The 114,829-nt window shown below is 38.2% G+C and overlaps 3 protein-coding genes across 8 annotated transcripts; all 3 read right to left on the reverse strand.

Annotated features, from left to right (window-relative positions):
* Positions 1-324: 324 nt before the first annotated feature.
* smarcd3b (SWI/SNF related, matrix associated, actin dependent regulator of chromatin, subfamily d, member 3b) lies at positions 325-39,425 on the reverse strand. 3 transcript variants are annotated; one of them, XM_059533772.1, is made up of 15 exons: positions 22,904-23,356; positions 15,481-15,674; positions 11,723-11,812; positions 10,444-10,486; positions 9,640-9,762; positions 8,448-8,570; positions 6,874-6,969; positions 6,486-6,587; positions 5,930-6,091; positions 5,651-5,748; positions 4,938-5,073; positions 4,609-4,731; positions 3,389-3,490; positions 2,402-3,287; positions 325-2,356 (listed from the first exon to the last, which is right to left on the reverse strand). In XM_059533772.1, exons 1-14 carry the CDS (start codon positions 22,979-22,981, stop codon positions 3,234-3,236), a joined length of 1,524 nt encoding a protein of 507 aa, XP_059389755.1. In that variant the 5' UTR covers positions 22,982-23,356; the 3' UTR covers positions 325-2,356; positions 2,402-3,233. The 3 variants fall into 3 exon arrangements, with proteins under 3 accessions (XP_059389755.1, XP_059389748.1, XP_059389739.1); XM_059533765.1 differs by lacking the exons at positions 11,723-11,812; positions 22,904-23,356 and adding an exon at positions 39,155-39,425; XM_059533756.1 differs by lacking the exon at positions 11,723-11,812 and having other exon boundaries at positions 22,904-23,339.
* A 1,038-nt stretch (positions 39,426-40,463) lies between these two features.
* nfx1 (nuclear transcription factor, X-box binding 1) lies at positions 40,464-52,560 on the reverse strand. 4 transcript variants are annotated; one of them, XM_059533799.1, is made up of 25 exons: positions 52,389-52,560; positions 50,779-51,915; positions 49,858-50,628; positions 48,785-48,946; positions 48,380-48,457; positions 48,131-48,236; positions 47,763-47,834; positions 47,541-47,680; positions 47,344-47,443; positions 46,866-47,083; positions 45,282-45,379; positions 45,164-45,194; positions 45,006-45,088; positions 44,811-44,919; positions 44,611-44,730; positions 44,046-44,125; positions 43,679-43,909; positions 43,136-43,209; positions 42,840-42,938; positions 42,459-42,500; positions 42,261-42,356; positions 41,623-41,689; positions 41,374-41,519; positions 41,090-41,194; positions 40,464-40,593 (listed from the first exon to the last, which is right to left on the reverse strand). In XM_059533799.1, exons 1-25 carry the CDS (start codon positions 52,408-52,410, stop codon positions 40,518-40,520), a joined length of 4,263 nt encoding a protein of 1,420 aa, XP_059389782.1. In that variant the 5' UTR covers positions 52,411-52,560; the 3' UTR covers positions 40,464-40,517. The 4 variants fall into 4 exon arrangements, 3 of the variants coding, with proteins under 3 accessions (XP_059389782.1, XP_059389772.1, XP_059389764.1); XM_059533789.1 differs by having other exon boundaries at positions 50,704-51,915; XR_009426471.1 differs by having other exon boundaries at positions 41,312-41,519; positions 49,858-51,915.
* A 1,506-nt stretch (positions 52,561-54,066) lies between these two features.
* On the reverse strand, positions 54,067-112,057 carry plxdc2b (plexin domain containing 2b). Its single transcript, XM_059533808.1, has 14 exons — positions 111,640-112,057; positions 80,946-81,148; positions 73,261-73,407; positions 72,607-72,676; positions 70,975-71,097; positions 70,512-70,630; positions 69,501-69,600; positions 66,882-66,977; positions 66,553-66,634; positions 62,619-62,679; positions 61,949-62,102; positions 59,952-59,990; positions 56,352-56,512; positions 54,067-55,594 (listed from the first exon to the last, which is right to left on the reverse strand). Exons 1-14 carry the CDS (start codon positions 111,740-111,742, stop codon positions 55,475-55,477), a joined length of 1,578 nt encoding a protein of 525 aa, XP_059389791.1. The 5' UTR covers positions 111,743-112,057; the 3' UTR covers positions 54,067-55,474.
* Between the last annotated feature and the right edge of the window lie 2,772 nt (positions 112,058-114,829).

The following is a 114,829-nucleotide window of genomic DNA, read 5'->3' on the forward strand; positions in this document are numbered from 1 at the left end:
ACAGAGGAACCCTGTGGATTTTGCCGAGGTAGGAGTGGAGGGTGTGGCCAAACACCACTCTCCTCATTGGTATAATTACCCCCCCACCCCTTGGATTTTACACAAACACAGTGCTTCTCAACCATTTTGATTCAAAGGCTCCTTTGTCCAAGAAAATATTCAAAACCCTCCTGTCTAAGGAGACATGTACCTCTGGTACTTTTTTGTTGTTGTTGCCGTTTTTAAAGATTGTTAAAATAATAATGGAAGTAATTTGATATAACTTAATGAGGTCCCCTAGTGGGCCCTGACTTGTCTAGAAACAAACTCTCAACACACTTTCAGTATGGTGTTCCATTCACAAACTTTGGCAAGTGCTCGTTTATTTACATCCTCACTATGCTACACATGTAAGTCTGTAGTTTTGATCTCTCTAGCTGAACAGTGGACAAGATGAGAAAGCAAACATATACAGACTGTGTAAGAGAGAAAAAATACACAGACTAGTTCAGATGTCTGCTGCTGGCAGTACTTCTATGAACAAACAAAGGAAAAAGACAGACACTATGACCAAAACCTGGTTATAATGAAGATCTGAGAGCCCAGGAGAACTCTAGTACTGAATACTTCAATACTTGTGTGGCATTTAATCAAAGCGATACCAATAAGCGTGATTTTTAGCACCCAAATGGTTGGATATTTTCCTTTACAGAAGCACTGGAGGGCAGCACGATCCACACTACGACTGCAAGCAACAGAGATGGTAACACTGAACCCTTTACCACATGATGGTCAGGTAAAGCACAGTTGGCGGCTTTTTAATGAATTAGAGAAGAGCTTACTTTACACATAAGAACAGAAAACCTTGTTCAGTTACTAATGCAGCAACACAGGTAGATGTTATACTTCCAAGTTTATAATGTTCAAAATGGCTGACTATACATGTAGTACCCACAAGAATCGATGGGAGGTGCTGTGGTTGCCCAGCAGGCTCTGTAAAAAATCATTGGTGTGCTTCTCTTATTCATATTAAATTGCAAAGTCTTTTTGAAAGACAAAACAAAAAAATAATATATGACCTAAAATGCTTTACATGTTGGTACTGTATGTAGAGGCTGTGACCCAGACACACAGAGGGTCACTAACTAAAGAAACTCGGTGCTCTTCTGATCAAGTCCCAAGCAGTCAGGAGGTTTCTCATGTCTTTGTATGAAAGTATAAAAATTTGTCCATGCAGCATGCATAGGTCTGAAAAAATACTCTTGAGTGACAACAGGAAGGTCACTGGAACTTCTTTTTTCCTCACGAGAAGATGCGTGAGGATCACAGGCAAACTGCAGGAACACAATAATTGACCAGGACAAACCGTCCTTCAGCCGACAGCAAAGAAGCAGCAGAGGGTTCTCCATCAAAACCCCAAGCCAATGAGAAGTCATCTGACATTTATTCCCGAGTTCATATTTCATTTATCTACTTTTTTGTTTAGGTGACATATAATTAGCATGGAAACCGTTCGGAGCGCTCCATTATGATCCATGATTTAGTGCAAAGACTCTGAGTCAAAGTAATTTTTAAAAGCATTGTTTTCACAGCTATGGACAAATGGGAAATTAAAATGTGTATTCTCTAAAAATGCATCCTTCATCTTTTAAAAAGTCCTTCATCTAGTCAAAGTCTTTTAAGTGTAAATTACACCTTTGGTAAAACATCGAACAACACTAATGCTATAAAAATCCCTGGACATTAGTGAAAAAACACAAATGCCCACAGTATGTTATTTTACACAAAACTATTGAAATGGATAAAAATAAATGCAGGATTCTAAGGAACTTCTCCAACAAGATGGTAATGCCAGGTGCACAAAAAAGGTTTTGGTAAAGCATAAAGAAATGTCTGTGAAAAGACATTTTACAGAATATTCACTTTTATCTAGCTGACTGATGATCTTTCTAGTCTGACATTTCTCAGATCCAAAAAACAAACAACAAATGGTGCTAATATACACTTAGGGTGTGCTATAGTACTACTAAAAAAATCATGATCCTAACCTTTAAGTTCATACTGAAATCTCAGTTGGCTAGATAGTGATTCATCTTTTCTGATTGTTAAAATGTTGGTGACTGGGACACTGAGCCCAGATTGTAGTGTACACTGGAAGCTTATCTTAAAGGTGTACCATTAACGTACAGTGCTCATAAACGGCAGCTGAGATTGTACTCTTATTTAAAATGGAAGCTTGGACCCAGACACAGTATTTGATACGTCAAATATGTCACTGTATGACATAACAAGTGGATTATACTTCTGAATAACTTGTGTCAGCATGCTAATATGGCCCTTTTTTTGTATATGTGAAAACTTCTCAAAAAAAAGTGAACTAATGACTATAGGTACTGTCCTACAAAGGCAAAATGCTTTACACAGAATTCAATCCAAAAAAAAAAAAGGACCTTGAGTGTGGGTGTAGTTACTGTTTCGTCTTTACATCTCAGAATAGCTTGTAAATACTTGATTAAAACAACCTTCTTCAATCTTTAATCAATGTTTATGTACATTATTTACTTAAAAAACCCAGCTAAATGTGACATAAGTGACATAACCCTGTAAGTTAATACTGAATGATTCTCCCTTTAAAGCTGCCTCCCTCAAAGTACTTCATAAATACACTTCTGAATAAAAGTGTTAATAATGGAGATCCACTAAATCCAAACACTGACAGACGTAACAAAATGACCTTTTTGAACAACACCCAAGAACAAAATTGGCATAAGTGTGGACTAAATTAGAGACATCATCAATACTGGAGTCCAAACACACATTAACCACAAGGAAAATGTGTGTGAATGCCAGGGATTGATGAATGACAGGAAGAAAGGCTGAATCACAACTGAATCAACGTTGGATCCACAGTCTAGGAGACTGAGCTGGCTCTGAAGTCATCAAGTTCAAAATGCTGGTGGATGTGATTGGTATTAAAAACCAGAAATCCAAATAGAGCATTGTGAGATGATTTCATCCAGGAATGGAAGACACAGCACTGTGATTGGCTGAAATGCACATAACTATACAATGGGGCTGATTGAGTAACAGGATGTGATTGGTCCAGTATGGTGGATTGTGGGTCACAGTAACAACAATCATGACTGGACACGCACACAAACCCTAGACAATGCGGAAAATAATGCAGGGACCTCCATGAGGAGGCTGCGTTGTCACAAATGAGCCATGTTTCCTGAATGTGGTCGGTGTGAGTACTAGGTGTTCCTCAAGGCCAAGGCCTGCTCCAGCTCCTGCCTCCTCTGCTGAATCTTTCGAAAGTGGAAAGACAAAGAGCCGGTCAGTTTTTGTCCAGTGCAGTGAGGACATTGAGGAGGTTCACACTAGTCATCGTATATTTTGATGTTCTTACCTTGCAGTAGAAGTAACGGCTAACAGCCTCCTGAGACCAAGGCTGATGATAAAACTCTGCTCTCCTCTCTTCCTCTGGGTTCCCAACAACATCTGTCATCAGCTACAAACAATCAAATGTGTTAACAGTTAGGACAAACATGATGCAGGACCTTTAATATCTGCAGAGAAAGAAATCACATCGATTAAGGTTTTATGGGAAGTCTCTTATCCTCTTTATCAAAAACAAAGTAAAATACAGAGTAGTAATATTATTACAATATACAATTAAAATAACTATTTTAGTTGTTTTCTATTTTATTACATTTTAAAATGCTATTTATTCCCGTGATGCAAAGCTGAATTTTCAGTCTCTTATGCTCACCCAGCCATCTATTTGATAAAAAATAAAAACCTAGTAACTTAGTAAAACATATCCTTACCATTTAAATACATTTTTATTCATAAATGAATAATTTTATTCATTCATTTTAATTTTATTCCTGTGACAGCAAAGCTGAAGTCCTTCAGAAATCATGGTACTCAAGAAATATCTCTTATTATTATCAATGTTGAAAACAGTTGTGCTGCCTAATACTTTTGTGAAAAAAATAGTGTTTTCAGGATTCTGTAATGTTGAAATTGTTAAAAATGTTTTGTAATATGTAACAGTCAATTTCTTTCGATAAATAAAATCTTGAGCCCATAATTAATGACCTTTACTCATGATTCTGAATGGCAGTGTATGAGAGCGGTTGAAGTTTCAGATTTTACCAGTGGAAACCACTGAACATGAAGCAAATACCTTGTTGAAGCTTCTATAAATTTGATTCAAAGTGTGTAATAACTGTAACATTAACTGCAGCAACAGAACAGAAAAGCAAACTTCATTTCCAAACAGGTTTACCAAACAATTCTACTGCCCCTTCTGACCTGTTCCAAACAGGTAGTCCCGCCCTAAACTCACGCCATTGGTTGAGCCAGAAGTTGACATATCGGACCACTCAAACAATCCGAGCAATGTTTTGAAACCGAGCAATGTTGTGTTTACACTTTTTGGGACTTCAGCCTACAGCTGGCTTGTGTATATATATATATATATATATATATATATATATCTGTCTCAGCACATTAAACTGAAATATGAGAAAGTACTGTAACAGAAAACACACTTCATTTTCAAAAATATACATTCTATAAATGTCAAGAGTCATGTGTAGAAGAATGAAAGTAGTTGCAGACCTTCAGATCTCTGCTCTGGGATTTGAGCCAGTCCTGGATGTAGCCTTTGGGATCTCTGGAGAAGCTGAGCATGAAATCTCTCTGGATCTTCAGCTGATTGATGGACTCAATAGTCTCATGGATCTACAAGCATTTAGAACCAAACTGAAAAATCACGGGTATATTCACAGACATGATGGCACTGCAGAAGTTGTTCAATCCTGATTATTATCCTGCTGTCAGCTTCACTGTAATAACATGATATAACACCTATAATTGAGAACAAAGTGTGTAGAAGTTCAATCATCTGCTCCGCTGTGCCCACACTGATGTGGGAGACGTGCTCTAACCTTGTTGTCCAGAGAGGCAATCTCTTGCTGATTGGCTGTGGAGAGCAAGAAGCTGCTCATTTGTGCTTTAAGGGGATCCTCCACCTCTACATCAATGTCATAGCACGCCGTCTTTTTCTGATCATTAGCATCGACGCTGTACAAAAATAACCTCAATGAGAATTCATATTATATAGAGAAGTCAAAGCACAAGGCACAATCAACTACTAAACCACAATACTCCTGTTTTGAATTCTATACGTATCGACACAGAGATGCGATGAGGTTGAATTCAAATAATAGAAAAAATACTGTTCAAGAGTTTGAGGTCTTGTGCTCTCAAAGGCTGAATTGATTTGATCCAAAATATAGTAAGAGAAAATATATTGTGAAATATTATTCCTATTTATAATTAAATATGATTTTTTTTCTATATATATATATATATATATATATATATATATATATATATAGTTTCATTTAATCATGTTATGATAAAGCTGAATTTTCAGCAGCCATTACTAAGTGCTCATTTTCTCAGGATTCTTTGATGAGTAGAATATTTAAAACAATTGTTTTAGAAATAGATTTGTAATAGAAATATTTTGGAAGATGTGTCCTTATGTGTCCATGCTGAATAAAAATTACATTTGAGCAGAAGTGTATAAGATGAAGAACACTACGGTATCTGCAATAAATATGACACATTTGAGCACACGATCAGACATCCAAACCTAATGATGTGATTGATGACAATAGGGTCGGGGGGAAGTAAAAGGTTGGTGAGGCGCTGGGGAATTTCAGAGAACTTCAGACGTGGACAGTCGAAGATCTGTGAGAGGAGAAACACAAAAATACAGTAAACTGGCTTAAGATAATAATTCGGCCATGTGTTTCTATGAACTATGAGCAGAAGTGTTATTTTAAATATCAAATACATTCGAGGGGTTGCTGATTCATTCATTAATTACAGATTGTGATGAATGGTAATCAGTGTTTTTAATCAAGTGTACCTGTTGGAAGTACTTGTCACAGTTGATGTACTCCTTGTCATGCGAGTCCTGCATCTTGTTGGTTTTGACATACTGCCAGAGGGCCTGGATGATACTCGAGCGAGTCTGTGTGTGTATTCCCAGCAGACGAGCCAGACGCGGATCCAGTTTAAACTGAGGCGGCTGCACACAGAACACAGAGCTCTCAGAGAAACAATGCGTTTGAGTCACATTTCAGTGTACTCCATCTTCATTCAGAGTACTGACACATGCCTACATTTAATTAACATTAATACGTTTCATTGACTTCTGATCTAACAAAGTAGGCACAGCAGAAGAATATTTATGCAGACCTGAGTTCAGTTCTAATATACAGATATATGTGATAGTCACCCATTACTTCAATGAAACTCAAGGTCTGACAGAAATGAATAATCGAAAAGAACATCACACAAGACCAAGAAAAAATGCTTTAAAATTTGACAAGATGAAATAATACGATCACATTTTGCACCATGTTGTAGTTCTTCAGTTAACATACAAGTAAACATCACTGGATGCATTTTGTTGTCTTTACCTGGTAATCCAGCATTAACAGCAGGGTGCAGCGCACGTTCACATCTCCAGGCCTCTTCACCTGGAAACCGTCCGTCTCCTGAGTGGTTGGGGTACGATGCCACTGCAGGCAAAAAAAAGTAAAGAAATCAGCATGCTTGCACACACTTAAAAAGAAAAAAAGAAAAGAAACAGTTACTGTCGTAATGGAATAGAAAAATGACAACATCACTACACATCTGTACTAGACAAAATGCTAATTAGCAGAAAATACAGTGTCTGCAGGATATAAATGCAGTTAAAATATAAGATATTTATTGTGGTTCTGGTTCTTGGTTTTAAGAATTTCTGGTATTAAAAAAGTAGTTTCACTTTTATTAAGAGTGAAAAGCAGGAAATCAAACACCAACCTCAACCAAATGGTTGTCAGGGCCATAAAGGTCTTTGTCAAGCTCAATCACCAGACTCTTGAAGAATGAGGAGAACTTCCTCTTCATCTTTCCCGGCTGTGCAAGAAAGCATGAATACTGTTTTCAGAGTGTGCCACTGAGCAAACTATCCAGTTTCAAGGATGAACACATTGCTGGAAAACAAGAACTTTACACCACATCATAAACTTTCCTGGTAGACTTTCCATGGAAGAGAACAGGCGGAATGTTCATTTCAAATGTGGCACACTGGTGGATGATTTGCTGAGCAGGACAACATTCCATTCAGCCCAGAGACGGCATGAGCCCTTCAAGCTATCATCAATAAGTACTAGTTTCATTTCTTTGGGCATGGAAAAGCATGCCTCAAGTGTATTAGCTAAACGGGTCTTGGTTAGAGACTGACCCAAGAGGCTGGATTTATGCTGGACTGCGTAAACTCTTAAGAATTTCGTCCCCATGATGCTTCAGCTGCAATCACATGAATCAAACCAGTACAGAAGAAGGTATTCCAGATCACAAACTCAAAAAACAAAGAAAAAAAAACTCGTTTGCAAGTTTAGCCATGCTCCAGTGCCTTTGTGGCTCGAGATGAAGGGAACATGCTTGAGCAAACATGCAATGAGCCTCAGCTTTATCATATTGATGCAAACCACTAAACAGATTTAAGATCGATGTCAAATAAAAAAAAGTATACGATACCGAATTACAGATAGCAGGCAAGTAAACTTAACCTTCATTTTAAAGGGGAAACATTTTATGGTAACTTCTGGTTATCCGTTACTAATGTAATTCCTGTAGGTGGAGTCTGCTGCATATAAACAGCACTTCATGAATAGTTATGTCACGTCCCTTCCTGGTATATCATGCAAAAGGAACAGGGTGGGAAGGTAAATGATTCTTTCAAAATGGGAAGGTTTGAATGATTCTTTCGACTGAGAAAGTAAATGATTCTTTCAAACAAGTGTAACATGTATAATATTCATGTCTTATGCTTATGCACTTCAGGAGTGTGATCGCTGCCTATTTTGAACATTTATTCACTTGCCTGCTAGACTGCCATTAGGTGCATTCTTTTTAGGCTGAATTTTCCTTTTGAAAATAAAAGCATGCCACAAAGGCATTCGACAGAGTTACAAATGTAATTAAGCGAGAATATTCCTTTAAGATACGCATTGCTGGTTAAAAGTGTGCATGGCATACAACTATCAAAAGAGTAGAGTAAGGAAAAACAGTCCAAGTCAATGGACCCACAGAACTTTCTGGAGGCTGGGAAGTGATCTCACTGGTAAGTGAGACACATGTCTGTGGTCAAGACGTGGAGCCTGGGAGAGTAAATTTAACCTCACTAATTCAAAATGCACATAGCTGCCATTCACGAGGTATGATGTCAGAAACAAAAGCACATGATCAAACACTGCAGACAGTTATTTGTGATACAAAAGTCATACTTTCTTTTTCCCAATAAAAAGACGCACCAGCACATCTGGGTTTCAAAGTAAAGGAATTAAAATATCTGTGTTGTACAATTATTGACTTAGGTACAACTGACTCACATCCTCCAGCAGTTTGCCCTCCACACGCAGCTCCCAGGATGCAATGCTTCCTTCAGAGTCCTCTGCATCAGGCTTGGCAGGGTTAAACGTGTTGGAGATGTAGAGACGCAGTTTTCGCTTTTGCTTCAAATAGAAAAAAATTAGTTATTCTGAATATTTCTCTTTAAATCAATCCTTAAGATGATATTAGTCCTGGATGCTCACAAAAACACAGAGGCATTATGTTGGAAAAAATGCTTTTAAGCAGTTAAGTGGTAAAATATGAGAAGCTAAACACTCAGAATAATGGCACCAGCCTCATTTTATGCTCAAGTAGTTTGATGTCTTATCCTGTTGATTTATGCAAGCAAATGGTCCAATGTGAGATGACTAGACTGCAGGTGAAAATGCTTGTTCCAAGGTTCTTTATGCCTGCTTGAAATTGTCTGAGATATTAAAGGGTTAGTTCACCCAAAAATCAAAATTATGTCATTAATGGCTCACCCTCATGTCATTCCAAACCTGTGAGACCTCCATTTATCTTCGGAACACAGTTTAAGATATTTTAGATTTAGTCCGAGAGCTCTCAGTCCCTCCATTGAAGCTGTGTGTACGGTATACTGTCCATGTCCAGAAAGGTAAGAAAAACATAATCAAAGTAATCAATGGGACATCAGAGGGTCAGTTAGAATATTTTTTGGTTCAAAAAGATACGGTTACATCGAATGATTTGTTCTCGAACCGGATATCGCAAACTGCTTTGTTTTGAACTCTCTCACAACAGACATGGAAGAGAAGACAATGATTAATAAAGTCGTAGTTTTTGTTATTTTTGGACCAAAATGTATTTTCGATGCTTCAAAAAATTCTAACTGACCCTCTGATGTCACATGGACTACTTTGATGATGTTTTTATTACCTTTCTGTTCATGGACAGTATACCGTACACACAGCTTCAATGGAGGGACTGAGAGCTCTCGGACTAAATCTAAAATATCTTAAACTGTGTTCCGAAGATAAATGGAGTTCTTACGAGTTTGGAACGTCATGAGGGTGAGTTATTAATGACATAATTTAGATTTTTGGGTGAACTATCCCTTTAACAAGAGCACAAGTGCAAATGCATGTTTACTTTTAAAATTGGTTTAATAAAACAGTCTGTTCAGGAAAATTAAATTTAAAAGAATATATGGATTATGAGGATGAGAAATACCTTCATGGGTCTCTTAAGTGCCTCTTGGATGTCCACCCGTTTGCGCATTATGGTCTGGTCTAATTTGCGTTCGAATGCCAACAGATCCATATACGCCTGTGACTCCGGAACCAGCTCACGAATCTGAAGAAGGAATTTTGCAGATGGGAGCACTGGTAAGGAAATCCAAACTATCCTAGTTATTTCCCTTGTTCTGTGTACGATAGTCTGAGTGTTTCGTCAATGACTAATGTGTCTGGCGTCTCCACTGGAGTTGTATCTATCTAAGGCCTGATAACACACACATAATGCTGCTTATCTTATCTAACACAACCAACTCATAGTGACACAGTGACTATAAAAATAAAAAAAACTACTAACAGAACCATTCATAGAAAATGTTTAAACCCTATTAAATTATACAAAAATGTATTGACACCATCAGCTATCACCATTTTAGATTATATATTGGAATATTTCAAAAATATAATACACAATTGTAAGCTGATATTAACTAGAACAGATATTATGTAGAAAAAATCTAGATACTTTACAATATACAATATATTTAAAAAAATGACCTGCTGTCAGTGCAGACTGTATCTGCATTGACTGGTTGAGGTGACAATTACTTTTGGGCAAAAACCCTCCAAAACATTTCTGTCTACCGTATCGCTTGCTTGGTAGAGGATTGCACCCCTCTAAAAGGCCGAAATAGAGAACAGACGCACACACCCGTGCATCTTCATCCGTGCACATTTTGCACACACAAAAAGCCCAGCTATACCAATGAAAGCAATGAAAAGGCTCAGATCTCTTACTCACCCTTTGTGGAAGGATCTTATCAGCCATCTTCCTCCTCTTGGCACTGCAGAAAGAGGGAGAAAGGGGAAATGGAGAAATGGAAAAAACCAAGATGTTACTATGGAGACTGACAGTGGAGCACTCGGGACATCTGCTAAAATTCTGGGGCTGGTCCAGGATGCGGGAAAGACGGTGTGGGAGTGTGTGTGCGCGCACGCGACGCCAGCCCAGATGGTGCTGGCAACCATTGGCACAGAGCATGGTACTGGAATCAACTAGAATCATTACTGCTCAAACTTCACAAGTTGAAGCTTGGAAAGCAGCAGAGATTCATAGGACCTGCTCATGATGTGCAGACAGGTGTGTCAGTATGGCAATGTATATCTGTGCTCATTATGAATGCTCTTCTATTTATCTGAGCACAGCACATAACATTGGTTTGGTGTTCTTTTCCTAGTGCTTTTTTTTTTTTTACCCGTTTCACATAGGATATGCACAAAACTGCTAGTCGAGGGAGCTGCATGTGGCATTACTTGTAAAAGCAAATAATCATTGGTGCTATAAACTAGACTGAAAAGAATGCTGGACATTTGTTTGGCATGTTTTCATACACCCCTTATAGAAAAGAGATTTGTACACTCAAAAGCAAGATCCATACAGGTGACCATGACCAAAACAAACACTGTGAGAAGATCAGAAAAACAATGACCATATACTACTTGTGTTATTCCACAATGAACATCTGGGTAGAGCTGGTTAGTTTATGTGTGGTCTCAAGTCAGTATTCGTCTTAAAACAATATAATAAAGAAATCAAATAAAAAATATCTGCACACTTTACCAGCTTAATATATTTATGCAACCAACTAAAATGCACAAATCAGTCAGACTGACTTATTAATACATGTTAATTATTTGTGAAAACACTGAAGTGTCAAACAAGCTCTCACTTACTGCCATCATGCCATGCAACAGGACATGCAAGCGCATCCATGCTAAACCCAGGAAAATATTAATAAAGTCACTTAAGCCTTAATATATTAACATAATTATAATACCTTTGATTTTATAATGTCTTTGACTCAAATGTCATGACTAACATCAGCTGATCTGTAACTTCATAAATAAAATCATTGCTCTATAAAGGAATAATCTTTGTTAATAACTATCAAACATCAATCAGAGGTGAAGGGGGAAATCCTTATTAGGGATATGTCTTTGGAGGCAAGATGTGCCAGGGTAAAGGGGTCAAGGCTTGAGGCAAGGGTGTGAGTCCATCATGCAGCAGAATAAACTCCTACTTTGATCCGAGTGTGGGATCTGATTGAGCCTCTCTCGTGTCCATCGGTCTCCCTGGCATCTCATTTGGTCCCGGGAATCCAACAGGCTTCCTGATGGCATTCGAAGGGTCCTTCATTAGAGGGTACTGAGTGTGTGTGTATGTGTTGCAAGAGCACGTGTTGTATGCAAGTTAAGAATTGTTGAAAATATGTTGGGGACACATTACAAAAAGCTGAATACACAAAACAGACAACATGGGAGTTGTACAAGAAACAGCAGAAGCAGAGGGAAAAGGATCTGATATGCCATCTGGGGTTATTACACACACACACAACCAGTGCATTGATTAGTCTGATGTGAGACAGGAGGGGTCTAGACATTGCAAGATAATGTTACACTAATGTGTCAGACAAGGTCGACGGACAAAATGAGCAAGTATGTGAATCAATGAAGCTGATTCAGAGAGGATACAACAGAGAGAAAGAGATCCAGAAAAAATATACAACATCTCTTAGTGCGTGGCCCCTTTATGTCACAACAGCACAGTCAGATGATTGGCCGGCACACTGAAGACTCCACAGATCAGATTAACTGCTACTAAACAACAGCTACTGCACAAGCTGAGACACACGTCACAGAGAGTGACCCCAATTAAAACATTTGGGAATTTTCAGAGATTTACAAGAGAGGAACTTGGGTCATATCGGATCAAAACCATAAAAAAACAGCCAACAAATGGCACCAGGAACAAACAATGCAAATTGAATAAGAAGAAATAAACATCTTAAGAAGAAGGATGCAAAAAAAGTGATGTAAATAACTCGATGCCCTAAACATATTAAAGTAGCAAGTAATTCGTTTTTCTTCACACTAAAAGTGAACCTGCTCTGTGACATGATACAATCACAGACAAACCAAAAGATATGTTGATGTCTAATGTACATCTACATTATGTGGTGCAGAACTGTGTACCAATAAGAGTTCACTGTGGGCGGGGCTGCCCAGCACTCCACCATTAAAATCTGCAAGGTAAATCATGACAGTTGGGAATAAATACTGTTTCCGGTTTGTAGCCTCTACTCCATTTTAAGGCTAGAATTTATGAGCACTATTCATTAATAGCACACCTTTAAACTAAGCTTTTAAAAACTTAAAATTAATTATTGTCTGGTTAATGAGATTTCAGTATGGAGACAAAGGTTAGGGTCATGATTTTTCAGTAGTACTTCAGCACAGAGTAGGTGTATATTAGCAATGTTTGTTTTGGGATCTGAAGGAGCATTTAGACCCAGAAACTGTGTTTTTGCTTTCCATTAAGATGCATGCAATCAAATCTTATGTCAAACAGGATCAGGTCATTCTGTTGAAACAGTTCTTGTCAGAGAAAGAACCACATGTTCCCAGCCAGCCATTAAAGCAACATATTCATCAATCAAATCTCATTCAGCTCTGACTGTAGTGAACACTTCAGTTCCAGTGCTTCTTTATTATAGATTATAGAAAGCAGTGTTCGGTGTAACTAAGTAATTGGTTACTATACTTTAAATACTTTTCCCTTGAAAAAGTAAAGTAAGGGATTACTCTTATTTTTTTCTGTCATTTGATTACAGTTCCTTTTATGTAATTGAACTTAATAATGTGTATAGTCTGTAGAACTCTTTTACACACAATACAAAACAATAGTGGATTTAACATCAAAAACAAAAAAATAAAGCTTTTTATGTACCCTCCTCACTTTGAAAACTTAATAGGTTATTAGTTATTTAATATAGTTAATAAGAATGTTGGTAATAATTTAGTGTCGCTATTAACTTATTAGGATGAATATTACTGGCATATTGGCTGATTATTACTACTTAAATAGAACATATTAATGTCTTATTCTGCAAGACCTTATTCTAAATCCTTAATCCTACCCAATTCTTTAACTTAACAACTACTTTACTAAGTATTAATAAGCAGTAATTAGGAGTATATTGAGGCAAAAGTCATAGTTAATTAGTTAATAGTGAGTATTGGACCCTAATCTAAAGTGTGACCAGAATAATTTATAGTTATCTTTTATTTATTTGAAATAATTAAAAGAACCATAAGTGTATATCCTTGTGTCATTAAAGGGGTCATATGATGCGATTTCAATTTTTATTTTCTCTTTGGAGTGTTACAAGCTCTTGGTGCATAAAGAAGATCTGTAAAGTTGCAAAGACTAAAGTCTCAAATCCAAAGAGATATTTGTCTACAAAGTTAAGAGTCAACCACACCCTCCTACAACAGCTCATTCTAAAACGCCCCCACATCTCTACGTCACGATGTGGGAAGATTTGCATAACACCGTCCAAATGTTCACACAAAGAAAGAAGGCGTTACTGTGATTCTCGCTGTTGCTGTTGCCGCCATGTTGTGGAGTGAGTTTTGAGCAGTGTAGAGTAGAGCTTGTTGTTTGTCTTTTCTCCGATCATAAATTCAGACATGGTTTTATGTTTACACAGCGCAATGCAACGCAACTCGTAAAAAGACAGTGCAAGTCAGCAGCACAAATCCTTGAATGAATGTTCAGAAGTGAGGTAAACTTCAACAGATTTCCTCTGCTCAGGGAGTATGGAGCAATGAACACTGTGTAGGGACCATGTCAATGGGAACACAGTTCATACATGGAGCTCTCTTCTAACGAGCTGATTAACTGAATCAGGTGTGTTAACAAAGAGAGACGTGCAAAATATGCAGAGCTGGGGGGCGCGAGGACTGGAATTGAGAACCGCTGGTATTGTCATCATAATCCATAATTATGTCCCCACTAGATGCAACAAATCGCTCATTTAAAATGGGTTTTAATGTTTTTGACTCTGCGCTCCGGGACATACAGCATCACAGTATGTTAAGGGGCGTAACATTTCCGTCAAACGCTTGAGGTATTCGGCCAATCACAATGCACTGGATAGCTGGCCAATCAGAGCCCACCTCGCTTTTCAGACCAATGAGCTTTGTAAAAATCAACGCCTTTCAGAAAGGCAGGGCATAGAGGAGAAACAATACATTATGTGGAAAAATAATGTGTTTTCTAAACTTAAACTGCATAAACACATTACATTACACCAAATACACAAAATGTTCTTTTTAGCAACATCATATGACCCCTTTAACTTGTCGAGGTTCAATTCATTCATACAATTTTTAGTAGTAGCTTATAAGTGGTGATCAGTTTATGTGCAAATGACAGGAATTTGAGATTGATATAGGATTTAGAAAGTAATTAGTAATAAGCAGTTAAATACTTTTTGGAGGGACTAATTTGTTCAATAATCTAATTACATTGTTGAAGATGTAATTAGTAACTAGAAACTAGAAATTAATTACTTTTTTAGAGTAACTTACCCGACACTGATAGAAATACAGTAAACATGTCCTCTGCAGCCCCCAGTGGTTCATACAAGAGTGGTGTCTAGTATGAAAGAGCTTTTTTCCATGCTATCCTTGACCCAGGTTAATGGAGTAGTTTACTATACATTTTTATCACTCTTTGTGACTTACTTTCTTCTATGGAACATCAAAAGACAATATTCTGAGAAATGCCTCTGTTTTTTTGTCCATACAGTGAAAATCAATGGTCATCAAAACTGTTTGGTTACCAACAGCCTTCAAAATATCTTCTTTTGTGTTCCACAGAAGAAAATCAGTCATACAGTTCTGGAACAACATTAGTAAATGTCATTTATTACATTTTCTCTATACATTTTTTATGTGGGCTCCTTATCATTAGTATGTGTCACTCTATACTCACTTCCTGTTTCGATTCTGTACGGCCTGCTGCTGTTGAATCTGCTGCTGTGAAGCAGCGGGCCGTTTACGACTGGCTTCCATGGCCTGATTGGTGAGTCCGGGCCGGACAGCGGGGCTTCCTCCATATGGTGGTCCTGGAGGCCCCATTGGGGCCCCCTGATGAGGCATTCGTGCTCCTGATGGCATACCGGGCCGCTGAAAAAAGATGATAACAAGATGGACATAAGAAACTGACCTGGAGAACATTTACATGATTAATATGTACTCTGAAACAAGAGATTACAGATATACAGTGAATCTGTATAATTATGCTTTTTAATAGTTTTAATAGTTTAATAGTTATAAATAGTTTACTTCCAAATAATTTTAAATAGAAATAAAAACATTTGAAAGAATCTGTGCACATTTGTGTTTAGGTTAAGGTGAAGATGTAAATATCTGCCACTGTTAGACCTACAGTAACTTACTAGAACAGCAGCAGCTGTTGCTTTCCTTAGGAGCAGCAGCAACTGCACACACAACTCAAGAGCAATCTATTCAACACTTGTGACACCACACACAAAAGGTCACACATACAACAGTTCAGGACAGTGAACAAATGACTCTGAAAGAGAAAACTCAAGCCACACTCATGGACATAAATTTCCTGAGAACAGATGGTGAGGGTTTAACTGTGTTTGATACAAACTAACTCCATGCTATTTAACTTTTAGATGCAATTTAATTGCCTTAGGTTGCTACTCTCATGACATCAGAATAAGCAATTGTTTTAAAAAGTAACATTAAAACAACTTGATTTTTATTGAAATTAGAGGAACTGTTTACTATTGAATTGAAGAGGTCAATATATAATGCAGACAAATTACAATTTTTTTGTTGTTGTTGTCAATATGTTGGTAGAGTAACAGAATTTAACATCAAGTACAGAGATACACCACATATTAAAGAGATACCAAAGATGTAGCTGCTTTGAAACATGACATGAACATGACAAGAAAACACTTCTCTCCAGAAAATACTTATTTTCTTGGCTACTAATACAACTGGGAAGACATCAAATAATGGTTATTATTACGGGGCAAAAATCAGGGGAGCTATTATTACTGATATTTTTTTTCTTGGTATTAAAGTCGCAGCCTAAGCTATCTGCTGAAGTAATTGATAATATATTATGGTGACATAATATAGCCTCCAATATATAGCTGCCAGGACAAGACAAATGAAGATGTTATTGAGAATGACAGACCTGATGGGTGCACAGGGAGTGAAGGAGTGAGACAATACAACTGATTGATGAATGATTAAAAAAACAAAAGCAGAGGGTTAGGATCATGGTGCTGCCAGTGAAACTGGACATGCAAATTTGAGAGCATGTCAAAGGTATGGCTTGTAGTGAAAGAGACAAAAATAGACAAATGTACTGCAAGAAGTGTAAACTCCACATCTTTTCTAAAGTCATAATGAGAGGACAATAAGTTCAATGAGAATAACTGAAGTGATATCAAACAACAAGACATGTTGAGGGAACATATGAAAGAGAAAAGTCAGAGAGATCTACAGTCGTGGCCAAAAGTTTTGACAATTACATAAATATTGGAAATTGGAAAAGTTGCTGCTTAAGTTTTTATAATAGCAATTTGCATATACTCCAGAATGTTATGAAGAGTGATCAGATGAATTGCATAGTCCTTCTTTGCCATGAAAATTAACTTAATCCCAAAAAAACCTTTCCACTGCATTTCATTGCTGTCATTAAAGGACCTGCTGAGATCATTTCAGTAATCGTCTTGTTAACTCAGGTGAGAATGTTGACGAGCACAAGGCTGGAGATCATTATGTCAGGCTGATTGGGTTAGAATAGCAGACTTGACATGTTAAAAGGAGGGTGATGCTTGAAATCATTGTTCTTCCATTGTTAACCATGGTGACCTGCAAAGAAACGCGTGCAGTCATCATTGCGTTGCATAAAAATGGCTTCACAGGCAAGGATATAGTGGCTACTAAGACTGCACCTAAATCAACAATTTATAGGATCATCAAGAACTTCAAGGAAAGAGGTTCAATTCTTGTAAAGAAGGCTTCAGGGTGTCCAAGAAAGTCCAGCAAGCGCCAGGATCGTCTCCTAAAGAGGATTCAGCTGCGGGATCGGAGTGCCACCAGTGCAGAGCTTGCTCAGTAATGGCAGCAGGCAGGTGTGAGCGCATCTGCACGCACAGTGAGGCCAAGACTTTTGGAAGATGGCCTGGTGTCAAGAAGGGCAGCAAAGAAGCCACTTCTCTCCAAAAAAAACATCAGGGACAGATTGATCTTCTGCAGAAAGTATAGTGAATGGACTGCTGAGGACTGGGGCAAAGTCATATTCTCTGATGAAGCCCCTTTCCGATTGTTTGGGGCATCTGGAAAAAGGCTTGTCCGGAGAAGAAAAGGTGAGCGCTACCATCAGTCCTGTGTCATGCCAACAGTAAAGCATCCTGACACCATTCATGTGTGGAGTTGCTTCACATCCAAAGGAGTGGGCTCACTCACAATTCTGCCCAAAAACACAGCCATGAATAAAGAATGGTACCAAAACACCCTCCAACAGCAACTTCTTCCAACAATCCAACAACAGTTTGGTGAAGAACAATGCATTTTCCAGCACGATGGAGCACCGTGCCATAAGGCAAAAGTGATAACTAAGTGACTCGGGGACCAGAATGTTGAAATTTTGGGTCCATGGCCTGGAAACTCCCCAGATCTTAATCCCATTGAGAACTTGTGGTCAATCCTCAAGAGGTGGGTGGACAAACAAAAACCCACTAATTCTGACAAACTCCAAGAAGTGATTATGAAAGAATGGGTTGCTATCAGTCAGGATTTGGTCCAGAAGTTGATTGAGAGCATGCCCAGTCGAATTGCAGAGGTCCTGAAAAAGAAGGGCCAACACTGCAAATACTGACTCTTTGCATAAATGTCATGTAATTGTCGATAAAAGCCTTTGAAATGTATGAAGTGCTTGTAATTATATTTCAGTACATCACAGAAACAACTGAAACAAAGATCTAAAAGCAGTTTAGCAGCAAACGTTTTGAAAACTAATATTTATGTAATTCTCAAAACTTTTGGCCACCACTGTATAGTGACAAACTGTACGTGAGAACGCAGGACAGAACTGGATCAAATCAGGTGTAAAAATGCACTGAAGCATGACCGGAATCATAGCCTTATTCCATGCATTACGACTTCATTTCTCATTTAAAACAGTTCTGGACCTGTTTTCAGTTGCACCTCTGCAAGAGATGTGTCTTCAGTGTATATGTGAAAATGCTTATGAATCATTCATACCACAATAATCAAATCAAATTCACTGACATTAATTATAATCATCAAAAGGGGGTTGTTCTCTTTTCAGTTGACTGTGAGAAACATTTTCTTCAAATTCGGATTCATAGTCTTAAAAGTAAAATTTTTACCAATCATAAACCGAATTTACTGAAAATCCCAAATATGTTTATGAATATCTCCAGTTATTCTGTAAAGCTTGTCTGGGGATGGAGCTTAGAGAATGGTTATTACACCAGCATAACTGTATATGCCTAAAAGATTGTTTCTTAGTTCTGGCACACAACAAAATAACACATTTCTCCAGTCCATTGTGCTACTTTTTCTATGTAACTGTGCACTAGACAGATGTGTTTTTTTAGTTGCACTCAAGACTTTTGTGGCATCTCTCACATGACACAGCTTTCTAAAAAAATGCGTTCAACTTTTAAAAAACACGTCTTGAGACTCCACTGACCACATCTTGTGTTTTGCAAAGAAAAAATGCATTCTGTGTGTACAAAGTCGCCAAAGATCTGAAGCAGTAAAGCTCTATTTCTAACAGTGTAAACTATCCATTTGACATAGTTATGCTAAACAAGATTACCTTGCGGCTGCCGTGTGAGAAACCTCACCTATGCACTTCGGTTAAACAGGAAGGGCTCACACTGAACTGCTGCAGATGTGGTATGTGAAACAAATGTGAGAGAGTAACAACTAACTGCTGATTTTGGGTGGCTTTGTGTTTAATTTATACAGAGGAAGTGATTGTGATGTACCCACTAATGATGTAGCTCACATGGGCTTGAGCTGTGTTATGTCTGCAGGTCAGGAGATTGATGAACTCTAGACTGTTGTGAAATAAGAGCAGGCTGTGCAGAGAGCATTGAGTTGCAGGTTAATGAAAGACAATGACTTACAATGAGATATTTAGTATTCGATAAGCCACACTCTTGCAGGTGTAACATTTCTGTTATTCCCTGAATGCTGCAGATAAACACTGATGTGCTGCCAGATGCTTTTAACTGTCTTTGTCTGCTGTGAAGCTGTCTTACGTTCACATTAACACAGGAAAAACTGACCAGTGTTTGATAGCTAGAGAGGAATAAAAGAGCCTTTCATCAGATTCCTCTTGTTTTCAGAGTAGCAGGTTCGCGCATGAACAAAAAACAAAACATTTCAAAGTACCACTTAAAATAGTTGAAACAATTACTGTCCTTTGCTGTCTCTCACTGTGTGGCTGCTTTGTTCACAAACCACTTTGAATATAAATTTGGATGCAGGTACGAAGGAAACATTTTATTGGGAATATTTTCCAGCCGTCACACCATGTGGATTTGCACTTCAGAGAAAGCAGTGTTTGTGCTGTCAGTCAGCTTTGACTGATGAGCACTTCTGCTCGGTTCCTGCTGATAAACAACAACTTTTTGCTTAAGAAGACGCTCGTCCCTCTGGAGTTTCTACGCTTGCTGTTAATATGACAACTGATTGGACAGATGACATTATTTGACTCCTGTGCTTTCCACGAGTTACTGAAAATATTTACATACAAACGAATAATCAGACTGAAATTTTTCAAGTAAACACCTTAGTCCATCCAGTTGTGCTGGTTTTAAATGAAATTTTGTTTTGATTGAAAGGGGTAGTGCAGATATCCGTTAATAGTACGGTTTCAGCTGCGTAAACCCTTAAATCTAACTACTTAAGTGGGTTTATTTACATCTCGCCTATGTCTTAGAAACTTAACTTTGTCTTAGAAACTGTTCAGTAGAAACAAATATGTGAGTATGATTGCAAAGTTTAGGATTAATATGCACATAACTTTCAGAATCTAAAATCAGATTCATTCAGAATGACATAAATGTGTGCATATTAATACACAGGACATGGAAGGTACTCAGGATGGTTTTTAAAATCATATTGCAATGCAGCTTTCACAATATCATTTGTTCTTTGAAGCAACAAACAAAACAGGGTAAAAGTCGTAGTGATTGGACCTATTTTTGTTTTGTTATTTTCCAGAGTGTATTACAGTACAACTGATATGTAATGTGTAAAAAATACTGTTACTCCTCTTCTCACTGTATTTTACCATGGTAGTTAGTTAGCTTTGTTTAAAGTGAACTGGAATGAGAGTTTCCGCTGCTGGAGTGAAAGGACCTTTAGGTCATCTTTATTTATCCACACAGTCAGACAGTCTGTCATTAACCCAGCCTGTGTGTTTTATTTTGTGCCTGATAGAGAAGGAGCAAATAAAACAGATTACCAGTAACGTGTATTAGCGAAACACCGAATCGCTTAACGTCAGGAACCGGTAAAAAAACAAAAAAAACAAACAAAAAAGGACAGAAACAGATTATAAAACTAATAACAAGTCAACAACAAACTTTGATACTCATTTCACTCTCACGCTCTTTAAACTGTTACTTAATTGCAAACCTTGATGTGTACATACTGTTCCTTGCCTTGGGAACAAGGCTGAACCACTGCATTCTTGCAGTTCAAACATACAATGTCATGTATCAAAGAATATATACAGTGTAACTTTCATATGTCAGGCTTCAGACTGAGTGCAGCAGAGAAACAGTAAGAGGAACAATAGCGAAGGTCAGGCTGGGGTGATTCAGAGAATACATGAGTCCAGAAAGAAACACAGAAGACGCAGAGGAGAACAACACAGGCATAGGAGAGGACATAAAAGGAGATGAAGCCAAAATAAGGAGCGGGAAACATTTGCCCAGGAACAATCAGTGCTTCGTCAAGGTTAATTAGTCTGCAGAGGCAACACCATCATTTTCTTCATTCATCATCCAAACTCAGCATTTATGTGTTGTTAAAGCAGCTTAATGCAGCTAATTGAACGGTTTAGAGTTTTAATATATTTTTTTAAGATGTATTCATGTGATGGTAAAGCTGAATTTTCAGCAGCCGTTATTCCAGTCTTTAGTGTCGTATGATCCTTCAGAAATCATTCTGACACACTGTGGATAACATTATAATGTTTTTGTGGTGATACATTTATAGTATTCCTTGCAGAACAGAAAATAAGAAAGAACAGCATTTATTTTACAAAATCTTTTACACATTTCTTTACTATCCTTTTTTTGTTAACTGAATGCATCCTTTAGAAATTAAAGTCTTCATTTATTTAAAAAAATCTTCATGAGCCTAAACTTTTAAATGAAAACGTATCTCACAGTAGCTTAATAGTCTCTATATCTAAATAATATAGCCTACTAAAAAACATGAATACTCAAAAGCAAAAGAACCAGACTGCAACTAATGAAGCTCTTCAGAAATATCATAGTCTGCATACATGTAATAATAGCAATAATAATGTTGCAATCCTCAAGCATAAAATCACAGCACACAAGAAAGATACAAAAAGCAATAATAGATTAAAAAAAGCAACAAACAATGAAAATGCAGTTTTGTGCTTATGCTCACTCTACTACAAACTGATTTCTACTTCAGCCTGATCTGCTCTGGCTAGACAAAGCCCTGCTAGTCATAAATAAAAGATTACACCGCTACTGTACCGTATGTACACAAAGGTTTAGACAATAAGTGGATCTTTACAGCCTCTTCTGCATCAAACCTTGGAGGGTCACATGGCAAACAGCAGTCCCTGTGCTATTAGTAGTAATAATTATTACTACTCGCTACTAGTGCATCCTTTGGCTCAAGACTAGCTTGAAATTGTAATGAATGACATGACAACAGACACGCTAATCTACACAGATGTTATCCGAGGCTCTTGATGTGTTCTCGGAGTTGTAATAACAGTGTGTTGAGTCACAGAGCGGCTTGTGTTTTGAATGAAAGCGCCCGTCACCTTCGGCACGCTGCCAAACGCATGCAGCTTCCAGTGACAAAAGTGGCTACCTTTGGCCTTTCTTTCACGTTCACCGATCGGTCTAGCTATTTTTTTTTCTTACATGCAAATCTCCCTCATTCGCCTCTCCTCCGCTTCAAAAAGAAGAGCGGCGAGGAGCCGGGATCCGGAGGACTGGAAATAACCTTCACATGGACACCGTTCACCGCTATCAGTCAAACACACGGGCTGTGTCTGTAGCGGAGCTCAAACACACACACACACACACACGAGCCAAGAGGGTACGTACCACTCCATGGACGAGGAACTCAAATAGTTTGCTCTTGGTGGCTTTGCGAGCTCCTCCAGCGGTCTCCTCCGAAGCCATTTCCCTCTGGTCTCCCTCCACTCTGGTTCTCCCTCTCTTTTGTCTTTCCCTCTCCCTCGCCTCTCTTCCTTTTCACCCTTCGCTCACCTCCTCAACCCCCCTCCGAGGCTCCCTGCTCCACTTCCCTTACTTTCTGCTCTCTCTCTCTCCGCCTCGGAGTGTGCTGCTCTGCTCTGTCGAGTCTCTCGCTCTCTGTGTGTCTCTCACGCTTGTATTTGGTTGAGCTGTCTTTCAGGAGGCAGGCTGGGAGAGAACGTGGGGGGGGGGGGTTGAGAGTTGGGGGTCTTTCAGGGGGGTTCCTGCTGGCCCACCGTGACCGCCCCCCCTCCCCCTTTACAAACACACTGACCGAACAGCACGCGCTCACAGGCTGCTGCAGCTGTTGCATTCCATTGGTAGATAAGGGAAGGCTCGCTGACTGGTCGCTCGCAGCCCTAGTCTCGCCGCTAACCAAACCCCTCCTTCTCTGCCTTCACTACTGCTTTCCCTCCTGTCCTTTCCTTTGCTGCAGTCAAACCCAGCAATGCTTGCAATACGCTGCTCATTCTCAAAAAATGGAAGGAGGTTTCTTAAAGCAGCAGCAGTGAGGAAAAGCTGCCTGGGTTTAGATTGAGGTGGAAATAAAACGGGCTCAGAGAGCACTGAAGGGCGATTTTTTTTTTTGCTATACCTGTCATCTTGAGCTTCTTCATTTGCTGTATGTCACAATTAAATATTAATACCTTTAATAATTTCCTGATCTTCCATTTCTGTCTGATAAATTTAGCTGTATTAATGGATTATGCTGTTAAAAATACACTGAACAAAATTATAAACAACACTTTTGTTTTTGACCCCATTTTTCGTGAGCTGAAGTCAAAGATCTGAGACTTTTTCTTTGTACACAAAAGGCCTGTTTCTCTCAAATATTGTTTACAAATCTGTCTAAATCTGTGTTAGTGAGCACTTCTTTGCCGAGATAATCCATCCACCTCACAGGTGTGGCATATCAAGATGCTGATTAGACAGCATGATTATTGCACAGGTGTGCCTTAAGCCGGCCACAATAAAAGGCCACACTAAAATGTGCAGTTTTACTGTATTGGGGGGTCCCGGGGGGTCCGAAAACCAGTCAGTATCTGGTGTGACCACCCTTTGCCTCAAGCAGTGCAACACATTTCCTTTGCATAGAGTTGATGATGTTGTTGATTGTGGCCTGTGGAATGTTGGTCCACTCCTCTTCAATGGCTGTGAGAAGCTGATGGATATTGGCAAGAACTGGAACACGCTGTCGTATACGCCGATCCAGAGCATCCCAAACATGCTCAATGGGTGACATGTCCGGTGAGTATGCTGGCCATGCAAGAACTGGGATGTTTTCAGCTTCCAGGAATTGTGTACAGATCCTTGCAACATGAGGTGATGATTGTGGATGAATGGCACAACAATGGGCCTCAGGATCTCGTCACTGTATCCCTGTGCGTTCAAAATGGCATCAATAAAATGCACCAGTGTTTGTTGTCCACACCATAACCCCAGTGCACCGTGGGCAATCGACAATCCACAACGTTGACATCAGCAAACCACTCACCCACACGATGCCATATACGCTGTCTGCCAACTGCCCTGTACAGTGAAAACCAGGATTCATCCGTGAATAGAACACCTCTCCAAAGTGCCAGACATAATCGAATGCAAGCGTTTTCCCACTCAAGTCAGTTACAATTACGAACTGCAGTCAGGTTGTGACCCCGATGAGGATGACGAGCATGCAGATGGGCTTTCCTGAGATGGTTTCTGACAGTTTGTGCAGAGATTATTTGGTTATGCAAACCGATTGTTGCAGCAGCTGTCCGGGTGGCTGGTCTCAGACGATCTTGGAGGTGAAGATCCTGGATGTGGAGGACCTGGGCTGGTGTGGTTACATGTGGTCTGTGGTTGTGAGACCGGTTGGATGTACTGCCAAATTCTCTGAAACGCCTTTGGAGACGGCTTTTGGTAAAGAAATGAACATTCATTCCTGCAGTTAGCAAGCCAATTGCACGCTCCCTCAAAACTTGCAACATCTGGGTCAGGGTGCTGCATGATAAAACTGCACATTTTAGTGTGGCCTTTTATTGTGGCCAGCCTAAGGCTCACCTGTGCAATAATCATGCTGTCTAATCAGCATCTTGATATGCCACACCTGTGAGGTGGATGGATTATCTTGGCAAATAAGTGCTCACTAACACAGATTTAGACAGATTTGTGAACAATATTTGAGAGAAATGGGCATTTTGTGTACATAGAAAAAGTCTTAGATCTTTGAGTTCAGCTCATGAAAAATGGGGGCAAAAAATGATGTATTGATAATTTTTTTCAGTGTATGTGCCGGTAAAAATACTAACCATCAGTGATAATAAACAGTTAAAATAACTCCAGGATCTTCCCATTGTGCAAAAAAAAAAAAAAAAAAAAAAAAAAAAACACTATCCAATACACTATACTTTTATTTATCAAGATTATTTTGTACATACATACATATTTTGTTTATCTTGTCTAATGTGTACATATGAAGAGTTCATAAGCAAAAGCCATTTGAAATGTTCTTCTAAAATGAGAATTTTTCACAGGCTCCTATGTTTATGCTGAGTGTTTTTTTTTCTCACATAAAATGGCAATAATAAAAAAAAATAAAGTTATTTGCCATTAAAGAGAAATTACTGAACCCACACATAGAAGCCTGAGAAAAATTCTCATTTTTGAAAAAAATTTAATATGGCACTTAGAGGCTTTTACATCTGAACTCTTCATATGTTGATTAACTAGTTGTATGGGGTATATGTCAAATATCACCTGTCCAAAGCAGAAAACAGGACTCATGGCATCTGCTTGTTGGAGAAAACATGAACAGCAGTATGAACTGAGGGTGAAATTAATGGACTTTTATGGTAATCTATTTTCAACTTATTTAAAGCGCCGAAGTCAGAATAGGAAGTCTTTTGAGCATAACCCAGATTTATTATCTGAGTTTTACGGATTTCTTTTTTTTTGGTGTGTGTGTGCTGGAAGCTTCACCAAGACAAATTCCTTTGTGTGTGTGTGTAAACATACTTGGCAATAAATCAGATTCTGAGTTTGATTCTGATTCAGTGGTCATCTCATTCCCTTACTCGTTATGAGTCAGTTCCTCAAACGTCCACGTGGCTGATTTTCCCCATATCTTCTAACCTATGAACTAACAGCATCAATTAAAGTAAATATTATCAAAATATTCTCTACCATCCAGCTATACTTCTTTATAAAACTGTCTGAGCTATTTCTATGCACAGAGAGCACATAAGTGGTACCTGTTACTTTCTCAGTGCTAATAATATTAAACCAGTTACTCTGTCACTGTGTGAGTAGAGCATGGGAATAATCAATCCAGCTATTACAAATATTAACCATATTTTCCCAGTTTACATTACTATAAGTATTGTTTCTATGAGGTATTTTAACTGGGGTCATTGACATGGAATTACATGTAGTTTTTTAGTTATTATTCAGCACTTTAAGCAGTCTATTTTCCCTACAAATTATTAAAATGTTTCAGCCAAAACTTCACTTTCAAACACTGATTGACGTCACTAATTTTGTAAAAAACTTTTACATGTCATGTTTCCCACATCTATTTTAACACATTGAAAAATTATTTCAAAGATAATTCTCCTAAAAATGAAAAATCTGTCATCATTTACACACCTTTACATTGTTCCAAACCTGTAGGAGTTTTTTATTCTGTGGAACATAACAGAGTGCAGTCAAAGTGCTAAAATGTCACCCCACTTTAAGGTTCGGCTTATTTAAAATTGAGGGTAATAATTTAAAACTGAGCACTGAAAAACCCTAATTTGTTGACCACTAACATAATTGGTGGTTGGTTTTTTGGTTCCTAATTTTTCTTTTTCCAAAACAAACAAAGTAAATTAATCAATATTTTTTTTATTAAAATTGTTAAATAAATGTGAAATTGTCACTAATTGCAGGTCTTTGTGTAGGAGGCATAGCACAAAACACCATCCCAGCCACAAGTCGTCTCCCATCCTCCTTGATTTCACACTTACTAAACTCTAAACTAGCAGTGACAAATTTCATTGTGTGGTAATGTGTAAATGACAGCTGAAAACCTTTGCACCCGAAGCATTCAAATTAGGAACATCTGTCAAGACATGGATTAAAAAATGTTTTTTTTAATAACACTCAACAGTTAATCATGCAAAAACCAGAAATAAAAAATAATAAAAAAAACTGAAGGGTTGTGTTGAAATATTTAAGTGTCTAATTGTTAAATAACGCATTAGGAACTTGACTGACAAACTAAATAAAATTTTCTCTGATATTTTGTTACACAGAAGTTCAGTTATTAGCAGTGTGTTTTGACATTTGAAAACAACATTAAAATGTGCTGTTTAATCAAGAATTCAGTGTTGCAGAAACTTTAAGTTTACACAGATGTAGAGAAACTGCCCTAACAAGGACATAACTGGCAAACCACCGGCTACAACCTGTGAATCACAAAAACCACATTGTCTGGCTGAAGACTCCAAAGTTATTAAATCAATATCAATATTCATGCTATGATTCTGATGGAGAGCTGGAATATGAAGACTAAACACCTTTCTAAGATCCATACCAAATGCCTAAAGTAGGAAAAATACCCAAAGGTTTGGTTACAAATGTTATTGTGTGTTGAATAATCATAAAGGTCATCTAAAGCCCATTAATCAAAACTATGCATTAACAAGTAGGAAGTTTATAAAAGATGCCAGAGACATCTGTCAAACTGCGATACTGTCATACAAAGACACATGTTTGATCATGCACAATATATATTAAGATGATTTTATATCTATATATTTGAGTTTGAATGGTTTTACACGTTATTATGTATTTATTATATGACAGGAATCAGGAAGTAGACCAGTATAAAGCAAGCAGCATGAAAAAAAAACAAACAAGGTCTTTGACCAAAACACTGGACACTGTGGATTTATCGTTCCAGAATCTCACTTTTATTGGATTAGCACTGCTTTGGATTGTATACACTTTTACATTGGGAAGTAGCAAGACGCTGGATCGCTCAAGGACTGTTTTAATGGTATGGAAATGAAAGACTGTGCTTTTAACAGCCTAGGATCTCTAGATTTACTATGTTTCTATGTGAATTGTGTACAGTAAATACACTATTTATTCATTCTAGTTTTGGCATCGTCTCATTTTTTAAAAACACTTATTTTACCTCCTGGTTTAATCGGACCCCATTTTAAACCCATGTAATTCGACCGATAAGGCCGAGCACTACAAAACATATCTCTGTGTAACACAAGCCTTTATGGGAGAGTGCCACAAAGGAAACAGTTACTCAAAATGAAAGCATGTCTGGACTCTAGAGTCAGCCAAAAATCATAATAATGACCTATTATGGTGTGGGAAGTGATTTTGTGGTGACTTTGAAGAGAAAAGTGGTGATGTGTGACACAAACATAACACTGACTTAAAAAAAAGAAACCATCAGCAGTCACATACGATTACAATGCACAGAAAATTACTTTGAGAGGTCCTGTTTTTGTCTGCTTAAAGTCTAGGGAATATATATATATATATATATATATATATATATATATATATTTTTTTTTTTTTTTTTTTTTTTTTTTTTTGGTGTGGCATAGTGACCCCTTTTTACTTTTGATCACCCCATTTCAGGATGTAGTTCTACAAAAGGATCTCATCAAAGAGCTGAACAGATGTGGTGGTCTTAGTACCCCTTTGAGCCCCCACCAAGTCTCCCTTTTGCCATTACAGCTCTGCCAAATGCTCAGGTCCCATTGACTGGGAGGTGAAGGGGGCGGGGGAGCCGTGTGGGGTAAGGAGAGAGATTGTGTGTGTTTGTCTATTGTTGGAGACTGCGGGACAGTTTGACCTCAAGCTGCAGTTTTAGGTTTCTCCTGCAGAGGTCTGTATACGCCTCCCAATAAAACAATTGACTAATCAAAGCCCAGAGAAATCCCATTCTCATCTCTAGAGCTGGCCTAAACAGTGAGTTTGAGACAGAGGGAATCATTTGAACTCCTAAAACATGTATGTATGTACTGATCAGGTAACGGAGGAGGAAATAAAAGAGGGGGAATGAGCATGAACAATCCAAGATCAAATGTTGAATGTAGATAAAAATAGATCTAAAAATCTAAGAAAATTTGAATATTGTCCAATAATCTGCAAATAATATATATTTAAAACAAGCAGCACAATAACCCAATGAAAATAAGACCGTTTTCTTGATTCAGCTCTGCCTTCCTCAAGTATTAAAACTTGCTGAATGTTCATATTGCAAAAGCTTGTATCCTGGGTGGTCCGTTTTCAGACTAAAAGCACTCTTGGCAAAATAGTCAGTAGCCAAGCCAAACAGATGATTTGAAAATAAAAGCAAGCTACCCTTTTCATTTAAAGACCAAAGCACATTTGATGTGATTCTGGATTACAGTGAAAGTAATAACATCTAAGCCCAGTTATTTGCTAGGCCTGTATTTGGAGCAGAAAGTGCTATAATGACTGTGTTTAAACTGATGCACTTGAGTTTGAGCGTCTGGCAAATTTAATATTCAGATCAACAAAGAATATCGGAATCAAAGTAAACCTGTAATAATAAAACTAGAAATTTGATACAAAGATATGGTTTAATTTGTAAGAACATTCTTTCATAGAAAAATGCAGAAAGTAGTAAAGGCAGCTATACTTTTTATACTATATTTTGTGTCTTGGAAAGACCAGTTTTTCCATTTCTCTGAAGAACAAAACTGTGGAGAAGAACTGTTCTCATCTTATTATTCGTACAAACAAATGAACAAACATCTCATTTGGGTCCACAATAGTTTCAGGACAAACTGTTCTCTTAAATTGTAAGTAATATTATATAGCTGCAGACAGTTGCAGCAAATATGACAAACAACAAGGGTAAAGCAATTAAAAATTAGTTTACATAAAAAAAAAAAAAACTACTACATCTTACAATAATACATTTTTAAATAATTAAGAGATTTCCTTAGACTTTAGTGTTTTTTAAACTAACAAACTTTTTAATTAATTTAATTTAATATAACTTGATACCTTATGATATATGCAACCGATCAAAAGTATCCAGTCAGTACTTTTTTTTCCCCAAAGAACTTCATACATTTTATAAGCCAAGGAGCATGAAATGTATCGAAATTGACATTTTGAAATTTCTATTCATCAAAGAATGCTGAAAACATTTATCATAGGGATCACAAAAATATTAAGTAACACACTGGTAATAAATAATGTTTCTTTAGCACCTAATCATATAACATTGAAGACTGGAGCTTCTGAAAATTCTGCTATGCCATCACAGAAATAAATGATTTATTTAAATATTTAATAGTTTTCAATTTTAATACTTCACAATATTACTGCTTTTACTGAGCCTTGGTGACCATAACTTTTTCAGAAACTTTGAAAATCTTACTGATCTTAAACTTTTGAACAGTAGTGTATAACACACTGTAAAATTTTAAATGTTGTGCATGTATTGTATTTCACACGACTGAAAATATAGATAGACCAATGCAATCTAAGCTAAACTACCAGAACATGAAACAGATATTGTGTTTTTTTTATTTCCCGCTCTCATATCTGTTATTCATATACATACGCAAATACTCTTTAACCTACATCCTTCATTCTCGTTCTGTGTATGTGGACAGAGAGACAGGATGGACAGAATGAGGCCAGAGACAGTTAACGTCGAATTGAGCATTCTATAAAGAACGCCTTTCAAATCTACATATTACAACACTAAGGTGAACATTCATGTCCTTTGACTGCATAACAGACACACATGACATCCAAAAATCAGCTTTAAAGGCATCAACTCCATGTGTCAGATGCCTATTAAAGTATGGATTAACATAAGCATTCAGCTGACCCAGACTCTCCCTCTTCCCCTTGTTTACTCGGGTGGAAGCACTAAATGGGATATTGAGCCTTTCTGCAATAAAAATGGGTCAGCTCTCTGTAAGCCAGACAGTCTGTCTCAGAGACGGCTAGAAAGCACCGTATTCAGGCGAAGCGGCACACTGCACTACAGACTCAGACAGACCACCCTGCCTTACAGTTGAGCCCCTTTGGAGTCCAGGACTTTAAAGAGAGAAAGTACCAGAGGTGGAAAGAGTACAAAAATATTCTACTCAAGTAAAAGTACCATTACATTAATGAAATTTTACTTAAGTACAAGTAAAAGTACCAGTCTAAAAATCTACTCAAGTAAAAGTAAAAAGTAGCTCATTTAAAATTTACTCAGAGTAAAAATTACTTACTTACATTTTAACAGTGGGAGGGAGTCAAAAATGGGACAGGCCAAGGTTGTCAAACTCAGTTCCTGGAGGGCCACAGTCCTGCACAATTTAGATTTAACCCTAATTAAACACACCTGATCAAGCTAATCTAATCATTTAGGTTTATTTGAAAACTACATGATATGTGTGCTGGAGCAGGGTTAGAACTAAACTCTGTAGGGCTACGGCCCTCCAGGAACTGAGTTTGACACCCCTGGGATAGGTCTATTAATCTCAAACTAGTTGTTTTTAATTAAAGGAATCAGTTATTTAGAATAATAAAACATTTGGGCTGTTACCAGGCAAATCAGTATCAACAAACTCATCTTTTAATGCAGAGAAAATGCAGAAGATTCATTGGAAGTGGCATTTAGATGTATTACACTGTTTAGTGCAGGACAAGAATGCATTTAACCTGCAGTTACAAATGCATGAATAATGTTTTGATATACAAAACATAAAATGTTGAATACTCATTTGAAATGATAAGAAATTAATTATTTTAAAAAATCAAAAGATACTTTAAATGTGAAATTAAAATGGCCAGTATGTGTCAGCCATATATATGATATCTATGGTGTCAGCAAGTCACTGTTAATAAGTGAGTCATTGCGATTGAACCGAATCATTTAAACGGTTGATTCATTCAGACACGAAACACTGTCACGTTGCTCAGAGACGCAAAACTGTGCTTTGGTGGCTGTGTCTGGAATTATTTTCTGTTGTAGAAATAGAGCTAAAAAAGGCAATATGGTGTCTAAAACGCAAGTCTCTTAATTAACTTGTTTACTGAACTGTTATATAAATGTATGTATATATTCATGATGATTTTTGGAGGAAAAGATGGCATTCTTTGTGTGATTTTGATTTAATATATGAAATTATATAAATATGTGAATTTTCTGCCCTTATATCTTCAATTTTGTGATCATTCTAAATGCATTTTAGGAGACTGAATCACACAGTGAAAGAACGCACTATAAATGCGCGGGCACATCATTAAAACAAAAATAGCACACTCCTCACCACTGTCTTTTTGGCTAATTTGTGCAAAACCTCTTGCTAAAATGTCAAAGCTTCATTTTGGCCACCAATGCAACGATGCAATTATTTAGCTTACCTCTACATTCTTGCGAAGGGTTGATGTCTTGTCGAGATTTTATAAGCTGCTAGTTTGGTCTTCCTAGGCAAGTACAGCTTACACTGCATAATAGAGCATACATATGGCCAGGGGTTCACTTCATTTCCTTCGAGTTCAACTTCAGAATATGACGGGGTTTCGTTTTCAGCGGTGTCTGCACCACTAACGCCTGTTTTGACGGTCTGCATCTTTCTTGTGATTTTAGTGCCAGTTTGCCCTCCTGCCCATAATTTACTGCCGTAGTTTCCAGGGAGCGATTTATTTTTTTTATTTTTATTTTTTTTACTCAGTAATTAATGTGTTTTAAAATGTAGCGAAGTACAATACTTCAATCAAAATATACTTAAGTAAAAGTAAAATTACAGATTTTAAAAATTACTTTAAAAAGTATTAGTACACAAAAAAGCTACTCAATTACAGTAACGCGAGTAAATGTAATTCGTTACTTTCCACCTCTGGAAAGTACTGAGGCCCACTGCACAGCAGCCGCAGATTTCACCTGTAATTACACAAAAGGCCAGGGGATGTTTGGCTCTGAACTGAATACCCATCATGCAGGACAGTGATACTGTACATCCAGGGGCATTGAACTCGACTGTGCCCAGCATTTTCATTCATAGAAGACAGCACAACTGTTCGTTTCTAATGGATTTTTTTTTTTGTAATTTTATTTTAATATAAAATATTATTCTTTATAATAAAACCATAAATACTTAAGCTTTCATTGTAATAAGTGCTGCAGTGTTTTAAGGTTTACACTTTTCATAATTTATAATTATGCTTCTAGGTGGAACATTTTTTTAAGCCTTTGTAAAAAGGAACTACACTTAAGCATAAAAGGAGACTTTTCAGAAGCGCACTCCACTTTGCCCCAGCGCACAGAAAAGGTACAGGTGAAGAGGCAGCTTCAGAAGAGCAACAGTGACATGAGATGTTGTCAGGCCATATGTCAGCAAACAAGATTTTCTGTCCGGTCAGCCATTATATTGTGTTTGTAGCATACGCGCTATAATTGTATCCACAAATATGGCAGCATGCTCTGTAGCCTGTATCATTTCATAATAAAGCGCAAATGAAACTACCAGCATGTGTGTCATATCTACGTCATATTCAGCAGTGGCAGCTCTTAAAGTGATAGCAGCCAAATAATCTAATAACCAGCTGCTGTGCTGTCTGTTAATCAAAGAACAAAAGAGGATTATTCATTCATTATTCATTTTCTGTATAATTCTTACTTATTTCCTACAGATAATATGACATTGTAATGGGTTAAATGTAAAGATTGTTTTAAGTTTAATTGAATTAGATGTTATTTCTTTCAAAAAACTGTTATTTTTTTAAATGTTAAAATAGATAGCTCTCAATTATAATGTGATGCTGAATGGCAGTTAACGGTTAAATATAAAGAAAATAGAAAAATTTCCTTCGGTAGTATTGGTATCACTGAAAAACATTTAGTAATTTTTAAAATACATTTAAAATATATCAATTGTGATATTGAGTAACATTATACAGTTAAACTTATAATGAAGTGCTTTATTATTCAATATAAGTGTACAACAAATACACAACAAAATACTATCAAAACAATTTAAAATTAACTTTAAAGTTAAACTTTTAATTTGACATTATTACAAAGTGAACTTTTTAAAAGTATGTCTAGAAACATTTAGAGTGTACTCTTTAAGTACACTTAAGTTGCATTTTATTTCATATTGCATTATGCAAGCAAGTATTTTTTTAATACTTTTTAATTTGATGTAGCCTACTACACAAGTGTGCATTCAATACAATTCAATACAATTTCTTTTTCACAAGGGGGAAGTCACTCTAGGTTTGCAAACTGACCATAAAAGTATAAATTGTTGACTAAAGCAGTGTAAGAATGTGTCAAGGTCCGAACTAGAGAACTAAACCCCTCTACAGAGTCCAAGCTGGCAGGTGGTCAAGAGTCAAGAGGCATTTATTTATCATTTGCATAGTTAACACATGGGAAAACTGGGCATTGAAATGCTTGTGACGAGGCTCAGACATACAGTGACAATAACAAGACATAAAAGACATAGACGTACTGTACTTGGAGAGCACTGAGATTTTTGAGTGACTTCAGTGACCATGGACAGAAAGACATGGACAGAGCATTACTGTACATATAAATAAGTGGCAGTAACAGATATAATAAAGGTAGACAGTCTTAAGAGTTATAAGTAGTCCTGAGGTACTAATATAAGATTATTGGGGTACAGCAGTGTCTAAAATCTCATTGTAGAGTCTCGCAGAGCTACATGAAAGAAAATTAAAGTGGCAGTGAAAAGTAAACATAAGAGCAGCATGTATTCCGGTTTTAGATGTGGCATTTGCACATTACAAACATCATAACACTGTTAAAACGTGTATATGCAAAGTGTTATGAATAACATAAGGCTACTAAGCTACAAAACAGAATCTTTATAAATACAGATACATTATTTTAGAAAAGATAACCTTGCAAGCTGATTGCTTGACTTTTGGTTGCATTCACAATCCATGTTTTCTTGCATAAGCAAATCAAACTCCCTCATAAGAGCTTGCACAAAGTTTCTGCACTTACAAAGGCCGGTTTTACCTTAATGCTTCAAGATCATTCCAGTCCAGCCAAATAAGGAGTATTTGGGGGGGTCTGAATGTCACTGAACTATTAGACTGCAAAATACCAAACCAAGTGGCATCTGCAAACAAATGAGGCAGAACAAAAATCTTTTTGTTTTTAATAACAACCATCCCTGTTCCACAATTGAGGGAAAAAAAAAAAATATATATATATATATAAACATAACATTAATATATTACATTTAATATGAAAAAAACAAAATAAATATATTTAACAGACAAATGTTAATATAACATTGTGCTGCCTTCTAAATATAATTTGGTTTGATGTTTTGTTAATGACATTCATATTTTTTTAATTTATGTGTCAAATAAATTAAAAATAAAGTTAGAATTCAAATACAAGAAACAGGCTCGGATAAAGCACAAGTACGCATATAAATCAGAAATGCAAATACTGCAGGTGTCTTAACAAATGAGAAGCAGCATTGTTGAGCTGAACAAAGGGCAGCATGACACATGAGGCGTTTCTAGAATACAGCATTCTAATTCCTCACATTTAGACCTGCAGGAAGGCAGTGAAGGAGAACAAGAAAAAGAATGAAAGGAAGCGAGTATTTAATAATCATCCCTTCATCTCTCTGCCTGCACTCTCACTTGTGAAAGAGCCAATTCTCCCAAAAGCTCTTGAGGTGTGACAGCTAGCAAAAGTGGGTCCTTGAATACTAATGGGATTTCTCTCACTCTCCGAAGATTGCTGGGCACTGAAGCAAACTTCTGTGATCCATTCTAAGTGTTGCTGGCCTCGCTGGAATTGTTTCCAGAGAGAATACAAGGCCTCGAGCTCAAAGACACACCTGCGACTTGGTACCACAACCTACAACAAAACAACAACTGACTTAGCACTTTGAAGCTACTCTGGCCACACGGTGTACAATCCCCAAAGGTTAAAGCATTTAACAGATGTCTCGCTGAGAGACAGCAGGCAGTACAAAAACTTCTCTTATTGTATCAAGCTTTACAGGACTTACTGTACAGCAATTAAATATAAATAAAATACACAACTTTATCACAAATTACTGCACTTAAGTTATTGTTTCTCACAAAGCTATCAAGTGGCTTTAAAAAACTTAGTGTACTGTAGTTTACATGTCATATGGACTACTTTAATGGTGTCCTACTAGGACCAATTCATTTTTGTCTTCTATAGAAACGAATCTGTGCTTTCAAAAAAAGAAAAAAAAAAGTTGACTTTCTCTGATGTTTTTTTTATTTATTTATTTTTTTAGAAATGCCTGAAATAACGTTTTCAAACATTTGAGGAACCATGGGTATAGGCCTACTATTTTATAGCCTTCAATTGTTTTTATTTATTGTAAATAATTTTCAGTAGATAGATTTTTTTTTTTTTTTTTACATGGCCCCTGTATAATACATGTGGACTGAATTATTCCTATTAAACTTGGACAAGTTATTACACTAAATATTGGGCTAAAATGTGTGTGTATTATAACAATTGCCCACGAAAGCATTAATAATCACAAACATTTAAGAAATTAAACACATATTTTGAAATAAATTAATACTTTTATTTAGCAAGGACACAATTAAATGATCAAAAGGGAGAGTAAAGATAAAACCCGAAACGAAGGACTAAAGTAATGGCTACAAAATGTCTTTGCCATCACAGGAATAAATGACATTTTAAAATACGTTCAAATAGAAACATTTTCACAATATTACTGTGTTTACTGAATTTATCATCAAATTAACACAGCCATTTTGAACATAATTTCTTACAAAAACATAAAAATCTTACAGACCGCAAACTTAAATGGTAGTGTATAAGGTTGACAAAGGTTGATACGATCGTAATAAAATTATTTTATGCTTCATGATTAAAATTAAATAAATAAAGGGGTTTGAATGGCGTATAAATGTTGAATAAATTTGTCCATTAGAATGCAGTGAGGAACCACACTGTTACTCTCTCAAACTCACACACAACATTAGATACTGCATATGGACACAGCCTGAGCTCTCACAGACACCAGTGTTGGTTAGATCGGTCCACATGTACTATATGAGTGCTCCAGCACGCTCAGCTTATCTACAGTCAATACAGTCAATGGCCATGTACAATCCTGCAGTGCATCCAAGCAGAAGCGTTACAGAGATCACTCCAGCAGCGTGCATCTCACCACAGCCCAAAAACGTGTGTATTGCATGACTACTGATTGCTCTTAATTAAAATAAATTATTAGCTGTACTTTGATTTACTCCGCAGCCATCTGAGATGGATATATGAGGAAAACAAAAATGTGAGGGAATTGTAACTCAACACTGTGATCACAAATGCTTTTTCACAATATTACTTTGAAATCACAACAAAACATAAGATATATTCAATAGGGAACTGAACTTTTATGATTTGTGCCATATGCTATATATGCTGTTTTATAAAATAACACTTATCTCATGAACCCTTCCCCCGAAAGAAAATGGTCTATAAACCTCCAGCTCTTTACTGGTATATGAGTGAACAGACACTGATATCAGGGTCACTCCACTCGTATAAGAAACAGCTAAATTATGATGGAGCATCATAATATCAACCTTTCTGGGGAATAAAAGCACATATTAAGAACTAGGTTACCTAATAGTGGAAAGCAGAATGCACCCAATGCAATGAAGGACGAATGCAATGAATGCAAAAAAATCTGAACACTCACCTCTTAATATATATATGAAATAATAAAAGTGAACAAAATAAAAATATAAAAAATGTAGCCAGTCATATTCAATTCATCCATTTCAATATGCTTTTACACTTTTGACTGGAATGTAAAAAGTGCTTTAATCTGTTTATTGTAAAAACAGTCATTCTTACGTTCATTCAGATGTATAGGACTATTACTTTTACAGTATATCTAAAATATTTTAGTGACATCAAAACAGTCAGTACTGTATGTGCAGGATCACAAGGAAATTGGGCATTTTTCAGATCACAATGGAGGAAAACAGAAAACTATTTAAGTCAGAAACAATAAAGTTGGGTTCATATGTGAGTTACCACCCTTACAAATACAAAAACAAGATTCTGGACAATCATAATGTGCTGCCTCATAGCATATCATTAATATTTGATTTAAGCTCCTGGCAAGGCCTGCACTGTTATTATCTTGGCCTAACTTATATCTGTAAGGATACACAGTATTTGAAACGACAAATATTCTGTTTCAGAGAGTTCAAATCAGTAGAAGCATGATATAAACACTTGAACACTTTTTTTCACCGTATACATTTTTTATGACTATTGCTTATGATTACTTGAAAAAGATTTCAGAGACTATGTGTTGAAAGCCTTGTGTACAGTGCACAGACATAAAGAGCTGTTGCACTACGGATGTCCCGTGCTCGAATCCCGGCCTCGAGGAGCTCCCCCCATCAATCTGCTTCCTGTCAATTCTAAACTTTCCTATCACGATCATTTTTTTAAAAATCAAAGACTGCATTATCAAAATGTCATTTCTATATTCAATTCAATATTTCCATGCCTTCAGGCTTGAAAATAAGTTTTAAAATTCCTGATATTTCTAGGTTTCAACTCACATGGACTATAAGAGTAAATTTTGAGGAAAGGCATCTTTATATTTCTAGTTAACACTTGGAACCCCAACAACTGAAGCTGAGAGGTACTTGAGGCTCTTAGTATCTGATGTCTCATAACATCTCCACTACAGCCTTAAGTGCTGCTCTGAACCTCTCACTCCAGTCAGCATTAAGATCATGAAGAACCCTTCATCAGCACTGAAGATCAGTGATGGAGAAGACAAGATTAACACGTGCACCAGTGTATGCGTGTGTGTGTTCTGTCCGGCTTCATATACAGTCTCTTTCTGCTCTTTACATTGCCAAATAAACTAGATCCAGTCGGAAAACTCCCATGCGCACTAATCTGACTGTCTGTGATGAGATGGGCGGATTATACACCGTTAGGACGGTAACAGACCGCGGACACTGAACACTGTTGATTAATAAGTGCTCAGTGGAGTAGATGACATTGTTATGATGTTGCTGTAAATGTCCTACCTTCCTCTCCATGGCAGGTTACTGTGGCCGGCTGTTAAGGGCAGCGGAGGGCAGATGAAGAAGCGGATGTTTGTCCGGAGCGATGGAAATTAAGTTCTTTATAGCTGGAAGCGCACACACACACACCCTGTTGCTCGGTGCTGGAGTGACTGGACAGTCAGTGTGTGGAGAGGCAGTGGAGTGAGGAGGGGATGCAGCCAGAGACGGTGAGCGCTGAGGCGCAAGCGCGTCGAATAAAACTCTGGTTGTGGAGGGAGCGTCGACAAATTACGCGCCACTCACTACAGTCAGTAACTCACACTTACCGGCGAAATACAGAGGGACCTTTGTCGAACAGGCCTGAAAAGTTCGCCTAATATTTGCACATAAAGATACGAGTAAAGAAGAGATGGCAGTAAAAATTAAACGAGTTTACAAAAAGCAGCTGTCGCACAATAAGAGCCGGTTTCCTCTCACAATTACCGACGTCCATAAACGTGTGATGCTGGTTGACAACAGCTATTAAAGAGTGATAGTTCATTCAGAGATTAAAGTTGTCATTATTGGTCGTTAAAGTTGAATTTATCGTTATTTATATTAAATTCATAAAGTGAACAATCATTTTAAGTAGCCTCGCCGATACTGATTTTTAAGGATGCAAATATTGTACTTCCCTTGCGTTTTTCCTTTTTCCCCATGTCCCGGCAGGCTCTATGAAATCCAAGGGTCCAGGAACAGATTGTCCCATCACACACTGAACAATGACAGTTTTCCAGCACTTAACTCATGTGATTACAAACCTCAGAAAAACCTGATCATAAACCTTCAGGTGTTTCTTGATATAAATGAGCGTTGACGTCAAGGTCACTCTTCTCATTAAAGAAACATTATGACGGAGTATCACAGTACCTTTCCTGTTGGGATCAGAAGAAAGCAGAAGTAGGCTACATAATCGTGAAGCAGAATGTGGAGAACCGCAGTCTATTCAATATCGCACTTAAAAGTTGTGCTTTCAGAAGTATTTATTGGAGCTGAGATGCACAGTTATTTTCACCTTCTTTAACAAAGTATGGTAAAATGAGATTACTACCAACAACCTTCCTGATGCAGATCATGTCCAACTTCACTCCTGACACTTGTGTAAGATGTCTATCAGAAGTCACTGTCAAGGTCACTGATAATGTCCAGTCTCAGATTACAAATTCATCCCACAATTCTTTTTCCCCCCAAGTTAATATGTGCACAGAAATCACATACATTTTTACTCCTAGATATTTGCTCCTAACAAACAGGTCCACAAATCATAGGTTTAGATCCTCACTTAGTATAGTTTTGGACAGTTTTATTTTGTGTGATTATTATAGTGACTATTCAGAATTTCATGTCAATCCTGCACATCAAAATAATCAATTGTGGGCTCCTCTTTAGATTGATTCATCCAAGCATTACTATTGTCGGCCCTGAAATAAATGTGAATAAAAAATAATATTAGTTATGATACACTTCACACTCAACAAAACCCTTCATATTTCACGAATACACAAAATATTAACAAACACATGTACATGCCACAGCAATTCTACTGACTGTGAATGACGAGCGTGTTTTTAAACACTGCACTTCTTTACAGTATCCATAGATTAGCTCATATGAATAACCATACTGATCAGTTATGACATTAGCAATTCAATTTTTTTCAAATTAATTAATACTTCAATTGATCAAGGATGCACTACATTGATCAAAAATGACAGTAAAGACATCTGTAGTAGATTTCTATTTCAAATCCATTATTTTGAGAAAAAAAAAATCTGATTATAACGATTTCTAAAGGATCAGACTGAAAAAAAAAAAAGAGTAATGGCTGATAAAAAAATAATTGTTTCAAAAATATTTAAACATCTTGATGCCCAAAGTCTGAATGGTAGTCTAGTGGTGAGATATATGTGAACATACTTGCTTGTTTGTTGTTTGATGTGGGCAATAGGAGGAGGAGCTCTGGAAACAGTTTCCCTTTCAATCAAAGCAGCCAGACTAGTGTTAGGACACACTGATTTCCCCCTGAAAGCACATGTAAAACAATCATGTTGAAGTCAGACTACCCAATGCTACTGACTCTGACATACACTTAACTGAGAGACACCTTTAAAGTTTACTTGTGTTTGCTTTTATGCTTACAAAAAGAATAGTATTCACTATTACAGTTGGAAGCCCAATCTAAAATCTGAGTTTCTTTTGACCTGACGGCAGTAACCACAACATTGCGCTTGGGTTCGCTATCATAGCTGACGCTTTCCACACCATATGCCTCTGCTAGCTCATGGATAATTCTCAGGTGTTCGCGCTTCATAGGTGGAAAACAGTGACTCCTCTTAGGCTGTTTACCCTGAAAAAAAACACAATTACAGAGCTCTGAAATACAAAGCTAGAAGTGCTTGGATAGTAGATAGTCAACTATTTAAAGTGTGATCATTGGAACTACATATTACCTTGTTGACCAGTTCAACTAAATTCTTAATCTCCTCTTCAATTTCACTAACAAACTTGAAATCTTTCCTGAAGTAAAAAAAAAAAAAGTTTAATTAGTTTGAGCATTCAGGCTTTCACTTGGCTCTGTAGTAGACTAAACATTTAACTTATGCATGTATATTCTACACTTCAGTTTTTCTTTAAACTGTCAAAGCAAATGTGCAAGAACCCAAACTCGACTGGCACAGTCTTTAGTGCACAGTTACTAAACTAAAAAAAATAAAGGATAAGCATTTGTTGATTTTGTAAGTTGGCTACAATCCTCATTTTTGTGTTTTGAGCTTGGATGCTTTTGAAAATACAGTCCTGTACAGTTTATACATTTGGCAAGCAACTGAACCTATTAAATGTAGTGAATTAAACTCCAAGACTGTTCCCAAGAAAGCAACAGAAGTATTTTTACATAAATACTTCTGACTGTTGCATTCTTGAAAACAGTCTCGCAGTTTGATTCACTACTCTTAATATGTTGCTTAATGGTTGGTGCCTTCATCGTGAGCTCCTCCAAAGAATTTGAGTTTGGTATTGTCTCATACAACCATGTCCTAGCTTTATGTACTGTTGATACATTCTTGAACTATTTTAGAATTTGAACCACCTTGCATCTTCTTTCAGAGAGTCACTATATTTGGAAGACGCTGACTTGTTGAAGGTATCCACTGACAGATCAATCTGCAGGGCCTCAGCCAGCCGCCTAGAGGCAAAACAGAAAACATCAAAACCTGCACACCCACACATAGACATATCTAGGCACAGATAGAGGGAAAGAATGTGTGAATAAAGTCTTTACGTTCACCTGTTCCTCTCCAGTGCAGCACATTCTTGATCACACTCCAACCTTTGAGGGAACAACCAAATACAAAGGTTACTCCACTTCAACAAAAGCACATTACTAACAATCTTTACCTTCTGAGGTACAAGTTATTAGATCAATGTGTTCTTCTTTTAATTTAAACCATGTATTATAATGAAATTACTTACCAGCCACTGGCAATGACATGACAAAATCAATTTTTACTTGGATGTTGTGGTAAGTGAGTTTTAATCCTGTACCCTGCTCTCTTTCGATGCAGCTTTGAACTTATCATTTATGTAAGGTAAACACTGACCCACAGACTACTCTTCTGGATGACTAATAAAAACAAGCAGTCTTGCTAGCTTTAGTGTGTGATTATACCTGGCCTTTCTCTGCTCTTTCTTTGTGAGCGGTCCAATGTCAACGGACTCTCCCAGCTGCATATCTGACAGCTTACTGGCAACGGCAATAGCTGCATATCTGCAAAACATAGAAATTTGACCACTGATCAGTTAGAACATATGACGTTTATAGCATGTTTTGTCTTATTTGCATATGAACATCATTCATTTTAAATGGATTGGCTGCTATGAGTACACAATCATCAGTGGGTGAAAAAAAAAGAAAAATTTATCAATATAAAACTTGGTTTTGAATGTCTATGATGGTGTTTTAACCTTTGGTATGAACTGGCTGCATCAGCACAAGGAACGGTCTCTTTCTTTCGGCCACAGTCACACTGCAGTGCCACCTAGAGATTGAAAGTGAGAAATAACTACCAGTAAGCGTAGAGGCTCTCCATTTTTAATGCGTTCTTGTTTTTTCAGCATGCATAACATAAAAATGTGTCTGCAAAAATAAAAAATAGCTGAGGAATGTTTGTGCTTAGATGATCAGATATTCTGCTCTTTTGATCGGTCTTCTACATTTGAAAACAACAAATCATCTGATTCGAGATTAATTTTGACAGGCTATAATAAACAACTATAACAGATGTTTTATGAAAACTATAATTTACTCTTTCAAGCCAATGTTTTACATAACCGATAATGCACATTTGTCTGTAAAAGCATGTGCCAGACCACAAGCACCCTGCAGCTGAGGAATTGAAGGAATCAAATCGGGCTACAGCTGAGGAAACAAAGGAACGCTTTGAGCAATAACTGCATGTTCCATCTATAAACCATCTGTGTAGATTTTGGATGAGGGAAGGGCTGTACCTTGGCACTGCAGATGGTGGGTGGACAGGGGGTGCCTGGGTGGCACGGAGCAGCACATGGGTGTCCACAGCTAGCTCTAGGGTGAGTGCATGGCTGCTTACACCCTCCCTCTGCCTGGCATTCCCCACGGTGACATATTTTCTTACAGTGATGAGAACCACAGGGTAAGAGCTTGTCACACACTAAACCACACGAGATGTCCTGCAGGTGGCATGGGATATTACTCCTTTGCTAGGGAGAAATGTGAAAATGGTGTTGAACATGAGATTTGGAACTTTTCTTGAACAGAGTGCAAAATAGGACTGCGTATGCTTAAATTTGAATTAAAAAAATATGAAGATTTTGTTTCAAAAATGTGTCTTTTTACCTCATGATTACCCATGCACCACTTCTTGGTGAGGTAGGTACAGGGAGGACATCTCTCCTCACTATGGCATGAATGGAACACTATGGAAAAAATCATAAACAAAACAATCAGCTTATTCAGCAAGTGTCTTTCTATTCATCAAAGAATCCTGAAAAAAATATAAAGCTTGGTTTCCACAAGAATATTAAGCAACACAACGGTTTTCAACATTCGTAGTAATAGGAAATGCGGCTTGAACATCAAATCAGCATATTAGCATGTTTTAAAATATGTTTAAATAAACAATGGTTATTTCATATTGTTAAAATATTTCACATTACTGTTTTTACTGTACTGAATAAATAAATGCAGCCTTGCTATGCATAAGAGACTTTAATATATACATAAAAATTACTTTCTTTTAGTTTTTAAAAGTAAAAAATATTGTCCTCAAGCTTACAAATTGTCAAGCGCAGTTCCATACAGACAGGTAACCTTCACAAAGAATAATAGGGTATATATACGTGTATAAATCTTGACATATATCCGTTAATGAGTATATCTGTGGTTGACTGAGCAGAAGTACCTGGATGATCACAATCATGACTTCGGGTACATAAGTTTTTACATTCAGGAGGTCTCGTTCCACAAGGGATGGGCGGGAAGAGCACAGTCTCCCCACAGTAGCACGCCAACTCATCAAAACCTTAGAGAAAAAAAACACAGTGCTGTGTAAGAAGAAAAGAGATGGAAATTCATTAAGGTGATCTTGAAGGCCAGGCTTACTAGTTTGCCAACAAGGCTGGCAGTTCCCACGGTGACAAAGGTCCTGGCATCGATGAAGACCGCAATTGAGTTTGTAACCACAAATCATTGAGCACTTATGCTCCACATCCTGATAAAGAGAGAGAATGCTTACATAAACCTTTCTTGTGGCTTCTACACCCAGATAAACCTTTTATGAAAATATAAAAGACTCACCACACAACACAACTCTCCACACTTGTGCCTGCCGCAGGAGCGCTTCTTGTTGCAGCGTTTCTCACATGTAAACACCATGTCTTCTGTAAAGGATTACACATTAGCATTACTTTACAGTACATACAATTATTTTGTTACACAATTAACTAAAGCCTTACGTTCAGTCTGAATGGCTGCACAAGGAACTTCCTATTAAGACAGAAGAGAGAGTATGAATTACATCTGCAGTTTTCAGAACTTCCTGACCTTTGTGCAGCTGTGCGATAACAGTCTAACCTTGCTGTTGCTGCCACATCTGCATTTCATAGATGAGGTCAAAGAGCATGGGCCACAGCTGTCCTCATGGCAGAGCTTTTCACACAAGTGGACAGAATCTACAGCAGACCAGACACAAGTGAGAGAGAAACATAAGAATTTTGAACAGTGTTGTAGGGATGTAACAAGTGACTTAACTCACAATGCGATACAATTCATTATACTGATTTCACAAGATTATCATCTCAGTTCTTTTTTAATTAACAAAACAAGATTTAAGACAAATTATAAATGAAAAGGTCTTTTATTAATTTTAAAACAAACCCCAAATCAAGTAAATAACACAAATAAAATAAATCTGTTCATATAAACAAACTAAGGCTTTGTCTGTGCTCTTTCCATTTAAAATTAGTCAACCACTGCATTTTAATCACGATCCAAACAAAGATGCTGCATACTTTGCAACATGAGCAGTTTTTTTTAGGTAAAGTTAGATTGTAAAATTCTTAAATTTGAAGCAACAGTATGGTCTGGCTTTAGTTTTGTGAAACTATACAAAATAAAACATGTTTAAATGAAACAAAAACAGCAGATGAGCTAAATGAGATGCAAATTCACTCTCTGCCAGCAGGTGGCGCTTTTAGAGCAGCAATGATATAGTGTTTCTTCAGTTACCGCTGTAACAAAGCAGCCCTGCTTATGAACACTACAAATGTACATTGTGCAGAGGCAAAATGAAAAGAAAATCTAAACTTTTCTAAAGACAGTCAGTTCCACTCAGAGATACATTCACATAAACTCATATCTCCAATTGTATCACGATTAATTTAATATGTCAACTGATTTGAATCGTACATATTTATATAGCTTTCAACTGGCTTGCAGTGCTTCGTTTGAAAATGTTCAATTTTTTGCTACTGTAAGACAATGGAAATGACTGTAGATTGTCAAGTATTTACTCCCAACTCTGGTCACACTCAATCTTTGAATTTGAAATGAGGAAAAATGTAAGCATTCCATATTTTGCCAATAAATGATCATTTGCAAACAATATATGCAAATGTAGGCTTTTAACATATAACTAAATCTAATATTGCATGACTCTAGAATGCTCTTTAAGGTTTCTTAACACCAATCACTACCTGTCTGCCAGTTTTCTGACATACAGTCTCATCCTAGTTACAGAATATGTTGATCCAGACATTGGCAAGCTGGACTGCTCAAACAAACCAAGCAAAGTTTTAAAAGTATCACAGAATGATGTTCTTATTGTTTCTGTATACTTTCAATAAGCATGAAATTAAGTTGTGATAATCTTTTCTTTCCTATTTTGGTGTATTTCTGAGTGAAAGGATGTTGTTGCTGGGGGGAGGGGAAGTTAATGTTCTCGATTAATGATTAAAAGGGAACGAGAATTTTGAAAAATAATGACGTGCTCAGATAAAACATTAATAATTAAACACTGCAATATTCCATAAAAAAAGTGATTTCATGGTGAATTTAGGGTCTTTTGCATCCTAACCGAGATCAGAAGAACATTTTAACAACAAACTTTAATCCCCGTTCAATTTATAATCAAAAACTCATCCCAAATCAGACACATACCACCATCTCCACATGGCAGCGGCTTGTTGCAGGTCTTGCCACAGGAGGGGATCGGGTCAGTACAGCTCTTTCTCTCTGGGTAGCCAAGCTCCAGAAGCTTAGATAATGGAGTCTGTCCACATGAACAACTGTGCACCAGCTTGGGGCTGAGTGGACATGACTGGCACTGCCCAGGATGGCAGAACTGCTGACAGCGATGGGATTGGCAGTCTAGCATCCTAAAACAACAGATTGAGAGAGGAGCGATCACACACATTTACTAAAAAAAAAACATGCAAAATACACGTTCAAATGTCTGTATTAACCAAAATAAAATACGAAGTCAAACAGGAAAAAAAAGATAACATTAATAAAGAGGTCTAAACACAAGTCTTCTTATTTAAGACTAGAGAATTAACAAAAAGGTCTGTAAACAGAACTTGTAAAATGATTAATGTCATACACTGACAAGCGGAGACATGTTTTTGATAGTACATACTTTCCACAGGGCTTGCTACAGGAGAAATGTCCTGATCCATCAAACTTTTCCCGGTCAGTCCCACACGCCACCTCCCTGAATGCCACACCACAGAAGCAGGCTGAAAGAGTACAAAAACATGGCAGGAGAATTATAATGCATTAAAATGAGATGACTGCATAGATTCTGAAACCAATTACATGACAAGCAGTACTTACCTTGCTGAACACGAAGTTGACAGGGTTGGCATGGCCCTGAATGGCACACCTGGGCACAGAAGTGCTCCGAGCAGTTCAGAAGAGCTCCACAGACCTCTTCACAAAGCAGAGGTCCTGTCTGACTGCAACGAACCTGCTTTCTGCACACACAAGAAATCGGTGTTGTTTGGCCTGTATATATGTGGACTACATATAGAGTTAATTACAAAAAGGTAATTGTACCTCATTCTACCACAAATGCAGGACTTTGTGATAAAAGCAGGACACTGTGGGCAGGGCCCAGGATGGCACAAGCTACATAGAGCAAGAGAAATTCAACACTGGATTGACCAATGACATTGCACATATCTCATAAACATACACATAATTATAGCTGTGCAGCCAAGTCAGTTGCCTGTATGACTAGCTGGGTAATCACTCTTAAGAAAAACACAAAAAAGCTGGTACAAGCAGATGATTTCAGGTCTACCAGAAGAGTTTACATGAGACTTCTAAAAAAAAAAAAAAAAAAAACTAGTATTTTTAAATCACTGTCACTCAACCTGAGCCAAAAGCATGTAAATGCATTGATTGTGCTGCTGGGCTCTTACATGTTACAGGGGTGATTGCATTCCCCGCCACTCCGCTTTTTCCCGCACATATCTCCACAGCTATGAGGGATCTCAGTGCGCTGAAACTCAGGATTGGTCACCTTTCCTGTTCATTAAAATGAAAGGTGAGAAAAAAAAATCTTGTTATTCATTATAAACATAGAGCCACATTATCATTTTACAGAATGTGAGTGATTTACAACAGAAACAAAAATATTATGTCAGATGCAGAAACTAAAATAATCTTACCACAGAAGCAGGAGTATGCATTAGGGGCTTTGAGAGCCACATGCTGGCATGCAGGACAACGCCAACCTTCAGTGCCATCTGTAAATATTGAACCATTTCAATTTGTTAATAAGCTATGGACTAGCCCAATGTGTTTAGCATTTATGTTTTAGAAATCATGTCTTCAGTAGTCTGTATAGTTACTTTCAAGAAAGTCAGTTCACTCTGCAGTCGTATTTGTGACACCTCCAGGCAGCTATTTTAGGCATGCCAGACCAACTCCTGTCTACTGAGGAAATACTCAAATCTTAAAAAACGTTTTTTTGCATTGCCAAATTGTGTGCTGCAGATTCTACCTTTCCTAACAATAAGAGAGCACAGTCTTTGGTGATGTCCCCTATCACAGGTGAGAGCCAGTTGACGTACCATCAGCTTGAGATGCTGGGGAGCGAGCCCATTTCTTGATGCAGTTAAGGTGAAATACGTGGTAACAGCTCTGACAGCTCCAAACCGGAGCCATGACCCGAATCACTTCACAACAGACCATACACTCATACTTCTCCTCCGTCAGCTGCTCAATTAGACAACCTTCACACACACACACACACAGTGTTGAACACGTTAAAAATACTTGTAGCTAAGAGATACACAGAAATACAGTACTATCATACTAGAAATCTGTCAATGATTGATTATCGTACAAAAGACATACAATGGAATAGCTGTAAGTGACAATAATTTTAAAGAATATAACAAACATGTGTATATTTGTAGACATCTTGGGACTTGTACCATTGAGCTAGCAGAACAAAATCTAGATCACATGATTGGTTGACAAACCGTTGAGTTGTGAAGTTGACAAAACCAATCCAATCAGGTATTGTTAGTGCCATGATGCTGATTATCAACTTCCTCTCTAAGCTCAGGCTTTAAACTTTCATTAATTAAATAACTACTGAGGATTTGAAAGTGTGATAGAGTGACATCAGTAGTGGACAGCCAATCACATGATGTGCAAAACTGAAAATGTGGTTTACTAGTGGATTCACTTCCCTCTTCTGTTGATTAAGAGAAAAAAGATAAATAAAAGGACATCTACCTAAATCATAAAGTTAAAACAAGTTATTTTGTACAGTTGATTATATCCATAGGTCAGTCCACAATAAAAAAAATTAAAGTTTTATATATTGAGTCTTGCTACAGGATACTATATATATTTACATGCATTTTAACTAAAGGTTTACTAATAATTGTAAAATTGGACCCTGTGGAGTAATTTCATTTGTTACAGAGAGAAGACATTGCTCAGAGCTGTTTATTAATTTTAGATTGCATACGCAAAACAAAACCTACTACAGAGCATGTTAGCCATGGAGCTGAAGTTATAAGGCGACAAACACTTTATGATGAACAACTTTCATAGTGCCTAGAACCCAGGATTGGCACATACTAATCTTAACCGGCTTCATGGTACAAGCCCCTGATCTAAAGCACATCACCTGTCTGGGTTTCTTTGCTTTTGAGAGGCTCCATATGCTTCACCAGTCCGGTCCGTCGCTCTGGACCTCCACCTCTTCTTGACCCTGGATTCTGTATTAGTGGCCTTTTCCCTCTCGCAGCTCCTCTGTTCCTGATGGACTCCTCTTGTCTTCTGCCCTCATCTTCTGTACCTCTCTTCTCCTCCCCTCTCGCAGCTCCTCTGTTCCTGATGGACTCCTCTTGTCTTCTGCCCTCATCTTCTGTACCTCTCTTCTCCTCCCCTCTCGCAGCTCCTCTGTTCCTGATGGACTCCTCTTGTCTTCTGCCCTCATCTTCTGTACCTCTCTTCTCCTCCCCTCTCGCAGCTCCTCTGTTCCTGATGGACTCCTCTTGTCTTCTGCCCTCATCTTCTGTACCTCTCCTCTCCTCCCCTCTCGCAGCTCCTCTGTTCCTGATGGACTCCTCTTGTCTTCTGCCCTCATCTTCTGTACCTCTCTTCTCCTCCCCTCTCGCAGCTCCTCTGTTTCTGCTGGACTCCTCTTGTCTTCTGCCCTCATCTTCTGTACCTCTCCTCTCCTCCCCTCTCGCAGCTCCTCTGTTCCTGATGGACTCTTCGTGTCTTCTGCCCTCATCTTCTGTACCTCTCCTCTCCTCCCCTCTCACAGCTCCTCTGTTCCTGATGGACTCTTCGTGTCTTCTGCCCTCATCTTCTGTACCTCTCCTCTCCTCCCCTCTCACAGCTCCTCTGTTCCTGATGGACTCCTCTTGTCTTCTGCCCTCATCTTCTGTACCTCTCCTCATCTCCCCTCTCACAGCTCCTCTGTTTCTGATGGACTCTTTGTGTCTTCTGCCCTCATCTTCTGTACCTCTCCTCTCCTCCCCTCTCACAGCTCCTCTGTTTCTGCTGGACTCCTCTTGTCTTCTGCCTTCATCTTCTGTACCTCTCCTCTCCTCCCCTCTCACAGCTCCTCTGTTCCTGATGGACTCTTCGTGTCTTCTGCCCTCATCTTCTGTACCTCTCCTCTCCTCCCCTCTCACAGCTCCTCTGTTCCTGATGGACTCTTCGTGTCTTCTGCCCTCATCTTCTGTACCTCTCCTCTCCTCCCCTCTCACAGCTCCTCTGTTTCTGCTGGACTCCTCTTGTCTTCTGCCTTCATCTTCTGTACCTCTCCTCTCCTCCCCTCTCACAGCTCCTCTGTTCCTGATGGACTCTTCGTGTCTTCTGCCCTCATCTTCTGTACCTCTCCTCTCCTCCCCTCTCACAGCTCCTCTGTTTCTGCTGGACTCCTCTTGTCTTCTGCCTTCATCTTCTGCACCTCTCCTCTCCTCCTCTCTGATCTGAGCAGGTTCTCTTTCTCTCCAGTTACCCTCAATCCCATGGTTAGGGGCCGGACCTTTCCTCCAGGAACTGGGCTGCATGCGGCGATCTCCACCTCTCCAACCCTTAAGGTTCCTTTGCTCAGGCTCTGGATGTTCATGAACTGCTGCAGGCCTTGTGACTCCTGCATCAGCCTGGTTTTCCCAGTTCTCCACTTGGTCCTTGGGCTGAGGCTCCTTTATCGATCTCTCTGCTCTTGCTTTATTAGTCTGTTTACGTCGACTAGCTTGATAAGACACTCTTACATTGGCTTCCACAGCTGATCTCTCTTTCTTATCCTCATCTATTGATCTATTTGAAGTGGGTGAGTTGGGTCGCTCACGGCCACAAGCTCTGTGGTCCCATCCTGAGGAGTCGTTATCACTTCCAGGTTTTGTCCATCTCTCGCTTGGAGCGTGACGGTCATTAATGCGCCTAACATCACCGCATCCTCCTCTTTGTCTTCCTCCTCTTCCTCTACCTCTTACGTCTCCTCTGATGGGAAGTTCAGGAGGCAGTAATGTATTATTGTCAGGGTTTTCAGACTCATCTTGACTGTGCTTAGTCTCATCGGACTGTCTAATGTGATGATGAGGCCGAACATGTTGAGCCCTCCAGTCCTGAGTGTGGTGCTGCTGCCTGTAACTTCTCCTAGAGTAGGGCTGGGTGGTTTTAGCTTGTGGTACAAACTCGGCAGACTCTGGATTCAACTTCGATGTGTCTAAAAGTGAAGACAAATGTTTGTCAGGCTTATTTTCTGCCCTTTGACTTTATTACTGTAGCACTATCTACACACAGCCTATAGTCTACACATACTGACTCGGCTTTTTCGCAACAGGCAGTCACGTGGCAAAGATAAGACGAGACCTGCCATTCTCTTTACTGTAAGAAGGTCAAATCATGAATTTACTGACACTCTTTTCGTGCTTTTAATTTGTTACACATTCACAAACCAACTTCCTTCCACTTCGTCCTTATGGACGCGGCGTGTGATGATGACTGATAAAATATAACTTACATCTGTAAACGGTCGAATAAATCGCTTACAGAAATCACAACACATCTCTTTTTTATTTAGTTTGATTATCTTAAATAACTAACGTACTTCGAGAATATTGCTGAGCTGAGAGGCCGTAACCAACCACACTTCACTACAGCTAACGCTGAGGCGAGAAGCCATAATTAACCGCTTACCTGTAATGGAGGCTTCAGCCATTCAGACGAAACTCAAGACAGTTTCGACGAGATTTCCTCAGAACTGCGTTGAATATAATAATTCAACCGAGAAGCCGATAGGAAGATTAACTGTTTATCAACTACACTGACCGAGTTGGTGCTAGTTGTGCTGAAACTGCTCGTCCAATCAGAGGACAGAGATCGCTGACAAGTGACTGTGGCGTCACAGCTGTGACTACGTAACAACATATTTACGTCTCAGAATAACATTTTTCACATTTTATAAATTACTTTAAATTACATGTAAATCTCTTAGAACAAACAAAAAGCACCGAAAACATGTAAGGCTCTAAAAGCATTGAAATGTTTTACTTTCTTTTTTCCCCTTTTCTTTTCTTTTCTTTTTTTTTTCTGGCAGCTAATGTTAATTTGTTTATATGTAATACCTCTTGTTCTTTTGACAAGTAATTAATAAAATATTTGTAAAAATTCCATCTTAAAATTGTCGAAATATAAAATCTATTTTATTATTATTTTATAGGCCACCAACAACAATGCCACAATGCTTTGAATTTGATCTTTATTGAAATATGTTTTTTTCATACCTTGGCAATGAAAATATATATTTCATTGTGCACTTTGACAATTAACATTTACAGAAATACGTTAATCAGGATTAATTCTTCAATAAGATTAGAAACATCGTTTTATGAATTCAATATTTTTCTCATTATAAAGACAATAGTCTTACTTAAATATCATACGCCAGAACACCGGATTATTTCATCGGGGATCACATAACCAGTAAAATTTACTCGTAATGAATCTAACCCACTCGTTATTGGACACTTTCACTCACGGAATAAAGTAATCATGGCTATGGATGGATTATTATAAATAATCATACTTCTATACCATTCGTGAACATAATATAGCCTTTAATAGAGAATAGAGACATTCATTCTAAAAACCAGATGCATGGAAGGAAATTGTCAGTTTAAACAACTTTATTATTTAATCAAACTGTATAATGTAATCAAATTGACAGTAGTAACACAAGAGTACACAGATTACAGCATTGTGTATTTCACTGTCTCAATGTGTGGCACAACATGAAGATTATGATTATCAAAAATTCAGTCGCTAATATGTTTGTTTCCCCAAATTTTGAGACCAGGCATCACTGCTGAACAGGAAATTAACCTCATTCAACAAACATTGTTCGAGAATATTTCACACAATAAACATCCACTTTCATCTTACATTAGTGTGCACTCATACACATTCAGAGATTCAATGTCACACACATATACATACACATCTGCTGAAAATAAACAGGTCTTCCAGTGAAGAAAGATAATCAAAATAGAATTTAGACCTTGATTTTTGGTGAGACACCCTGTTATGAGGATAAAATTGGAGACAAATGTATCTCCCTTGCATGCATGCTTAAACACCTAACAGACATTTAAAAAAAAAAAGAAAAGAAAAAAAGAAAGAATGAAAAAAGAAACTATTCAAGAAACTCTCAGGAACTGTCCCAATGCATAGGTTTGCTGAAATAATCAAACAGAAAACAAAAATATCTACCATTGTCCATTTCGTCTGGTTGTACAGTATTAAAGAAATGTTTTACACTTGTTATATATATATATATATATATATATATATATATATATATATATATGTGTGTGTGTGTGTGTGTGTATATATATATATATTTGTGTGTGTGTGTGTGTGAGATGACAGTTCTTTGGTCACAATACTCAAAATGTCTTTTCAGGAGAAAGTAATATGTGCCACAACTATTTGCATTTTATAAGGATAAATATTGTAAACCTTCCAACTCAAAATCCATTATTAGTGAACACGATGGAAAATATTATTTAGAACACACTGATTGTTTATCATATAAGGTTGTAATATGATGTGTTACTCTTTCTGTAGAGAAATAAATCACATTCTTGAAGTCAAAATGAATTCATTTTTGCAGTTCTCAGTTCCACTGCTTGTAATCTATCAAACTCAGATGACCTGACAGCAGTATGAGGGCTCTACTATATCACTATATCAAATATTATCAAACAAAAGAATACCTCTGTCTGATTAAGGACTGACAGCTGTCAGAAGACGACGCTTGTCTTGTCTTTATGCTAAAACCAGGATGAATCCTTGATTTCAACTATGGCATGTTTAAGGGATCATTGTGTACCATAATATTACAACAAAAACAACAAAAAATCAAAACAAAGACACACACACACACACACACACACACAAACACATACACACACACACACACACATGCACACACAGTCTCACAAGTCTTGTAAATATGCATAAGCAACAAGATGAGAAAAAAAATCAACTTGGGAAAAAAGCAATATATGTGCATTAAGTGGATATGTGCAAAAATGTCCTAAAATGTTGGAATATGGTTGGATGAAAAAAAGTGAATTCATACTGTTGACATATCTGTTCACAGAACATTTTCCAATTATATTCAAACAAGCAACTAAAATCATCCAACATAGTCCAAAACATCCGTTCAAATCAAAGAGATGAAGTCATAAAGGAATAGGAAAAAAAAACATAAAAACCCTACAAAACCCCTTTGAAGATATATAAAGGTCTATATAAGATTTCCAACACATAAACTGAATGAATGTGCATTTCAAAGACTGACAGAAAAGAAAACTCTCTCCGAGAGGTACATCAAATCAGAGGATCAAACAAAGCTGCATTCAGTTCAAAGATGATTTTGAGGGTGAAAGGTCAAAACCTCATCCTGTACAATCAACAAACAAGAGTTGTTCCCCGCACCACGTCAGGAGCCGAGCAGAAGCTGCTGGGCCGTTATCCATCCAGCTGATTACCAAACGTTTCCTCTGAATGTGGATTGTTTTGCTTTGAGTGTTGAAAGCTAGATCCAAGCATTTGTTTCTGGATGCCTCTTCCGTTCAGTCACCACACCCTCACTGTTTCCAGTTTCATCAGTGTTTCGGAGGGTTGGTGACTTTATGATTGGAGATGTGTGGATTTGTAGCTAGACATCAAGAAGGCTGCTGGGGCTGTGTGTGACTCGAGAAGTCAAAGGTCGCATCTCAGCACTGCTCTGATTCAATAAAGCCTTCTTTTTCTTGACCCACAGGCTCCACCTCTGCGTATGCTGGATGACCAGAACCTCGACGGAATTTCATCGCTGGCCATCGGCTGGGACGTCTCTGTAAAGGTATGAGTTTGATATTAATAAATGATTTGGTTTTAAATGCGCTCCCCATCAGAGACAAGACATATTTGTTCTACTAGGTGGTTATTAATGTTTTTACAGTTACCTTTTTGCACAAGCCATCCAAAATGCATGACTTTAGAAATACTGATTTAAAGCAACTGTAAGTTTTTACCATGAAATGTAAATTTCTAAATCATTCAGATGGTACACGGACTTCTAATAAAGTGAAAGGCTTGTGTTACTTTACTTGGTGAGCAGGTATGAAATTTCATGAAAAGGCAACAACTAATACATGTGTACATCTCTCCACTGTAATTATGATATTGATATATTTAAAGATGCAGTAAAACACAAAACTACATACAGTTGCTTTCATTTGCAATTAAATCTCTGCATCTATTTAATAAGAAAAAAATTCTTGCTTTTGTAGAACAAAAAATAATTTTAAGTAAAATGAATGGAGACAAAAAAAAGGATACAGCAATACCATAAAAGTGTTTCTCACATTCAATCAATTGATTTGATTCACAGAAATATTATTAGTTAAATTGTTTATTCATGACATCCGAATGGACAACTTTTATAAGGTTTTGTTTTTTACGACCTTTTTTGGAGCTTTAAAGCTTCAGTACCCATCCATTGTTAAAATACAGACGGAAATTCGTACCACTGATAAAGAAGTCATACAATTTTTGGAATTGTCTATTTGAAATAGACTATTTTTTTAACCTAAACCTCCGTACTCTCACCTCAATGAAGAAGAGTCCCGCGGCAGAGCTCGGGTGGTGGTAGATGTAGACGGTCACCAGGACGATGGCCACCATCACGAGCAGAAGCAGGAGCATCCCAAGAATCAGCCCCATGTGCAGCGGGTGAGCGCTGTTCTCTGCTGTGCTTTTTGCTGCAGCTGCTGTAACACACATTATACTGTATTTATAGTTCTGAACACTGATCAATTTCTGTTCACTTGCGCTGTCAGAATACATCAGTCTGTCTTTGTACACACAGATGCAATGCATGTAACAACTTCAGGAAAATGAATCCTGACAGGAGACTCCTGGGTTGAATCCCTGTACTTCTACTTTTAAACAGAAGAGAGCACTGTTTTCACATTCATTTTCATACGGTTTCCGTGGCTTGTGTCTCTGTCCAACAGGCAGATAAAAAGATTAACGATGGAAGAGAGACAAGGCTGTAAATCTTAATTTTGTATTGTGAACATTTCCAGCCGGCCCAGAAATAAAGATTTACTGTGGTCTGCAGTTCTTGTGTTTTTGCGCCACAGCCAGGCCCCTGTAAAAACCTAAGACTGATGAGCAGACTCAGTAGCAGCTTTTGAGACTACCAAATCATCTTGTTCTTTTTCTTACAATGACAGTTAGGGATCTACAGATGTCAGTTGGATCTGCTTGATCGAAATGTATAATGAAATAAATATATGAACTTAAAATGCACTACTTTCATGTAGCAACATCTAAACGAACTGCTTTTGGGTCAAAAATATTTAATATACGCAAGTCAATTAACCTCGACTCCATTAGGTTAAGTTCAACTATCCCAACTACACTGAACACCACTGACTTTCACTAAACTGAGGACAAAATGCATTTTACAACACATATTCTTTTGTGTTCCAACTCTAAACTCTTTGACTTTATATCTCTGTGATAAATGAAAACACCCATCTCTGCACATATCTCGACAGGGTGTCGCTGATTTTCTGTTCTGCTGGATTTCTTTACGCTACATTATTTTATTTAATTACAGCACCCAGGTGGCTCACATACGGCTCCTCATGTATTATAATTATAGCGATTATAATAGCACTTCATTCTGCGACAGTGCTGCTGTTTCTCTGCAGATGTGTACAAATGAACACAACCACAGAGTTTCAGTATTTGTTATCTGCATATTGCTGTACATCAAATCTTTTTTACTGTTCTATACCTATGACAAAGACTGTACAACAACAAACAGACAAAATTCTAAGACGTAATTATAACATATTTCTTAAAAGCAGGTAATCATGTTTTAATGATTACTTTACAATGTTTTTATTTTATTAATTCAGACTTATGTGCTCTCTAGAAGCTTGCGTTCTGCAAGTGAACGTCGCTTGATTGTGCCATCCCAAAGAAGCACAAAGTCACTTTTACGGATTTTAAATGAAATGTTCCTCCTGGTGGAATGACCTAGGAGTCCTTAGCCATCTTCAAGAATCGGCTTAAAACACATCTCTTCCATCTTTATTTGACCCTATAACTTTAGCACTCACTATTCTATTCGTAAAAAAATAATAAATTCGAACTACCTTTCTAATCTTTTTGTATTCTATTTTCTTTTCATTTATTATACAATTATATATATATATATATATATAAAACTCTAACACTAGCTCGCTCTAATCTTTTTCTATTCTATCTGTTTTCTTTTTATTTATTATATTATTTAAAAGCCCTTGCTATGTGTAATGTGTTTAAGCTAACTGAGTTATTTATTACTTTTTGGATAAAAGCTTCTGCTAAATGACTAAATGTAATGTAACTGCTATAATAATGTTAAATAACTGTAATGTTTTGTCAAAATGTTTGCTAAGTTCTGTCCAAAAATATCAGAAAAATGAACGACTGTAAAAGTAAAAATCCATTTTCTCTATAAAAACAAAAAAAACAAATAAATTGTGTATACAGTTCTTTAGCCAAAGGGCACCAAAATGATTGACAGACTTTACAGGGCAGAACTAATCACGAGGCAGGGTTTCTGTTGTTAGTTATTACAGCCACAAGTGCCCATGACCACTTAAGCAAGGGAAGTAATTTGTTTTCAATAAGAGGGAGACTGAAGCTTGGCAGCCAAAGACAGCCTGGTTTGATGACTGTCATACTGAAACAAAATACAGGAAACTGTGGGTTCCACAAATGTTTTGTCACTTACCAGCTATCCCAATTTACCTGATGCCTTCAAATACCTTTCTAGATTTTCAGTGGAATTGAATAATACTGTGACATTTTCATTTGGCGCCAGTAAAATGAATAGCGACATTTTGTTGAAATCGGTCATTAATCAAATGCACTAGTTACATTTGGCAGCACTCGTTAAATTAGAAGTTGGCTTCACCAGTTAAATTGGCGCAGACACCAAGTTACCTCATGTAAACATTAAAAAAAAACAAAAAAAAACAATTTTTTTGGGTTTAGCATGAAGGTGCATGTTATTTTAATTCTATAACAGACACTGCAGAGTCTGGCTATTGTAGATTATCGAGGGAGACATTATGTCTGGTGTGCTGGAGAAATCATGATGTCATGGCAGACTGAAATATGTACACACACAGACAGACAGACAGCTGGCAACAGATCCAACAGACATGTACTCAATCAAATAAAACAATCAGATTTCTTTCTTTATTGTATCAAAATGGCCTTGCAAAATCAGGCTTGTATTTTATTTCTGACAGGGTGTGAACTACAGATAGTTCATTTGATGTGAAAAACAGGAAAACTTAGCATGATTTGCCAGCAAAAAACAAATACAGGCATCTTTTGAAAACAAAGATGTTTTTATTCTGTGTTTGTATCATTAGGGTGGAATTAGGGTGGTTTACACTTTTACTTTTAATAAGTTTTCCTTTTAATTAATATAATTCTGTATTATATATTCACCTTAAAAAGTCCATTGTTAAGACACCTGCATCTCTTTAATTAGTTTTAGTTAGTCAGGAATTATACCATTCATATTATTCTGCTTAAGGTTAGATAGCGCTTTCTTTGTTCTTGCTACATGTTTTCATTGGCGGCATGCTGTTTTCTGCTTTATCGATGAAATGTTGAAGCCCTGACTGCCGTTTCCGACTGGTAAAAAAATACTGAGCTTGCTCCGAATCAAAAACACATGACCTGGATCTTACTAACAGAATTCTGGGAATTCAGAGGGGGAAGACGAAAGAGAGTGAGGGAAAGAGAGAATATATACCACATAAAGAGAGCAAGAGAGAGACTGTGTGTGATAAGGAGAAGAGAAAAACAAGGCATGATACAAAAATCTGCTGTTGGACAGGAAATGAACTGGCACAAAGCACTGCTGCGTGGAAAAGATATTTAGACAAAAATGTTGTACTTGCTGCCACATATATACTCACATAACCAGACAAGTCACACACACACACACACACACACACACACACACACACACACACACACACACACACACACACACACACACACACACACACACACACAAGTATGACCCTATTTGGGCATAAGCAGGATGCCCAAATAGAAACGTGAGAGCAGAGTGATGTCTGATAGTTCACAGACACACTTTGCACTGCAGCAATGCAAAGATCTTACCTCCATTGTCTTTGAGATGTAGCGCAATCTTGGTGTCATCTATAAAAATAGATGAGAAAAGAAATAGGAGGAGGGAGAGAAAAAGGGAGCAAATATTAAAGCTCAATTTTACACATTGACGTCATACACTCATTTCATCAACAGCTGTAAATAGGTCACACATGTGTGTGATGGGCACATCAAGGAGATTAGAAAATATGTCTGATTGGAGAGCAAGTTTCGGATTTGTAATACATTTTTAATGAGCAATCCACTCCAAGATTCTTGAATATGATTTCTAGTGAGTTGAAGAGCTACTGTCTGAGACAGACAGGTCAACATCTGCTGCAGGCAATTCTGCTGAGAACTGAGTGAATGAAGCAGCAAAATAACAGCTAATGCTGCTGTACTATTTACTGTAGCCAGTAGGGTTATAGCAAGATATCAACTTTCTGATTTACAGCATGTTACATGCTTTCATTCACACACCTGATTTGCTGCCATACGTTACATCGGGCTTAGAGATGAAGAGAAGAATGTGAAGGTTTGTTATTTCCAGATGACTGTAATAATCAAATTCACTCTGATAAAAAATGTTAACGTTAATGTGCTTAATGCTTAATTTATTATTAATTTAAACCCTACTGAATCAACTTGGAAACATAAAGTTATGCCAACAAAAGTTTATTTAATATTTAAAGGAGAAAATGTTCATGTTGCTTCAAACCTGTATGGTTTGCTTTCTTCTGTGGTCACCAAAGCCTTTGGTTAACATCATTCTTCAAAATGTCCAAAAATAACATTTAAATATCTTTTGTGTTTAGAAGAAAGTCATACAGGCTTTGAACGACATGAAGTGACTTCTGCTGAGTGAATGATGACAGAATTATTATATTTGGCAGAACTGTGACAAAGGCAGGTTTCCAATTTTATAGTGCACAGCAGAATTGCATTTTTTATAGTAAATGTACTTTAAATGTACATAAATGTCTTGATTGTTCAATATGGACCTGTCAGCATTTTAATTCTGTTGTCATAATAACATAAGTTAACGAAACAACCAATCAGTAATGAATGAGGGATGAAGTGTAAACAAGAGATACATGCCTTTTCAATGACCTCATAAATCATTGCCTTATTGAGCATTCTGAGAAACCGTTAATGATGAACAGATTGTTTCATGCAGTTAATCACTTTAAGTGGACTTCTGGCAACCCTGAGACTAACATACTGTTTGTAGCCAGATCCTTTCCTGCCTGTAAAAACAGAAAGTGCTGGTGCCACTGGCTCACATGCTCACAGCTAGCCAGCCTTTCGTTTTAAAACATGACAGAAACAAATACTAACATCATCGCCTATAAAAGACGGAAACATTTCTCAAAAGGACACAAGTGTTACACTGACTGCAGAATGTCTGCAATAATAAGCAAATAATAATTAGACTTCTTCTACTTCTTCTTCATAAAGAGGAAGACAATGAAATGAGAAGTTTAATTTCTTGTTCTGAAAATTGGGTAAAACTACAGCCCCTCTAGATTTGAAATATTTATGAGTGGATGCATAATTCACAGACAAGATTTATAATTTATGCCGAGTTGTTTACTGTCTGATAATGTGTTTGCGCAAATCATAAAGAAAAACGGAGCAAAGCACACAACAGGAGGTCGAAGTTAAACAATAGTTAGGTGGTATGTGGTGTATTTTACACTGTATTTACTGTAAGTGTCAGTGATGAGCATGATTATCTATTGTACCCCATTTATGAGCAAAGCCCTTCAGCTACATTCTGAATGTTCTTGAATACAGAACGTTTCTTCTCCAGAAATTGATTTTCCCCAGACTCATAAAGAACAAATAAGCCTTTCTTTTTCCGTGTCTATTGATTTATGTAGAATCCATTTGTGCCCTCCTCACATCATCCTGCTGCATTCTGACCAGGAGCAGTCACTTGAAACTAATGGTTTCCTGTCCTCAAAGGATTGTAAGACCAGTTTGTGTTCGTTCAGGTATGACGGTACCTTCTGTTGGTATGCTGGTGGGCATGTGTGATGGAGCTTGGGTAGACTGAGCCTCGGTAGTTCCTCTGTTTCTTGTGGTCTTCTTAGCAACTGATGCAGTGCTCAGCAGATTGAGATTGGTAGTATTGATGATGTCACAGGTGTTATCCTTAGTCTGCCAATGAAAGTCGGGTGAAAAGATATGAGATCTGAGATATGATCTGGATATGCTGATTAACATTCAGGCATACATTTTGGTACTGTAACATTAAATATGGCAATATTTAATTATCTAAAAATTATAAGACTGTCATATTCATTTAATGCAGTTAATAAAAATTAAATAATATGGTAAACACACATTTCTCAGCCCTTTACTCGAATTCCATAAGGGCAATAAGATGCCAGTCTGTACATACAGTAAAACAACATCAAATCCAAAAACATCTTGTGCAAAGAAAGAAAGTGTTAACAGTCAAAAACTTAAAATACATCATCATACATGCTACTAATTACTAATGGCCTTGTACAAGGTGGAAAGAAAAAGATAAAAAGGGAGAGAGAGAGAGAGAGAGAGAGAGAGAGAGAGAGAGAGAGAGAGAGAGAGAGAGAGAGAAACTGCAAATGAGTTCGTCTATCATGTAAGCACAGAGATTTAGGATCAAACATACACAAACATCCACGTACACACCTCATCTGGGCAACTGTTATCTATCCAGTCCTGCCGATGGCGATCAAATCCACTGGAACATCTGTCAATAAAAATTATAGCAGTCATTAGTATTTTACAGACAGCCAATAAACACACAATCATGATCTCCATCTTTTATAGATCGCTGACCAGTGCAGAAAAACCCTTTGAAATCTTTAACTCTTCTGAGAAACACTGTGCGTGTTCCTCAAAAAAAAAGTATTATGGGTTTAAAACAACAAAAAGGGCGAGTAAATCATGGAATGAATTTTCATTTATGAGTCTTCCAAGAAACTTCCATTAAGAATTCTCTGTTCAGTGTGGTCCAGAACAGGAAATTCAAAATGGTGAAATATACAGAGGACTGTCAACAGCAGTATATCACTAATAGATGCTGGCTTATAGAGTCAGGACTAGGCAGTACAGCTAGTATTTATTTTCTTCCTCCCAGAATGGAGCACAATGGCCTCGCCTGCTTGGCATTCCTGATGTCCGCTGAGATACAGTATCCCTTGCTCCATATCCTTCAGCAATTCCCCATTCTCCATTCATCTTTTCATGATATATTATCTCTTTTCAGTTTACTACAATTCACCATACACACATCTCCCTCCTTGTTTTTCTGATATTTTGGGGTAAGAAGAGAAGACACACATTTGCTGCCCAGTCCCTTCAAGGAAGGTAAACAAACCAGTTGTTTTTTATGTGTATGTGTGTTTTTGTGAGATTTTTAATTCGCTTGTCACAGCCCGTTATATTTAAACAAAAATCAAAGGATGCCATAACTTTTTGTAGTTGAAAAACAAATCATTTTATACAAGATTTGATATAAATGGACAAACCTGTTAAATAAACATGGGAGAAATACTTTCGTTTATGCAATAAGGTAATATAAACCGACAGTCTCTGAAAATGTTGTGTCTTAGATCAGAATTTTTTCAATGTGTTTTCAGACACAAACACAAGACACTGCTCTATACACAGGATGTGCTCTTGGGAGAGAAGCACCTTGACCGGTGGTGGCAGCGGCCACTATAGTGTGTGTCAGACTCTCTAAATGAAAGCTTTGGGTTAGAGATTTCATGACCCACAGACAGGAAGAGCTCTGCTAAGAGCAGCTACTGACTGAAACTCACACACACACACACACACACACACCCCCCAGCCTCTAAAGGCCAAAGATTTGCCACAGAATACAGCCGCTGGCTTTGTGAGGCATTTCATTTCTACTTCGCAATTTTGTTGCTCTTTTGTAGTAGCAGCAATTTTGTAAGTTTATTTTTTCTTTATTACCTTTACATTTTCATTTAGCTACACTTTTATCCAAAGCAACTTGTTAATGAATAATACAATAATAATAATAATTCTGGTGAATAGGAGTGCACAGTATATTAGTATCATATCAGATACAATGATTAATGTTGATATATTTATATTAGACATTTCATTCTGTATGCTCATTTCCCCTATTTTTACATGAAGATTCCCACAATATTAATCTAAAGCTCAAATATGCTTTGTATATTGTTTTTAATTCATTTATCCTATAAAGTAATAATTGTAAAATACATTTATTTCGTACAGTTCAAATCTATTAACATATTTACTGACAATGTTGCTCGAGACTTACTGACCTAAAAATGATAATGAAACTTTATAAGTACTACAGTTCTTGTGCACAATGCGCATTTCTCAATATTAAGTTTAAAATGAGTTATAACATCACAGTTGATGAGGATTGTATGGCCTTTGAATAATATCGGTCTTTATTTAAAGTGTACCTGAAGTATACTTGCAATAGTTCCACTTCAGTACAATTAAATAGATTTCAGTATATGTTTAGTTGGACTTCAGCACAATTAAAGTGCATTAAGTTCATCTAATTTGGCAAACTTTAATTATACCAGTTTAGTAAACTAAAAGTACAATTGCAGGGTTTTTTTATTAAGCGCATAAATAGGTAAATGTATTTGTAGCATACTTAGTATGAATGTATTTTAAATACATTTTAGTATATTTATTTTCCACTAGGGTAGATTAAATCCCATGACATGAAAATAATTATCCACTTCAGACCAAAAATCTGTGAACCCCTACTAGGGAGAAAGTAACATGACAAGTGACCCAAAAATGCCCAAAGTACTAAATGTACAAACTAGATTTCAAATGATTTAATTATTCAGTGAACAAATTAGATTTTGTTTAATTTACTTTTGTAGCTTATTCATGGTCATTATGTCTTCCTTTCATTTTCTCTCCCAAGCACTGATGAATCATACAAGGAAGACAAGTAAAACTGAAATATATATCTGTAGATTTGAAGCTGCCTATGGTGCCGGTCACATTCTTCGTCAGCACTTCTCCAGCCTTTCATAATCTCATTTACATGTTAATGGCTGCAAATGCAGTCAACTCAAATTTATTCTGATCCAGTAATAATCCGACCTTCAGGGTGAAAGAATGCTTTTCCAAATATGCAAATCTAGGTTTGATGCACATATTCATTACTAATAAACTCATATGTTAAAGTAATTTCATTACTTCAGAGTAATGACATCTGAAGGGTATTAGGTGCAACACTTTGCAACAGTATTACAGTTTTCTGTTCAGTAAGAACTTGTTTTTGTGTGTGTGTGTGTGTGTGTGTGTGTGTGTCAACTGCATCAGATTACACTTTATCTGCTCTCTCCAAAGACAAGGGCTAAATTGTTGATAAATTGCATTGGGAGGAGCAGACTGTCAGTTATTAGCTTAAGTAAACTGAGTCACCTGCATTTACTGTTTCATTAGTCTGCTCTTTTACTCTCTCCCTCTCTCACACGCAAACACACAGCCTCAATCAAGCCAAAAAAAGCCCCTGACTTTAATTACTCCAGCAATTTCTAACTCTACATTGTTTCCATAACCTTCAGCCAAACAAAAATGGTTATGCATATTTATGAAGTCTGAAGATAAGTCCCTTGTCTACCAGAAGATGATTCTAAACTCAGTGTTGTGATTTAATTATACAATCCTGCAGGATTCCTAGAGTGGATGGAAAAACCAAGGTCCCATTGACATTGAAAGATGTGCTTGTGCTATGCATCATTATTTTGGGTACGTAATGTTTTTATACAGTCTATGGTAATGATTTATAAAATAACAAACTGCACTGAAAATTGTTACAGCTCAATAAATGTGTGCAGCACATATGCACTTGATAAAGGGAAAAAGTTAAACTCCTCTAACACAAGCGAACTGACCTTTTTCTCTCTCTGCCAGTCATAAACTAAATCGCACAATAAACACCAACTGGGATTTCATATTCCTGTGTATGCATGCGTGTGGGTGTGCATGTATGTGCTTGAGAATAAGAGCGAGGGATTGCAAGAGTAGACAGATGGAAGGATTGCCAGGAAAATAAAGCAGAAGGAGGTTGGGTATCTCAGTCTCGTCTGTTCTTTGGTATGTGATCTACAGAGTTTTCTCTGTCTGGGTTCGAGAGGTGAGGGTGCGGGCATGAGTCAGCAGGAATGCGACTTTATTTTCCCTCTCTCTCACTTTCTCTGAAAAAAGTGGTCTTGGTTTAAAAGATTCTCTGCAAACATTTAAAGCACTATTACTAAGAAAAATGCAATGCAAGTTAATGCAAGAGACATTTCGTTAATGGTTTACACATGATGTTTACAATTCGTTTCAATTTTTATGCCATCTTTACATACAAAGGCAATCTTGTAACATTGTGACTGCTGAATTAGAAGTGTTGAATTATCTCCACATTTTGTGAATGTCTGTGTTGAGAGTGCTTTTGTTTCAGCAGCTGCTGACAGAACTTGTAAAATGTTAATTATTCCCCTTGTTCATTGTACCACCTCAAGGCAAGCGGTCTGAGAACAGTAAAATGACATTAGAATAGGGAAAAGAGAGGCGGATGAAGAGAGGTTTGTTTTCTCACCTATTGAGCCGGTGACACCAGCTGCAGTTGAAGTTAATCTGAGAACCTATGCAAGAAGTGCAGCTTTTGAACTGAAGACATGCTGCGGAAAAGAAAAAAAGACGGAGAAAATGCATCAGCACAGAATCAATCACAAATAGAGCAAAAGGCTAATAGAACAATGAACCAGATTTCCATATAACTTGTGATAAAAACTCTAATATAAAATCTGATATTGCAGATAAAGAGGTAGAACAAAATAAGCTTCTGTTACATCACATAATTTTTCTATAGTTCTATTAGCTTCATGTTTGTGTGTGCATGTATATTGTGTGTGTCCATTGGCTTACTGGGTAGTGGCATCATTTCTACAGCTGTACTGCTTGTAATTTTGGTCTTTAACAGTTCCACTCTGTGATACTCATATATAGTCTTCCTCCGCACATCTAGAGGCAAACAAACACACATTACCTTCACCATGTGAAGCATTTGGGTGTTGAAACTTCTGAAGCACAAGCCAAAAGAGAGAGAGTAGCAGCATTTTTCTGTAAAGTTTTGTCTTCTCATGAATGCTGCCTCTTAATTGCCATTTTGAATACATTTACAGTACTTTTAACTTGTTTAATTCACCACTTTAACATTTTGAATGTTAAAGGCTTCACATTTATTGTTACTGGAACATGAATTTATACTAGATTAAAAACTCTGCTTCAGAACATCACTGCACGATACTGCCACAAGTATTTCATATTGTAATTTATTATCAGAATCATGAACACTGGTTTGTAGTGCAGCTAGTTTTGTTATTTGCTGCACTTTGTTATTCTAATTATTTACCAGGAGCAGCAAATTAATCTAATATCTTTCATTCATATTAAATTGCTTACTTCCACACTGAATAATCCACATGCCTTTAAATAAGACGTCATCCAAAATTGTGAAATTGTCCAAATATGAAGACACGAATTCACATGGACATGTCTATCATTCCACAAATACATGGAGAAGTTTGATTTCATGTTAAATCATGAGATCCATTACCAAAAAAGTTGTGTGTGCTCAGTAATGATCTGTATGGGCTGAAAGTGACAAAACCCACATTGAGCCACTGTGTGAGGACTTAAGTGTACTGATTTCACTAGCATTGGGATGCATGGTTCACTGTAATGACATAGTTGTGAATAGAGTATATTTCACTGAAAGAACTACTCACATTGTTACCAGTGCTAACAGAAGATAATGCTTAATACACTGTCTAACAGAAGCTCTTATACAATATACTGTTAAACATAAAAACAAAAAAGACCTGTGTGTTCACTAAACAAATTAAGTCAACTATCAAGATTACTCTCTTTGGTCTCTCTTACCCAATAAAATGTTACATTTAAAATAGAATAAAAAAAGAACTACGTACACTGCTACACTGTGCTGTGCATTGGTTATGCAGTACTCTTACTCCCTACGAATCCCTTTGAAGACAGAATGGACTTTTCATCATTTAAACGTATTGGTTGATCAACCTACATCTGAAAGTAATTCAGTATATTATAGTCTTTGAGTTAAAGTTAAGCCCCCATCATCGACATACGCTGTATCAAATGCATGTACACGCATGCATGGATATAACTGCACATATAGATGCATCTAGTAATACATCATCATCTACGTGACTGGTAGCTGAATTACCTAAATGCAGTGAAATGGAAAATTGAATTATAATGAAGAGAGGATGGGTACTGTAGCAGGATTTCTATATGTGTATGTGTGCATGAAGGTTTGATTAAACTAGCTATAAAGAAAGAGTTTTGAAAATCTCTCTGCAAATTTAGTGAAACATGTAAAAACCCCAACATTTTCAGTGGTTCATGATATGTAAAATTCTTACAATTCAAGTTTATTGATGTCTTAAAGTTTGTGTAAAGAGTTAGGGTGACCTCTGTATAAAAACACTGTCCTTTTTAATAGAATGAAACCAATGTGTGTGTGTTTGTGGGTGTGTATATGGCTTTTCATGTGTCGCCTCTCTGGATGAATGTGTACAGCAGGGGAAAAGCTCTCTGATAAAGTGAATGTGTATGTGTTCAGCTGAGGAAGTAACTGTCTGACCTTGCTGAAACCGACATCATTGGAGTATTAATACATAAAAGAGCTGCTAAACTTTAAGACAGGAAATTGTAGCTTGTTCAGTACAGGCTGTTTTTCTCTTCCTGTGGGTAATTACATTTCTTGCCCATGGGGTGTCACAAAACTCCTTCGTAGCATGCTGATAATGCCTGGAGATATACATGTGAGTCCTTATGCATCTTAAACAGTGTCACCTGATGAGTCTCCAGACACTAATGAGAGAAAGAGAGGCGAGACCCACGAAGGCTATTACCGCTCTCAATCACTCCATCTCATTCTCCACTCTCTCCTTCCCCTCAGAGCTGTCTCTCTCTCCTTCTCATATTGTAAAAGACTGACAGACAGACAGAATGATGCAAATCCTGCCCTTTCACAGCAGACAGTCCCAAACAAACACAGACTCACATACGCTTGGAGAGAATAAGCTGTCATGGAAAGTCATGAGCCTCCATTCATGATGTCCTGACAGCAAACACATCCTCTCCTCCTGTTCTCTCTTACACTCACTCGCTGCCCAACTCCAGACATATTTATCTGCTAAATTTGTCTCTCCAGGGCAGCCGGGTTTGGTCCTGCTGGGCTCACTGTTACTACGACATCAAAGACTTTTCCTGCTTGGCACACCAGACAACAAACAGACAGCTTGAGAAGGGAGGAGGATGGAGCTTTAAGATCAACCCTGAAGTAATCGACCGTCAGAACAAACATACAGTATTCAAACATACTTTCTGATGGGCGGAATAGCACCTGTCAAATTCAGTCATCAACTCAAATCTCCAAAAACTTACACACTTGGAATACAGAATGCAGATGGTTTACTGGTGTTACATGTTACGTTGACTCACTGGGGATCTGCTGAATCTTATGGACCACCACAAAGGCATCAGACAGGCCAACCTTCACCGGATGATTGACAGAGCTGATCTTTGCAATCTGCACCGGGACCTGAAATAAAAGCACATACTAGTTAATTCATCCATCAATGACCTGAAGAGGTAAAGTTAGACAGCTAGTTAGATGGCTAGAAGGAAAGCGAGAAAACAAAAAAGGAAGACAAGAAAGCAAGCAGGAAAGAAAGAAAGAATAGAAAGACAAAATGGAGTGAGTAGAGACTTGGGGAGAGGGAAAAGCCAAATTCAGTTAGGAAGTTTGTGGGCTGAATATGCTTTGCAATAATTAAATAAATCTCAACAGCATTTACAAGAATGTCTTCTGACTAGTGTGTTACAATATTTCTTTGTATATTTCTAACGACAAAGCTACATATTTTATTTTATTTTATTTTGCATAACACTATATAGTGTGTGTGTGTGTGTGTGTGTGTGTGTGTGTGTGTAATATATATATATATATATATATATATATATATATATATATATATATATATATATATATATATATATATATGTGTGTGTATATATATATATATATATATATAGTGAGAGAGAGAGAGAGAGAGAGAATAAATATTAGAAATTTAGATATATATAATAAATACTTAACAAAATAGGCATACAATAAATTATATTTAAATAATATATGTATTTAATATGAAACAAAATACATAATATATAAAAAAGTTGAATATAGTTGATTTATGTATTTCACACTTGACTGCACATGATTTGTGAAACTGTTGGAATATTTTAACTGTACTGGATACTTCACTTTGTCATTACATGGTACCTGACCATGTTTGTATGTGGCAAATTGAAAAGAGAGTGACATTGACACATTCACACAAACTCTGATGGAACAGGAAGTAATCACAGAAGAGCCGTGTCACAGACAGAGAGAGAAATAGAAAACAGGATGAAAGACATATGGAGGAAGAAAAGAAAAAATAGCCTTCAGACCTCTTTGTAAGCAAAGACAATTCGTCCATCGTTGTGTAATGTGGCCTGGAAGGTGAAACTTCCTTCATTATAAGAATCCTGAAGATGGACGTGATCCCACTGGACAACTAAAGCAGTTCCTAGGAAACATGCACGTAATATTTACATATAATGTTACATACTAATGAGAATACATTTAATATTTTTATTCTCTACTAACAATACAGTTTCAGCTTCTGATCACTGCTGTAAACAAGAGCATCTGGAAAACAACATGACACATTTGATTTATGGCAAGTCGAGGTACAGTGTTTTTGATGGTTGTGTGTATTTGAAGATGGGAAGGTCTGACAGATATATATTGGATATTTCTGTTCCAATATATTTTTGCATTATATATTTCTGTCAGATAGGACATCCTCTGTCTCTCTCACACATACACACACACACAACACACACACAGCCCAGTGCGTCTGTCTCTTACCATTGTCAAAATAGATGACAGTGGAGTTTCTGGAGAGGCTGGGGTCAAAGTTTGCCATAAGTGGAGCGATATATTGTGTTGCTGTCAACATTCGGTGAACCACATCTCCTGTGTAGATGAACCCTGAAAACACAGAAACACACACACTATCTATAAACGTTTGTAATACATATTCATAATATCAAATAATAATAAAAATACATTTCAAATCTGATCTTCAGGATGCAATTAAGATAAAACCACTCATTTTGTTTATGTGAAAAAATAGAAGTTTTTTTGGCATCAATGCATGAACATGTGCTTTTCTTTCTACTCTTTATCTCTGTGGTCTCCTCCTTTCTCATCAATGCATCCTGGCAAACAGCCTTGGCCTGTCTCCAAAGTGATTAATACTCTAATTAGCCATATAAATGCCTCCTTCCATCCCACTCACAGAAAGGAGAGAGGACCTTCCACACATACATAATCTAAAATGTGTCTTCAGCATTTGCCTGCTTAAATCAATGCAAATCTTTCCACAGGAATTCTGCCAACCTGGACTAAGCTGACCAACTCTGCTTACCCTGTAAACACAGAGCACTTAAAAACTCATTATATTCAATTCAATAAAATTAAAATAATTAAGACACGGCTCACTATTATTTGACAACACAAGAACATTAAAAAGAAAAACAAATACTCAAAAATCACTTATTATAGCAAAATTATAGAAATCTGCCCAAAACCATTTTGAACTTGCTGATCAGTAAAGTTGTCCTCGGATATCCAAAAAGGGGCCCACATGTTAACAATTCGAGGGGTCAGTGTGCCAGCCCATCTGATCAATGTGAGGATACCACATCCAATTTCAATTAAAGGTCTATTAAACACCCATTAGGCACTTTATTTCCACTTTTTAAATATTTTCTCAATTTATACTTAAAATAAGTCCCTTCCAGTTGATATGATATGGGAAAAATGTAATTGGAAATCCACTGTCCTTACTCTTTGGGTTTCTTTATCAATTTTGTCTGATTGAATTAGAGTTACTACAAAACGCCTTTGCCATCAAAGCAGGCTATTTGCATAAACACTATTTAAATAAACACTCACCAGTTCTGTTTATTACAAATTCTTAAGGCAGGAAAAGAACGTCTTACACAGAACATTTTTTTTCGCTCCTGAAAACACGGCTTCACTGGGAAATTCAGACCAGTTGTGTTTCACCGCTTACAACCGCAGAGAGATGACTGATGTAATTACAAGGAGAAATTATAGGCAGTTTTCTGTCTCTATATTTCCTTCACTCTCACAGCTTCATCTAAGACACATTCCAGCAGCCAGTGAGTCACATGAACCGCATTCATAATAAAAATCCCCACACATGCCCTCATATCTCCATCTTGCACGGTCAGCTGTTATTAAGAGGAACCTCTCACGGCTGATCTGCTAGAACACTGTGACTCACAGTCAAGCCCTTATGCCTACAAGCAAGAACCAATCAATTATATGTTCCTCTTTAAGCTCATATAGATCATATGTTCTGCTTCAGCCGTATAATACTCATATCGCATGAAGGCAGGCAGACGCTCTCTTATAACCTCATCATTGGTTGTGCTGCACACATCACACGCAGGAGGACAGTTTACTTACCGCCGGTTGCAACAGTGACCTCTCGCAGCAAATACCCATAAAATGGAAAATCAAAGGAGAGATTGACCCGCTGAGGATGAAATTATAAAAAATTAAAAGAAGATCTAAACAATAAGCAGAATCAATATAAAACTATTAATCAGAGACAGTGAGAGAGAGGCAGTGATTACAATAAAACATACAGCAAGTGTAGATCTAGACAGACTCTATGGACTCATTCTGTGGTCAGCTAAAGCAAACATAACTCTGCTAATAAATTTGACTTCTGTCCTGAAGCCATGGTGCGCTTTTCTTCTGCGGTTTCTTTTGTTTGGAAAGTGCAATGTGAGGATATCGCAGTCTGTTCCAGTAATGGGATGGCGACACACCAAAATCTGATCCCATTTCAGAGAAATGTGGCATTTGAGGATCAACACTTGGTCTGTTGCTTTCATAACCCACACAAACAGACAAACCCATCTATGTACAAGCAACAAATAAAATGATTTTGTTTTTCAAAAAGCGAACAGTAATTGTTCTTAAATGTAGTCATTTCATATCATTTGCATTTAAGAAGATGTGTACTGCTTTCTGTTTGTGTCTGAGAGATGATGAATGGATGAATGAATGAATGAATGAATGAATGAATGAATGAATGAATGAATTCTGTCTTACCGCTGCTTGTCGGTGCGTATTGGACAGGATGCCATGAATCTTTACCTTCTCCTTGTCCATCTGATCGATATTTACCCATAATTCTTTGCTCATAGGGTCACTGGGGCCATAAGTCTTTGAGGTGTAGTAGTTATGATCTGTGTCCTCCTGTGGGGAGATACCAGACAGCCAGTCAGGTCAAAGGACACAATACTTACAGTGAAGAAATTCATAAAGGCCTGGAACACCACAACACAATCCATTTTTGTTTAAAGTAGGATTTTAGCAACCAAGGGCTACAAGCCCATTCTGATTATCACATCACAAACAAATACCATTTCAGTTCTTTCAGTATTAAAAACACCCAAACACTCTCCCGAAAGAAAAATTGAAGAGAGGTGTGTTTACAAAAGACTGAGCCAATCTCTGTTTGTTTACATGTATTTTCAATGCTGATCACATTTTTATGAGGGTCACTGAGAGTTCTGCTGAATTGAGTGTTGCTCAGGAGCACCTGTATAGCTGTCTAGCCTCTGTCTGGAAAATATGATGATAACAAAACAGCAAAAGGTTCAAGTGAGTTCTTTTAGCCCAGTGCTCCCTATCCACTTAGGTGAAAAGAACAAAGAGTCAATCATTTCACCAGCTGGGTGAGAGATTTGAGAAAGAGGTGACTGAGACACCACAATGTCAAAAAAAATAAGGCATATATGTGCTGAGATGTGTGGATTTATGTATGTGAGTGTACACATACAGCACTTGCAATCAGAAGTTCCTGGTACTGTATTTTTATTATTATTATTTTTTTTATGAGCAAATGTGACGATATAAAACTTTGACGTTTTAACTAACTGAACAGTTCTGCAGGTTACATATGCCGAGCAAATGGATGGAAAATCTGAGTGCCAGGAGAAACACAACCCATGATGACTACTGATTAGTAACAGCATAATGCTTTGGACAGGGACAGAAGAACATGATCAGCTAACTGAAAGAAAATCAGCTCAGAGAAATTGTATCCTTCAATTTACTGACCATTACAAATTATTTTCTACAAAGGCCATCATCAGTGATCCAATTATTATACATCTGTGGCTTTTAAAAACAAACCAAAATTTATATTTTATCTACCAATTAGTTTAATGCATGAGAAAAACACTTGATCACATGACCAAGGCTATGAGCGTGACATTTTTATTCATGAGATATAGAGTAACAGTGTTTTGGATGAACCAAGTTTGAATTGGTTTCTGTTCCCTTTTCTCCTCTACAATACATTCTTGTCTCTGCTCCACAGTCCACTGTCCTGTTATAATATAGACAAAAATGCTTTAAATATACCATTACAAATATATTTAATTCCTGTATGGACACATGCTCTGTGAGTGGAAGACATGATCCATGACAAAGTAACAATCCAAAAGAAGACACTTAGAGCATGAATGAAATAACCTTAGATTGATCTGTTGTTGTTTACAGAGCAAAGAAAGTCTGTCTGTAAAACCCTAGGAGGAAAACACTTGATCATAAATGTCTACACTGTCTTATCAAGCAGCCTGGCATCGAGGAATTCAGCATGGAACTATATGAATAACAATTCTCATAAAGAAAGAAATGTGTCTAAGTTAAGGAGAGGTGAATATAAGGTACGTAAACTTTGGCAGTTTCATCTGTTAAAGTGCAAAAGCAGAGCTGAAAATATAACAAACAAAAACCTAAAAGGCTAAACTAAAGCCTGAGGCCATGCCATAAAAAGCAATAGAAATTCAGTCCTTTGAAACTCACAAAATAAAAAATGACAGAAGCACTTTGTTGTGTGTAAAATAAATGATGCACCAGGTGTTATGTGTGTATGAGTGTTTACACAGGAATATGTTTGTATATGGGAGCTGGTAGGAGTTCAAACACTAAAACTCCATCACACAGACCTTGTAAAGCAACATCAAAGGAAACAGCCAGTGGACAAAAATTTTTGCAACTACTTTATACACACAGTGCTCTGAAGTAATTATCATGTGGGAAACTAATTCAATACTAAAGAAACTGTGTATGTGCATGATGTTTTTCATATGGTTAAAATGATCACATAGATGTATGTACAACTTCTCATTGTGCAAATTAGAGTTGAATTAGTCCAGCGACCAAGGTAAAGCCGAATTATCAGTACCCATTACTCCAGTTGTCAGCATCACATGGTCCCTTAGATAGATATAGATAGACAGAGTGACAAAGAGACAGACAGACAGACAGACAGATAGATAGATAGATAGATAGATATAGCAACATAATGTTGCATGTTTGTTGTTTGTTTATTCTGTTATTAAAGCTATATTTTATTAATAAAGGTTGTTATTTTTAAAGGGATCTCATTTCTAGTTTTACTTTATCTTAGTGTTGCATTCAACACCATAGATCATGACATAGTCATAGATCGAATACAAAACTATACAGGTATTCAAGGACAGGCTTTAAGATGGTTTAGATCCTACCAGTGCGATCGCTACCATTTTGTTTACTTAAATAGGGAGTCATTTCATTTATCACCAGTAAAATATGGAGTGCCACAAGGATCTGTCCTAGGTCCTCTGCTATTTTCAATATACATGTTGCCCCTTGGTAATATTATTAGAAAATACTAGATTAGTTTCCTCTGTTATGCTGATGATACTCAACTATATATCTCAACGAGACCAGATGAAACTTCTATATTATCTAAGCTAACAGAGTGTGTTAAAAATTTAAAAGATTGGATGACCAATAATTTTATCCTATTAAATTCGGATAAGACAGAGATATTATTTATTGGACCAAAAAACAGTACACATAATCTAGTAGACTACAATGTGCAAGTAGACGGATGTACTGTTACTTCCTATACAGTCAAAAATCTGGGTGTTATATTAGACAGCAACTTCTATCTTTGAAACATTGCCAAGCTATGAAATATGTTATCTGTTTCTGATGCAGAAAAGCTAGTTCATGCATTTATGACCTCTAGACTGGAATATTGTAACACACTTCTTGGTGGTTGTCCAGCATCTTCAATAAACAAGCTACATGTAGTCCAAAATGCAGCAGCTAGAGTCCAGGTCAAGAAAATATTATCATATTACCCCAATTTTACAGTCTCTGCACTGGCTACATATTAAGTTCTGTATCAGTTACAAATAATTATTACTTACCTATAAGGCTCTAAATGGTTTAGCTTCTGCGTACCTAACTAGCCTTATACCACACTACAATCCATCACACTCCCTAATGTCACAAATTCTGGACTTTTGGTAGTTCCTAGGATAGCAAAGTCCACTATGGGAGGTAGAGCTTTTTTGCATTTGGCTCCCAAACTCTGGAATATCCTTCCTGATAATGTTCGGGTTTCAGACACACTCTCTGTTTAAATCTAGATTAAAAACACATCTCTTTCACCAAGCATTCAAATAATGCATCTTATAATTTGTGACTGCAGTTGTATCTGATCAAATGTGCATTATTATTCTTTAGCTTGGGTTAAACTCATTCATTTTACTTGGTTGGAACAGCAGCTAAGCTAATTATGTCTCTATTTGTTTTTCTGTTTTGCCACGGGTCACTAGGATTTACACAAGCTCCAGTCTGGATCCAGAACACCTGAGAAGAGATGACGCCCACCCCTCAGAGGACCTCAGATGATGCTAACCCTGAAACAACATACAGAACTACCAAATATTGCTACAAGTGTGATTGCATCATATAATAATTGCTGATAATAGTTTTCATCGTCTGGTTGACTACGGCTTGTATTCATTTTTATGAATATTTCTGTCATATGCACATAAACTGACAGTCACCACTGATAAGCTACCACTAAATATTGTAGAAACTTAATTTTCTGTAAAGTTGCTTTGCAATGATTTGTATCATAAAAAGCGATATACAAATAAACTTGGCCAGGATACACCAAGCCGACTTCAAAGAACTTCTGGAGATGAAAGCCGATGGACTTGTCACCTCGCGCCGACAGCACTGAACCAAAATCTGCACTTGAACACACCACGCAGACCACAGCCGATGGCAAATTAACATGTACATTTTGAGCCTACATTAGAGGACTTAACTGTTTATATCAGTTGCTATCAATAGCAAATATATGTCGTTTAAAAAGAGAAAACGGAACAAAGATATACGAGATATACGCAGATGCAAACAAAGCAGAACTTGCTTACCAATTTGATTATAAGACGACGATATAAAATTTTTTCTTAACAAACATTTTTTCTGTGACTAAGATGAGATGTTGACAAACTAAAACGAATATATGGTGATAAAAACTATGACAAATTTTATGCAACGTAGGTGTAATAGCGCTGATAGAAGTGCTCTCTCTCGCGCACGCTCCACTTCTTCAGTTCTCATATACAGCACGGGATCAGTTCTCAGCGCTCAATACACACACAGCTATGGAAAGCCAAAGGGGCCAAAAACACATAAATTTTTATGGGAATTTCATGCGTAAATGACAGGTATTTAAATGCCGTAGCTACGCCATATGCTATGTGTAGTATGCCGTAGCCTGACGTGCACCTCTCCAAAAATCTGTGGATTACACCAACAACATGCCCGTGGACCACCATATCACCATATCAAGTCTGCCCTCCCCCTCCCTGGACCCCTTTCAGTTTGCATACCGATCCAACCGCTCGACCGATGATGCTGTCGCAACTGCCTTCCACTCAGCACTCAAACATCTGGACAAAAAGGACTCATACGTCAGAATGCTGTTCATAGATTTCAGTTCAGCATTCAACACTATCATCCCTCAACAGCTCATTAACAAACTGATCCAACTGGGGCTTAACACTTGCTGTGCAACTGGCTGTTGGACTTTCTGACTGGAAGACCTCAGGCAGTATGGGTCAGCAGCAAAACATCCAGCACCATCACACTGAATACTGGGGCCCCCCAAGGATGTGTGCTGAGCCCCCTCCTCTTCACTCTGCTGACCCACAACTGCACACCGTCACACAATTCCAACCTCTTCATTAAGTTTGCGGATGACACGACTGTGTTGGGTCTCATCAGCAACAAAGATGAGACAAACTACAGGAGCGAGGTGAGCCGGGTGGTGCAGTGACAACAATCTCTCTCTGAACGTGGAGAAGACGAAGTTGACTTCAGGAGAGCGCACACTCAGCATTCTCCTCTGACCATCAACGTGCAACTGTGGAGAGAGTGAGCAGTACCAAGTTTCTGGGTGTGCACATCACAGAGGACCTCTCCTGGACCGACAACACCGCAGCACTGGCCAAGAAATCACAGCAGTGTCTCTACTTCCTCCTCAAACTGAGAAGAGCCAGAGCCCTACCCCCATCATGTGCACCTTCTACAGAGGCACCATCGAGAGCATCCTGACTAGCTGCATCACTGTGTGGTATGCCCCCCCCCACTAACATTCGATGGCATGCACCAGACACTTTGTGCAGCATTGGTCAGCTCACTACCTCATTCAGCATGGAACTGACGTCATTCTACTACCTCACCCTTTGTCACTTTAATCAGACTGAATAAGCTTTTTTTGAACTAAAAATCTTTTTATCTGCACTGTTTGTTCACTTCATTGGTTTGCACTCTATCTGCCATGCGCCTCGCACTGCTTTATTTAACTTTATTTTTATTTTTATGATATGTCTTTTTTACATGCCCTTATTGTATAGTTGAATCTTATATTTTATATTTGATCTAGATTTTTAGGCTCTACTGTTAGTTTTATCTGTATGCACCAAGGGTCTGAGAGTAACGCAATTTTGATTCTCTGTATGTATGTACTGTACATATGACAGAATTGACAATAAAGCAGACTTGACTAGACTTGACACTGCAGACTAGTGGTTTGCATGTGTACTGCAAGTCGACACAGACAACGGTGCAGAAGTATAAATGAAAACTGACACATAGCCTACGGCGTAAAGGCTACGGCATAGGTCAGATGCAGAAGTATAAATCAGCCTTTAAATATGCATATTCAACATGTTAAATATGTGTCAAATACATGTGAAATACGTATTAAATACACATGAAGTACGCATTAAAAATCAGTTTGAATGGGTCAGTGTCATTGGCTGCTGAGGACTTGGGTCAAACCACATCTGTAAGCTTAGGGGGGAGGGGGGGTATACCATTCATAAACTAGACAACCACCATTTAAAATGCTATAGATCAGCTTATACAGCCTAATTATTCAAATTATTCCCAATTAGTCTTTTTTCTTTTCTTTTTTTGTAAAGCCTATAGAAATAATATGTTTAAATTGCAGTTGTATGAAAAACTAATTTTCATCCACTCACACCTTTTTTGTAAATAAACACATAGCGGCCATTCTAGCTTTAATAGTGATCAAACTTCAAGAGTTAGTAACTAAGCAACTAAACGGGACATTTGACCCAACTGATTTTTAACGCGTACTTCGCGTATTTCACATGTATTTAACGCATATTTAACACGTTGAATACACATACTTAACACACAGATTTTTGGCGCGTTTATATGCGTTTAACGTGTTGTTGACATGTTAAAATTCAAATGTTTTTGGACTCTTTGGCTTTCCATACACAGCAGTCCAAATGTGTATCATGTAGAATATCTCACGTAAATACAGTCGGTTATGGATTAAGTAAATGTAAACAGGTGGGTGAAAACTGAACGTGTGTCAATGTTACATGCATGTCTTCCGTCTTAAAGGACAGCATTAATGTCAACCAACAAAAGATGTTAAATGTACACGTTAAGTAAACCTACTGTATCTGAAAAATGTTTTATTGTGATGTTTTAAAATGAGTTTAATTTGTATCCTTTTCGTATTTGTCTTACTGTGCTTCTTTTTTCAAAAATGATAAATTATATATATTATCTATATTATATATGAACAACTATAATTTAATATAATTTTTCACTATGAAAGGAATAGTTCACCCAAATATCCTTGATTCAAATTTCTCATAAGCTGAACTGATTTGGTGTAAAGATATAATTGACTAATTAAAGAATTAATTACTATTTTTGTTTGAAAACTACACAAGTAGCAGTAAATAAAGTTGTAAAATAGCTACCAAAATAAATGTTGGAAACTGCAGTTTGACTAAAAGTAATGACTAAAAGTTGACAAAAAGGCAATGACTTTTTGTTGACTAAAAGGCAATGACTTTTCGTTGACTAAAACTAGACTAAAACTATGAAAGACTCAAATGACTAAAATGTGACTAAGACTTAAGCATTTTCGTCTCAAGATAAAAACTAAGACTAAATCAAAAATGTTTGTCAAAATGAACAAAATGGATTTTAAGCAGCTCACGTTGTTATAAAATTATCCGCATATTGCAATGCTTGGGAAAGATCATGTGACATTAGAACAGCCTTATGTCGCCTTCATTTACTAGTTTTCATCACTTTCACTTTAATTATAGAGTACTAACTCGTTCACTAAACTCCAATCCGATCAGAGTTCTCACTCGCGCTGACGGCAGCAACAACCCCCCAAAAAATCTGACACTAAAGAGAAGAAATTGTTGAATAAAGTCATTATTTTTGTTTTCTTTGCGCACAAGTATTCTCATAGCTTGAAATTAGTTGAACGACTGATGTCACATGGACTATTTATCAATGTTTTTTTCATTTCATTCTGTGTGAATGACCTCTTTGGGAAAACGTATATTTTGTTAAAGTGTAAAGGGTACCATTATTTGGGAGCTGTTCTCTGCATCGTCATCAGCCAGTATACCAGGTGAATCCTGAGAATCCTGAGGCTTCAAACTGTCTTGACTGGCTTTGTTACTTTCCTTTGGGAGGGGCTCCTGGAGAAGCCAGCGTTTCCTCCTCAACAGCTCCACAGTGACATCATCATCCTGTGTCCATCCCCGAAGAATTGAATAACCAGCTCCTGGAACAACACAAAACAACAGTCAATCCTATGAGCATGGGAACATTTTGACATTACATAACACAAAGCTTCATTTTGGAAGAAATGATGCTTGTTTTTTTGAAAATGCAGACAGAGTTCCTTCTTCAAAGCTTATTACTAAAGAGGTTTACAGAGGACATGAGAATTGGTTTCATTGCTTGATTATGTCAAATAAGATCCAGAGAAGCATCATTTCTCTCATTACTGGCTCTCACAGTTGAAACATTACACACACACTTATGCATTTTTTGATTGGTTTATATAAACACAAAAGCATCACTTTTTTTCTTTATTTTCCCTGTCTCACTCTGCAATAAAAACAGTTCCATTTTGTTCCACATTAACCTGTTTAACTTTAGTCGTAATAAAGAAGTTGGTCCAGTGTACTCCTGACACTTGGTTTATTGTTAAACTGAGGCATGGTGTTACAATGATACACCAAATGGCTTCTGTGTGAGCCGAGGGTGAAAGGCAAAGAAATTTAGCCAAGAGTCTCAGCCCATCCCAGTCTGCTTTTATTCTTCTTTGGTCTGTATATCACTCTTTATGTGCCTAATCTCTTTCTCTTATTCACCCACAAACACATACACATGGCCAAATTCATATGCAAATCAAGCCTCATGTGATCAGAGATTAATTAAACCTTTTATTTACTTTGTTCTTTAGTCCTCTCATTGGAAATAAAGATGTGAAAGATGATGGGAGTGTGTATGCTGAAAATCAGGGCCAAAGTTGGAATCACAAAAAGCAGTTCATAATGTGATTGAGTAGACTAAACAAAAAAGAGGGACCAATGAATCAGCCTGGAATGTGGGTTAGTGCTCTCTGAACACCAGCTTAATCTAAACTAAATGTCCAAAAGTTTCCTGTAGTATACATGGACTTGTGTGCAATGCAGCAGTAAGTTGGGTAGAAATACATTTAGCATTACAGGCATTCTCTACAAAGGGATGAAGGGACAACAGAGACAAAAATAAGCCAGAAAGATTCTCAATTCTCTGTCTACTTCTTACTACAGCTTGCAGGTTTTGGTCTGTATACGAATATGAACACTTCTGATTAGCATGCAGCAGCTTTCCTCTTGCCTGAACCAGAGCTCACACTCATCCTCTCTTACTTGCTTTAAACACAATTTAGTTAGTCGCTTATAAGTGTTTAGGATAATAAAATATTTAACTGTGACAGAAAGATTGAACCATTTGTACTAAAAACTCTTCTGACAATATAAATATGCTACTCTTCAAAAGTTTGGGGTTACGGTATTTTAAAATATTTCTGAAAGATGTATCTTATGCTCAACGAGGCCGCATTTATTTGTTAAAAAATACAGTTTAGTTCACAGTTTGTGTAGTGCCAAACACAACACTCCTCCTCGGTACAATGCTCCTCTTTTGTGACTTTATTTCAATAAATTTTAAGAAATCCTTCTGGATATAAGACTGAGTTCTGGAAAGAGGATCTTAATTTCCTGCAGATATATTGCTCTGATAATCCCAGCAAACATCTCTTCATTCACATGAGCATCTAATCGGTTCTCTGCACTGAAAACAAATCAAGTGAGAAAGAAAGGGGAAAAAATGCACAACTTGCAGAATTCACTTTGTTTCCAAATCATCATGGTCAACTGTTCCTCCTTTAAACCCTCGATGTGAGAAAAGATTCCCAGAGCCAAGTCCTTCTGTAAAGCCCATTATACATAACAGGTCAATGAGGATTTAGAGAGGCGGCTGTCACTGACTTTTATTGTCGCCGAGTGGAAATCAGTGTCTGCTCGTGACATGCTTTGAAAAGCCACCGCAGCAGGGACAGGATCTCTTTCTCTCATGCTTCTGCTTTCTTTTTCCTGCAAGACTAAATCCAGTCCCACATTTCCCTCTCTTTTTCTGGCTCCTCATTCTCTGAATGGAAGGTACCTTTCTTTTCAGCTCTTAAGATCCGTGACAAGATGTCCATGAATAAATGACTGAACGAATGCCAAGCTATACATACAGATGATGCAACATCAACTTTGAACTACAAAAACTTTCCTCAAAAAATCTTTCACACCAATTGGAAACAAGTTAATTGTAGTTAATATTTTCATAAAATGTATATTCTAATGGGAGGAAAGGAAGAAGAACCGGTGTGTGTGTGCATTACCCATAAGAAGGGAGAATGTGTATCTTGTGTATATAAATGACAGACAGAAGAAATAGAGAGAAGGAGGGAGAAAAATTTACCCAAAAATGTGAATTTCCCTCTAGTCATGTCTAAAATGATCAACATGACTGATATATTACTCCTAATTAATCTGAGGAGGACAGCTGGAGGGAGAGAACAAAAGGGAAACGGCGGAAAACAAAAGTTAATAGACCACATGCATTTATCTTGAGTCACTGCTCTGGAACAAAAGAAAACAAAAAAAGTAATATGAGGTACCAATGTATAGAAGAAAGAAAGGGGGTTGGGGGAGGGCTGCTGGGGTTATGGGGTTCAAAACTATTCATAGGGCACTTTAAAGTTCAAATCCATTACAAACACTCTAATATATACTGTATGAAACTACTAGCTCCAGAAGTCTAGAAGAGTTTGATTGATTGGAAAGCTCTCTCTCCAGCTACTATATAAAGCAGACATATTAGTGTGTGTAATTACAGAGAAGGTGAAGCATGCTGGAACAAGTCACCTGAACTCAGGAGACACACAAACACCTCTATATGTGAAAACATATCTGACCATGCCATCCATCTTTATCAAACCTGAGCCCAAAATAAATTAACTTTATATATCTTTCAAAGGGTTTTTTTTTTTTTTGGGAGAGAGAAATGAATACATTTATTCAGCAAGGCACATTCAATTGATCAAAAGTGACAGTAAAGGCATTTATAGTGTTATATTACAAAAGATTTCGATTTCGAATAAATGCTGTTCTTTTGAACTTTCTATTCATCAAAGAATACTGAAAAGGGGAAAATGTCCACTTCCACAAAAAAACACTGCACAACTGCTTTTATCATAATAAAAGAAATGTTACTTAAGCACCAAATCATTATATTAAAATGATTTCTGATATTAGTTTTACTGTACAGAGAAACCCTCATAGACTATGGGACAGACTAAATTTCTGTTTGAATGGTCGGTAAAAACATTTTTACATAAATGGCCACATTTAATTCAGTGAGTATTTAGAAGAATGGTTTTACATAGTTATAAACATTTCAAAAGAAATGTGTTCGTTCTGCTCATGTTTCATGAAAAGTGTGTGAATTTAAGTTCAGGACCATTAATGAGAAATATTCAATCATCAGTACCACTAAGGATAAATTTGTCTCAAGTATTTTAAGATCTTTGAAAGGGACATCCTCCTATAATTCTACACAATTATGATATGGTTTATATATGTTTGTAACAAAGTGTTCACAGACAATTATTCACACTACGCATGCTCAGTATTGATGTCCATTAAAATTTAACTGAACCAAAGCATGGCTGTTACTGGTTTCAGCAGTGGCAGAAAAAACATATCAGTCTTTACATGCACATACATAAACAACTGGACACGGTACACATACTGTACTAGGAGAATTTCATGGAAAATATCTTTTCTACTTTGTATCAGTATGACTGTTTGTGTTACATAACTGAGTGATGTGTATGTACTTGAGTGCAAGACCCTGAATGACTTTGTAATCATTTCTAGTGTGTGTGTCTGGATGATAGTCTGCGTACATTATATGGTCTGTGGCTGACAGTAATGACAGAATACAGATGACTGGCTTTGCCCTAGGGTGATATAAGGTTTCGTTTACTAACCATTCACACAGAGAGGTATACTTAACCCAGCTAAACACTGGCCTCTAAACCCATGCTCAAACCACACACAGCTTCAGACCATCAGTTTTAGTACAATGCTGTGATGGACAGAATGAAGACAAGTTTAACTTCACATCTGTTCATATAATGAATCTATTAAAGGATGGCACTAGCAATGTGACTGCCAGGGAACACATAGAGGGCATGTAGCCAAGTAAATGTAAAATGTGATTTGTGACCCTGGACCACAAAACCAGTCTTAATTCGCTGGGGTATATTTTTTAGCAATAGCCAAAAAAAACATTGTATGGGTCAAAATTATAGATTTTTCTTTTATGCCAAAAATCATTAGGATATTAAGTAAAGATCATGCTCCATGCCATGAAGATATTTTGTACATTTTCTACCGTAAATATATCAAAACTTAATTTTTGATTAGTAATATTCATTGTTAAGAATTGATTTGGACAAATTCAAAATCAAGTAATTTTCTTGATATTTTTGCACCCTCAGATTCCAGATTTTCAAATTGTTGTATCTCGGCCAAATATTGTCCGATCCTAACAAACCATACATTAATGGAAAGCTTATTTATTCAGCTTTCACTTATTGTATAAATCTCAATTTCGAAATATTGACACTTAACCTTTGGTTTTGTGGTCCAGGGTTACATATAAACATTCGCTCCACATGCACTGACAACTCTATCAGTCCTTTTGACTTCACACTGACAGCAAAATTCTTTGCCCTTGTTTCACAAACCACTGTGTGATTGCTTGCTTTAATCTAAAAACAGAGCCATGTACTGTACCTCCAAAACACTGAACACATCAATCAAAAGCAGAGTTCATATGAAGCAGTCGTTTGTGTGCGCAGCACATGTATAATTAAAAGTATTCATCCCATGCTCAACGTCTTTTAATTAATGTCCTCCTCAACGTTTAACCTCATCTATCTCCAGCTCTCTCACCAGTGTAATTCTCTTGCATTGCTCAGTCACACCAGCCTCTATTTCCTTTGACCTGCCGCACATCCTGCTAATTTAAAGTGCTAATGAGTGGAAGGTGACATCAAAACATTAAAGGATAAACACATGAATAATGTGTGCGTGTGTGTGTGTGTGGGCATGAGGATGAATGTCCAGCATACACACATACAAAAACCGAATAATTCATTTTTATGAAATCACTAACACACTGTAGATTAAACAGAATCAAATGTCAAATATACATTGACAAAGAAGAATACTCGTGCTATTAAAGGTCAGCATCGTACATGATAAAGTTTATGATAAAGTTTCTCTTTAGGCCACTGGTTGATTCATTTACCACAAGCATTTAATTTGCAGGGACAAGTATTTCGATATTTAGAAATGTCAAAGATATGACCTCACTACTGAGCCAACATGTATATCAGTAAACTCATTCCTGTAATCCCCTCTTCACATAAAAGATTCAGCTGACAGGCAAATGCAATTAACTAAATGAGTGCAGAGCAATAAAGGCGTGTTTATTTCAGAAAGAACACACACACTGCTCGGCTGCACTCACACCCAAAATTATACATTAACACATTACGATACAATGTAATGTACAAGATTGACAATTTTTTCGTTCAACAATTTCAATGGTTGTACTGAAACCAAAAATAATCTTAATTTAAAAATCAATGAATTCATCAAATTTCAAAATATTTTCAAATTTGAGTTGTATTCAAACATTACAATTAACTATCAGTTCAGTTTTCATGATCGTGGACTTTTAGTTTTGTTTAATTTCCTATCTTTCTTCCAGTTTCCCGCTCTATTTAGTTACTATGGCAATTCACTTGATTATCACACCTGTTGGTTATTTAGTTCGTTATCTGTGTATAGTCATATATATGTCATTATCTCAGTGGGGTCTGAGGCTTTTTCTGTCCTGGAGCACATGATTTAGGTTTTGCTGGCTCGCCAGGTGTTTCACTATCCCCGCTATGTTTTCTCCGCCCCTCTTGTTATCCCTGTTAACGTTTTCTCCCTCACCTGCACCCTGTCTTACGCTGATTATCTTCCCTTTATCATGCCCTTGTGTTTGCTGTCTTGTGTCAGTCCGTAAGCATTGTTAAAGTTAAGCTTTCTCCTTGCTAACCATAGTTTTCTGACTCCGTTTTTTGTATTTTTTCCTTCTGTCTAGTCGATCTGGTGTTCTTGTTTTTTTTTTTTTATTTCCCTGCCTTGCCTCTCGTTACTCAGTAGCCCGCATCTACCAGGCGGCAGACTCTACTTACCTTACCCTCTGCATTGCCTTCGGATTCCGGCTTCGGCTTTCCAGTGCTGATCCGCCACCTGTTCCTCACTGCTGTGCGGCTATCGCCGAAGAGATCACCGAGCTGGTCTTTCTTGCGGAGTGCTGACTGTCTCGTGCTCCAGCTTATTAAGTCCTCTGAGTTTTATCAATAAACGTGTCATTCATTCAACCGCAGTTGGATCCTGCTCCTTTTCCTGACAGTACGGACTGACCAGAAATGGATCCAGCGGGTGAAGAGTTTGTTCGATTGGCTATCGCGCATCAAGGCGCTCTCCTCGGCCACCAAGACAGCCAGCTTTCGTCCACCGCTCAGGGGGTAGAGACACTCACTGCCCGAATGGCTGAATTAAGTGATCGGTTCCGTGAACTACAAAATGTTATTTTGGGTTCTCAGGAAAAGCTCGCAAGTGGGGAACAGCCGTTTGGGATGCGAGAGCCCATTTTTGCTCGAACTTTGAGGAATTTCGCTGTGAAATGATGAAGTTGTTTGATCGCTCCGTGAAGGGGGATATGCTGCTTCTAAACTCGCAAGGCTCCGTCAAGGAGGACGTCCTGTTACTGAGTATGCCATTCAGTTTAAGACTCTAGTCGCCTCTTGCGATTGTAATGAGGGGGCGCTGCGGGCTATGTTTCGGGAGGGGCTGAACTTTGACATACAGGACGAGATTGCGACACACGAGTTACCCAAGACCCTGGAGGGCTTTATTGATCTGGCCATTCGTGTCGAGAGCCGTCTTCATTTGCGTCAACGACGCTTGACTTCCCCTCCATCTTGGGGGCTAGAGGATACCCAGCCACTCAAGGCTCAACAGCCACCTCAATCATCCCAGATGGATTCTGAACCCATGCAGTTGGGTCGACTTCGTTTGTCTGCCCAGGAGAGACAACATAGGCTGGTGAAGGGCCTCTGTATGTATTGTGGAGGGGCAGGTCCTTTTGCTCAATCATGCCCATTAAAAGCCAGAGCCAACTAGTCAACCGGGGAGTCCTGGTGGGCGTTTCTCCTCTTATCTCCCCTCAGTCACGTACCCAGCTCTCTGCCACCATCAAGTACCAAGGCTCAGTTCACTCCTGCAAGGCACTTATTGATTCTGGCGCAGAAGCCAGTTTCCTGGACTACTGCACGGCTAAGAATTGGGGCATTCCAGCCATTTCTCTTCCTTCCCCTGTCACGGTCTGGGGTCTTTCTGGTCAGCCGGTAGCAACAATCACCCACACCACTCCACGTGTTGTACCTTCTGGAGTCCCCTCACGCCAGACTTGTTCTGGGGCATCCTTGGTTGGCTCAGCACAGCCCTCATGTGGATTGGTCCTGCAGTCAGATTGTGTCATGGAGTCAGTCGTGTCATGCATGTTGCCTTGGTCCTGCCTCTTCTCCTGTGTCTGTGTCTCCTGTGTTGCAGGTGGAGGCTGCTGACCTCACTGGGGTACCGGCGGAGTACTTCGAGCTGCAGCTGGTTTTCAGCAAGTCCCGGGCTACTTCGCTGCCTCCTCACCGGCCGTTTGATTGTGCCATCGATCTCCTTCCAGGCACTTCTCCGTCCCGGGGTACCCCTTGCCATTAATGTCATCTGCCTTTGAACTTTTGCAGGGAATCAAGGTCTTGACTAAATTAGACCACCGCAACGCCTATCATCTCATCCGTATTCATGAGAGCGATGAGTGGAAGACAGCCTTCAATACCCTTACGGGACACTATGAATACCTGGTCCTTCCGTTTGGGCTTACTAATGCTCCGGCTGTCTTCCAGGGCACGGTCAATAGCGTGTTGGGAGACATGATTAATAGATTTGTCTTTGTGTACCTTGATGATATTCTCATCTTTTCTCCATCCCCTCAGGTACACACTCAACATGTGCGCCAGGTCCTCCAATGGCTTCTGGAGAACCAGCTTTATGTCAAAGTGGAGAAGTGCGAGTTCCATGCCAAGTCTGTTTCGTTCTTGGGATTTATAGTCTCAGCAGGGGAGATCAAGCCAGATCAGGCCAAGGTCAAGGCTGTCGCCAAGTGGCCAGTCTCCAACTCCAGGAGGGCTCTGCAGCGTTTCTTGGGCTTTGCCAATTTTTATCGGCGATTCATCAGGAATTTTGGCCAGGTAGCTGCACCCCTAACGGCGCTCACCTCCATTAAGGTACCTTTCACCTGGAGTACTCAGGCTCAGGAGGCCTTTGATAATTTAAAGTCCCGGTTTATCTCTGCTCCTGTTCTCTCTGTTCCAGATCCTGAACGGCAATTCATTGTTGAGGTGGATGCGTCGGAAGTTGGGGTAGGTGCGGTTTTGTCCCAGCGCTCCTGTAAGGATGGGAAGGTGCACCCCTGTGCATATTTTTCCCATCGCCTTAACCCTGCAGAACGAAATTACGACATAGGCAATCATGAGCTGCTGGTGGTGAGGTTGGCCTTGGGTGAGTGGCGCCACTGGTTGGAGGGGTCGGCGCTGCCCTTCTTGGTCTGGACGGATCATAAGAGCTTAGAATATATCCGTTTGGCCAAGAGGCTGAGTCCTCGCCAGGCCCGCTGGGCACTCTTCTTTGACCGTTTTAACTTCGTACTGGCCTGGGGCTAAGAACGTCAAACCTGATACTCTATCCCGCCAGTTCAAGTGGCCGGGAGAGGAGGTGCCTACCGAGACTATACTCCCGGATGGAGTGGTGGTGGGGGTTCTCTCCAAGGACGTCGAGCGGCGGGTGGAGGAGGCCGGACGAGGGGTGGAAGTACCAGTTGAGTGTCTGGCGGGTCGGTTGTTCGTGCCGGCAGTGTTACGCCCTGAGGTCCTTCAGTGGGGTCATGAATCTAAGGTCACCTGCCATCCAGGAGTCAGGAGATCTCTGGCTGCCATCCGTCAGCGATTTTGGTGGCCCTCAATGGGTCAGGATGTCAGGCAGTTTGTATTGGCTTGTTCTGTTTGTGCCCAGAACAAGGTCTCTAACCGTCCCTACATTGGCCAACTTTAACCCCTGCCCATTCCTTCTCGTCCCTGGTCACACATTGCCTTAGATTTTTTCTCTGGCTTGCCTGTCTCGAATGGTTACACTGTTATTCTCATGGTGGTGGATTGCTTTTCTAAGGTGGTCCATTTTGTGCCCCTACCCAAACTCCCCTCTGCCAAGGAGACAGCCCAACTGGTAATTGAACACGTCTTCCGTATCCATGGCCTTCCTGTGGAAGTAGTCTCTGACAGGGGTCCCCAGTTTGTCTCCCGTTCTTGGCAAGAATTTTGTCGACAGATTGGGGCCTCCACAAGTCTGTCATCAGGGTTTCATCCCCAGACCAATGTGATCAGTGTGAACGAGCCAATCAGGATCTCGAGCGAGTCCTCCGCTGCCTGGCATTCCGTAACCTTGCCTCCTGGAGCCAACAGCTCTCTTGGATTGAGTATTCCCATAATACTCTTCCAGTAGCAATCCACATTTATGTCACCCTTTGAATGTTCTGTTGGTTACCTTCCTCCCTTATTTCCCTCTCAGGAACCCGATGCTGCAGTTCCGTCTGCCCTAGCCTTTGTTCGAAGATGTCGTAGTGTCTGGAGGAATGCTAGGAAGGCCCTGGTCCAGGCCTCTAGATGGACCAAGGCAGCGGCTGATCGCCACCGGATTCCGAGGAGTTGGGTTCCGACTCGGGATATTCTGGATCGGTCGCTGATCGATGACTTCCGCCATAAACATGGTAAGCCCCTCCCTTAAGTCGCCTGGTGGCGCCCTTAGGGGAGGGGGTACTGTCATGATCTCAGTGGGGTCTGAGGCTTTTTCTGTCCTGGAGCACATGATTTAGGTTTTGCTGGCTCGCCAGGTGTTTCACTATCCCCACTATGTTTTCTCTGCCCCTCTTGTTATCCCTGTTAACGTTTTCTCCCTCACCTGCACCCTGTCCTACGCTGATTATCTTCCCTTTATCATGCCCTTGTGTTTGCTGTCTTGTGTCAGGCCGTAAGCAGTGTTAAAGTTAAGCTTTCTCCTTGCTAACCATAGTTTTCTGACTCTGTTTTTTGTATTTTTTCCCTATGTCTAGTCGATCTGGTGTTCCTGTTTTTTTTTTGTTTTTATTTCCCTGCCTTGCCTCTCGTTACTCAGTAGCCCACATCTACCAGGCGGCTGACTCTACTTACCTCGCCCTCTGCATTGCCTTCGGATTCCGGCTACGGCTTGCCTTCGGATTCCGGCTACAGCTTTCCAGCGCTGATCCTCCACCTGTTCCCTGCTGCTGTGTGGCTATCGCCGAAGAGATCACCAAGCTGGTCTTTCTTGCGGAGTGCTGACTGTCTCGTGCTCCAGCTTATTAAGACCTCTGAGTTTTATCAATAAACGTGTCATTCATTCAACCGCAGTTGGATCCTGCTCCTTTTCCTGACAATATATTCCTTGGTTCATTGTTGGTTGTAATCTGTGTTTAAGTGCACACTGTGTTCAAGTGAAAGAATCTCATGAAACTATGGTTCGACAAAACAGCTCAAATCCCCATGAGAAACTTAACATTGCATGGCTGCATCAACAGCAGGTCGATCCCAATGTCTTGTGACATCGTGCTGGAAATCCCCTGAGAAGTTATTTATAAAAGGCCTTGCATCTTCAGAAAAAAATTTATTCGGGATTCTTTGCACTGCTGTCTTTTACACTTCATTTGAACAAACCAGCGAGGTAATACCCACCTTCTTTTTTCTTCAACGTTCTTGCTAATACATGTGTCATCTCTATCTGTGCTCTTGCTTATACATGTTACAAACATTTCTCAATAAATGCTTAAAACAACAAGTGTGGTGTTTTACTTACTAAATAACTTTCTCAATAAAACAAATATAAATCCAATACTATACCATGTGTTGTGTCTTTCTTAATAAACCATTTTCTTAATAAATCAAATACCATATCATGTGTGGTGTCTTTCCTAATAAATCACTTTCTTAATAAAATAATTACCAATAACAATTGTAAAAAGGTATTACATAAATAGTAAAGGCATACTTACAATAAAACAATTCCTTAATTTCCTCTACAACATGCAGCAGTTACATATTTGCCTGTATGAGGCCTTCCCAAGAAATAAACAAAATAATACACCCTTAGACATAATATATTAACTAAATACATGAAACAATGAGGCGGGTAATTGTATTCTTATGCATATTACACAACAGTACCTCAGGCAGCTTAATAAAAACACAGGAATACGTGCCTATACCAACATATTAAAAAAGTGCCACGGATACATACTGAATGTGTGTTTTAGTGCCACTCTCTGGACATTTCAGTTTGAATCTGCCGTGAAAACATGGAGACATAATAACGTTGTTGCAGAAATTTATTCAGAGGCACTTATATAAAATGAGCCTGCGTTGAAAAATTTATGGTCGATGTAACAAAATCTTTTTTCTTCGATGCTAATGAAAACAGCTGAACAGTTTGTTGTGTGAATGTTTCAGTGATTTTCAAAAACGCAGCCACTTTCATTTATAAACTAAAGTGTTTGTTCACCGAGAATTAAAATTTGTCCATCTTCTACTCACCCTGGAAGCATCCGAGGTGTATGCATGTCTCTGGTTCCCCACAGTCAGCAGATGTGAGAAAAAAATTGTTTATTACATTTGAAATCTGGATATTTATCTTGAAAAAACGCATGGATTTGCTACAGGGGGGCTTTATTTACCCCCTGGAGCCATGTGAAGGATATTTTATTACAGATGTGCGCACTTTATTTTACGTCTTCTGAACTGTTGACATCAAACACCCGCTTACTCCCATTGAAAGGCTTGGAAGAGCAAAGGACAATTTTTAATATAACTTCAATTGGATTATTCTGAAAGAAGAAAGTCACATACACCTAGGATGCTTCGAGGATGAGTAAAAGATAGACAAATTTTAATTCTCAGATGAACCCTTTAATCATTGTTTTGAATTGGTTAAATGAGTGATTCAATGACTCATTAATAAAGACAGTCACATGTCACCAATCTAGTGATGGGAAATTTGATCATTTTGCTGTCTCTCATTTATCGAAATGAACAAATCTTTATTCAAATAATTTTTCTTCATTTAAAAGGCTTAATACTTTTAACAGCCACATTCCCTGAACGCATCCCCCTATGCAATCTTGATCATATTTCGAATTAAGAAATCATTATAATACAGCCAAAGATAATTTACTAACCTACTCACAGAATAATGCAACCTGCAAAAAAAGTCCCACCACTACTATTCACTCACTACCTGGAGCTCTGGAATTGATTCTGTACTGTACTGAGGAGCTCAATTATGTGTATGTGTAAGATTTAGTACAAGGGACCTGTGGTCCTTGAGCTAGAAGTCACGAGTGGCCTTGTCGTACACCATTAAATCAACACACACCCACATACCGTTTCAATTTTGAACTATGTTTGGGTGAACTATTCCTTTAAAGTAGCATCCTCTGATTGTTCGTACTAAAGGTTATTTGTGGTAAACACATGAACAGCTTGAGAGTTCATTACTGTATGGACTGCTGTGCTGCTATAGCTTTCTAGCACAGTGTGCCCACGCTTCTCTGCTCTAATATCTACCTCATTACAATGAGCTTCACAGACGAAATGAAGGGTCCTACATTTTTAAAAAGGTACTTCAACAGTCCTTTGGATGACAAATGTTTATAAGTAGAGCCATTAACATTCAAAGGACCCCCTGTGAGCCAAAAGGGTTCTCTGCAGCTCCACAAGGTTCTTGGCATATCGACTCCTTTTTTAGCTTTTTAAGGTTCCTGGGTACAATAAAATTCTCTGATCAAATATGACAAGGTTTATAAAACAGTTATATTTTGGACTGACTAGTTTGACTTTTCTATTCACCAGTTTTGTTATATTACAATACTGCATGCAAAAATGTTCTTTCTTGTTTTCTTATAACTATATGTGCACATACTACACTATCTTTTACATCTATCATTACAATATAAACCTGAACATAAGAGCCCTTTGTCTGTCATGTTGTGGTTCCATAATTTTATTCCAGCTCTTGGTAAGGTGTTGTTTTAACCCTGTTCCAAAAGGGTTTTGAATATATTGTCTTTTTTGAGAGCAGAAAGCCAATCTATTTTCTTTGGACGTTTAACCTTAAGAGAAGATCTAGGACTTATCATCTCTATCATCCCACAGGCATGAGGGAAGCTACAATAACACATTGTATTGAAGGAACTCCCAAACCATACCTTTCTTTACAGTCTAAAATTTCATTCAGCTATTACATTTAACTTGTTATCAGGCAGAGGTTGAATGCTATACTGCATACAAATGTATTTGTATGTTGCACTAGTGGCATTTTCATTCCACATATGGGAGAGTAACTGATTTTTATATGCACATCAACTGAAGAAGACAAAATTACCAGACAAAAAAAAAACCTAATAAAAAGTACTCGTTCTGTTATCTGTGTTTAACATTCACTCTAACAGCAATGATCAAAGCAGGTTGTATAAAAATCCTTTTAAGGAATCCACGAGAAGAGACAAGACAAGAGTGTTGTCATTTCCTGTTTTTAAGAGCACAAGAGTTAAACCCAGCAGACATTTCACTCTCTCTCTTACTGATACACACACACACACACACACACACACACACACACACACACACACACACACACACACACACACACACACACACACACACACACACTTTATTAGGGCTGTAAAAGGAAGATGACTGGTCTGAGATGAAACAACCTCACCCTGCATGCCTCATTCAGCTCCCTCTCAGCAGCTCAAATTGTGTTCATACATGCTTTGTGATTTGTTTATACATATGTTCCCATTATGAGTGTGTGTGTGTAAATAATGATAATGGAAGTGAGTAAACTGTTGTGGATAAAATGTTTTTTTGCCATGTAAATAACTAAGCACACTCACATTCCGGAATATTAGACTGATGCATTAATGACAGTTTTCTATGAAATCACATGTTCAGATTTAATAAAAAAATAAGAATAATGGAATAGAAGAACTGATCTGTTTCTAAGAAAGCCAAACATTGATTACATCTGCTTGTTGGCCCATCAACAACAATCATCCAACCATATCTTGTTTTCTCATGGCTAAAACCAAAGCAGCAAACTGACTATTTCTATTTTTTTTAATAGTACTCCACCTATGCATTCTAGTTAATTTTCCTCTGAGGTCTGACTGACTAGTAAAATGACAAGAAGTTAACAGTACTCGCATTACTATTAGCAGTACAACTGGTATGTACATTGTACTTTATACCTTATGTTAGGTGACTAATTATCTTATTTTTCTTTAAAAGACTGCCGTCAATTTAAAATGATATCTAAAGAGTAGTACATAATAAAAATCTAATTCAGTACGTAAGAGTTGTAAAAGTAATTTCCTGGGCCGCTGCTGTTGTTACCCTAGTTTGAGCGAAGCAGCAAACTGACTGTTATTTTATTATACAGTATATGTTATTTTATAATAACAGACTGTTATTTTATAACATTATCACATGCATGCAGTGCTACAACATACTGTATAGAGCAAGAGTGCTTTGGGCGACCCATTCCCTACTGTTCCTACTTCATAATAATGTTACAGATGTCATAAAAAAAAATGATGTCTTAAAATCTTAAAAGTCAACTTTGTAAAATAAAAACTAGAACTTGAACCTCAGGCGAGGCACATCTGATTCACAAGGATCTTCCCTCAACTAGTAACTTCAAAGTGGATTTCTTGCTCATTTCCTCTGAGAAACCGATAGACCTCACAACACATGGCCCAGATTTGCACTCACACAGCCTGGTCCTATTAAAGCATGTTTCAACATCTCAGTTTATGACACGTATGAACTTAAAAGCCTTTTAATGGTTCTTTTAAACATTTAACACTCCCCCATGGTAATGTCAATGTAAATTATAATAAGAAATTTTAAAAAAATCACACCAACTTTAAAGGGTTAGTTCACCCCAAAATAAAAATTCTGTCATTAATTACTCACCCTTATGTCATTCCAAACCCATAAGTCTGGATCTTCGTTCATCTTCGGAACACAAAGTAAGATATTTTTGATGGAATTTAAGAGCTCTCTGACCCTCCATGGTCAGAGACTCACAAATACACGTCAAGGGAAGAGCCAAAGCTCTATTAAAATAAAAGTTCTTGTAAAAAAAGAGTGGAGAGGTTCCCAAAGTCTCAGAATTTACATTTTTGGGTTAAAACACAAATCCTTCACTGAAATGGTTGCATTTACATTTACATACAAAGTTTGTCAAATAAACTACATTCTCATTTTAATTTAAACAACATTAAACAATGAATTAAAATATTTGAAACACTATGATTTACCAAAACTGCATTGCTTTTAATATATTGTTACTGTATAGTAATACTCCAAAGTAAGGGCATTTGAACAGTTTGAACTGATGAAAAAGCAGTATTCTGCAGGAAACACTGACTCATGAAATGCACACCAAAAATGTGTTTTTGGCTTGACACCCTTGACATCTGAAGTTAAACAGATTAATAAGAAACGCCCTCCTCACCAGCTGCTGTTGAACACAGACAAAGACCTTGTCTCATATAGCATAACAATTACTGAATGCTTCCTAATACCTTGTGACCGAACACATCTGGACACTCACAATAATGCTTAGATGAAACATTTTGGCCTGGTTAGCAAGCCGTGTAAGTTCCCCCATCTTTTTTCTCTTTTACTCTTGTTGTGAGCTGCTGTATCGGTCTGGTTTCTGACCTCTTCTCTGTGTGAGCTTTGTGTTTGTTTTACTTCTGGGGATACAGCTAAATGTTTTCATTAACTACATCTGTCAGGGATCACCACATGACTCTCCACTGAACATATCAAATTTGTACTTGACCAGTGTTTTTCAGACCAATACAAAAAAACTGACAGTTTTACCTGACAGTGACATGTTTCAGCTTTAGCTGTATTTACGAGTGTAAATGTGTGAAAGAGGGATGTCGGCTCTCACTGACACGTTAAAACAATCCTCATGACATTAGTAGCACTTATGTGCTCAAGATCAATGAAACTTGGTAGACCGTTGAGTTAACAGCATCACCACAGGAAATAATCAATAATATCCCTCAAACTCAAAGCACCTGAAAAGATTTCTGAACCACAGAAGGCCCCTGCGAACCATATATATAAAGAGAGTCATACAGGTTTGGAACGACATGAGGTATTGTCACGGTTGGTAAACCGTGATCTCTGGGTTTTGCACTTTGTGGGTGAAGTCTGTGTGTTACGCATCAGCACTGATTAGTTTGTGGGCGTCTCCGTTAATTGTCATCAGCAACAGCTGTCACTCATTACTCATCCCTATATATTGGCTTGTCTAGCGTCTTGTGTTCGTGAGAGCGTTGTTTCATGTTTGTAACCTATGCCTTGCTTTCTTGTGTGTTTCTGCGTTGGATGTCCGTGTCTCCCCAGAACCCCGTCCACTCTACGCAACCCACCACCAAGCAACACCACTTACCTTCGGCTCGCTTCCCCGCAGTTCCTGTGTCACCCTCTCCTGCTGCCAACTCACCTCCGCCTTCCGGATTCGTCATTCCTCACCACCATCTTGGACTGTGCATTCCTCCCAGCGTTATTATGTCAACCGCATGGATCAGCAGCAGGAGAGCATCGTGAACACCGGACGCGTGATCCAAGCACTGGTGACACAGGTGTCCGAGCTCACCCAGCAGATTCATCAACTCACCTCTCCCACTGCGCCCACCCACCGCCTGCGCCGCCCGTCCCCGGGAGACCTCCCAGGACCACTTCGGCCAGAGGCGCGACTTCCGGTGCCAGAGAGTTACCAGTAGAGGTGAGCCAAACTTTTGCAAGACTTTCCTTAACAAATGTTCCATGCATTTTGCATTGCAGCCCCGCACCTTCGCGACAGAGGAGTCCAAAGTTGCGTTTGCTCTTACCCTATTCTCTGGCAGGGCCACCTTATGGGGGACGGCGGTGTGGGAGAATCAACATCCGTGTTGCGCCTTGCACCACTCTCTCTCTGAAGACATGAAACGGGTCTTCAATCGAGCCGCGGCTGGCAGGGAGGCTGCTCACCAGCTCTCGGACCTGAAACAAGGAAAATCATTAGTGGCAGACTATTCCATTCAGTTCCGCACCCTGGCGGCTGCATGCCAGTGGAACGAGGCGGCGCAGTGGGATCGATTCGTGCATGGGCTGGCCGACCGTGTTCAGGAGGAGATCTACCTCCTCGAGCTGCCCCCAACGCTCAATGGCCTAATCGTTGGCCTTTCGGGTGGACACTCGGATCAACCGCCTGCGCAGACAAGTCAGTCCTACACGCCATTACGTCTCTCCGGAAAGGGGCCCCTCGAGTCGAGAGAACATGGTCGGTCCCATCTACGATCACGAACCCATGCAGGTGAGTAAAGCTCGGCTTTCCCGGAGGGAGAGAGAGCGGCGGAGGTACCAAGTACTGTTTTCATATTACGGTGGCTTAGGAGCATTCCATCCATTCATGCCCGGTAAAAGAGCCAGCTCGGTAGTAAGTTTGAGGCTACTATCAGGTGGGATCTCCGCCGGGAAGTCCTCAACCACATCATCGACTCTCCTTCCGGTGAAACTGCGGTGGGAGAACCACACTCACAACTGTCACGCCCTTCTGGACTCTGGGGCCGAAGGTAATTTAATTGACTCTCTCCTTGCACGTCACTTGAACCTTCCTGTCCTTCCTGTGTCTCATCCCATCCATGTCACCTCACTCAATGGCCAGGAACTGCCACACGTCACCCACTACACTGAACCCATCACTCTGCTCACTTCAGGCAACCACAGTGAAACCATATCCTTTTACCTCATGGACTCCCCTGTAGCTCCCATTGTTTTAGGTCACCCCTGGTTAATCAAACATAATCCACGAGTGGACTGGGGTTTCAACACTGTCACCTTGTGGAGTGAAAGTTGTCATGAGTCTTGTCTGGTTTCTGCTTGTCCAGTTGTGCCTGTTTCTGTCTTTCAGAAAGAGACCATGGTGTTATCAAACATGCCCGCAGAGTACTTGGACCTGAAGGAGGTGTTCAGTAAGTCCCGTGCTGCTTCTCTTCCTCCGCATTGTCCCTACGACTGTGCTATAGATTTAGTGCCAGGTAAGTCTCCGCCTAAAGGCAAACTTTACTCTCTTTCTATTCCGGAGAGGGAGGCCATGGAGAAATACATTTCTGATTCCTTGGCATTAAGGTTCATCCACCCTTCCTCTTCTCCAGCGGGGATGGGATTCTTTTTTGTGGGTAAGAAGGATGGTTCTCTGTGACCTTGTATTGACTACCGAGAGCTGAACAACATCACAATAAAGAACACCTATCCGTTACCGTTGATGTCTTCAGCTTTCGAGAGGTTACAGGGAGCATCCATATTCACAAAATTGGATTTACATAACGCTTATCATTTGGTCTGCATCAGGAAGGGGGATGAATGAAAAACCGCCTTTAACACCCCTAGAGGGCACTTTGAATATTTGGTGATGCCGTTCGGGCTCTCCAACTCGCCAGGGGTTTTCCAAGTACTCGTTAATGACGTGTTGAGAGACATGGTAGATCAGTTTAATATATGTTTACCTGGATGACATACTGCTTTTTTCTTCATCTCTCCAGGAACATGTTCAACACGTCAGACGAGTGCTCCAGAGATTACTAGAGAATGGGCTTTTTGTCAAGGCGGAGAAATGCGTATTCCATGCACAGTCTGTTCCCTTCCTAGGGTATATCGTCTCGTCCGAGGGAATACGTATGGATCCTGACAAAGTTAAGGCTGTGATAGATTGGCCATCTCCAGATTCCCGAAAGGCTCTACAGCGGTTTCTGGGGTTCGCCAATTTCTATCGACGTTTCATTCGTAATTTCAGCCAACTAGTCTCACCTCTGATGGCCTTGACCTCCCCCAGTACTCCATTCAGGTGGTCGGATGCAGCCGAAACTGCATGTACCAACCTCAAGAGCCGCTTCATTTCGGCTCCCATCCTTGTAGCCCCTGATCCCACACGGCAGTTCGTGGTGGAGGTCGACGCATCAAAGGTGGGGGTTGGAGCAGTTTTTCCCAACGTGCTGCCTTGGGCGATAAGATGCATCCCTGCGCGTTTTTCTCTCATCGGTTATCTCCTGCTGAACGCAATTATGACATTGGTAACAGAGAGTTGTTGGCCGTCAAATTAGCTTTAGAGGAGTGGCGTCACTGGTTGGAAGGTTCAGGGGTACCTTTCATTGTTTGGACCGATCACAAGAATTTAGAGTACATTAGAACTGCCAAAAGACTCAATTCCAGGCAGGCTCGGTGGGCACTTTTTTTTGGTAGTTTTGATTTTACTCTGTCGTACCGCCTGGGTTCCAAAAATGTCAAACCCGATTCTTTGTCACGTCTTTTTGATCCAGGGATAAGCCGAACCAAGGGGTTAGTTAAAAAACGATTCTGGTGGCCACTTATGGCTCGTGACATCCACGATTTTGTTTTGGCTTGCTCAGTTTGCGCCAGTGGTAAGTCATCTAACCGGCCTCCTGATGGGCTTCTTCAACCGCTGTCTGTCCCTTCGAGACCCTGGTCACATATCGCACTAGATTTTGTTACCACCCTCCTGCCCTCTAATGGCATGACGGTCGTTTTGACCGTAGTGGTACGCTCACAATTCGTTACCAGTGTCAGCCACGGGCCTCTCTCCATTTCAGTGCAGCTTAGGTTACCAGCCACCAGCTTTGCCTAGTCTGGAATCTGAAGTCGCGGTCCCCTGCGCTCACGCATTTGTCCAGAGGTGGCTCTGCACCTGGACCAGAGCCCGCGAGACTCTGCTCCGGATGAGCAGCACTCCGGGAGCGCACTAAGGCCAAGGCCGATCGCCACCGGTCAAAGCCTCCCGTTTACGTTGTGGGTCAAAAGGTATGGCTTTCTACGAACAATATTCCTCTCCGTTCCGTTTCTAACAAATTAGCTCCCAAATTCATTGGCCCGTTTACTATCACCAAGATCATTAGTCCGGTGACAGTCCGCCTCAAACTACCTCCAGCGTACAGGAGGATACATCACGCCTTCCATGTGTCCAAGATTAAACTTGTGTTTTATTCATGTATTAATCCGCCTACCCCGGTTCCCCCGCCGCCGCGTCTCGTAGATGGGGAACCGACCCATTCGGTTAATTGTATTCTGGACTCGAGGCGGAGGGGACGAGGATTCCAGTACTTGGTGGACTGGGAAGGTTACGGTCCGGAGGAGAGGAGTTGGGTACCTGCTAGGGACATACTGGATCACTCCCTTATTGATGATTACAATCAGCAGGAAGGCCCTTCTGGGAACTCCAGGAGGCGTTCTTAGAGGGGGGGTACTGTCACGGTTGGTAAACTGTGATCTCTGGGTTTTGCACTGTGTGGGTGAAGTCTGTGTGTTACGCGTCAGCACTGATTAGTTTGTGGGCGTCTCCGTTAATTGTCATCAGCAACAGCTGTCACTTATTACTCATCCCTATATATTGGCTTGTCTAGCGTCTTGTGTTCGTGAGAGCATTGTTTCATGTTTGTAACCTATGCCTTGCTTTCTTGTGTGTTTCTGCGTTGGATGTCCATGCCTCCCCAGAACCCCGTCCACTCTACGCAACCCACCACCAAGCAACACCACTTACCTTCGCCTCGCTTCCCCGCACTTCCTTTGTCACCCTCTCCTGCTGCCAACTCACCTCCGCCTTCCGGATTCGTCATTCCTCACCACCATCTTGGACTGTGCATTCCTTCCAGCGTTATTTGTGTTTCAGTTTTGTATTGTCTCATTGTCTTCATTAAATCTCATTAATCTCGCACTTGCTTCCTGCCACTCCTTCACCTAGTCGTTACAGGTATGTATAATACACAAACACCAGAAGGTCCAACAGCTATAGCTTCCTCTGTTTCAGCCAAATAACTAGATGTCAAGGTTATGTAACATTTCACAAGCCGTCAATCATGGCTGTAAGGATTTTCTAGTGTAGTTAATTGGCATCACTCTGACAAGAACCCTGACCTCCCGCCAAGAACAAAGAGCGTACTCTGCATAATGTATTCGTAATTAACATGTCAGACTTAATTTTATTGTGCTTAAAAAGTGTCAGCGGGGGCATAGCACAAAAAAGCATGTTCAATACGCTCAATTAGGTTTCACTGATTAAATTATCATAGAAACATAAAGCCTCAATACTCCACAACACACACAACTATTAGCCTGTAACACTGAGCTAGCTCTAAGGTCAAAAGAATGATAAAAAACACTGTGGACCATCACATTTAGTTTAATCTTAAAACCTATGGCCACTTGGTGCTTGAACATCTTCAGTTGGATATGAAAAGTTTTCACAGCTAAACAAGTTGATAAAATCATTATAGTGATAAAGAGAATATAATGAACATAAAGTAAAAGAGTACTGAGATATTAACAAAGGTCATAATGAGATAAATTTAGTTGATATCAGTGATAATAGAATGTTTCTCACTGTAGGTTATACAACCTAGAATTCCCACACTTTTAAATGCTAAATTACTAACACCACTTATGGATGATGCTGTTGATTGCCTCGGGAAAACGTGATTTGAAAATAATATCCTTGGGGCTGTTCAAGCAATTCATGCACTCGCCCACAAACCCTGAGACAGCACAGTTGGATCTCTCTTTTATCTCCCACCCCCATTACTGTGTACAACAAGACACTTGGTAATGAGCAATTATGAGTATGTAGATGGGCAGTGGGCCTCCCTTAGCACAAGTGCTCCTTCTTCCTCCAACAGCAATGTCACAATAACACAAAACTATATTGATTCCTAATGAAATGCAAATTGGGGCTGCAGAGAAAATGTCAGTAAATGTACAATTTATTAAAAATAAACTCACATTTATGTGTATTAAAAATGTGCATTTATGCATTGCCTGTGAAACAAACCCATGACCCTATTGTTGCGCCATGCTCTTCTGTTTAAGTTAGTGCATATAGTAATGCAGCTATAACAGATTAATATATTGTAGATGTGTTCTCATAATTCATGTTTTATCATCCCCAGTTATTAAAAACATACAACACACTAATAGTTCACTATATATAGGGATCTTAAAGTGCTCAAAACAAGCAAATGTTGCAAATGCTTTAATGTTCACTTCATGACTTTTAAAACACGAGGAGGTCAATTCATTTGGTGCGTATATAGTTATTTTAGATTTAATGAATTGCTTGTAAAACAATAGTTCCACTGTATGGAACACTGATTCTAAAATACTGCATTCAAAATATTTTATTTGCTTACAAAAGCATTAACACACTGGTTTTTTACATTGCATGAGGCCCAGGGAGTTTCTTATAGAAATACTCATGAACACTTAAGTATAATGTTTTATGCTTTACAGCTTTGCAGATCTGAGTGTTTTTGCCTGTTTCTGCTAAAGTGAACTTTCCTCAACCAACAAACACACACCCACCACTCATACATACTGTACTCTCCCTAAAACACACACACAGACACAGTTCCAGTTGCAGAAACACAAAGCTTTATTGTTAAAGTCTGAGTTAGTCATAGCCCACACAGTCCTGTTAAGGCTTGCATGCAGCTGAAAACACCATCATGAACATAAGTCGGGAATTAATGTGCTACTGAGAGACTGAACATATTATTTTGAAAAATAACTTTTAGGCAAAAATAAACAGTCAGAGTTTATTAATTCCCAAAGTACAAAAGGCTTGGGAGAAAAGATTTAATAACCCTACTAGCATTAAATAAAATTGCAAAAATAATGACAAATGGTTTTTACAAACACTGCCCAGTCTGCCATCGGTCATCCAAACAGACAGTCCTGCCCAAAACTCACACTATTGAGTCGATGTAGCTGCACTGAATTGGTGGGGAGACTCAAACAAACAGACCGATATTTTGAAAATGCCATAGGCCATTTGGTGTTAGCTATTTTTGATGAAATATTAGCAGCCAGAGACATGAATGTCTAGTACAAGGGTGTGGTGTTTTGTTAATGCTTGTTAAAGTGCTGCTTTTAAAAACCAGTCTCTCTGGACTGTATGTGTTTGAGAACTCAGGGCTGGTGGGAGAAAACAATGTGGAGAAAGACAATATCAAAATTTGCAAAGACATATACTACTCTTTCTGTGATTTTCTAAATTGAACCTCATTTAAAAATAGAGAAGTGACAACCATATTTTGCTGTATAAGGGTTACACAAAGTCCATTATCTTTAGATGAACTCTGGCCAACTTTGTCAAATTTGAGGTATTTATACTTAAGAAATTCTCCAAAATATTGTAATATATATTGAAATGATTCTAGATCAGGGATATTCAAACTATTTGATGTCAAGTACGTCCTATGTTGATCTCCTTGTGCAGAAGCACCTTCCTAAAATATTTAGGTAGCTTTATGTTTTTCTTTTATTATATGTACTTATAGAGTGTGTGTGTGAGCATAAAATAGCATGTTACATTATAAAACAACATAACATACGTTTGTTGTTGGGTTTATGTTCTGAATGATGTTTAATGTTATTTTTTATGTATATATATATATATATATATATATATATATATATATATATATAATGATGCTATTTTTTTTCTTTCTCCAATATAAATATTTGTTGTGGAAAGTCTCCAGAAAGAAAACTAAAAACCAACAAAATTAAAAATATGATTAAATAGAAAGTCAATGCAAAGTCCATAAGAGGAAAATAAGAGGAAGTAAGAGATATTTTATTAGAAATGACCTGAGTGAATACTTAAAAAGATGTTTAGATCTGCATGATAAATGGGGCAGCAAAACTAGACATACAAGCAAACACAACGTCCTGCCAAAAGAAAATGTAATCCAAAAGGAACAATCTTCATGAGAAGAAGCATTCTGGTTAATTGTCCTTTGCCTAGCACTCGAGTGCTTGTGAGTTTGCATGAGTGAACTGAAACTTTCATTCCCCTTGAGCCAACCTCTGCTAACCCCCCACAGTGACACTCTACACACACACACACACACACACACACACAATTCCTGAGGGACACATTTACTACTTCTTGCTATTCCAATCTCTCTGCCTCATCACCCATTCCATCTCATTCACACTAGAAGCTCTGTTCTAAAGTCACTAGATGCTCTGCATTCACTACTTACGTTTGGGTCAGTGCACATGAACAGGTGCAAGAAATCCTTTTAAGTATCATGAGAGCAGATTATAGCATCTACCCAGCCTCTGTTTTTTTTAGGAAGTTAAAAAAGCACCCAGTCTACACGTTTAATGTGTAAATGCACAATTGAGGTTAATAGCACACATGATCTGCTGTTAGTCGGCTATGTTTGAGAATAGTACATTGAATATGTTTGTGAAGACTAACAAACACTTCAGAGCGGTGTAATTAACTTTTGTTGATAGGTAATTAGCTAAGCTATGAAGAAAAGGACCTCATACCGAGTACCATTATTGCAGCCCTGGAGAGAAAGACAAGGAATGGCAGAGAAAGAAGGAAAGAGATCCAGGCAAGAATTGAAAACAAAAGCACCGCTGGAAGCCTGAAAAGCATTGTGAGCATGTGAAACACACAAGAGGCTTAGAGCACAAAAGACAACTACTGGAAACCTCTGTGACTTTCACCAAGAAACTCTCTCTCTCTCTCTCTCCTCCCTCTCTCTTTCACAGCTGTATTCAGTGAGGTCATGTGGTGCAATTTTTTAAATGCGATTTAGTCTGGTTAAGCTTGAGGCGTACTTTTACCTTCCACTTCTTTTGTGGCAAATGTAACTGAACAGCTTCATACCACTTTGAGCGTGACTGTTCATTTATAAAGTGTGATATTAGTTTTTGTTAATGGATCTGCAGATGCATAGTGGTGTGTCTGGGAACAACAGTCAGGCCCTGCAAGCATACCTACCCAGAAGGACCCCCTCTATCCTTTTCTTCATAGCTCTATTCATGCTTTCTTAGGAACTCATTCAAGGAGAGATAAAGCCTGACTCAAGACATCCATTCACTTACCCGCCATGCTGAAAGAAGCAAAAGAAAACTGCAGAGCCTGCAATGTATGATCTCCCTAAGCATTCAAACCAGCTCATTCCAAATGACTGTCTTGCCCAACATCTATTGTTTTTCATCTGTTTTCTCTGACTAATTCTTTTCCCATCATCTGACTATGTAGTGCCGCGCTCTTTCTTTTTGCATTATGTCTTTCTTTGCTTCTCTCCCACTCTCCTTCAAGGATCTTCCTACAATCGGCCTTCTCCCCCTACAGCAGTCACTTCTGAGAGACATGAAGGTCAGTGGAAGTTCCACTGGATGCCTCTGCAGAGCTCGTTTTTTGTGTGCATGAGTTTGTCTGTGTGGGAGGCTGCTGCTTTTGGCATTATGATGGATGATGAACTTAGAACCAGGCTGTGTATTAGAAACAGGCTGTGCATCAGTGCTATGGTCAGTTAACTTGATGCCGACTTGATGCCAGGAGGCCTAATTCTGTCTGAACTGTGTGAGTGTGTGTGTGTGTGTGTGTGTGTGTGTGTGTGTGTGTGTGAGAGAGAGAGATTCATATCCAACTTAGTCAAGTTAAGGAAAATCAGGATTGAAAAATACCCAATGAGCTCATGCTGTCTTCAATCGTCTTGCTGTCTCATATACGGTCACACCTACAGGCTCCATTCAAACATGCTCAGGGTTGTGAGAATGAAGCTTCAGACAGTCTTGTTAGGCAAAAGATTTACAGGAAAAGGAGAGAGATGGAAAATATGCAGGAATGATGTGCAACTCTAATGACGTCCAGATGGAGCAACCACAACTATCTGTTACTAAAGGACAACTCCAAAAGTAAACACTTGGCATGGTATAATTCTCAATATATCCATTTAAATGATAATTTCTTACTTTATTCTTCAAGGGTGGAAGGAAAAAAAATAATAACAGGACGTTTCGAGAAAACATTTAATGTCCACCTATAGTTCAAAGTTCACATTTTCACAGCCAGTACATGTCCAATACATAATCCAGACCAGAATCACTGAAGACCAAAACAAACGCACTTCTAGAAGTCTTTAGATAAGAATGACACACACTACTGGGAGCCCTTTTGGATACTATGAAATGTCAAAGATGGAAGTTGAACCTGATATATACATAGTCACTCTAATCCTTTATAAATATCTGCCATATTCTTGACTTGCAAGAGATTAAGAGAATCAGATGTGAACAAGAATATGGTACCTGTAACATATCTGTACATTTCCGTGTGCATGTCTTCACCATAAATTAAATGTTTTGAATAGCATTTAATGTAAGCATTATTGTATCAAATTCGTACTTTGCTCCATTGTGTTTAGCAGCCAACTATTAATATTGTTGTATCGGTGGGGAGAGAAACACACCCAGCTCTTCACTCCTATTAATAAAGTCTTTTCTGACACAGCACTGCAGATGGCCAGCATACTCTATAAATAATGCTTTATCTGGGCCATGAGCCGAGAGACTGCAACTTTATGTGTACAAGAGATGCACATCTCGACCACATGAAGAGATGAAGTTACCTGACTGCTCATGTGAGCTGTGAACATTCAAGTAAGAGAAAAACAATTACAGGGTACAAGCTGGCACAATCTAGAGATGCTCAGTGTGATGGGTTTGAGCTGCCAAGATGTAGTTTTCTATTGCTGCCAAGGTATAATGGATTGATAATCCAGGGCCAAAGACATCGCCCAAGCTCTAAGGTGGTCTAAAGCCCTGGAGCAGCTCTGGATTCAATGTTTTGATAAGATATTATAGCTTTACATCACTCCCAAAGAGATTTCACGGTGAGTAGATGTGCAGGGCCAAGGACTAAAAACAGTGAAAATTTGACCTGTGCAACTGGTAAAAATCTCCACAGGGGAATGCTCTTCAATTTAACATACTGAGAGGTCCAATGCAAGAAACAAACATTCAGACTTCAGGGTTTAACTTTACCTGGATTGGGATCTGAACACAGTTTAAGGTTTTTTGTTTTGTTTTGTACAATACAGTACAAAATGGCTTTCTTATTATTCACTAAAGCTCTCTAAAGAGAAAAAAAATGTTATGGTAAAAGGTATAACCCTTAGGAAGAAATTGAGGGCAGAGAGAGAAAAGGAGAGGAGCCAAAGGGAGGGGGTGACAAAAAAAAAATCAGACTGAATACAAAGCTAAACCCAACCCATTGGATGAACTGCTTAAGAACTGTGGGGGCCCCACATTCTCACCATCTCTCCTTTTCTACATCTCTGCAGTTTCAGAGTCTGCTTTTCCTGTATCACCTATAGCAGACTGGCGATATACTCCTTTTAATAAATATGAATTATAATTCATAAACCTTTCTTGTTGAGTAAAGTCTTTTTTCACTTTCTGCTTATAAAAGAACCAGCAATAAGGCTTTGTTCCCTTTAAACCACTGTATCTTAAACCAATGTCAATCAATTTATATATAACAAATATCTAGTATTAGAGGAAGAACTGAAAATCATTGTGAGGGTTGACTCTGTTTTTATCTATCAACCAAATATGTGATTTTGTATTCAGAATTGTCTGAACACGTTTACCACTTGCTCAGTCTCAGGATCTGTATCTGCATGAGGCAGGAAAGTCATGATTATCACAATATCATATGTGAATCACCATCGTCTGGCTTATGTAATGCTTTAGAACCCTTGGCCTACTTTGTTGTTTACTCTATCACAAGAAATAAAAGATCAGCTATTATGCAAAAACACACACAACCATACTCAATGTTCACATGTGAGAGACATATGCTGCAGTGTTTTTTGTTTTTGTTTTGTCCAAAACTCACATGCAGTTTCCATCCTGCCAATGCCAGTAAAGTAGGCTACAAACTAGGTCACAGAGTTCTGTTTGTTTCAGAATTTGGAATACTTTATAAAAAACAGGAACATCAAACCACCTCTTCAATGGAGCAACACCCTTTCCACAGCAGTTAGTTCCGGTTTGATTGGCCAAGCGGCCTGAGTGCTGATTTGTGTGTCAGGCTGCCTTCAAGTGCACTTGGAAATCCCCTACTTCCAAGTTGGGCATTCAATGTTTTGACATATCACACATTCAAGCTGGAAACATATTGCAAATCAATAATAAAATGTATTTATTTTTTTCATTTTATTTGCATTTCTTATTTAAGTATGGTATCTAACAACAAATATTATTTTGCATAAAGCAAACCACGAGAGGTGAGTGATTAATGTCGGCATGAAACTGAAATTGTGATAGTCTTTTATCACTTACTGTAATGTTTATCTGAGTGAAATGGCTTCTCAAACTAGAAAAATGAATGGCAGGGCTTTATTTTATCCATTGGGAAATGACTGGATCATTGAATTGTCGTCATTTGGTAATTGCTGCAATCTGATGTGAGTTACAGTTTGCTAGAGGGAAGGATTATTGTCCAGCACTCACAACGGCATATTAAACACTCCAATATTCCATTTAAAAAAAACAAGAATCATCAATTTGGATTTCATTTGCTGTCTTAAAGTTAACTTGTAAAAGGCACCTGAATGTTATTAAAAATAAAGTAAAATATTATTAAAGTAATCCATTCCCAAAGATATCTCCAAAATAGTGTTTTCATGACTTTCAAAAAGAGGAAAAAAACTGAGATTGATAAGAGCAGATTAGAATAGTCTAATTAAAGTATATACATTTTTATATATATCAGGATTGCGATGCTGATTACCACTGAAACATGTCATCATAGTCAAGAGTTCACTGCTTGCAGCAGGGTTTCTCTTACAAAGTTGAGTTTAGTTAGAATTGAATGATCAAATTTGCTGCCGCTGCAATGTTCTATGTTTGCACTGCTCAATGACAGACTAAATTTTTTAGCTTCATTCGGAAAGAATTTTGTTCACAAATTTACTAGCCCTCAGGCCACCAGAGATGTAGGTGATTTTTTAAAATAAATAAAAAATGCATATAAGATGCTATATAGCTGGATTTTGCCAACTCATTCAGCACTCCTCTTACTCCAACAGTACACTGAACCGAGAATACAGTTCAGACTGAAAAAAAGCCTGTGATGGCTGAGCACTTGAAAGAAGAGGTGAAATTAGGTTTTTTGGTTTCGCATTGTTTATGTGAAAATGTGGCAAACTAATAAAGACTAGTTTATTAATGTTATATGCATTAGACATCTACAACATCCATGTTTCACATCATTATTGGGTGCTTTAATAATTGCCTACAGGCCCTACGTCAGTACGTGAACTGGTGAATCGGTTATTTGAACCAGAAACATAATGTCCAAAAGAACCATTTTGCACAAAAGAATCAGACTTCCACGTTTGCCTGACGCTGTGGAATATAGGTAATAATATTGTAAATAATTCTGTTTACTGCAAAGACCAATCGTTTCGCTTCTTTAGATTTCAATTGTCAGGGGCCAGGGGTGTTCATTTTGTGTTCCTTGATATGCTTTTTTTTTTTTTGGTAATTCTCAAAAACTGACAGCTGCTGACTATAAATGTATGAATCAATAAGGTATACAGTTTCAGCAAAAAAAAAATGATTTACTGCTCTATTGAAGAAAAAAAGTCAGAAGGCCTGGAGGTGAGTAAACTCACCCTCTTTCATTTTTGGGAGAACTATTCCTTTTGAGTGGTATACCATCTGCTATATTATGCTGTTATTCTGAAAATCGTGCTGATATTCAGAACTGCAGCTTTCGTACTCTTGCGAAATCGGTCAAATAGTATCTCTATACGAGAAAGAGGCCCAGACAGACAGAAAGACAAAGGCAGGTTATAATTCGGACACAATGAGCTCAAGTCGGATGGGTCGAAACATAGCAACACTTAGGAATTTATGACTCGAGAAAGAGTCAATGAATCCAGTGTACTTTACTCTTAAAATGTGCACATGGCGAATAACAGTTTGAGTACAGTCTGTTGAAGCCTCCTGTGTCTCATGTTAAATAACCTTGCGCAGTGTGAAACGACACAGCAGAAGGCGATTAAACCCAATAGCTGCTCCAGTGATGAACAGGTTACTGTATGTGCTTCAGGGCAGTCAACGAAAACAATCCTGCTCCACATAAAAGAAGCTGAAGGTAGCCTACAAGATTTTCCCACTCATATTCTTTCTGCAAGAAGCGATAATACGTTCACATAACTACCGCTTGAAAACAGCTGCTGATAAACATAGTCTGGCATACATACAGCACAGCAAAACCACACGCTCAACCCATATTGAGATGGGTTGACTTGATGAGATGGAATAAAGGTAGCCTATATCAACTTTTTATGAAAATGCATTCAGTATTTTCATTTTAGCCTACAAGCCATATAGGCAATATCGAAGGTGTACATGACGAATAGACATAGGCTTAGGTCATGGTGTGAATACCTGATTTTCCACATCCCTATAGCCAAAACAAACTCCCGTCATCAATGCAGCGTATACTGGAGTCCACGAGCACTCACCTTCCGCCGTTAATTCTCCTGTGGTGATCTGGAAAACACTTCCCAAAGCGTGTAAAACTAGAACAATTCCCACAAACACATTGAGCGTGCTTGAACCCGCCATATCAGATATCTACTGAGGCAGAAGTCCTCAGTTTCTTTTGCTCTGTCGTTGCCAAAGAAGATGTAAAATAAAGACAAACAGTCGCTGGTCAGTCGCTGAGCGTTCCGCGCCCGCTGCTGTGATGCGACTATTGGAGGATTCGCGCTCCCGATAACGACGCGTTTCCTTCAGACTCCAGACCCAAACTAATCCTAGCAGAGTTAGAGATAGTCTAAAAGACAGCCCAGTCCAGCTCGCCTCTTATCCATGCATTCACGACAAAACCAGGAGGTGTAGATGGCGTCACAGACGCACCACCAATAGTGTCCTGACTCCTGAATCTGAGTTGCTTGGGGGCTTCTCAGTCATGAAGGTGATTTGGCATTAGAGCCGCTGTTTTCATGAAAACACGGTTCACTGATTCATAAGACAAAACACGTCACACGTTTTTAAAACAGCAACAGTTCCACAATTCACAAGAGAAAAACAAACTTTTTTGTGTGTGCATTTTTCTCATTATATTATCATCAAAATAATGAATTAACACTATCACGCACACCCAGAAAACCACCTGTCCATAGCACTTCATATAGACGACACATATAAGAAAATACATTTGTTTATATTTTAATATAAATATATCCAAGTGTATTATCAATTTGTATTAGCCTACATAAATATAACAAAGCACTAATATGCTGTTAGACAAAAAAGATAATTAAAAAATAATTGTCCACAATTGTGTTGTCCACATCGTCAGACATTTATGATCAGACCTACGTTTAAAATTCAGGAAATAATGAAACCAAATGTACAGTATACAGTAAATGTAACATTTGTTATTTTTTTTTTCTAATTAATTTTTGAGACCTCTGAACATGTTGAAAGAAAATCTAGATAATATGAATATATTAAAACATATATATATATATATATATATATATATATATATATATATATATATATATATATATATATATATATATATATATATATATAGTGCACAACTCAAATGCTGATATTTTTCCCCCCAAAATAAATAAACACAAAACGGAATGTATCAGTTTTCTATAGTATTCTTTGACCCTTGTGTCAGAAACCAGTGATTCACATAATTTAGCCTATTACAAAATTCTATCATATAAGCATTCAATTTACGGATCGCAACTGGTCACGTTGAATCGCTCTCAGATTGTCCTTGATGTTAGTACAGTAAATTCGGTAAAGATTGCCTCTGCTGTCTCCTAAAAGAGCCCAGAGGCAAAACAGGCAATGTCGGGGTTGAACGGGGGGATCATTAATGTTTGGGAATGGTACTGGCAGGCTTTTCCACACTGTCTGCCAAGCAGAGTCCCTCTAGAGGACTGAGAGGCAGTGAGCTGTGGTTGAGCGCTAACCACCTCCCTCTGCTCCTTCAGATCAGGACAAGCAGCCTAGCAAAAACATTTAAGGATGAAGCATGCTAAAGCCGCCACATTAGCATTCCAATTTAAACACCCTAGTGTTGCACCAAGAGCCAAAATACGTAGAAATGCTGACTGAAAACCTTGGTTTCAAATCTGAGGAACTTGATTTATTGTGCTCATGTTTATGACAGCTTTCCTTTGATAGGGATTTGCAAGGTACTGTATAATGTATTTAACTGTAAGCCAGTTGCCCTTTATCTATAATTTCTTTGAAGTCCTCAAGTAAGTGTAAACTAAATATGTAAGTGTAAAAGTCTTCACACATGCTACATTGATATACACAATGTAGGAACCCACTGCAGATGTTAATTAGAACGGTTTGTGTGAAAATCAAAACAGATGATATCAAGAGAGTGAAAGAGACAGAGAAACTATACATTTGGTACAATATAAAAAATGAATCTGTGCTTATGTAGATTTAATAAAAGTGCAATATATAACTCAAACTAAGAATGTAATTCTGTTAAACATTATGTGAGTCTATCAAACATGATGCAAATTAGCAGTTTTTACATTCCCTGCCAGAATGCTTCCCATTCTTCCTCTTCCCATCATGCACTTGGACTCGAGTCATTGATAGTTGCATTGTTTGACAATCTTCATGTATTTTTCTAACAGAAAACTTATGATTAACTATGAATTTAAAACTGAAATTAATTATCACGAACTCAGTCATGTTGTACAACTTTATTTCTTCTCAAAGAAATGACTCATTACTTCTAAACAGTTGTGTGTCATATGCTTGCTTGTGGCAAAGCAACTTTTTTCATCATTTAAGTCTAAGAAACACTGCGTGAGTTTACTTTGCCACCATTTGGGGAAAAAATGGTCCCCATTTAGTTTGACATAACTTCCCTTTTGGGACGTTTAGGTCTAAGACTTGAGTTATGGTTAATCTGAATTAATATAAATAATTTCAATTCTATTTCATAGACACAAGTCTATGGTATATCTTCTACTCTGCCAGCAAACTTCTTTTTAACCCAAATCAGCATTATAATGCATTATAAAATTAACAATCATATTCAAGTTTCATTAAAAGGCATTTTGTCACAGGACATGGTTGTAGTGAAAGCGCACGATGAAGGAGTAAACGTAAATAGTCTTTAATTATAACTTCAAAACAAAGGTCAGGAGAATTCATAGGCATCAACACACATACTCCACTAAATGAACATGAGTCTGAAAAAAGGAACACAGGGCTTAAAATACTGAACCAAATGAGGGACTAATGAGTAAGTTAACAAGGAACAGGTGATTAAGTAATAATGAGAACAGGAACCAATCCAAATAAGAATAAACAACTACATGGGACACATTTAGATACAATCATAAGAAAACTACTTTTTCTGGTGCTTCTCTATCAATTTCTGAGGCTCTGAAGAACTGAAAGAGATGGAGAGATACAGGAAGACATTAAAATGAAAGTGCAGAATTGATGAATGGACTATATGCATATTTTTTTATTTCGCTGGGATTCAGATGAACAATAATGCAAAATAATGAAACTCCTCTCTGCAAATATGAGCATGTAAATGTATGCGTGATGAATATTATACTGTCTCTTTCTATTAGTTTTTACACCTCAGCAATAACACTTAAATTTGGCAAAACATTTTCACTGTCTTCAAGGAAGTTTAAT

Source organism: Carassius carassius, chromosome 3 (genome assembly GCF_963082965.1).
Source record: "Carassius carassius chromosome 3, fCarCar2.1, whole genome shotgun sequence".
Classification (NCBI taxonomy): Eukaryota; Metazoa; Chordata; class Actinopteri; order Cypriniformes; family Cyprinidae; genus Carassius; species Carassius carassius.

Excerpts from the sequence above, each read along its gene's own strand:
- smarcd3b (XM_059533772.1), bottom strand. The coding sequence starts at position 22,981 with ATGGCTTCGGAGGAGACCGCTGGAGGAGCTCGCAAAGCCACCAAGAGC. Across the intron at positions 6,588-6,873 it reads CTGACAACCATTTGGTTGAG|TGGCATCGTACCCCAACCAC; the intron begins GTTGGTGTTTGA and ends TTTTGCCTGCAG. Across the intron at positions 3,491-4,608 it reads CCCAGAGCAGAGATCTGAAG|CTGATGACAGATGTTGTTGG; the intron begins GTCTGCAACTAC and ends GATTGTTTGTAG.
- nfx1 (XM_059533781.1), bottom strand. The coding sequence starts at position 52,410 with ATGGCTGAAGCCTCCATTACAG. Across the intron at positions 42,501-42,839 it reads AAAGAGCAGAGAAAGGCCAG|GTTGGAGTGTGATCAAGAAT; the intron begins GTATAATCACAC and ends GTTCCCTCAAAG. Across the intron at positions 41,195-41,373 it reads GTTGTGGTTACTGCCGTCAG|GGGGAAATCAGTGTGTCCTA; the intron begins GTCAAAAGAAAC and ends ATGTGCTTTCAG.
- plxdc2b (XM_059533808.1), bottom strand. The coding sequence starts at position 111,742 with ATGGCGGGTTCAAGCACGCTCAATGTGTTTGTGGGAATTGTTCTAGTT. Across the intron at positions 72,677-73,260 it reads ATACGCACCGACAAGCAGCG|CGGGTCAATCTCTCCTTTGA; the intron begins GTAAGACAGAAT and ends TTTCATCCTCAG. Across the intron at positions 55,595-56,351 it reads CGGGACTCTTCTTCATTGAG|AGACGTCCCAGCCGATGGCC; the intron begins GTGAGAGTACGG and ends ATACCTTTACAG.